Source organism: Macrotis lagotis, chromosome X (assembly GCF_037893015.1).
Source record: "Macrotis lagotis isolate mMagLag1 chromosome X, bilby.v1.9.chrom.fasta, whole genome shotgun sequence".
NCBI classification, from domain to species: domain Eukaryota; kingdom Metazoa; phylum Chordata; class Mammalia; order Peramelemorphia; family Peramelidae; genus Macrotis; species Macrotis lagotis.
The window spans coordinates 6,022,170-6,144,065 of NC_133666.1; the positions used below are offsets into that span (position 1 = coordinate 6,022,170).

The 121,896-nt window shown below is 43.3% G+C and overlaps 1 protein-coding gene across 1 annotated transcript; it reads right to left on the reverse strand.

The window, feature by feature from the left end:
- Positions 1–62,458: 62,458 nt before the first annotated feature.
- VSIG4 (V-set and immunoglobulin domain containing 4) lies at positions 62,459–103,849 on the reverse strand. The gene is made up of 9 exons (XM_074200273.1): positions 103,601–103,849; positions 99,576–99,932; positions 76,246–76,524; positions 74,996–75,064; positions 72,389–72,475; positions 71,376–71,429; positions 70,670–70,777; positions 64,411–64,432; positions 62,459–63,156 (listed from the first exon to the last, which is right to left on the reverse strand). Exons 1-9 carry the CDS (start codon positions 103,662–103,664, stop codon positions 62,937–62,939), a joined length of 1,260 nt encoding a protein of 419 aa, XP_074056374.1. The 5' UTR covers positions 103,665–103,849; the 3' UTR covers positions 62,459–62,936.
- Positions 103,850–121,896: the final 18,047 nt, after the last annotated feature.

Consider the following 121,896-nt stretch of genomic DNA (forward strand, 5'->3'; position numbering starts at 1 on the left):
TTTCTCCCAAAATAATCAGAAGGAATTGGAGTCAAAAACTTCTGAAGGCCTTTTGAGCTCTGTACATAAGAAATGTTGATGATCTTAAACTGTTTCCTTCAGCTCCTTGGGCCTTAGTTTCCCCTGCAGTCAAAGAAGGTAAGGTTGAGTTAAATTGTAAGTTATTTGAAGTCCTAGTCACATGTGAACATAAGAGACTGTGAGTGATCTCACACAGATCTCTTAAGGTCCCTAGGCTTCCTTGTACTGGCATTCACAGTGAAGGAGTGCCCTAAATGTTAAATATTCTGCGTGAGATCACCCACAGGGTGCTTGGTCTAGAATTTATAAAGATTTAAGAGACATTAGATTCCTAGACATCATACCTACCACAGTTCATGAAGGGGAAACTGAGGCCCAGCAAATAGAAGGGACCTGTGTGAGGTCATCAACAAACTTGTAGGCACAAAGCTAAAATGGTCTTTAGATACTTTTGACTATATACACTTCAGATTCATATAGGGCAAACTGAGACTGAGAACTCTGACAGGATTAGCAAGATAGCACCTCTAAGTACTTAGATATTAAGATGGCCAAAGATTCACAGGCCTTAGAGTTGATGAAACTGTCTCTCCCCTGTGATTATGGGTCAAACCAAGGCCCAAGGAATTGAAGGGGGAAACTTGTAACATCACCCTGAGATTCTTAGGTTTAGAGGTGACAAGATCTTCAGAAGTTTTGGAGGTCAAGACACCCCCATTGTGACTACAAGGGAAATTGAGGCCCAGGGATGTGAAGAGACCTGTGTGAGAAGCATAAAAGGTCATTTGGTATTGAATTGAAATGGTATTAAGAGGTTATAGGAGACAAGACACCCTCACTGTGATTTCAGGGGAAACTGAGGGCTAGGGAAATGAACAAATCACCATGAGATCAAACATGTTGAGATAAGCCTAGTGGAGCTGACAATGCCTTCTGAGTCCTTGGATTCCAAGCCATCCCCATGAGCAATGTCATTGTAAAAGAAACTGAGGCAAGAGAACTGAAGGGACCTGTTTTAGAGCAATCATAGTCTCTTACCTATAGAGGTGATAAGACCTTCATATTTTTGAAGGGGAAACTGAGGCCTTTGGACCTATATGAGATCAGGAACAACCTGAAAAGGACCTCAGAGGTTTTGGACTCCAAACTCTTTGAATTACTATAGGAAAAACAGAAGAAAATGAAACAAATGAAAATGAAGGAACCTGAGTAAAATCACACAGGCTCTTAGGTACAGAGGTGACAAGGCCTTCAGAGTATAAGACACTCCCATCTTCTTTGACTCTAGGGGAAAGCACTGACCAAGGTGCTGAAGGGAGCCATGTAAGATCCCCAACAATGTCTTTGGTATAGAGTTAACAAGATCTCCAGAGGTCTGGGCCAAAAATATCTGATTACAAAAGGGGAAACTGAGTTTTAGGAAACTGACAGGAAATGTGTGAGATCACCTAAAGCATGCTTGACCCAGAACTGAAAAGGCCTTCAGAAGCTTTTGACTGCAATGCCTTCTGATTATTTTAGAGGAAACTGAGGTATAGGAACCTGAAGACCCCTGTTTGAGATTTGTAGGTAAAGAGCTGAAAAGGTCTACAGTGTTAGGGAAATGAAGTGAACTGCGTGGCCTCGAACTGGTAAAGCCTTAAATGGCTCCAGGTTCCTAGAGACAATCATTGTTCACAAAGGGAAAACTGAACCCTAAGCAATGTTTGAGATCAGCAATAAACTTTTTTTCAATTTTTTTTAATTTAAGGCAATGGGGTTAAGTGACAGTCATAAGCTTTTAGGAAGAGAAGTGGAATAGCCTCCAGACATTGTGGACTACGCACAGGAAAGATTCATAAAGTGGAAAGTGAGTACTAGAACTCTGAAAGGACCACTGTAACATCACTCACTGACTATTAGTTATGAAAACAACCAAAGATTTTGCTGGACCATCCTGAAATCATCACAGGCTCTTGAATATAAAGATGACCAAAAATACAGAGGCATTGGAGTTCATGAAATCTTCCTTCCCTGTGATCGTAGAGAAAACTGAGGACTAAAGAACTGAAGGGATATCTGTGATTCACAGGTTCTTGGGTATAGAGCTGACAAGGACTTCAAATGACTTACAATTTTAGAAAACTTTCCATTGTGAATGCAGGGAAAAGGAGGCCTAGGGAAGTGAAAAGGCCTGGGTTATATCACTCAGGGACTCATAGGTAGAGAGGTGACATGGCCTTAAGATGCCTTAGCATTTATTTGACTATACAGGAAATTGAGGCAGAAGGGGCTGAAGGGATCTATTAAAGATTAAAAATTGTTTCTTTGGTGTAATGCCAACAAAGCCTTCAGAGGTTTTGGTCAAAAATGTCTTCTAATTACTTAAGAGGAAACGGAGGTCTGAAGAGATCAGACAGATCCCATACTGGCTTTTAACTATAGAGATGAAAACAACTTCAATGATTTTGAATTACTAGCCCTTTGAATTATTATAGGGGAAACAAAGGACTAGGAACCGGACAGGATCTGTATGAGATAGACCACAGTGTCCTAGGCCCAGAGATGACAATACTTTCAGAAGCCATTCAGTACAAAGCATGACCACCCAACCATGATTCTATAAGAAACTTAGAATTAAGAAGGGAATCATGTGAAATGACCAACTCCATTTTAGGTATTGCTCTTAGAAGGCCTTAAGATATTTTGAGCTATAACCAGTTCTAATGAATAGAGGGGAAACTGAGGCCTAGAATCCTGAGGAGACCTGGGTGAGATCCCACACAGGCTCTTCTAATTACTGGAGAGGAAACTGAGGTCAAGGGAGACAGGACTTGTGTGAGATTCCCCCATCGAGGCCTAGGCAGAGAGCTGACATAGATTTCAGAGGCCCTAGAGTACAACTCCCCCCCCTACCCCTACCATCAGTACCAAGTTTACTGAGGCCACAGAACTGAGGGAAACAGAATGAAACCACCCAGATTCTCTAGGAGGTGAGAAGAGGAAAAAACCTGCAGAATTTTGAATAAAAATCCTTCCAACAACTAAAGGGAAAATTGAGCTCCTGACAGAGCTGTGTAAGATCACCCACAGGGTCCTAGACCTGGACCTGATAAAGCCTTAAGAAGCCCAAATTCCAAGACATCTCACCACCCTTGTTCAGGAAGGATAAACTGAGGCCTAAGGAATAGAAGGGACCTGTCTGAGATCAACAACAAGCATTCAAATATAGATCTGAAATGACCTTCAGATTTGGACTATACACAGTTTGGATTCATATAGGGTAAACGAAGACCTAGAACTCTGAAGGGACCATTGTCACATCAACAGCAGGTCCCTAGTTATGAATATTACCAAGGATTCAGAAGCCTTAGGGTTCATGAAAACCCTTCTCCTCTGTGGTTGCAGGGAAAGCTGTGACCTAATGAGGTGAAAGGATTACTGTGACATCAGTCATAACTTCTTGGGGATATAGGTGGCAAGGCCATCAGAGGTTATACAGCTTAGGACAATCTTCCACTGTGAATGATGCTCAAAAACTGAAAAGACTCATGTTAGGCCACTCATAGGCTATTAGGTAAAGAGGTAACAAGGCCTTCAGATATCTTAGATTTTAAGACACCACCACCTTAAGGCCCAGAGAACTTAAGGCCCAAGGGTCTGAAGGGACTTGTGTAAGATCACCAACAGTTACTTATTTATAATACTGATAAGGCCTTCAGAGGTTTTGGAGAAAAAGGCCTTCTGGATACTTAAGAGAAAACTGAGGCCTAGGGAGTTGAGGAGTCCAGGATGAGATTGCACAAAGACTCTAGAGTTGAAAACATCTTCAAAGGTTTTGAATTACTAGTCCTTTTAATTACTACAGGGGAAAATGGGGGCTGAGGAGCTAAGAGAACCTGTGTAAGATCACTCAGAGGGTCCTAGGCCCAGAGCTAACAAAACAGAGGCCTTTCAGGGCAAACCATCACCACTTCATCATGATTCCCATGGAAACTGAGGTTTAGGGGCATGTGAAAGCATTTTTAGGTAGAGAAGTTAAAATGTCCTTCAGAGATTTTGCACTATAGAAATTTCTAATTAATAGTGGGTTAAAATGGGGTGACTTGGGTAAAAAGAAATGATTAAGGCATAATTATTCTCCTATCAAATGACTAGAGTGGAAACTGAGGCTTAGCAAGCTGACATAAATAATATGAGATCAATCACAGTGTCCTTGAAGTAGAACTGAAAAAGCCTTAAAAATGCTCTAAATTCTTAGATATCCCATCTATCAGAGATTTTGAAGGGCAAACTGAGGCTTTGGGAATAAAAGGGACCTTTATGAGACCATCAATAAGCTGTTAGGTACAAAGGTAAAATTACCTTCAGATATGTTGAACTATATACAGTTCAGATTCAGAGAAGGCAAACTAAGGCTCTTAGTTATAAAGATGACCAAAGAGGTTGAAGGGAACTATCTAAGATCAACAACAGTTTGTTTGGTATATTGCTGACAAAGGCTTCAGAGTTTTTGTCAAAAAAGCCTAAAACTGAAACTGAAGCCTGAAGAAACCAGTTTGAGATCTCACAAATACTCTTAAGTTTTGATTTGAAAAGGACTCCAGAAGTTTTAAATATCTAGTCCTTTTAATTACTATAGGGTAAACTGAGGGCCTGACAAGCCCTGTGTGAGTTCACCCATAGGATCCTAGACCCAGAACTGACCAAACAATCTTTGGCCTTCCAGTGTAAAACCTCACCCCCTCACCATGATTCCCATAGAAAATGAGGCTTAGAGACAGAGTAGAATCATATGAAAACACCAAAATCTTTTAGCTTCAAAAGCCTTCAAGCTATTTTGCACTATACATATTTCTAATTAATTGTGGGGAAAATAAGGCTGTTCTCCAGTATAAAGGTGAAAAGGAATGAATATGGCATGATTCTTATACCTTTCAATTACTAGAGGGGGAAACTGAGGCTTAGCAAACTGACATGACCTGTGTGAGTTCCCCCACAAGGATTAGGTCCAGTTTTGACAAAGATTCGGAGGTTTTAGAGAATAAAACATTCCCCTCACACTCTACCTAATTATCAAAGTGACTGAAGTTTACAGAAGGAAATTCTGTGAGACCACCCAGAGTTTCTGAGGGCTCAAAGACAAAAGGCCTTCAGAGTATAGGATAAAAAAGTCCTTCTAATTACTAAAAGGGAAACTGAGGCCCAGGGAACTGAATGTCCAGTATGAGATCAGCCTCATGATTCTTAGATAAGAGTTGATAAAAACCTTAAAACTCCCTAGATTCCTAGATATCTCAGCTATTACAGATTTTGAAGGAGAAACTGAGGCCTGGGGAAAAGAGGGAACCAGTGTGAGACCAACAACACAGTTTTTAGCACAGAGTTGAAATGTCTTTCAGAAACTTTCGACTATACACAGTTCAAATTCATAGAGGAAAAGACTAGGACTCTCATGGATCATCAAGATATTTCCCACAAGTTCACGGTTGTGAAGATGACTGAAGATTCAGAGCCTTAGACTTGATGAACTGCTCCTCCCCTGTGATTGTAGGGAAAACCTTGGCCGAAACAACTGAAGTTTCTGGCATCCCTCACAGGTTCTTACGGTATAGTGGAGACAAGACAGGATTTAGAGTTTAGAACAACCTTCAAATGATAATGCAGAGACAATGAGACCTAGGAACTGAAAAAGGCCAGTGACAGTCCACTCATAGCTTCTTAGGTACAGAGGTGACCATGCCTTCATTTGCCTTAGTCTTTAAGACACCTCACCTTCTTTGAGTAAACAGAAAACAAAGGCGGGAGGAGGTGCCTGGACCTAAGGAGTCCAGGGTGGGATGCCACAAAGGGTATTAGGTATAGATTTAAAAAGGGCTTCAGAGATTGTGAATTAAAAGCCCTTTTGATTACAATAGGAGAAACTGAGGCCTGGGGAACTGAAATGCTCTGTGTGAGATCACCCAAAGGGTCTTAATCCCAGACCTGACAGAAGCTTCAGAGGATTATAGTGTAAAATGTCACCATCTAGAGACAGAAGGGAATCATGAGGAATCACCTGCACCATTGTATGTATAGAGCTGAAAATACCTGTAGATACTTTGTACATTTAAGCATTTGAAATTACTAGAGGGGAAACTGAGGCTCAAGACCCTGAGGAGACCTGGGAGAGATCACACACAGGCTCTTAGGTTTGTGCTGAAAAGGACTTTACTAGTTGTAATTACTCATCCTTCTAACTCCTAGAGGAGAAACTGAGAACTAAGGGAGCTGCCATGACCTGTGAGAGAGACACCATCGGGGCCAGACAGAGAGCTGACATGGCCTTCAGAGGCCATTACCCCCAAATTTTTCCATCATCATCTGGGATCCTAAGGCCTACCGAACTGAGGAAACCCGTATGAGACCACCCAGAGTCTCTGGGGACTGGAAGAGAAAAGAACTGAAATTTTGGACAAAAATCCTTCCAATTACTAAAGGGAAAACTGAGGTCTAGGGAACAGACATGACCAGTGTGACATCCCCCCATAGGGTCCTAGGCCAAGAACTGTCACAGCCTTTAGAGGTCTTAAGAGTGCAAACAGTCCCTCCTGAACCCTAATAAAATTATCAGGAATACTGAGGCCTACAGACTAATATGAAAAGGCCTTTAGAGTATGGGACAAAAAGACATTCTAATTGGGGGTGGCTAGGTGGCACGATGGATAGAACACCAGCCCTGGATTCAGGAGGACCTGAGTTCCAATCCTGCCTCAGTACTTAATAATTACCTAGCTGGGCAAGTCACTTAACCCCATTTGCTTTGCAAAAAAAAAGACATTCTAATTATGAAAGTTGGAAATGAGGTGTAGGGAACTGAAAGACTTGTTGAAGATCACCCACAAGGATGTTGGCCTAGACCTGAAAAAGCCTTAAGAATCCCTACATTCCTAGACAACCTTCCCTCTTCAGAACAGGGAAATCGAGGCCTAGTGAATAGAAGGAACCTGTATGAGATCAGCAATAAACTTTTAAATATAGAGCTGAAATGGCCTTCAGATTATATTGGACTATATACAGTTCAGGTTCATATGGGGGAACCAAGACCTAGAATTCTGAAGGGATCATTGTCACATCACCCACAGACCATTAGTTATGAATATGACCAAGGATTCAGAGGCCTTAGGGCTCATGAAACCCCTCCTCCCCCATGATTTTAGGGAAAACTGAAGCCTAAAGACCTTAAGGGTCAGTTGTGACCCCACCTGTTGGTTCCTAGGTATGAAGCTGAGAAGACCTTCACATAAGCTGAGACCCCCCTCCACCATGACTACAGGGGAGAGTGTGGTAGAGGTACCCGAAGGGACCTGTGTTGACAACACCAACAATTTCTTAGGTCTAGAACTGATAACACCTTCAATAGTTTTGGCCTACTAGCATTGCTAATCACTACAGGGACAATTGAGGACCCCAGAGGATCTTAATGAGACCTTATGAAGCCTGAGATTCCTAGACATCCTGTCTCCTACTGTTCATGAAGAGTTAACTGAACTTTAGGATATGGAAGATGGTTTTCAAATATTTTGAACTATTCACCATTCAGAATAATATAGGGGAAACTGATAGAACTCTGAAGAGACATTTAGACGTCACCCAAAGGCTATTAATTATAAAGATGCACAAAGATTCAGAGACCTTAGAGTTCATGAAACCCAGCTCCCCTGTGATTGTAGTGAAAGCTGAGGACTAAAGACCTAAAAAGATCATTGTGGCCCCATGCACAGGTTCTTAGCTATGGAAGAGACAAGTTCTTCAGAGTATTTAATGTTTAGGACAACCACCCACTATGAATACAGAGAAACTGAGGCCTAGGGAACTGAAGAGACCTCTGTTAGATCACTCACAGCTTCTTCAGTACACAGGTGACTAGGACTTCAGACACCCTACAGTTTAAATCAACTCTACCTTCTTTGACTGTGGGGAAACTAAGGCCCAAGGAACTGAACAGAACAGTATAAGATCACCAACATTTCTTATGTATAGAGCTGAAAAACTCTTCAAAGGTCTTAGAGGCCAAGACTCCTCCTCACTGTGACTTCAGGGAAAACCGAGGACTAGGGAAATAAAGAAACCAGTGTGAGATCAACCACAGGGTAGTAGGCCAAGAACTGACAAAGCATTCAGAGGCCTTGGATTCTAAGGCGTCCCATCCACCCCTGTGATTGTAGAGGAAATTGAGATTTAGAGAACTGAAGGGACCTCTTTTAGATCAGCCACAGTCTCTTATGTATACAGGTGACAAGGCTTTCAGAAGTTTTGGAATACTAGCCCTCTGATTACTATAGGGGAAACTGAGATTTAGAGAACTGAAGGAACCCTGGGAGATTACCCACAGTTTCCTTGGTCTAGAGGCCTTAGAATGCAAAACACTCCTTCTACTATAATTATAAGGGATACTGAGGCTTAGAGAACTGAAGGAAGTAGTGTGAAATCACCCAGAGTCTGAGAGTTAGACACAAGGCCTTCAGACTTTTGGGAAAAATTCCTTCTGATCACTAAAGGGAAAACTGAGATCTAGGAAACTGAATGACCTGTGTGAGATCACCCACAGTCTTTTAGGTATAGAGATAGCAAGGCCAGTTTCTGATTATGTCTTCTGATTATTTATGGGGAAACTGAGCTTGAAGTGCCCTGTTAGACCAGATGGTTTCTGAAGACTTTTCCAGATCTACATCAGGTTCCCATGTGTGACTTCCCATTCCTGAGCTTCAGTGTCTCCCCCTTTTACAAGGATAGGGTTTGACTAGGTGGTTTCTAAGAATCTTCCCATATCTAACTGGGGACTCTGCTTTTGTGACTTCCCATCTCTGAGCCTTAGTTTCCCCCTTTCTTAAAGTAGGATGGGATGCTAGGTCATCTCTGAGGCTCGCTCCCCCCTCACCTGAACTAAATGCAATTTGTTCTCTATCACAGCTTTGGGCCTCAATTTCTCCATTTATAGAAATGGACTGTTTGGCTAGGTAGTCTCTGACAAACACTCCCGAGATCTAAATGTTGGCTCCCAAGTATGATTTCTTATGCCTGAACCTAATTTCCCCCCTTTGTAAAAGGGGAGTGGGGGTTAAACTAGGTGTTTTCTGAGGCTCCTCCCAGATCTAAATGTAGGCTACCATGTGTGACTTACCCATCCTGAGCCTCATTTTCCCTCTTTGTAAAAGTAGGGGATTATACTGGGTGGTCTCTGAGGACCCCTACAGATCTCATTTCCAATTCCTTTATTTCATATCGCATTCCTAAGCTTCAGTTTCCTCCCTTTTGAAAGGACAGTGTTAGCCTAGTGGCTTCTGTGTAACCTCCTAAATCTAAGTGCTGTCTCCTATGAATGACTTGTCAGCCCGAAGCCTCAGTTTCTCCTTTGTAAAAGTAGGGTATTAGACTAGGTAGTCTCTGAGGACCCCTACAGATTTAATTTCAAATTCCTTAATTTCACTTTACCTTCCTAAACTTCAGTTTCCTCCCTTTTACAAGGACAGTGTTAGACTAGTGGCTTCTGTGTAACCTCCTAGATCTAAATGCTGGCTCCTATATATGACTTGTCAGCCCGAAGCCTCAGTTTCCCCTTTGTAAAAGTAGGGGATTAGACTAGGTGGTCTCTGAGGACCCCTACAGATCTAATTTCAAATTCCTTTGTTTCTTTTTTAAATATTTATTTATTCTCATTTTGTACAAATAATGTTCCTTTATACATTAATAAAATATTGTTTTAGAGTAAACAAAGTACCCCCTCCCCCCCAAAATATAGACTCACTTGAGTGATAAAGTAAAGGGGAGAGAAAAAATTAAAATTAAAAAAAAAATAATAGTAGTAATTGTAGGTATGGCCATGTGACACAGTGGATGGAGCACCAGCCCTGGAGCCAGGAGCACCCGCACCCAAATCCGGCCCCTTATACCCAACAATCACCCAGCTGTGTGACTTGCAAGCCACCCCAACCCCACTGCCCTGCAAAAACCAAAGAAAAGAAAAAAAAAAGACTCAAAATAAAATAAAATAGTAATAATACTAGGGGTGGCCGGGTAGGAGCCAGAGCACTGGCCCTTGAGCTAGGAGCACCTGGGTCCAAATCCAGCCTCAGACACCCAATGATCACCCTGCTATGGCAGACCACCCAGCCCCATCTGCCCTGCACCCCCCACCAAAATAAAAATAATAAAAAATGTGCTTCAGTCTGTGTTCCAACACCACCAGCTCTGTCACAGGTGGATCACATTCTTTATGATAAGTCCATCACAGAAGCTACTTCCATATTTTTGCACCATTGCCATTGCTGATCATAACTCCCTCCTTTCATATTTCTCCACTACCATGTACTATATTTTCTCTCTCCTTTCACTCTGTCCCTCTTCTTAAATATGCTGTAGGGTAACTGAGTGGCGCAGCAGACAGATCCCCAGCCCTGGGGCCAAGAGGCCCTGAGCCCCCATACCACCCCTTAGGCCCAGCATCTACCCGGCCCTATGATCCCGGACAGGCCTTCCAATCCCAGCCCCTTGCAAGAAGTAAAAAAGAAAATGTGTTATATCTGACCACTCTCCCCCCCATGGTCCGTCCTCTCCTCCATCATTCACATCCCCACCCCTTCCCCCTTCCCCCCACCTCCTTCTTACTCCAGATGCCTATACCCCATTGAGTATATATGCTGTTTCCTCCTCTAGCCACCTCTTATGAGAGCGAAGATTCCCTCATTCCCCCTTGCCCTCCCCCTTCCATATCATTGCAATAGCTCATTGTAATAAAGAAAAATCTTATTATATGAAATATCTTGGCCTATTTCCCTCTCTCCCATTACATTTCCCTTTTTTCTATTGACTCCATTTTTACACTACAATATATCTTCAAATTCAGCTTTCTCCTGTGCTTCATCTATAAAAACTCCTTCTACCTGCTCTGTTAATTGAGAAGGTTCATATGAGTATTATAAGTGTCATTTTTCTGTACAGGAATACATGCAGTTCATCATCATTAAGTCCCTCATATTTTCCCCCTCTCCTCCAATCTCCATGCTTCACCTGAGTCCTGTATTTGAAGATTAAGCCTTCTGTTCAGCTCTGGCCATTCCAACAGGAACATTTGAAATTCCCCTGGCTCATTGAAAGTCCATCTTTTTCCCTGGAAGAGGGCATTCAGTTTTGCTGGGTAGTTGATTCTCGGTTGCATTCTAAGCTTTTTTGCCTTCCGGTATATTATATTCCAAGCCCTACGAGCTTTTAATGTAGTTGCTGCTAAGTCCTGTGTGATCCTGACTGCAGCTCCACGATATTTCAACTGTGTCCTTCTGGCTGCTTGTAATATTTTCTCTTTAACTTGGGAGTTCTGGAACTTGGCTATAATATTCCTAGGGATTGGTTTTTTGGGATCTCTTTCTGGGGGGGATTGGTGGATTCTCTCCATTTCTATTTTGCCCTCTGCTTCTAGGATATCAGGGCAATTTTCCTGTAGTAATTCTTTGAGAATGATGTCAAGGCTCTTTTCCTAATCATGATTTTCAGGTATTCCAATAATTTTTAAATTATCTTTCCTAAATCTATTTTCCATATCTATTGTTTTTTCAATGAGATGTTTCACATTTTCTTCTAATTTTTCATTCTTTTGGTTTTGAAGTATTGACTCCTGAGTTTTAGTAAATTCATCAATCTCCCTGAGTTCTATTCTTTGTCTGAAGGATTTGTTTTCCTCAGAGAGCTTTCTTATCTCTTCTTCCATCTGGCCAATTCTGCTTTTTTTTTTTTTTTTTTTTTTTTAGGTTTTTGCAAGGCAAATGGGATTAAGTGGCTTGCCCAAGGCCACACAGCTGGGCAATTATTAAGTGTCTGAGGTTGGATTTGAACCCAGGTACTCCTGACTCCTGGGCCAGTGCTTTATCCACTGCGCCACCCAGCCGCCCCCCAATTCTGCTTTTTAAAGCATTCTTCTCCTCAATAACTTTTTGAATTGTTTTATCCATTTGACCTAAGCTGGTTTTTAGCATGCTATTTTCTTCAGCATGTTTTGGATTTCCTTGACTAAGCTGCTGACTTCATTTTCATGTTTTTCCTGCATCTCTCTCATTTCTTTTCCCAGTTTTTCTTCCAACTCCCTGATTAGATTTTCAAAGTCTCTTTTGAGCTCTGTCATAGCCTGAGCCCAATTTTTGTTTTTCTTGGAGTCTTTAGATGCAGGAGCTTGTGCTTCCTCATCTTCAGACTGAGTATTTTGATCCTTCTTGGGATCATAGATAATGCATTTCTCAATGGTGTTCCTCTTGTTTCTCTGCTTGCTCATTTTCCTAGCCTAAGCCTGTTTTGGGGGTGCTTCCTGAGCTTTGGGGACACTCCCACAAGGGTCTCAGTGTGTGAGGCTCTGTCCTCCCTCCTGGTCTGTCAATGACCATACGTGTCCCCCTCTGCCACGGGGCTGAGGTGGAGGGGTCCCTGCTGTTTTATGGGGGGGGGCCCTAGACTGTGATCGAGATCTGAATGTGTTCAGAGCCCCAGAGTCCTGTTCCAGGGGCAGAGCTTGGCAGTCTCTCTCTTCACTCCCCTCCCTAGGTTCAATGGGCTCATGCCCTGTGGGCTCCTGCTTACCAGCTCTGCCTGCTTCTGGTTCCTGGATCTGGGCTGCCATAAGACCACGTTGCTTGCTGTGTGCCCTGAGGGCTGGGCTTCATGTGCTTGCTATGGCAGAGGTCCCCCACTGTTCCCCCAATTTGTGCCCAGTGCTCCCCAAGGAGTAGCTCAGGAAACTCGCCCACTGCTGGGAGCCACAGCTCCCAGCACCCTGGGGCTGCCTCCGGGAGGCTGAAGTTCTTTTGCTCTGGTGGGCCACTGGTCTGGTGTGCCACCCCTCCATCCCCAGGGAGCAGAGCCTTTCTGCTCTTTTCCAGGTTATCTTGAGTAGGAGAACTGTCTCACTGTGTCCCTCTGTGGGTTCTGTCTCTCAAAAACTTGGAGTCCTTAGTTTAGAAGTTTTATGAAAGAGCGCCTAAGACACGATCCTCTCTTGTCGCCATCTTGGCTCTACCCTCCAAATTCCTTTGTTTCACTTCTTATTCCTAAGCTTCAGTTTCCTCCTTTTCACAAGGATAGTGTTAGACTAGTGGCTTCTGTGTAACCTCCTAGATCTAAATGCTGGCTCCTATGTATGACTTGACATCCCTAAGCCTCAGTTTCCCCTTTGGAAAAGTAGGGGATTAGACTAGGTGGTCTCTGAGGACCCCTAAAGATTTAATTTCAAATTCCTTAGTTTCACTTTACCTTCCTAAGCTTCAGTTTCCTCCCTTTTACAAGGACAGTGTTAGACTAGTGGCTTCTGTGTAACCTCCTAGATCTAAGTGCTGGTGCCTCTGTATGACTTGTCATCCCTGAGCCTCAGTTTCCCCTTTGTAAAAGGAGTTGGTTAGATGACATGGTCTCTGGTAGCCCTCCCCACCGAGATTTCAATGCAGACACTTTTGTGTGATTTCTCATCTCTGAGTCTCATTATAAAAATAGAGGTTTGGACTAGATGCTTTCTACAAACCCTTCTAGCTCTAAGTGTTATGACATAATCTCTTTCCTTCTTTCCCCACCTCTTTTCTATCTCTCATCTCTTCATCTTATCATCCCTCTGCTTTTTGCTTTCTTTTAGAAGATCATAGCATCATTTCCTGAAGAGTCCTTAGAGGCATCAGTTTGAATTCCCTAACAGAAAAGTAAACTGAGGCACTCTTAAGTTAAAGGATTTGAACAAGATCCCAAAGAGAAGTGTCTAAAATCTGAGGTGATTTTTCATCCCTCTGACTCCTCTCTCTCTCTCTCTCTCTCTCTCTCTCTCTCTCTGTCTGTCTGTCTGTCTCTGTCGCTGTCTCTGTCACTGTCTCTCCCTCTGTGTCTCTGTCTCCCCTCCCTCTCTTCTCTCTCCTCTTTTCCTTTGTCCTTTCCTCTCTCTTATTTTCTCCTTCATTGCCCTCTCCCCATCTTCTCTTTCTCTTTTTCTCTTTATCTTCCTCTTCTCCCTTGTTACGTTTCTCACTTGTACCATCTCCCTTTTGGTTTTGTGAGGACAGAATGTTTCCATTGGCATTTTACAGTTAGGTGGCAGAGAGGTCAAGGGACCTGACTCTGCAGTCTAGCAAGACCTGGATTCAAATTGGACCCCAGATGTTCCCTAGCTAAATCACCCTGTGCAAGTCACTTCCCTGCTTTCTGCCTCAGTCTTCTCTTTGTAAAATAGGGATCTTCTTGTGAGATCAGATGAGATCAACGTTTGTAAAGTGCTCTGCAAACTTTAACTCCTAGATAGAATCATCATCCTTTGAAGAAGCAGCTGAGACTCAAGGATAGCAAGTGAGCTGCCTTTGGGGCCATCCTAAGCCAATAGCTCGGACAGTGGAGTTCAGACACCATTCTTATGACTCCCACTAGAGCTACCTCCTCCACCTTGGCATTGGCCTCAGCCGCTCTGCTTTGCCAGCCCCCTGACCCTCTGCCCTAAAGCTCCCATCAGCCCTCTCACTGGTTCAAGTGCTCATGTCTGGGAAGAATCAATGGAGACCCCTTGAACAATAAATTTGGATTCTGAGGACAACTCGGAGGGGATCTCTGAGACTATGGCCTAATCCCTCCTCTTTCTAAGTCTTCAGTTCGTGAATAATGGGAAAATTACCCTTGCCCTACTCCCCATCCCCACTGCTGGGTAGGCTGATCAGGTTAGCTTCTTAGGCTTTGTCATTCTAAGGTCCAGAGCCACTGTCTCCTCCTCCACAGGGACAACCCAGCATCTGTCAATGCCCCGAGGTCAATTCCCAGCCCTTGCCCCACCACTATGTCTTCTCTTTTCTGAGTTACATAGCCCTAGTTTCTTCAATTAAATGGATGGATTTGAGGCTTCCCAGGATTCAGCAGACTTAATGGAAAGATTCAAATACCATGTCCAATTGTCAACACCTTCTGTGATTTTGAAGAATACATTTCCCCTCCCTGGGCCTCAGTTTCTCCCTCTGTAAATGATCTTTTTATGAAACCATGGCCTTCTTGAGACCCAGTTTCCCCCTCTTTGGATGAGAGGATTAGACAAGCTGGCATGATTCTGAGTCCTTTCCAACCTTAGGTATAGTACCTTGTATATGATCTTGAGCCAATCACCTCCCCTGCCTGGACCCCAGTTTCCCCCTCTGTAAAAGGAGTTTGAACTAGCTGGCCTTTGAGGATCCTCCTAGTCCTAGAGCTATGATACTATAATTTTGGTCTTGGGCAAGTCACTTCTCTCCAGACCTCAGTTTTTTATTTTGTAATGCTAGAGTAGTGTTCTAAGTAATAAGTGGTAGGGAGGGGAAAGAGCATGGGAGAAGAGAAAAGGGGAGAAGAGAAGGAAGAAGGGGTGCTGGGGAGCTGGGGAGATGGAGAGAAGCAGAGGGGGAAGAGAGGTACAGAGACCTGGGGGGTTGGGGTGGAGAACATGCTTCCCAAATCCTTCCACCATCTTGGTTCCCTTTCCATAAAGTTGAGAAGAGTATCTTGGGCAAACTTAGAGCAGGGTGTGCTTGGAAATGTGTCCAGAAGAGGTTGACTCATTGAAGAACAGGCTTTGTCCTAAAGAAGTGAGCTGCTTTGGATGACCCCTGGGCAGGGATGGTGTAAAAGGGGGTCCTTTTGGTCTGTGGGTTAGATTAGATGAGGAATCTTTAACCTTTTTCTGTGTCCTAGGCCCCTTTGGCATATTCTGGGGAAGCCCAGGGACCCTTTCTCAGAATCATGCTTTTAAACATATTAAAATCCATAGGATTACAAAGCAAAGGAATTCTATTGAAATACAATGATCAAAATCTAAGTAAATAAAAGTTTACAAACTTAAGAGCCCCTGGCCTGAATGGTCTTAAGAATTCCAATGCCAAGATTCTAGAATTCTAGTCACAAAAAAAAAAAAAAAAACAGTTAACTGCCAAGAGCAGAGTAAAATGACTCCAGCTCCCCCCACATCCTCCAGATTTACATCACAAGATCATTAAAGTTCCCCTTCCCATGTACTATGGGGAGGGCAGACTCTATTATTCCAGACTCTCTCGACCATCTCATGGAAAGAGTCCTCTTTCCTCCAAATCAGAGGAGCCTTAGAGGTTATATCTCTGGCTCTCTCATTTTATGGATTAGAAAACTGAGGTACAGAAAGAAGTGAGTGACTCACCTTTGCTCCAAATCTAAAATTGTCATTAAGGTCTCTAACCATCCATATACATTAACTACCAGTTTCCATTTCCTAAACAAATGTTTTCTTCCCCATCTAGTGTCCCACTAAATTTTTTTTTTTCCCAGAGCTTCTCATTGAGCAAAAAATAGACAGTGGTTGGGACTTGCCACAGAGCCTGGTTACAGCCAACTCATTTTCAAATAGGTTGTTGCTACCCTCCTCTAAGATTCTCCCTTCTCTAATTCACCCTCCACATTGGTGGCCATACCATCTGCTATATGACTGTCACCATTAAGAAGAATGATAGACCTCCCTCTTACCCTGAAATATATCCACATTTGGACTCCAAGAGCCCTGATATAGTTCAATCCCTTTGCAGATAAGGAAACTGAGGTCTTGAGGAAGAGAAACTTGAGAATGCTACTGCTGAAGGTTACCCTAGAGAGAGATCTAATCAGACTTTCCTGATTTTATAAATGGGGATGTTTAGGTCCAGACCTGTGGAGTGACTGACCAAAGACAAATTACCTAAACTCTAGCTGCATGTAAAGTATAATCAGGAATATATGGGGGGTGTAGCCTAGGTAGCCTGAGACTTAGTGAAGAGACCAGGTGGTGAATGAATTCCTAAGAGGAGGCCACATGGCATGATCCCTTTTAGACTCACTCAAGGGGCTAAGTCCTATTCATTAGGAAGGGACCACAAGGAATGCCTTTCCCTGAGTATTTCCAGTTCATTTAACACCTGGCCTGTTTTCTCTAATGAGGTCAGATGATGGACTAATTATGACAGACACAAGATTGAGAAATAACCAGTTTCCCCCAGACCCCTCACCCCCCCACCCCAAGTCAGGGTTTATGGGAATACATGGAAAAGAGGTATTGCAAGGGTATACAACATGCATCATTGGAGGGAAGTCACCACAGTGGGACCACAGACACACCAAGAAATCTTTAAATGGATACTTCACATAGAGGTCTTTTGAAAGTCTTTCCTATCCCTAGGGTGAGCTTCAAAATCTATATTTATATAGAAATTTAAGGAACTCTGTGAAGGAAAGGGCAATGAGGCCAATTTTTCAGAAAAGGAATTCATGAAAGGACTTTCCCAAGGTCACTCAGCAAAAGTTTTGCCTGAGCTAGGCCTAGTCCTGTAAGTCCTGTAAGAGCTAAGACCTTTCCTACTCTTACTCCCTTCCCCCAAGCCTTAGTTCATGGATTCCATTGTGATCTTGTGCAATAATTGTGGCCTTCTTTTCATTGGCTGTGTAGGCCTTGAAGTCAGTTGCGAAGGCTCCAAGCAGTCCAGCCAACAGAGCACTGCTGTTATTTGGGCCCACAATGCTCCCTGCTTAGGGTCATCTAACTCTCCCATCTGGTTCTCTCTGTAGAGATGGGCTGCAGCCAGAAGGTAGCTGCCCCAACCCATCAGGTTACCTTTATGAGGCCTACCAAGAGTCTGCACTGGGTAGATTGCATCAACCCCAAAGAAGTCAAGGAAGGTAGCTTCAAGAAGAGTGAACTGGTCATCTCCAAACCACCCCAAGCAGCCCATTCACAGGGTCTTATCAGGCTTCTCCATCAACCCTGGTTCCTACTTCCTAGGGATTGCTGAACCCATGGCTGACCAAATCACGTCCCGACCTCCAGATCTGAGTGTGGGGCAGGACATTTTCCAGTTCCCAGAAGCATTGGCAAGGTGAGCAGCTGTGGTTCCAGTTGTGGATTCCCCAGTGGGGTCTTGGTCCCATCAGCACCCAGCCTGATAATGGCAACCTGCTGATCCATACTTTTCAAAGGAGGGAAGCAAAGCCCTGCCCCCTCAACTGGAGAAGATGGTCCCATGTTCTTCCTGTCCCCCTGCATTGATAGCATAGCCATTTGGGGCAATTGGCTGCGTTTCTAACACCAGGGGGCCATGATGAAGGGGAGAAGTAAGAAACAACTTATATCCACTTTAAGGACTTGTCTCCTACCCTGCTTAATTGTTGTTGATGGATGCATCCATGATGAATAAACCACATGCCCTTTAGACAAGTGATTTCCTGGATTTTGTGACCTGGAAGGGCCTGGGAAGGTGGGAAGGAGCATGGAGCATGCTTGGGCCACATTTGAACCCTCCAGGCTCATTGTCTTCCAGGGTTCTGGGTTTGGAAGGGTTGAGTTGAGAGTAAGGCCCTTCCTGGGTGGGAGAGGGGGGAAGGGTGGCAGGGAGAGGAGACTTGAGGACAGCTAAAGGTGTCAGGGGAATCTTCCTATGGGAGGGTAGTGGACTTGGAGACAAAGGGCTTGACTGAGTGTACATTTTGCCTATTTTCTCATCTGTAAAATAGGAAGAAAATTGCTTTTGAAGTCTCCTTCTAGGTGTAGAGCTTTGATTCCAGCATCTTGAAGGTCATGGAATAGTAGAAGGACAGAGATGACAGGGATGTTAAGGATCATCATCATGTCTAATCCCCTCATTCTATAGGTAGGGAAACTGAGGTCCAGAAACAGATCCGAGATTTAGAACTAGAAGGAACCTCAGAGTTCATCTAGTCCAGTCTCCTCATTTTATAGATGAAGAATCTGAGGCATAGAGACTTCTGTTGAGGAAGTCACTGAGCTGAGTTGCTTCAGTTCTAGCCTGGAGTCATATTGTTCTCCCCAAACTCTTTTTCTTTCTGCCCCTTCCCCCACTTCTCATCAGATAACCTGTTGGTGTTCTTTAAAGGTCTGAGAGGCCTATATCAACTGTCAAACAGAGAGGTGCCCAGAGGCAGAAGATTCTGACTCAAACTTCTCATGTCTCATAGGCTCTCTCTAAAGAAAAGAAATATGGTAGTTCAAACACTGCTCCAGACACTAGTTATATGACCTTGGCTAAATCACTTCTCTTCTCAGTATCTCAGTCCCCCCCCCAGGCCTTAGAAGCTATGCTTTTGTCATAGAAGAGGCCTGTGGGAAACCTGGAAACATCTCTTGGCCAGTATCTTTCCTCTATACCACCCAAAAAGAGACTGCACTGGGTAAACTGCCCTATGGAGTTGAGTAAGCCTCCCAGCCAGCAACCATGGCAGCCCCTTTGAGAAGCCATTCCCTACTGTCCAAGAAACCCATAGCTGATAACTGAGGACACAGGAGATGGGGCGCCACCCCAGATCTCCTCTAGGCCCAGTCCTGAAGTTTGTCCTCACCAGGCAGCGGAAGGTATTTCTGTCACTAGGGGGCTCCATGACCTCTGTTTTTGCTCACTCTCCTCAGCTCCACAATTCTAGGTCTTCTCAAACAAAGGTCCTTAAATCTTCAATCCCCTTGTCACATCATCCCATGGGGCTCCTGGTTGGGAAAAGAGGGTCTTCCATAATATCTGGTGAGATAATGGGACCCCTGATACTGCTAAGGGACCCCTGACTGGAGCAAGTTGTTTGGTCGTAGTCAGAGGCTCTGGGTATGAATCTCATATATAAGTTATGTGGGTGGTATCATGGGAAAAGTCCATCTCCAGGTCTCAGGGGCTTCTATGACTAGAAGATTCTGGGATATCCAAGCTGGAAGGAGTTTTAGAGATGACCTATTCAACCTCATTTTACCCAAAGAAAAGAGAAGTGGCTTGCCCAAGACCACTACAGCTTTAGAACAAAAACAGGCTTTCTCCATGATGCCATTCAAGCACCTTGACTAGAGTAGAAGGTACTCAGGAGAGGAAGAACAGTGGCCTGGGACATTCTGGGATACCCAGCAGAGGGTTTTCAGGTTGCTGAAGGCACCATGGGGAAAAAAGGATTCTGGTGCTGGGCCTGGAAGAAGGGAAAGAGTTGGAACTTTGGGATGCCCATCTTGCCTCTGCTACTTCCTTTCTGTGTCACCTAAGGGAAGTCATTTCTTCTCAAGGTCTCCATTTCCTCCTCCTCTATAGGTAGGGAAACTGAGGTCCAGAATCAGATCAGAGATCTCCCTGCCTCTATTTCTTCCTCCATGCCTGTCTATTTTCTCCTTCAAAGCTAGGGCCCCATGTCAATAGGCAGAGCCCAGAAGACAGTGATGGCTTCTCAGACCTTGGGGGGTCATCCTGGTACTGCTTAGACAGGAAGATGAAGGGGATACAGACTATGACCAAGAACCTGACCTGGGGGGTCTGAGGGCAGACAGGAAAGGGAAATCAGTGAAGGTTCAGTCAGAGAGAGACAGATACAATAGATAAACAAAGGCAAGGTCCTGGGGGGGCATCTCAGACACACAAGGGGAAATCTGGGCCTGAAGCCAATGAGTTATGTGGTAGGCAGGCTGCCCAACCCCACCCTCCAAAGGAGTGTCACAGCCATAAGGGATCTTAGAGCTTATGGGCCTCAGGGACTCAGCACCCTCAAGAGTGACTGTCCCTGGCCCATAGAGGCAAGGCCAGACCTTTGTCATAAATTACAAATTAGGCTCAGAGATGGACCAAGTGAATATCATAGTCTCCTTTGGTTGAAAGAGATCCATACAGTGATAGAGTTGATTAATGACCCAGAGTCATCTAATTCAGACCTGCTCCTTTGATAGCTTGGGAAATTGAGACCCAAAATGGACAATTAATTTGCCCAAGATCACTATATGCGATGGTGATGACAGAGTCAGGATTCCTACCCAAGGTTCTGGATTCCCAGGGTTCTTTGTAAGATCCCAGGGCAAGTTTGTGGAGGAGGCAGTCCCTGAAGGACAAGAAAAATTCAGGAACTAGAAAGTTAGAGTCTTGGAGAAGGGAATCAAGGGAGCAGGGAAGGAGGAAAAAGAAGCCCAGGGTTTCAGATTAGGAAGTTATAATTCAATTCCCAGTTCAACCATTCATGCTGAGTCTGATTCTGGGGAATTCCATTTCCTCTCCGATCCCCCCTTTTCTCCTCTAAAAAAAGAGAAACTTAGATGACATTTGAGGCTATGCAGAGTCCCCACATCCTTTCTGCCTCCCCAGGCTTCTTCATAGGCAGCCAAAATAGCGCAGGGGAGAGCCCCTCTCCTGCATCCGGAACATTTGGGATGATGACCCCAGGAGCCTGGGAGCTGTGGAAACGATGGCATCTCTCCTTCTTTCTGCTCCTACCTCCCTTCCTGGTTTGTTCTCTCTCTCTCTCTCTCTCTCTCTCTCTCTCTCTCTCTCTCTCTCTCTCTCTCTCTCTCTCCCTGCCTGTCTGCCTTTCTTCCACCCTCCAGTCCTATCTTCTTTTAGCGTTCCTCCCTCCCTCCCCCACTTCCCTCCCTCTCTCCCTTCTTGCCTCCTGTTCTCCTGCCTGCCTTCTCTGGCTCCCTACATCCTTCCATGTCTGCCTTTTTTATTCCGCCCTCCCTGTCTACAATCCTCCCATCCTCTCTCCTTCCTGCCTTCCTGCATCCCTCCCTGCCTTCCTCCATCCCTCTCTCCCTTCCCTCCTTCCAGGGATTGTTGCCTTGCTTGCTCCATCTTTGCCTGCTTTTGTGCCTTCCTGTCTCCCTCTCTCCCTCCCTCCCTGCTTTCCTCTTTTCCTCCCTACCTGTCTCTCTCCCTCCCTGCTACCCTCCCTATCTTCCTGACATTCATCTCTCCCTCCCTCCACAGCTAGGCAATTATTAAGTGTCTGAGGCTGGATTTGAACTCAGGTACTCCTGACTCCAGAGCCGGTGCTCTATCCACTTCGCCACCTAGGCACCCTTCCCCCTTCTCTCTCTTTTCCTAGCTGCCTCTCTGCCTCCCTGTCAGTCTGCCTTCATTCCTCCTTCTCTGCATTTCTTCCTTCCTCCCTATTTTCTTTTTAGCCTGATTCCATTCCTTCCTGTCTCCCTCCCTTCTTCCCTTTATGCCTCCCTCTCTCCCTCCCTCCTTCCCTCCCTTCTCTCTTTCCCTGGCTTTGTCCCCACCTCCCTAAGTCTGCCTTCCTTCCTCCTTCCCTGCTTTCCTCCCTCCCTCCCTGCCTATCTTCTCCCTCCTTCCCTCCCTACCCTGCTCCCGCCGTCTGTCTTCCTATCTCCCTCCTTTCCTGTCTACTTTCTTCCTCTATACTTTCCTCCTTCAATTACATCTCTCCCTCCCTTGTCTTTCTTCTTCCCTCCTTCTCTCTCTTCCACTCTTTCCCTATCTTCCTCTCTCCCTTCTTTCTTGTTCCCTCCCTCTGTCCCTGTATGCATTCTCCCCTCTCTCCTTTCCTGCCTTCTTTCTGCATCCTTCCCTCCCTGAAAACCTTCCTCCCTTCCTCCCTCCCTCCCTCCCTTCCTCCCTCCTCCCTCCCTTCCTTCCTTCCTTCCTTCCTTCCTCCCTCCCTTCCTCCCTTCCTCCCTCCCTCCTTCCCTTCCTTCCTTCCTTCCTTCCTTCCTTCCTTCCTTCCTTCCTTCCTTCCTTCCTTCCTTCCTTCCTTCCTTCTTTCCTTTCTTCCTCCCAGCCCCGCCCCCCAGCTTATTATCACCTTCCCTCTAGCTTATCTTTCATCTGATCCCTTTCTGTCTTGTATGTGCCTGCCTATGACCAGTCATTTCCCCAATTAGGCTGGAACCCTTGTAAGGGCAGGGCCTGGATGTCTGTCTCTTTGGATGGCTAGTTCTGAGGAGAGTCCCTGGTGCCAAGTCTTGTTCACTGGCCTCGGAGGTCTCTCTTCCACCTCTGTATCTGGAATTATGTGGCCTCAGGCTCATCCCTTCTACTTCCTGGGTTTCAGTTTTCTCCTCTGTCAAAAGTTGGAGACTGAACCACCTGTCCTCTAAAGCCCAGTTTCAGCTTGAATTCTTATTTGTATGACCTTCTGCATCTCATTGTGCCGCCATTTCCTTATCTGTAAATTAGGAATCAAAATCCTGACGCTGCCCAAAGTTACAGTCAAATGTTTGAGCACAGCCTGAGGGTGACCCCCGGGGGTTCCAAGGAAGCATAAGCAGGGGAAGGCTCCACCAGAGTGGTAAGGCTTTAGGTGGATCACTGGCAGCAGACTCTGTTTGCTAAGGTCAATCTTGTCTGTTGCATCACCAGCCAATTAGTCACCTGGTGTTTGACCATAGCTGCCCATGAAACAAAGAACAAAGTCCAGAATGATGCCCAACCTTGTGACTTCCTTCTACGATTACAACCAGTATAGTGGAAAATGAGTCATGGGGGCTAAGTATAGCATGGCCCATCTATTGATAAAAGGCAATGTGGTACAGTGGACAGAGAGCAAGCCTTGAAGCCAGAAAAATATACATTCAAGCCCCATCTCTAAAACTTACTGACTGTGTGACCCTGTGATACTAACAGCATGTGACCTTAGACAAGTCATTTCCCTATTTGTAGACCTCAGTATCTCCAGTCTCAGTTTCCAGGAAACTCTGAGTCCAAATCCTCTCCTTCTATGCTTTCATTTTACCATTGGCACTCTGAATGGCAGCCACTTATTCGAGGACAATTGAGCACCCCTCTGTTCCTGGGGGGGTTCTTCCCTTTGTAAATGAAATTGTTATACAAGGAGTGTGTAACGAGTGGACTCCCAGGTTCTCCTTGGGAAGGCAGCAACTTGGAAAAGGTTTTATTGTTTGTTCAAGGGCAATAAGAGGCATCATAGAGACACCTTGTTTTCCAGTGCTCTTGAAAGCAGTTTTTTCTCTTTGATTTGTTTATGAAATTGGATTGCTGTCTTTTGGGGTTTTTTAACACCACAGCTGTTTCCTTATTATACCCCTGAGAACTAAGGAAACCTTCCCTTGTATTGAAGAAAACCCATCCAAACCAACCAGCTGAGTGAATTTATCTGACAATGGAAGCTTCCCTCAGTACCTGCACTCTTCTGCCTCCCTGCCAAGAGGAAGGAAATCTGTTTGAGCATCATTCAATGAGTCAGAGATGGCTTTTTCCTTTGGACAGGAAAGGTTCTAACAAAAATGGCTAAGAGGGAGCAGAATTTGATATAATGAAATAGTAAGAGAGCCTATTTGTCACTGTTGTTCTGTCATTTTTTGGTCATGTCTGGTTCTCTGTGACCCCATTTGGGGTTTTCCTGGCAGAGATACTGAAGGGTTTTGTCATTTCCTTCTCCAGCTCATCTTACAGAGGAGGAAACTGAGGCAAATAGGATGAAATGACTTGCCCAGGGCCACATAGCCAGGAAGCATCTGAGGTCAGATTTGGACTCAGGTCTTCTGACTCCAAGCCTGGTGCTCTGTCCCTGTACCATGTAGCCACCAGAGGCAAACCCGCAACTGCCCCTGAATGACTGACTGAATGTATAAAGCATTTATTAAACACTTACTGTGTTCAGAGAACTATTCTAACCACTGGGAATGCGACTAGAAAAGTCAGACAGTCCCGCTCTTAAGGAACCTAACATTCCAATGGGGCAGACAACACCAAAGGGGAGGTTCTAACAGCCAATCAAATGGAGTGCTCTCATGGGCCTTAGAGGCCTCAGTGAAGCAGATGGCTAGGCCTCTTCTTGAATGTCATTTCCATCTATAAAATCATGTCAGGTTCTGATATTGAATTGTTGGTCCAGGTCAAGGACTTTCTTTTCTGTGGCCATCATGCCTGCAGAAACCATTGCCAGGCCACTTCCCCACAGACCCTGGTTGCTTCCCAAGTGGCTGATGACCCTGAACTGGAAACATTGCCATTTCCAAGGCTCTTGTAGTTCAGGGTGCTGGGACATCTCCATCAGGAGCTGAAGGGACACGGTGGGGAAGGTAGTGATCATGTTCTGACTTGTCTGACACATGCACACTGCTTCCTGTCTCTTCCCAGGGTGTCTTGCCTGCCCTGTGACAGTTGGTTGATGATTGGTGGGGATGCCTAGACCCTCCTCCATAGAAGGTGCTTCTCCAGGGGATAGCTGTGGAAGCTGAGTTGGAAGCAGGATCGGTGGTCTGGGGAACTCTGCCATTGTGAGAGTTCCAGAGCCCACCTGTCTGGTACTGACAGTTGCTCAGCATGTCTTGTTGATAGGGATGAGGAACATGAGAAGAGTCACTCCAATGATTGCTCCCCTCAATAATGACTGTGGCCTCTGGACTAGAAGCAGCTCTGGTGACTTGAGCCCTGCTGTTCCCAAGGTTATTGTGATTAAGGCTCATGGGAAAGATTCTGGATTCCATCAGTTGGCTAAGCTGCCAGGGAGATTCCCTGCAGGGCTGCATGGGTAGCCTGGCTTGTCTATGACCTGCAGGTAAATCATCCTAGGGAATTCTTGGAGGCTCCTAGGGATTAGGTAACTTGCCCAGAGCCACGGAGTTAAGGTGTCCAAGGTGAAATTTGAACTTCAGTTTTCCTGACTTTAAACTCAGAATTTTCTCTATCTCTCTATGGGGTCTCTACTGTGAATGATGATGATGAGAATAATGATGTTATCATCAACAAAAGGTTATCCTGCCTCTTACTCAAATCCTTTCAATTATGAGCAGCCCATTCTCCTTTGAAGGCATCAGATGGGAGAGTTGGAAAAAACCTTTGCTGTTTTCTAATTTAGCTCTGAGCCCCACAAAAGTTCCCTTGCCAACATTCCTGTTGGTGGCTGTACAAATCTCCACAGAGATGGAGCCCACCATCTTCCTCAGACGGAACCAATTCCATTTGGGGGCAGTGCTAATCGTTGGGTTTCCAAAAAACACAAGGACAGCAGCTGCTAGAATCCTGAATCTTTACCATAGGTCTCAATCATGATCATATGGATCTAGGGCTTTCAGGTTCAGGATGGCAAAAGACTTTGTCCAACTCACAGTACAACTCTGAAACTCAGTACTTCATGGGTCCTCAGAGAGGCCCAACCCATGTGAAGAAGGTAGAATTGAGAGTCTCCTCCAAGCCAGCTGTCATGTTGGGAGGTTGAGGAAATACTCCATAAGTTCTTGGTTCCATGACTAAAGGAAGTTGGGTGCTGAAGAAAGAACCCAGGCTTCTGTTGTTATTGAAGACTGAGGGGGAAGGGAAGGAAGGTTGGGGAAAGGGCAAGTGGGGTTGAGGGAGGAGGTGCTGATGAAAAGTCCAACTGTCACTCTTGAGCAATTGAGGTGGCCTGGAGTCTAGGCTGTGGTGAGCAGGACTTCCCTCCCATCATGACTTTGCAGGCTGGGCTGAGAGCTTGGGGTTTATGAGAAAGCTATTTGGAAACCCCATCACAGCAGACAGGTGGTGTAAGATAAGCCACCCATCTGAGGGCCCCCTCCCACACCCGTCAGGTAAGGTTAGGCTCTGGGCCTCAGGAGTGGCAACCATGGTCTCCAAGACCATGAAATCCTAGAATTCCTAAGTGTGATTTCACCCAGCTTGGAGGATTGGGGCTGGGACTCTATAAGTATAGCTTATTCTAGCTATGTGCCTTTTGCGTGTACTCCGCATTAGAATTGAAAGCAGGGATGATCTAATGTTTTACCTTTCTGACTCCATTTCCCAACAAAAAGTAGGACCTGAATACGTTTGTTGATTATTGATGGAGTGAAGTAGATTGAGTCAGTTTGAACTTCTTCAGCTCATGTTCTTGTCTCCTCCTAACCATTATTTTAAGCTTTCTCTGGGCGGGGCACTAGGGATGCCACCAGAGAGGTACAGAAGGAAGCAAAATCTGGCTTCTGCCCTGGCATCTCATACGGGGATGCAAGTAGGGCATACAAACATAACTAAAATAAACCAGAACGTGCCAAGTACATAAGAAAGTCAATTCCATTCTATGTGAGGTCTGAGGGGAGAAGGCTTGTTCTCTATTGGGCTGACCAGAGCAGGAAACACTTCATGGAGGAGGTGGTCTTGGTAGTAGAAGTCAATGGATAAGTGGGATTTCCAAGGGCAGAGATGATGGGGGGGAAACAGAAGGACCAGGAAGGACATTTTGGGGATCAAGATCAGTGAGCATCAAATGAGCAACAGCATGTGAGGAAGAGGGTAAAACATTCAGTTTGACTGTAGCAAAGAGCAAATGGAGAGCTTGAAAAAGGAGTGTGGGTGTCAGGTTCTCAAGGGTCTTGAATGGCAAGCTAATGTAAACTCCTTGGGAATAGGGATTTTTTTTCTTTTTAATATTTGGAAAGAATGGAATAAACATTTAAATAGTGCCTACTTTGAGGTGGCTGGGTGCAGAGGATAGAGCATTGGACACAGAGTCAGGAAGTTTTGCTGTTGGTGTCATTTTTCAGTCGTATTCAACTCTTTATGACTCCATTTGGGGTTTTCTTGGTAGAGACACTGAAGTGGTTTGCCATTTCCTTCTCCAGTTCACTTTTCAGGTAAGGAAACAGAGACAAACAGGGTGAAGTGACTTGCTCAGGGTCACACAACTAGTAAATGTCTGAAATTGGATTTGAACTCATGAGGATGAGACTGAGACCAGATCTGGCACTCTATCCACTGCAGTGCCACCTAGATGTCCTTCTGTCACATAGTAGGGACTATATTAATGTTAGCAATTATTATGCATGAGGTACTGTGCTGAATTCTTAATTAGTATCTCCTTTGGTCCTCACTGTAACCCTGGGAGGTTGGTGCTATCATTATACCCATTTTATAGATGGGATACTGAGGCAGACAGAGATGAAGTGACTTGTTCAGGCTAAGTGTCTGAGGGCAGATTTAAAGTCAGGTCTTTCTGACTCCAGGCCCAGGGTTCTAGCCACTGCATCATCTAGGGACCTTTAGGCAACTAACTCCCCAGTATCTAGCCCAGTTCTCAGCTATTAGTAGATAGCTAATAAATACTTGTTGGTCGATTGCAAGTTAGGCAACAGAGAGCCACTGCCATGATCATCTTTTGCCAAGATCTTTGCCTTTTTTTTATTCTCTTGACCAAAAAGGGATTCTTCACCTTTATTATGCTGGGCTCAACAACTCAGGCAGTCTGAGGAAGCCCTTTCTCAGTACAGGGCTTTCTAATAATTGAAGGTAATACCAAATTTCCTTTAGATATTAGTGAAAGTCAAGGTAAAATGACATGGTGGGGCTAACTGAATTCTCAGGTTTCTTCTGACTAGATCTAGTATCTAATGACCTGAAAAGCTCTAGATTGTCGTCAGATGACCTGGGTTTGAATCCCAACTTTCCTGTTTACTATCCCATAGGAAAAGAGAAACTTGAATTCAGTTTTCACCTCTGAATATAATAATCCCTTCTACTGTCTCCTCCATCTTGGCAGGACTAGCCATCAGAACCCTAACAGACTGAAGGGAGAAGGACTGTGTGGCATGAGGGAAGGATTCTCTCCCCAGAACTAAAAGATTCTCTATCGGGAGGGATCAAATGGCAGAGCTGGAAGATGTCCACAGTGGCCATCTAGCCCAAGCCACAACTGAACAAGACACTCCTCTATAACACACTCAACCATCTTCTTGAAGACCCGTAGTAAAGAGGGAGTTGCTAGTTCTCAAGGAAGTTCATTCTACTTTGGGCAGGGCAACCCCAACAAAGGGGAAGCCATGGGGGAGGAGAAGAGGATGTAAGACATCTGGTGTCCTCTTTGATAACTAACCCTGCTCTTCTTTTTGATGTCAACAAAGCTTTTCTTAGCTTTTGATAATTTAAGGAAGCAGAAAAAACGGAAGCATGGTGTTTGGAAGGATAAATTCAGTCTCTAGGCCTAACTATGAGTCAAGATAGAAAATAGTTGTCTCTTTTTTTACCTAGAAGATGTCTACCTTTCTGCTAGAGGGGTTATTGGTCTCGTCAAAGGAGCATAAGACCAATAAAGCCTTAAAGGATCTTTCCAGCTTCACTGGACATCTCTGATCCAGCCAGACCAGCTTTCTCTCTGTTTTTTTTTTCACATGTGGAATTCCATTTCCTTCCTCCATGTCTTTGCCTTGGCTGTGACCCATGCCTGGAATGCTTCCCCTCCTCACCTTTACCATATCAAATCTCTTTCTAAGCTGCAGTTTAGGTATCATCTTCCACATGAAGATTTTTCTGATCTTTCTAACTGCTAGAGTCCTCCCTCCCTAATTATACTGTACTTGACTCCTTGGTATTCTTTTTTTTAAGGCAATGGGGTTAAGTGACTTGCCCAAGGTCACACAGCTAGGCAATTATTAAGTGTCTGAGGCCAGTCAATCTGCAGACCTTCTCACTCCTTTTTCCATACCAAGTGACTCCATGCTCTATCCACTGTGCTACCTACCTGACCCCTTTGTATTGATTCTTATTATATTTCTTTATTGCATGTAATTTTTATTGCATCATGACCTGAAAAGGAAGCATTCCGTATTTCTGCCTTTCTGCATTTCATTATGAAGTTTTTCTGCCCTAGGACATGGTCAATTTTTTGTGTAGGTGTCATCCACTACAGAGAAAAATGTACATTCCTTTTTATACCCTTTCAATTTTCTCCAGAGGTCTATCATATCTAACTCATTCTAGCTATATGCCTTTTGCGTGTACTCCACATTAGAATAGAAAGTAGGGATGATCTAATGTTTTACCTTTCTGACTCCATTTCCCAACAAAAAGTAGGATCTGAATAAATGTTTGTTGATTATTGATTGAGTGAAGAAGCCCCAGAACACACAATATAGGTGATTTAGAGTTAACTAATACAACCCCTTCTTGTAGGGAAAAAAGAAAAGAAAACTAGAGCCCAGACTGGTTCAGTGATTTGTCAAAGGTCACACAGGAGATCTGAGAAGCTAAGCCCAGGTCTACTTACACTCTCAAGCTCTTTCCCCTTCTGGTTCTTGATTCTGTCCTTCTTCAGTTTCCTTCTACCTGGGCCCAATTCATTTCCCCACCTCGATCACTGTGGTTAAACAGAGAGGTTTCTTTGAGCACTTGGTGTGGAAAAGGGAGTGAGAAGGTCTGCAGATTGACTGAGTAGAGAATTTTCAACCCAGGGAATTCCAGGTAGAGCAGGTAGTGTGGAATCATTGACAAAGGAGGACCCAGGAGATCTGGATTGAAATCTACCTCTAACACTTATTAGCTGTGGGTTCTTGGGAAAATGACTAAATTTCCTGGAGATCCTTCATAAAACAAGGATAATAATGTTTGCCCTATCTTCCAGTCACAGAAATAGTGTTGGATTTTAAATTAGAAGATCTGACCTTGCTACCTGGGTGACCTTGGGTAAGTCAATTCATTCTCTGAACTTCAGTTTCTTCACATAAACCTGATATCATAGCATGGAAAAGGCAATGGATTTGGAGCCAAGGAACATGGATTGGAATCTTCATTCTGCTACTCACTGCTTATGTGACCTTGAATGATTCATTTCTCCTCCCTGGACCTCAGATTCTTTTTCTATAAAATGAAGGGATTGGTCTCTGAGATCCCTTCCATCTCTAGAATTAGGATCCTATGTGTTCCTTTATACAAGTCACTTTCCTTCCCTGTGCCTCAGTTTCTCCCTCTGTAAAGTGAGGAAGTTGGACTAGTTGAAGTTCCCTTTTGACTGACTCTTCTAATCCCATAGTTCCTAGGTTGAGAAAGCACTATAGAAACTCCATTGGGTGCTTGCTATTATTGGAGGTCAACGGCTGACAACCCTGTTCCCCTCCTTCCTCCCCTTCCTCCCTCCCAGAATGTTCTTCAGGGCCAAGGTTTTTCTTGTGAAACTGTACTTGAGGGTGATAAGAACCAAGCCTGTTAGTTACTAAGATCCTGAAATAGATGCCCACATCACCAATGAAGTGAGTTTGCAAAATTTCCTCCCTCTTTGACCTTGGCCCCCTTCCTCCCATTGGTTTTAATGCAATCTAACTCAACAAATATTCAGTAAAAGCCCACCACGCACAAAGGCCTGAACTCAATATTGGGAATTCAAAATCACAATTTGAGCCTTTAGGTCTTTGTTATGTAGCAATGCAGAGTAAGAGGAAGGGCAGGTAGAAACAGATTAGTCTAAGTTAGAATGTAATAAATTGTTGGTAATGGGCAGACAAGGAATTGTGGGTAGGGGTGAGGGGCAATGGCATCTTCTCCGGGACATCCCGATGGCTTTGGAGGTTGGAAGAGAAGGAATCTAGAGGCCTTAAGGTATGGAGCAGGGGAGGGAGATCTAGCTGATGCCAGAAAGTGGTAATAATATTTGTTAATATACAAGGGCCGATGCTCAACACCCAACTGGTCCATCCGTTCCCCAATCAACCCTGCACCCATCCCTCAAAGGGACCTGACTTTGGGATGGCTGTTAGGGAAACCTTTTGTCATTCTTATGAGTTTCTCTTTCCCATGGAGTCCTACACAGTCTCCCCAAGACTCATAACACTGTGTCTGATAGACACCCCAAAGACAAACATGTTCCAGATGTTGCTGAAGAAGCAGATTCCCTTCCCCTCAGACTCAAGCTATCTGAGTAACTCATTTGCTTTGCTCTACAAGTGGGCCACACCCAGGGAACCACAGGGATTGCCTTCTTTCTTCTCAAAGGAGCAGGACAAAGAAAACCAGTTCTCTAGACAAAATAGTGTCAAGTTCAAATAGAAATGGTTCCCTGCAAGCCATTTATTGACTTAGGAAACTACAAATCAGTATTATCTAGGTTGCATTTTTGTTTCCCAATTACATTTTAATCTTGTTCCTGCAAATCGGAAGTTTTGTAGGCATTGATGGCCCCTAGACAACAAGTTTTATACCTCTAGGATCAATGGCCTCTGTCAGCTTTGTTCCAATCACTATCACATTCTTTAGAATTGCTTCTCTTTTATACTTTGTTTAAAAAATTAGAGTTAATCAGAGTTAAGTGACTTGCCAAGCCCTTTTTTACCTAGCCTTTAATCACTGAATGGCTTTGCCTCAGACAAACTGAGCCCTGGGAAAGACCATAACGTAAAAAGGCCAAGGTCTCCCACTGTATCTGGGCCATCTCCAGTCATCCTGACCTATGTCTTGTCTCACTGGACCCTGATAATTCTGGAAGAGAAAGTGAGGCTGAAGACTTTGCACAGTCCTGCCTGACTTTAATCCAATTCACTGAAAGTCAAGACATCAGCCTCCTGATGCCATTGGTCCTCTCTGAGAATGAAGGACAAACACCAGTAATATCACATCTTTGATGCAAATGATAATGCTCTCTCCTTTGACTCACTGAGAGGTTAGCAAGTGATGGAGAGTTGTGAGAATTGAGTCCCAAACTGACAATGGTCCTGAGAGCTTCCATCTCCTGTCCAGAATTGAGCAAGAGGTAGTCCAGTTCCTTATCTAGGGGATTCAGTGGAGAAAGACTGGTTCCAAATTGTTTGACACCACACACCAGAACTAATAGGGGATTATAGTGACTCCCAACCACAAACTACCAATGAGACTGAACAATTTTATCTGACTTCCCACCATGTTAACATCCATCTCAGTTAAGAACCTTGGAGGAACCACAGGACCAAAGCATGGGGAATGAGCCCACCTCCCTTCCAATTGCTCTTCCCTGTGAATACACAGATGACCAAAACCTGGCAACCACTTCAAAGATTGAAATGACTGAGCTATAAAAAAATACAGACTTCAGACCAGAGAATGCCAGAGTTGGTCTACACCTTACCCTCTAGAATGACAGTGCCTTGAGAGATATTAGAGCATAGAATACCAGATGTGGACAAGACCTTAGTGAACCCAATGGCAGATCTGGAAGGGCTCTTAGAGGACAGAATATGCAGTGGCAGAACTAGAGAGGACTTTGGAGGCTGTCCTGGGTAATCTTCCCCTGCCCACTGCCAGCCTGCCACTGGGACCCAGTGGGAGACCCAGAGGGAGAAAAGACTTGACTAAAAGCTCATAAAGTCATTAAATATTAGGATTGAAACTCAAACCCGTGCATTCTCACTATCAGATCAGCATACTTATTTTTTCCTTTCCCTTCCTTCCTTCCTTCCTTCCTTCTTTCCTTCCTCCCTCCCTCCCTTCCTTCCTTCCTCCCTCCCCCTTCCTTCCTCCTTTCATTCCTTCCATCCTTCCTTCCTTCCCCTCCTTTCCTTCCTTCCTCCCCTTCTTCCTTCTTTTCTTCTTTCCTTCCTTCCTTCTCTCTCTCTCTCTCTCTCTCTCTCTCTCTCTCTCTCTCTCTCTCTCTCTCTTTCTACTTTTGATTTGTTTTCATTTGAGGCTAATGCCAATCCCATGCCACTGATCCTGTATCTGTGAGTGGGAGCATAAATGAGCTTCCAGCCCCACATACTGGATGAAAGAGGTTGAGTGAGTGAAGGACAGCAGGGAGGAAGAGGGGAGAAGAACAAAGGAGGAAACCTACACTTTCAGTCCCACCTTCAATACCAGAGGGAGAAGCTGCCACCAGCTCTGGGATTTTTAGCCACATTTCAAGCCCTTTCAGAAACACTTTTTATAGCAAAGTCACAACAGTGAGTATTCTGGGTGCCAGCCCTGCCCCAAGACCCTCACTAGGCCAATGGCTCCTGGACGGAGCCTCCATTTCCTATAGCTATCCTCGAACATCTGGTCCAGGGACCATCTTGCCTGCTGTTTCCCAAAGCTGCAATGCAGCCCTGTAGGTCACTAGTGTTCTTTCCATTAGAAAACCTCAGAACTCACAGGCAGCCCCACGAGTTGTCAGTAGTAGACTGGGGAGAAGGGAGGAGAGGCAGGTACCTCTGTCTCCAAGCCATCTGGGTCCTGTTTTCCCCTGAGCAGCAGGACCAAAGCCAGCTCTGACAGGGGCTGGTCTCAAGGTAATTCACAGGTTCTAGAGCTGGGAAGCAAACTTGGGGGCCATTCAGTTCAATCCCTTCACTTCACAAAGAGGTAAACTGTGGCCTAAGGAGGTGATATGATTTATCCACGTCTGAGATGATATTCAAAACCAGGTCTTCCTGACTCCAAGTTCAGTGTCGTAACCACCTCCTTAGAGTTTACAAACAGGGCAAGCAGATCATATGAGGCACACAACCCTCCTAAGTGGACCTGACCAAACCAAATGAAAATGGCATTGGGAAATACTTAGCAAAATGAATAAAAATACAATGAAACACAGATTGCACATCTAAGTCAATTTGTGGCTCACAGGCATCCTCAGGCAAGGTTTGGTTCCTTGTTCCAACCCAGCCTTGGTCTGCCACCTCTGTACTATGCCATCCTCTCTCTGTTTTGCTCCAGGTTGGAGGTGGTTGGGTTCCCTTAGAGTGGACTCAGGTTCCACTTAGGAGCCCCTCCTCTCCCTTTCTCTCCAGGCCAGATAGACAGAACCCCAAGGGCTGATGCCAGAAGGTGGGGGTGACTGAAGCCTTAATCCAGGGTTCAGCTACTTTGGCAATGTCAGAGCCTGTCTGCCTGGCTCCGCTACACCTCTAGAGGCCACTGGTGATCAGGTTTCTGACAGAGAGGAGGCAAGAAGCAGATGTGAACAGGGGAAGCAGAGAAAAAACAGGGGGAGTAAAAAGCATGGAAATGATCCTCCAAAGACTTCTATTTCTGTATCCCCTTCAGGGTTTATACCCAGGTCCTCCTGGATTGGGTCTGGGGTATTCCTAGTGGCATGGGAGCAGTGACTTTCTGTTGTCTAAGGCTCTGCCAGTGGAAAGCACACCCTGGAAGTTTCTAGAAAACTATACAGGTTCTGATCTATTTCTGGTGGCAGCAGGAACTCCCCCACGCACCCCAACTGTGCCTTTCCACCAAGGCCTGGTCTAGGGAAGCATAGAGGGCTCAGTCTCAGTGGGTTGACCATTTGGTGATGGTGTCATTGGCCAGGGTAGCCCATGAAACAAGTCACAAAACAACCCAACCCCGGGGTGGTGTTTGGTGTCCTCCTACCCACCCCACACACTCCCTAGTAATACACATGTTAGGAAAGGAAACAGAAGGGGATAAAAAAACACAAACTATTTCAATCATCTCTAAATATTAATTTGACCATTGCTGCTCTGACTAGCTATACTGCCAGTGAACTGAATCACATCAATTACATATCCGCTCCAGGGACGGAAAGATATATAAGATAAAAAATGATTCTCCCTTTGGGAATAAGTGGTTATTATGATAAGTGTTCTGGAGATATGAACAACTGTTCTCAGCTAAGAACTGCAGAATATTAACAGCCATATGGATGAATGGCCCAAATCATTAACAGCAAGAGAAATGTAATAATCAAAACAGATTATAACCAACAAATTGACAAAGATGACAAAAGGTGTAAAGATCTCCAGACAGAAGGGTTATTGGGAGACAAGCACACGAATGCATTATTGGTGGAGTTGGGGATTGTTCCCAGCATTCTGGAAAGCAGTTTGGAGTCATGGGAAGAAAGAGCCTAAAATATGTATACCTTTTAACTCAGTAACCTCAATTCTATGCATGTACCCTAAAAAGGTGAAAGATCGAAAGAAAAGTGTTCCACACACAACAATATTCAACTTTACGTGATAGGAAAGAATAAGCAACAAAATACATGCCCATTGACTTGACAATGGATAAACAAACTGTGGCAAAGGAAGGTAATGGCATATTACTTCCCCATAAAAAGACAATGATGATGAAGAGTTCAGAGACATAGGGAAGCCTCAGATGAACTGAAGCAAAGTATAATTTTAAAAAAAGCCAAAGCTGCTATTTTTCACTCTCTTTCTTTCAAAATTTTCTTCTATTCGAGTCTTTTTGTACAAAAGGATTAATATGGAAATAGTTTATTTGATTGCACAAGTTTAACCTATACTTGCTTGATTACCATCTCAGGGAAAGAAGAGGTGAGGAAGGAAGTAGGGATAGAATTTGAAACTTAAAATTTCAAAAAAATATTTAAAAATTGTTTTAACATGTAATTGAGAAGAAATAAAATATATTTTAAAAAAGAATTGTGGACATAATACATGCAATACATAAAAATCAAATATAAGAAAACCCTAAAGTTATAACGACCAAACTTGGGTTTAAAAAAAAGGTGAGAAAATATACTTCCCTGTATTGTTTGTTTGCTGGAGGTTGGGGGGAGGCATAGGTAGTCACAACCAATTGACATGTTTGTCAATTTTGCTAAACTGATTTTCCTTTTTCCTCTCTTTCAACTTTATTCTTTGTTGCAAAGACTAGCTCTTTGGGTAACAAATGGATCAGGCTATATTTGGGAATGAAAGTGATGCCAAAAGCAAAGATCATTTAAAATTAGTAGAACAAAACAACAGAAAGAGAAGATGTTTAGAAGGTGACCTATAGACCATGAACAACGATTGGCTGATACAACGATTCCCCATTCACAAAAACATGCATGAGAATAATCTGGACATTCCAGGAGGCCATTGTGGCTGATGAACAAGCAGGCTTTGATAAGCGATATTCTACAGCAAGCAATTGATTGAAATATGTAAAGAACAGAAGCTCTCACTGAACTTAGTTATATCAAAGTGACCAATTTGGTAACACCAAACCTTGTCTTAAAGAAATTCTTCCAACAAGGTGAGACACCAGATATGCATTGAAATTAGCCAAGGTTACTTAGGAGATAGAAATAAAGAGATCACCTTGTTTAAAGACTCTGTGATCTTTAATAATAAAGCAAGCCATAAAACATGCGGGCATAGACCCGACAATGTGCTCACCATGGTCACATAGGAGATCCAGCATGGAGGTCAAGGCTTTCCTAGGGTCAGTGATGCCCTTGGGAGGCTTCTGGTGATAGATGGTAGATGGTAGTGTTTGTTGAAACAAGTTAAAAAGATTACCCATTCTTTTGCATATGATCCAGAAACCCTCAAGGATATGGCCTAACTACACTTATCCCTTCCATATTTGTGACTTTCCCCCATCTTGGTTTTCAATTTATCTCAAATTGGCATAAGAAAATAAATGGAAATTTGGGGGTGGGTGTTTTGTGGAAACTTCACAAAGTTTAGAAACTCAGAAAATTTTTGTTGAGTATTATACAATATCAACATATTTTATTCAATACCATGATAATTCAAACTTTTTTTTTTCTGGGATGAAGGGAAAGCCTAAAAACTTCTACTAAATTTTCCAGATTATGGGGGTACAGAGCTCCTAACCCTCAGCAATATGGAAGCGATAATTGTATCCACCCTGGAAAAGTCAGGTCAATAAAATATACCCATTACTGCCATTAAATGGAGTAAGTATATTTTTACATCCTGGACAGATACTGCAAATGAACCACAAGTCAGATCCTGAATTAGGCGATGAAGATTGGACTAATTTGCCTTTGGGAAATTGTAAAGTCCCTTTAATGATGCCAAACGTCTTCTGGAGACCCAAGGTTCATTTCTTTGAATGCAAATATTTGATCGATGTTGCTTTCTGGATGTGAATCATTGAACACAAGACACAGTCTCAAAAGAATAGCGTCAGAGCTATCAGAGAACTTAAGCATAACATGTCAGTGTATGGAAAGACGTAGAAATTAAGCACAGCAGAGCTATGAGGGAACGGCTAATGTCAGACATGAAAAGGATCACAGACTACAGAATGGCAGAGCCTCAAAGCATCTCAGAACATGGTAGGGCAGGCCTTGGAAGATTCACAGAAGGCAAGACAGAAACAAGGAGAGTCAGGGAACCTTTAGAGCTTCCCTACAGCAATCTCCACATTCTTGTATAGGAGGAAACAGACACAGAGAGAAGAAATAACTTTTCAACAGTCCCACAGTTAGAACCAGAGCTACAATTCAACCACAACTTTTAGCCTCCAACTAGGCCTGGGCTGGGGAGGGGGGACGGGGGAGGCAAAGCAAGTACTATACTGCTTCAACTGTTCACTGAAAGGCAAGGCCAAATCCAAATCTCATAGACTCTAGTCCTAAAGTTATGGATTTAGAACTAGAAGCAACCTTGGGGGCCATTCAGTTCAATCCCTTCACTTCACAAAGAAGTAAACTGAGACCTAAGGAGGTGATATGATTTATCCACGTCTGAGATGATATTCAAAACCAGGTCTTCCTGACTCCAAGTTCAGTGTCCTAATCACCTCCTTAGAGCTCGCAAACAGGGCAAGCAGATCATATGAGCCTCAAAACCCTCCTAAGTGGACCTGACCAAACCAAATGAAAATGGCATTGGGAAATATTTAGCAAAATGAATAAAAATGCAATGAAACACAGATTGCACATCTAAGTCAACCTGTGGTTCACAGGCATCCTCAGACAAGGTTTGGTTCCTTGTTCCAACCCAGCCTTGGTCTGCCACCTCTGTACTATGCCATCCTCTCTCTGTTTTGCTCCAGGTTGGAGGTGGTTGGGTTCCCTTAGAGTGGACTCAGGTTCCACTTAGGAGCCCCTCCTCTCCCTTTCTCTCCAGGCCAGATAGACAGAACCCCAAGGGCTGATGCCAGAAAGTGGGGGTGACTGAAGCCTTAATCCGGGGTTCAGCTACTTTGGCAATGTCAGAACCCATCTGCCTGGCTCAGCTATACCTCTGGGGGCCAGTGGTGGTCAGGTTTCTGACAGAGAGGAAGCAAGAAGCAGATGTGAACAGGGGAAGCAGAGAAAAAACAGGGGGGAGTAAAGAGCATGAAAATGATCCTCCTAAAGACTCCTATTTCTGTATCCCCTTCAGGGTTTATACCCAGGTCCTCCTGAGGTCGGGACAGCAAACTGTTGTCTAAGGCTCTGCCAGTGGAAAGCACACCCTGGAAGTTTCTAGCAAGCTGTAAAGGTTCTGAGTCTGCTTCTAGTGGCAGCAGGACATCCCCCCTGTGTCTGCCTCCAAGACCTGGTCTATGGAAGCATGGAAGGCTCAGTTCCAGTGGGCTGGCCATTTGGTGATGGAGTCATTGGCCAGTGTAGCCCAGGAAACAAACCACATCCAACCCAACCCTGGGCTGGTGTTTCTTGTCCTTCTGCCCACCCCATGCACTCCCTAGTGATAGCAGCCACATGTCAGGAAAGGAAACAGAAGGGGGGTAAAAAACACACACACGCTATTTCAGCCTAATATCTCTAAATATTAACCTGATTGTTGCTGCCCGAATGTGAGACCTTTGTTCAACACTCAATGAGTAAATGTGCTGCTAGCAAGCAGTCTGCAAATCCCATGAGCTTCCAGTTTCATCTGTTTTTGATTTCATGATTGTAATATGGCCAACTATAAGCTTCAGCAATTAAATTCAACAAATATTTATTGATCCCCTACTAATCTGCACTTGAACAGAGGGCCACTGAATAAAACTCCTAAAGAATCCAAGCTTCTGCTTTGCTTTCCATTTGTTGATGTCTACAAATCACTCTTCCAACCAATCACACAGCAAAATGATCTCAGGCTCCATAAAATATGGTAAGAAAATCTTAATTCATGATCCTTTGATTTTTTCATATTAAGCAAAGAATAGACAGAAGACTTAGACTTGGCAAAGGCTAGGAGCCTTAAGTTGGATGCCAAGGTCCTTGACATGCTCCATTTGGGGTTTGCATGAAATTCAAGAATGTTGTAGACTCTTCTAGACAAGATCCAAAAGTACCCAAGGAGGAGACACAGGAAAAGCCAAGTAGATGAAGTCAAGATGATGACATGCCTTAAAACACTCACTACACAGTCAATATTTTTATGCCATTTCAAGTAACTTGCTCTCTTAGTGAGGGAGAACAGAGTGAGAGGAAAGTGAAAGTTTGAAAAGTGAATGTTGAACCCTGTTTTTGCATGTAACCGAGGGAAAAAAATAAAATTATACACACACATATGTATTTATGTCTTGGATAGACAGATGGACCAGAAGTTCAGTCCTGAATCAAACGGGAGAAGGAGACTGGGTTAAATTGCCTTTGGAGAACTCTAAAGTTCTTTTAATGATGCCAAACTTCCAGCACGTGAGGATTATCTTTTTTTAATACAAACAATTTGTCGGTGTTGATGCTTAGTTTAGCTATGAGTCATGGAGTGAAAACCAGTCTCCAAAGGATTAAAGTTTAGCATCTTTCATAGGACTGTGGAGAGGTACATGGTGGGTGGGAGCACAGAACAAATGAGCTATTGTGAAGACGAAACAGGATGGAGAATGTCTTCAAATAAATGTATGATCAAAAAGAAAGCTATTCATCTCTCTGGAGTTGGAAGAGGACCTAAATGATTAAAGTCCAATTCTTTCATTTCATATATGAGGAAAGTAAGACCCACAAAGTTCTATGTTGACTTTCCTAAGATCAGAGCAGGTTGCAACCATTAGGGGAGAGATTTGAACCCAGTTCCCTTGACTTTATTTTTTAAATTTATATGCATTTACTTTTTACTGATTTCCTGATAGAAATGTGTATTAAATGTTCTGCAGACTTACCAGTATGAGATATCAGATTAACTATTAGAACTCCACAGTAGATAGTATTACTATTACTACCACCACCACCACCAACACCACCACCACCACCACCACCACCACTACTACTACTACTACTACTACTACTACTACTACTACTACTACTACTATGTCTTTTGGTATCAAAGAAGATCACACCAACCAAACAAGTGATTGGTGATGTGACTGGCACAATTATGTTCGTTATAATGAGGGGTATGCTGTACAAGGCATCCAACTTCTTTGCCTTTACAGGAACTATTCCACCCCATGGCTTGATTGATAGGAAACAAGACTAGTGGCAATAGTTTGGCTGCTGCAGGAGTCTCTTGGCCTTGAATTGGTTTCTTTTCCCCCTCCCCACCCCCATCCCCACTCCTGGCAAGCACCAGCATGTGATATTTGGCAATAGAATACCACAACCGGATACATGCTAACCTGTCTCATGACAGTAGTTAGAGAGCAGATAGCAAAGACATGAAAACCTGGATTCTCATTTTGCCTCAAACACATGCTGGTTGTGTGGTCCTGTTCAAATCATTTACCTCTCAGTGCTGTAGGTGGGTCTCTAAGATTTTTAGTTGTGGAGAAAGTGCCGATCTGAATTGATAGAAGTTCCCCTGACTTTAAAGATGGTGATACTGAGAAAGACAATGAGGTGAATTGATGTCAAGAGAAAGCAAGGAAACAACCTCCCAGCTCAACTCTACACAATAGGTGGATTCCCCCTTCCCCACCCCCGGTGGAATTATAGGAGAATATAGAGAGGAATCTCACAGTTCACCAGATGTGAATGTGATTGGAAAGAACTAGATACTGTTCCTTATAGCCCTCTCCTTCTACCGCCATACATTTCTTGGACAAATGAGCTCTTCCTCTCTCCATTTTCCTCAAGCCCTATGTTAGTTTCTCTTCTTTACTTCATTATTCCTTAGATTTGATCAGACTTATTTATGTAAGCCTTTTGTATTTTCCCAGCTCCTTGCAGGTCAACCCTGTCTTTATATTTTCAATTTACAACATTGTGAACTTGTCTAAGTAGTTGCTTTTTGAAGTGCTTAGAAGTTTGCTTATGTCTTTCTTATGTAGAGTTGGTCTTGGGGAAGGCAGGAGGGAGTGGGGGGTGGGGCAGGGACAGTGGTAGCTACTTAGGATCAGACATGCCAGAGCTCAACCAGGGAGAAGGCACACGTTTTTTCCTGCCAAGAAATTCATCTAATGGAGATGTATTTTGCTAGTCAAGTCCCATGTGTTCTAGTGAAGACTCTGGGGAACAGTCATACACAGATGGCACGTAGGTCCTCACACCCTTATGTTTTAGTCTTTATTAACTCATTTATGTAAATTATAAACAAACACTTCTCAAAAAAGCATAAGAGTTGCAGAATGTTTTCCTTTTAACAAGACTATGACTTAGAGAACAAAGTGAGGTGTAGAGGATGGTGGGAGCCCTAAAAGCCATTTGATTCAACCCCATCATTTTTCAGAGGCGGACAATGAACCCTGGAGCTGGGCAAGTGAATTGCTCCAGGATGCCAAGGGAATAATAATTTCCAAAGTGGTCATTTTCTGGCTTCAAATTCAGTGTTTGTTTCACTATATTATGTTGCTTCATTATTAATCCTTTATAGAGGATTAACCCTATATTAACCCATTATAAATCAGTAAACTGAGGTTCAGAGAATGAAGTGACCCACCCTCAGGTCATCTGGAAGAACCTGTTGCCACCTCACATATAACAATAGTTCATAGGTTGAAAAGACAATACGATACTCTTTTTCTGGGAGAGAAATCTTCAAACAGGCATCTAAAAAGGTAGGAGAAAGTAAAGGCAAGGAGATTCAAAAAGAGGGCTTGATGAAGTTGGCCTCCATTCTCAGGCACACATTCATCCTAGGAGTGAGTGGTCATTTTCTCAGCCATTCTACAAGGCATGGATTCAAGTTACTCATGATCAGGACCTCCAATAACCCCAAACAACCAGCTCATTCAGTAGCCTCAGCTCTTGTGGCCTCCACTTCCATCACTGCCTTGCAATCCTAGACAAGGAAGTCCCAGCTCTATTTTCCATTAACTGTATGATCTCAGGCAAGTTACTTAACCTCTGTTTCCTCATCTGTGACATGAAAAGGAAGGTCTAGAGGTCTCTAAGGTAGGTCCCTTTCAGCCCTGAATCTATGATTTGATGGTGACAGCCTCCTCATTGTTTCCCTGCCTCTCCAATATCTCCCTACCCTCATCCCATCCTCACAAGCAGGTCTGAATCTGTTCCCTCTAGTGTCTTTCTAATGCACAGCTTTGATCACATCAGCGATCAAGAATTTTCCATGGCTCACCAAAGCCTTAAGTAACAAAGTGTGAATCCCTCAGTCAGGAAATCAAGGCATCCTATAATCTGATTCTGCCTGTGTGACCCTGGGCAAGTAATTTTACCCCAATCTGTCTCAGTTTTCTTAATCTGTAAAAATGGGTATGATAACAGCATCTGCTTCCTATGATTGTTTGTAAAGCTCAAATGAGATAGTGTTTTGGAAAGAGCTTTGGAACCCTTAGTGTATTATAGGAATACCATTATTATTGTTATTTTCTTTCTCATTTTATACTCTCTGTCTTTGCTTAACAATAATTTGGATTTGAAATACGTTTTGCCACTTACCACCTTTAGCACTTTGGACAAGTCACTTGTCCAAATTGGGCCTCAATTTCCTTATCTGTAAAAGGAGAGGTTTAGATTAGATGGGTACTGCTGTCCCTTTCAGTCCTACATTTATGATCCTGTGATGCTACCTCTCCTCCTTCAGGGCCTTAATGTAGACCCCCCGAGTTTTTCTTGGCCCTCTCCTCGGAGTCTAGATGGGGTCCTCAAGACCCTCTGCTTGGGCTTCATCTTTCTGTTGATCTACTTTCTCATTTCATGTGATCCACCCAACTGCCAGTGCAGTCATCACTGGGCTGGAGACCACAGACTATTAACCATTTCATTCCTTGTATCTAACACAGGGCTGGGCACATGGGAAACCTGAAAAATACTTCTTAGTGATTAACTGATCAGTTCAGTGGCCCCACCTCACTTCATTTACATTCCTTGAAAGCAAACCATTTTTGGTATCCCGTGGATCCAGGTTACCCAGCTTGCTCAAAAGAAGTGCTTAAATGAATAATCACTTAATGGAATTGCTGATTGCAAGTGCTTACCATAACACTCTTTGTTACAGATCATTTTAAGCTTGCATAGGATTTGCAACCTGGTGATATAGTGAATCTAAATGTTGCTATTCTGCAGATGGGAGGGGTTTTTTTGTTTTTGGTTTTGTAGAAATGACTTGGTTAAGTTCACACATCCTAGATCCACAGCTGGAAGGGACCACAGAGACCATCAATTTGATCCAATCCCCTCATTTTACAGAGAAGAAAATTGAGGCCCAGGGAGGGGAAGTGATTTGCCCAAAGTCACACATAAAGTTATGAATTTAGAGCTAGAAATGACTTCATTTAGTCTAACCTTCTTGTTTTACAGAGGAGGAACCTGAGGTACAATGAAGTAACTTTGCACAGGATCCTAGATCTAGAGCTCTGAGAGTCCAACCTCCAAGTTTATAGAGTAGGAAATTGAGGCCCAGAAAGCAATGACTCATCCAAGGTCACACACATAGAACATGTGAGAGGTCACTGATTACAGACTCTTCTACTGAAGCATGTTGCTCCCATGGCAAAGCACGAATTCAAATCCAACTCAAGTGGGCAGCTACTGCAATCAGGCTACAGGAAGTTCCCCAAGCACAGAGTTGCATTGTCAGGAAACACCACACGACATTGCACAGTCTTTATTAGTAGAGAGATGGGATATGTGGACACTGGCCTGTTGCAAAGGGAAGTGGGCTGAATTTGGCAACTAGCCCAGAGGGCCCTTGCTCAAAATGGCCTGCAGGATGGGGAGAGGTGGGAGTGATGGCAGCTGCAAAACGCTAACTCTGAAAGAATCTGAGGAGGCCCTCAAACATGGCAGCCAATGAGCCAAATCCTTCATTTTAGGGGAGAGGAAACTGAGACCTACAGAGGGCAAATGAGTTCCAAGCTCCCAAGGTGCCAGATCTACCTGCAGAGGCAATGTGGAAAGTAGTAGTGAATTTGACACCATAATCCAACACCATCACTGTTACTTATATGACCCATGTTGGCCAGTAACTTAACTGAGTCTCATTGGAATGGACTCCATCTCCAGACTCCATGCTTTATAGTTTGGCCGTATCCTCTAAGCCTGTAAAACTCTCCCTCCACAACTCCACTTCCTGGCATCCCAAGCTTTCCTTCACGTCCCAACTAAAATTCTACCTTCTTCAGGAAGCCTTTCTCTTTAGGATTTTGTTTTTGCAAGGCATCGGGGTTAAGTGGCTTGCCCAAGGCCACACAGCTAGGTCATTATTAAGTGTCTGAGTCTGGATTTGAACCCAGGTAGTCCTGACTCCAGGGCCGGTGCTCTATCCTCTGTGCCACCTAACCACCCCAGGAAGCCTTTGTCAATCCCCCTTAATTGGAGGGCCTTCCATCTAGTGATTATTTCCTAGTTCTCTTCGATAGAGTTTGTCCATGTTTATCTGTACATTGCCTTCCCTCATAGATTGAACTTCTTCAGAGCAAAGACTCTCATTTGCTTTTCTTTGCACCCCCCAGTGCTCTTATTTGTTGATGGACTTACTCTGATTCATATTGTGAGGTGGCTTCCAGCTTTCACATTCTGGGTTTTAATGCCAGTGGATCCCTGGGGCTACAGATCGACTTAGAAAAAACCCTGACTATAGGAAAGGCAGGGAGGTATGCTGGGAAGTGAGTTGGTTCTAGTACCCTGAGCCATGGTTTGGGCATGCGACATCCATGTAATAATCTTGGGCAAGTTACTTCATCTGGGTTTCCTCATCTGTACACAAATATATTCATCCTGATTCTCTATAACTTAGTAGCCCTTGGGAAGTGCCTGAGACATTTGGAGATGAAGTGACTTATGCAAAGTCACAAAGCTTGCAAGTGTCCAAGGCAAGATTGGACTCTAAGCCCAGCACTTTATTTCATGCTTCTCTCATGTATAAAAGGGGTATAATAACCTTTAAAGAGTGGCATAGAGGATTGGCACTGTACCTGGGTTCAAAGCTGTCACCAACATATTCTGGCTGTATGACTTGGGGCAACTTTCCTATTAGTGGCGGGACATTTGCTGGTCCTCTTGGTAGAGGGATCTCTATAGCAGTACAGTTCCAGAATCAGATATCCAACCCTGCTTCCATATCTTTTTATTCTTTATTGTACAGATTGTCTTGTGAGAAAAACACTTTGCTAGCTTTATAATGATCAAGAATTGGGAATTATTCTCATGTCTTCCTCCAATATTAGACTTTCAGCTCTCCAAAGGAAATATTTGCGTCAGATCTTGCCTTGTATCCCCAATGTCTAGCCGAGGGCTTTGCCCATAGACAGGCCTTAATAGATGGCTGTCAGATTGAAAAATGTACTTTGTCAGCCTTCAAATTCCCTAGAAATGTGAGTTATTAGTATTGTTGTAGACTTGTGACAACTTAGTCTCCACAAAGCCCTTGCTAAAAATTAAATACAGCAGTTTACCAAGAAAGGGAAAGGAGGCCTGGGAGGCAAGCATGGAGGACAGATAACATGGCTTACCCCCATCTCTTTGAAGGAAGTGGGGGGAGGAGAAGTACTTAGATTTTCCTATGAAGAAGGTATATTCCTATCCCAAAAACCTCCCAGAAGCCTCTAGGGTTTAGTCAGAAGGTATAGTGAAACAGGAACCAAGATGGGGAGGGAACTGGAAAGCAGGCCAACCATGTGAGAATCAGGAAGGAACTGGGGAGCTTTAGTCTGGGGAAGAGAAGACTTGGATGCTGTCTTCATGTGTTCAGATATTTGAAGAGCAGCCAAAAGGATTCCCCTTGTTCTACTTGGCATGAGAGGGCAGGTAGATCTCAATTTATTTTAAAGGGCATACTCTCAGTTGCTCTCAGTTCAAGCAGTCCTAAAGCAAAATGAGCTTCTCTGGTAGCTTCCCTTCATGTGAAGCCTTGTTGCATAGGCTGACTGGCCACTTGCTGGGGATGTTGTCGTTGAGGGCATTCCTGCTTATAGACTGGATGCTTCAAACTCCAAGAGTCTAAAATGATATGGCTCTGGAGGTAGTGAGTTCACTGTCCTTGGAAGACTTCAAACAGAAGCTGGAGGATCCCTTTGGAGAGAATTCTTTAGCATGTGAATAGTCAAAGATCCACAGAATTGGAGCTCGAAGGGACTTTAGAGACTTTCTAGGCCATCCCATTCATTTGCTAGATGGGGAGATTGAGTCCCATAGAATGAAAATGACTTGCCCAAACTCACACTACTTTTCATTGATAAAGCTGGGACTGGAACTTAGAGGGGGGAGAAGATGGATGCAAGAAGACACAACGGGAAGCCATTGCAAGTCCAGTCAAGAAGTGATGAGGGTCTAAACCAGGTTGGGGCCTGTGGAAGTCCAGAGAAAGGGACCTAGTTGGAAAATGTTATATTTGGCAACTGAATGGCTAGGGGGATAAGGAAGGATGAGGACTAAGGAAGAATATGGAGATTGTGAATGTGGGATAGCTAGAATCAAGTAAGCAATCAGGGAGCCTTCATTAAGGGTCTACCATGCAGTGAGCATTGTACCAGAGTTGAGGCTTGCAAAGACAAAAAAGAAACAAATCCTACTGGTGAGAATCTTACCTTGTAATGGTAGTATCCTGGACCCAAAAAAGGAAGTTAGCAGAAGAGTGGCTTGGGGCAGGGGGAAAGGAAACGATATCTTTTAGACATCTTGAGTTTGAGATTCCTATGGGGCCACCAGTTCAAAATATCCAAGGGACCAGTTGATGAGATGGGATCAGAGTTCAATAGACAGCTCAGGGTTGAATAAATGGATTTGGGATTCATAGGCTGGAAGATGAGACTTCAATTCATGAGAGAATTGTCCAGGCCACTGTGAGTCAATATGGAGGGGGAAGAGGATCTCTCCTGGGCAGATCCTGAGTACACGCCCACAGCAAAGGAAGGAGAGGAAAATGGACAATGAAGAAGCTGAGAAGACATGTAGGAGGAGAACCATCAAGCACATCGAAGGCTGAGGAGAGTTCAAGATGGATGAGGGTGGCAACATTGCATGGAATGATTAAGAGAGCATAGGTGACCTCAGAGAGAAGAGTTTCTGTCCAATGGTGTGGTCAGAAAGCAGAAGGCAAGGGGCACAGGGTGAGAAGGAAAAAAGAGGAAGCAATCAGTAGAGACAGTTGGTTTTGGGGAGGAGTTTAGTGTTAAAGAGGAGTAGTTTGAAGAGATGATAGGATTAAACAAAGGGTTTAAGGACTGTCTGAGAGTCCAAGAGAATGAGACAATGGGGAAAGAGACCCCAGCTGACCACTGTGGGGGAGGAAATGAGGCAAGGTGAACTTCTGGAGCAGATGGAAGGTACAGGGCTGAGGAGTGAGAGGCTACTTTAGTATATGGAGAAGACCTGCTGCTGCCATCTTCACCTGCTTCTGAGCCTTCTCTGGAGCACAGACCCCCCTGGGCCATCAATCTGGGGGAAGGCTATGAGCTCCTCCCCATTATGGTCTAAAATGCTTCAAATTCGGTCTAGAGAATTATAAAGGAAATCTTTCCTTTACAAAGGAAAATTACTATGGAAATATAGTTATCAAAATGACTTGAAGAAAAACAAGTTGAGAATTCTCTAGGGTAGAGGGAGATAAGTGGTGGAGTTGGCAGGTTTAGATCCCCCCCTCACTGAACCTGTAGGACTTTTAGCTTTTCTCTTAAGGGCTGGAGCCAGCAAACAAGACAAAGTCCCCTTCCCTCCCTCTCGATAAGATGCCATGGGCTGACCTGGCTCAGGGTGAAAGTAGGAGGGAGATTCTGGAAAGCCTAGAAAGTCACTTAGGCTACAGCCTCAGGAGCAGTGAGGCCAACTACTTCCAACATCACTGACACGTCCTCAGCAGGCCTTGGCTTGAGGACCTCCAGTGGAGCAGAGAAGGTCTCTCCATTGCCCATGGCTTAGAAGGGCTTCCTGACATGGCCGCCCAATCCGCCCATCTGCAGCCTCCTTCATTTGCGTATCTTTGGGCCTCTCCCCTACTGTCCTAGCCTCCCAGGTGACAACATCAGCCCCAGTCTAGCAGCCCTACAAGAGAAGTGGGAGTCAAGGCTTGGGGTTCAAGGCTTAGGGACTGGATCCTTAGGGATTAGATTGGATCAGAAGAAGAGTAGAATTAAGTTTAAGACTTAGAACTAGGCTGGAAATGACCTCAGAAGCCCTTTAGTCAACCCTCTCATTTTACAGAGGAGGAGACCCAGGGAGGAGAAAGGACTTGCCCAAGGTCACCCAGATCAAAAACAACAGAACTAAGTCCCCTAACTCCAAAGCCATCCCACTTTCCACCAGGCTATGCTGTCTCTCACAATGCTAGTGCAGTTTGCCTGAGCATCTTTCAGGACTCCTCAAGAAACAGAGGGAGAAACCCCAGCTGGTGTGAGCCACTGAACTTCAGGGGAGGAGGGGGAGGGGATGAGGCAGCTGCCCTAGGGAGGCCAAAAGCCAGAGTCCAGGGCAGCTTCTGGAGCAGGCGGGAAGCAGAGGGGGGAGGCGGGGAGGGGGGGTTTCACAACCAGGGAGTTTTGTCATGACCATCCAGATTTCCGTTGGCCAACCTCAGCCTTATCTTCCTGCTTTGGGCTTCCTCTTACAGGAGCCCAGGGGCCCTTCAAAACAGCCAGCCTTCCTGCCTGAAGCCTCAGTGCATAGCTCTGCCTGGTTCATGGAGCTTCTCCTGGCAAGCTGGGGGCAATGCTGTCCCCAGACTCAGCTCCTATTCCTCCCATCCCTCAGCATTTCAGGTATGGTCTTTAGTCGAAACTCCTAGATGCAGGCAGAAGAGGGGAATGGAGGAGAGGGGGCCGTGACCTCACTTCCAGACCAGAGAAGAGGCGGGTGATGGGGGATTGGCAAGAGGGAATCTCTCCCTAGAGAATGTCCTTTGGAGCCATAAGACCACAGGCTTATCTGTGGTCTTAGATCTAGCGCTGGAAGGGACCTCAGAGGCAATCTGCTCTAACTCCCTTGTTTTACAGGAGGAGAAACTGAGACCCAGGGAGGGGAAGTGACTTGGCCAAGATGCAAAGCCAGTAAGCAGCACAATCACCTCAAGTCCTGTGACTCCACCTTAGGAAAGGACTGGATAACTCATGGAGTCTGTGAGGTTCAGGGAAGGGGGTAATGCTTCCAACCTAACCTGATCCATTGGGTTCTGTTTGGAGCTGCTCCCTTGGGAGAGCAGAAGATAAAAATGGTAGACTGAGTCCTCTGACTTTATGGCTACCTCCTTGGAGGGCTTAGCTGCCAGGAGACTGGAGCCTAACCCTGGCCCCATCAGCCCATCAAGGCCCCCCTGCCCCCAGGTTCCAGTCTGGTGTATAGAGCTAAGTCTGGAATCAGACAAGTTGAGCTTGGGCCCCTACTTTGCCATTTACTGTCTGTGACCTTAGTTATGCCACAGCTTCTGAGTCTTATTTTCTTCCTCTATATGAGGAGGGTTTTAGATCATAGGATCATAGCTTTTGGACCAAAAGGGTCCTCAGAGGACACTGAGTCCCAGTCCTCATTTTACAGCTGCAAGTAGGGTGGGCAGGAATTTTTCCTAACTTTCAGCATGGAGTTGAACAAGAGGGGAGGCATCCAGGTCCTTTCCTGAGGACTTCAGGCTCCCTCCTAGCACTAGCCTCAGTTTCTCCTACTCTTTCCTCTTCTTTTAACCAGCCTGTCATGGACCTGAACAAATGGGTTTATGGGATGGAGGAGACAGAGGAGAGGAAGAGACCCATTCTAGTTCCCCTTTCTTCCTCCCTCCCCCATCAAGCCATGCTTAGCAATTTCTGGAGAAGAAATGATCTCCCTCTGTAATCATAGGATGTCTGGGTGCCCTTCCCCCATACCCTCTGCCTCCCTCTCCCCCCTCCCCCTTTGGACTTCACAGTTTCCCCTTCCTATTGTCAAGCTGACCAGATCATGGATCATAGAGGGGGCAGTGCTTTGGAAAATTAGATACAGGATTTCAGAGCATGAGAGGTAGAAAGAATTTTAGAGCCAATTGTTTTATAGTTGGGGAAGCTGAGAATGACTTGTCCAAGGCCACCTCCAAGGTGATATAGTCTCTCCCACACCTCCAGACTCCCAGACCATGGGAATGTCCCTTCCTCTCCTTGAACCTTGGTTCCCCCCAAATATGAAATGAAGAGGTTGGGTTAGATGAGTCCTAAGCTCTCTTCTAGCTCCCAAATTCTATGGGGGTGCTTTCCTGTGCTGAAAACTCCCTTGGCATTTGAGGATGCAGTCTGGGAGGGGGAGCAACGGGGTGGGTAGGAATGGAGGGTAAATGGGGGCATAATCACGAACTGTTCTTTCCATTGTACTAAAGGATCCACTGAGGCAATAGAGCTGAGATTTCAAGAAAGAAAGCTGCTCCCTCCCAGGAAGAAAATGGGGCAGCTCTTCTGCAATGGAAGGTTGTACTTAGGCTGGAACACACTCCTCTTTGTCTCTGTCTCTGTCTCTGTCTCTGTCTCTCTCTCTCTGTCTGTCTGTCTCTTTCTCTGTCTGTCTGTCTCTCTCTCCCAGTCTCTGTCTCTTTCTCTCTGTCTATCTGTTTCTCACTGTCTCTGTCTGTCTCTGTCTCAGTATCTCTCTGCTTCTCCTTCCCTCCCTGTGTTCTCTCTGCTGGGTTCAAATACTGGTTCTATCACCTGTGTGTCAGTCAGTTTTCTTCCCTGGGCCTCAGTTTTCCTTTATGTAGAATGAGAGGGTTGGACCAGATCTTACATGTGACCCTAGATCTGTCCCTTCCCTTCTCCAGGGCTCAGTTTCCTCCTCTATAAATTGGGTGGATTAGACTACTAGATCACTTTCAGCAGCAGCTCTACAATCTCTCTCTCTGTCTCTCTCTGTCTCTCTCTGTCTCTCTCTGTCTCTCTCTGTCTCTCTGTCTCTCTCTGTCTCTCTCTGTCTCTCTCTGTCTCTCTCTGTCTCTGTCTCTCTCTCTCTCTCTCTCTCTCTCTCTCTCTCTCTCTCTCTCTCTCTCTCTCTCTCTCTGTCTCTCCATCTCCTACCCCTTTTCTGTTCCTGCCTGTGCCTGAGCTTGTCTCTGTTTGTCTGTGGCTGTGGGTCCATCTCTCTTTTCCAGAGCTGCTCCTCACTTACAGCTCCCGGACCTCTCCTCTGAACGTGGCTCTCAGTGTCACACTCCGTGTATTTGACAAGCTGAGTCGGACACTCCATGTGGTAGAGTGTCAGTTTGTCAAATACCCCAAGTGAGGCATTTGCCTAGCAGCCCTCGACTAGGGTCCTGCCAGCCTTGGATTTCCAGACCCAGACTTCTGGAACCTCCAGATGCCGACTGGATCACAGGGACAGCTGGGGGTGACTACTTCATAACTGAGTGACCTTGGCTAAGTCTATTCCCCCTCAGTTGAAGCATCTATTGAATGGACTCTAGTGAGGAACCAATGAAATACTTTATGTAAAGTGCTTTGTAAATTGTTACAAAAAATACATTAGATAAAAATTCACTATTCACAATTCCAAAGCTTCTCCCATTCTAGAAGTAGCCAATCTCCAAAGCAATTGAAGGCTTCTTTGGGGAAAGAGGGAGGAAAGAGAAAGTCCAGTAGCACTCGTCTCATGACTGGACTTTGTGAGACTGGGCCCACAGTCTTTGTAAAAGTCATCCAATCCCAGTGGTCCCCACATTGGGATGGAGGAGATGGATCTGGAGTTAGAGAACCCAAGTCCACTCCTTGATTCTCCATCTGTGTGACCTTTCTAGTCATTTCTCCTTAAGACACAACTTTTCTCAGGGTTGTTAGGAGAACCAAATTAGATTCATGTACATAAAACTAGAAAGTGCTATACAAGTCAGAGTTAACACTATTGTTATTATCATTCCTATTTATTCTCTGTTAGAATGGAAGCTCCTTGAGGGCAGAGACTGTTTTCCTTTTTTATTGGATTTGAATATAATAGTCCCTGAATAAATGCTTACTCATGAATTGCCTCAATAATGTGTCCTTCTATCATTCCTCTTCCTAAATCCCCCATTGCTATTGAGGGTACTGTCATTTAGTTTACAACCACAGTGGATCCTAGACTCTCGCACTCTCAACCTTTATATAAATTCATTTGCCAAGGCTTGTCCATCATCCCTCATTTGGACTCCACCTATCACCCCCCACTTGAGTCCTACCCATCATCCCTCATGGGATCTACCCATCATCCCTCAGCTGGGTTCTCCCTATCACCCCTCACTTGAGTCCTACCCATCATTCCTCATGGGCCCTACTATCATCCCTCATGGGATCTACCCATCCTTCCTCATTTAGGCTCCCACTTCACAATGACTCACACAGTCACTTCTCCTCTCCTTTCACCCTTTTCATTTAACCCATCCTTCACTCAACTGCCAAAAGCCTAGGGCTCCCTGTGTCTCGCCTTTGGTCAGTAAACCCCAGTGACTCTCCATTGACTGTAAGATTCAGTGCGAATTCCTCTGTTTGGCATTTAAAGCCCTTCACAGTCTGCCTTTTATCAGCCTCTCCAGGATCATTAGAAAAAGGTGCCAATTGACTACTGTAGAGGGACTTTCCTTTTCTGGGAATCTCTTGAAGCAATAAGTCACAAGTCTAGTCCTTGTCCTCAAAAAGTACATGGTATTTTCCCTAAATTCCTCAAGGATAGCTGTTGAGTTGTTTTTCCTTCACGTCTGACCCTCTGTGATCTCATTTGAGCTTTTTTTGACTGAGATCCTGGAGTGGTTTCCCATTTTCTTCTCCAGCTCATTTTTATTGATGAGGAAACTGAGGCAAAGAAGAAGAAGGCACTTGCTCAGAGTCATACAACTAGAAAGTATCTGAGGTCAGATTGGAACTCAGGGAGATGAATCTTCCTGAATCCAGGCCCAGAGCTCTATCCACTGCAGCACCCCCTAGCTATCCTCAAGTATAGAAACTATCTAACTTTTGCCCTTATTTCTCCCACAATTTACACTGTGCCTGGCACCTATTGGTGAATCCTAAATGTTTGCTAATATATTGAATAATCTTGCCACGTTAATACAGACCAAACTCACGGATTCAAAACAGATTAGGGAATGAAGTAAGAGAAATGACCTCACTTATCCCACCTTGGAAACCTTGCTGTTTTTTGCCAAGGCCTTCCTTTTCATTTTTATATTTAATATTCCTATGAATCATAATAAACTTTAGAGCTAAAAGGGACCTTTTAAGATGATCATATTTGGTAGATAAGGAAATAGGACTGGAGAGTGTCCCTCTCAGAACTGTGGGACTTGTTCATAGTCATACAGAGAGAAATGGAAGATCTGAGGTGTGAACCTGTGTCCTCTAACCCCCAATTTTTTCTACACCTCTACTCACCTTCTACACTTACTTCTAAGCAGTGCTACAAACACAAGGAGTCATAGAATGTTCCCAAATGTTTGACCTATTCTACTAGCTACTTTTGAGCTCTCACTGCATGAGATGGGCAGCTCCGTGGTGCTACAGTAGATAGCGCCAGATCTGGAGTCAGGAAGATCTAAGTTCAAATCTAGCCTCAGATTCTTATTAGCTGAGTGACCCTGGCCAAGTCACTTTACTCTGTTTGCCTTAGTTCTCTCATCCATAAGATGAACTGGAGAAGGAAATGGCAAATGACTCTAGTATCTTTGTCAAGAAAATCCCAAATGGGATCATGGACACAACTGAAACAAGTGAACAAAATTATGAGAGGTAATAACCCAAGAAGCCCTGGTCTTAGTCTTATTCTGCAATTCAGTAAATGATAACTGAATGGACTGGAAAGACATGGAAGTCTCAAGATTTGGGTTTGAGCTTTAACCACATTTACCACTTTGGTTTCTTTGAGCAAGCTATATAACCTCTGATCTTTATTTTTCTTACCTATAAAATAGGCATTAGATCTATAGTACCTGTCTCATAGGGATGTTTTGATTAAGGCACTTCATCACCCTAAAAACACTTGGCATGACATTTCAGAGAACAGATTAAATACTCCAAGAAGTCATGTCATTGGTGAGTTTTCTCCCTTCACTACAATCTCTTCCTTCTTGTGTTGCTTAAGTGAAAACCAACATGAACGCTCGTATTTATCAATGAATTGATCTTGATACTCATTACTTCTCCACTAATGGCCTTTCCCAATACCTCCTGGATGCGACCTGGAGGCTCTAGGTTGTAAAAACTGAAAAGTTCATAGGTAGGATCAAGCTAAGAATCTGTCAACATTGGATTCATCTCAGGATACTGGACGTTATTTCATAGATGTTGGACAACCTGGGCACAACCATTTTCAGTCACAGCCACTATCAAAGATGGGGTTTGTGGGTTTGTGGTCTACATCTACATTGCTGAAGTGGGTACTCATCAATTAATAAATGAATCAATCAAAAAGTATTTATTAATCTTCTGTTCCACGTCAAATACAGGGCTAGACATTAAGGAAAGGGAAAAAAAGTCCTTCTCAAGGACTGTGCATTGTACCTATATCCACAGACATCTTTTAAAGCGTTGAAGGAAATATTGTTGGTTAAATTATGCCAACCTTTTCACAAATTTATCTTAATTCCTCAGCCAGATTGTAAGCTCCTTGGGGGCAGGGACTAGATCTTACTCATCTTTGTATCCCCTATAACTCTTTTTTTCCCTAGTATTTTGCAAGGCAAATGGGGTTAAGTGGCTTGCCCAAGGCCACACAGCTAGGTCATTATTAAGTGTCTGAAACCAGATTTGAACCCAGGTACTCCTAATTCCAGGGCCAGTGCTTTATCCACTGAGCCACCTGGCTGCCCCTCCCATAACTCTTAATGCAGGCCCCTAGGCATGGGAGGTAGGTGATCAGTAAATGAGCATAGATTGATTTATGTATTTTCCATTTACACTCTGTGACTTTGAACCCTTTCCAACTCTTGAGACTCAGTCTCTGTAAAGCAAAGGAGTTGGGCTATATGATCCCTAAGGCTCCATCCACGTCTGATATTCTCTGTTCCCAGGTCACATCAGGCTCTAATATTCTGTGTTCTGCTTTTTACATTCTATATAGTCCTTGCTTGGTTCTAGCATTCTTTGTTCTAGGCTCCCTTCCAGCTCTGATAGTCTCCATTCTAAGGTTTCCCCCAATTCCAATCTTCTGTGACCTAAGGTCCCTTCCAGCTCTGATGTGCTGCATTTCAAATCTCCTTTCAGCTCTGACATTCTACATTCTGAGATTTGTGAATGTTTAGACACTCCATTTTAAGGTTCTTCATGCCTCTGACACTCTGGGTTCTTCTGAGACTGTGCTTTGTGCTGTGCGACTCATCCATCAGGAGAACATTGATAAAAAAGATGAGCCTTGGGTTTCCAAGAGAATCTAGGCATCAGGGGCAGCTAGGTGGCGTAGTGGATAAAGCACTGGCCTTGGAGTCAGGAGGACCTGAGTTCAAATTTGGCCTCAAACACTTAGTAATGACCTAGCTGTGTGGCCTTGAGCATTGCCTTGCAAAGAGAGAGAGAGAGAGAGAGAGAGAATCTAGGCATCGTTAAAGAAACTCTAATTTCCCAAAGGTAAATTAGTTCAGCCATTTTTTCCTATTGAATCCAGGACCCAACTTGTGATCCATTTGCAGCATCTGTCTGAGATATAAAAATAGATACTTGGTGGCAAGTGTGATAAAGTCCATTTAAAGATGTGCTAGCTACCATTTTGGCAATAGGCATTCCTCATCGACCTGACATTTCTGGTGTGTGTAATTAAGCTGTATCCTTGAGGGCTTCTGGATCTTGTGCAAAAGAAAGACTAGTATTTTTAATGTTGCGTCATTATACATCAAGCACAATGCCATCCACCACCAGGAGCTTCACTAAGGATGGTGACATCCTCGCGAGGCTCCTGGTGGTGGATGGCATCGTGCTTGATGCAGAAAAATAACTGGGTGCATGTCCTCAATGCGGTCTGAATCCAGGCTAACCCAGCAACCGCCTACTCGTTCGCTGTTGCTTTGTGTGATGAAGGTGGCTTTTTTAAATGAACTTCTCGGCAGAGGAGGACTAGTTTTGTCACGGAAACAGATAGCAAAGTGCAACAATATCCAGTCTGAACTGCAGTTTGAAAGGCTCCTTTTCATTATGCCTACCTGCTTGATAATAACCATCACAGGATCGTTAAACAAGGTGATCTCAGTATTTCTAACTCTTAGGAAATTTTGGCTAGTTTTAATGCATGACTGGGAGATACCTTGTTGGAAGGATGTCATTAAGACAAGATTTGGCTTTACCCAGTCACTTGAACACAAATATAAGCCCAGAGGGAACTTCTTTTCTTTACATATTGAAATCAATCACCTACTGTGGAATATTGCTTGTCTAAACCTGCTTGTTCATCAGCTACAAGGACTCCCAGGAGTGTCCAGGTTATTCTCATGCATGTTTTTCTATGGATGGGGCATTGTTGTTACATTAGCCAATAGTTGTTCATATTCCCTTGGTCATCTTATTTTAAGGTGTTCTCTATTTTCCCCTAACTTTTAATAATATCTTATTTGCAAGTCATTTTCATTTTCAAATATATCTCTCCCTCCCCCCCACCTAGAGGACTCAGAGAGCTACCCCTTGTAATACAAAAGATAAAAGAAAGAGGAGAAAAAACAATTTAGCAAAACTAATCAATACCCATTTCTCCCACCATTGTAGAAAAAGGAGGAAGGTATACTTTCTCAGCTCTTCAAGTCCAAGGTTATTCATTATAAATACAGCTATTCTTTACACATTGTGATTTTTCCCATCATGGTTTTGATATATTGCCAATTGGTATAAGAAATTAAGTGGGAATTCTGGAGGCGTTTTATAGAAACTGCCTACAACACACAAGGGTGAGGAAATGATATAGAAAAAACAGTTTATAAACTCTAAAAGATATGAAATATATGTATGGTATTGTAAAATATCAATGTATTTTATCTTTTCAGTATGAAGGGAGGGCCAAAAAACATTCTACATGGATTTTCCAGATGGCAGGGGTGCCACACCCTTTACCCCAACAATGTGGAAGGGATAACTGAATAGAAAGTTTAGTTTCATGGGTTTTTTCCTCCCCTGATATTTTTAAACATTGCCTATATTGCATTCTCAGTTATTTTTCCTTCACTTATGATCTTAAGACTTCCACACCTGTTGGTATCAGAACTTGGTTTTCTCTCCCAGGTGACCCAGAATAACTGGGTGGATGCCTTCAATGCAGTCTGAATCCATGCTAGCTTAGTAAGTGCCCATAATCCTGGGTCCGCTTTCCACTCAGAGATATTATGAAGAGGGTACTGGATTTGGAGTCAGGAAGACCTGGCTTTGAAAACCATTTTAGATATCTATTCGTTCTATGTTCCTACAGAAATGGCTTAACTTCTCTGTGCCACATCCTCTATAAAAATAGGGATTTGAACTAAATGACCTTTGAGGTCCCTTCTGGTTATAGATTTATAATTTTATATATCATATCCTTGGGGCTCAGTTTCCTCCTCTGCAAAATGGATCAGGGGTAAGGAGGGGTTGAAGTGAATGGCCTACAGGGCTGCATTGTGGCTCTGAGAAGCAGCAGGCTGGATGGTCCTTGGATCAGATGTGCCAGGATAACCATAGGAAATGGAGGCTCCATCGAGGAGCCATTGGCCTAGTGAGGGGAGTGAGGGTCTTAGGGCAGGGCTGGCACCCAGAAAGACCCCTTTCTCCTGTCCTTATGGCTTCAACCAAATTTGAGACTACAGTTTATACTTGATTGGGTGTTAGCTGGATGTCACATGATGCTTCAGAACACTCACTGTTGTGACTTTGCTATAAAAAGTGTTTCTGAAAGGGCTTGAAATGTGGCTAAAAATGCCAGAGCTGGTGGCAGCTTCTCCCTCTGGTATTGAAGGTGGGACTGAAAGTGTAGGTTTCCTCCTTTGTTCTTCTCCCCTCTTCCTCCCTGCTGTCCTTCACTCACTCAACCTCTTTCATCCAGTATGTGGGGCTGGAAGCTCATTTGTGCTCCCACTCACAGATACAGGATCGGTGGCATGGGATTGGCATTAACCTCAAATGAAAACAAATCAAAAGGAGAGAGAGAGAGAGAGAGAGAGAGAGAGAGAGAGAGAGAGAGAGAGAGAGAGCAGGAAAGAAAAAGGAAGAAGGGGAAGAAGGAAGGAGAGAAGGAAGGGAAGAAAGAAAGGAAGAGAAAGAAAGGAAGAGAAAGAGAGGAAGGAAGGAAGAGAAAAATGAACGCTTAAGTTAAAAACCAAAAACCTGGCTGTGATTTTCAGCCCTGGTACTTAAGGAAAACCTTAGCTAAGTTTTTACTACCATCTGGGCCTCTTTCTTCTTCTGAAATGTATGGGGGGGGGGGTTAGATTTGATGATCACCAAGGTCCCTCCCAGCTTGCATTGTAAATTCAGTCTTCCAGAGGCAGTTAAGGTGGTGCAGGCCTGGAATCAGGAAGAAGAATTCATGAGTTCAAATCCAGTCCTCAGACATTTGCTAGTTGTGTGATCTTGGGCAAGTCATTTGACCATTTGCCTCAGGTTCTTCCTCTATAAAATGAGCTGGGGAAGGAATTGGCAAACCACTCCAGTATCTTTGTCTAGAAAACCCCAAATGGGATCATGGAGAGTTAGACACAACTGAACAGACTTGAATGGCGACAAAAAAGGATCTCCCAGCTTTGATTTCTCTGTCCTCCAGTCTCTTCCCATCTAATGTGCTGTGTTCAAAGAGCATCCCCCATGCTTCTACTATAAGACTTCTTGTTAGTTCAGCATTCTGTGGTCTAAGTCCCCTTCACTTCCCCCTCCCAGGTCTGATAAAGGGATTTTATAACATCCCTTTCGGTTGTGTTATTCTCCATTCTAAGATCTCTTCATGTTCTGACACTGTTTAAAGCCTGACCCTCTGTGTTCTTCTGAGATTGTGTCTTGTGTTGCATGATTCACATCCATAAATCAAAAATGGCCAAATATTCATCTTCAAAAAGATGAGCCTTGGGTGTCCAGGAGAAGTTGGGCATCATTAAAGGAACTTTATAATTTCCCAAAGGCAAATCAGTCCAGTCTCCTTCTACTTAATTCAGAACCTAACTTGTGATCTCTTTACAGTGTCTGTCCAGGACATAAAAATATACTTCTTGGTGAACATCCTAAGCTGCCCATTTAAAGACAGGCTATCATCTCAGTAATAGGTATGCTTTATCTACCCGCGTTTGCCTGCATATATTGTTAAGGCCATATCCTTGAGGGTTTCTGGATCATATGCAAAAGAATGGGAAGGCATTTTTAACTTGATGCAACAACCACAATACCATCTACCACCAGGAGCCTCCCAAGGGCATCACTGTCCCTAGGAAAACCTTGACCTCCATGCTGGATCTCCTCTGTGACCATGGTGAGCACATTGTCGAGTCTACACCACCATGTTTTATGGTTTGCTTTATTATTAAAGATCACAGAGTCTTTAAACAAGGCAAACTCTTTGTTTCCATCTCTTATGCAACCTTGGCTAATTTGGATGGGAGACATCTTGTTGGAAGTGTCTTTAAGACAAGATTTTGCTTTACCAAGTCAGTCACTTTGAGACAAATGCAAGCCCAGAGAGAGCTTATGAGTTTTATGCATTTCAGCCAATTGTGTTATGATACGGCTGTGGAATATTGCTTGTCAAAACCTGCTTGGTGGTTGATGAGAGAGAAGTTCCTCTGGTCACCATTCAAAAGAGGTTGGAGATCTGAGGCCCAGAGACCTTCTAGATTGAACAACAAACTCATCCCCAAAAGGCTAACAGGGAATTTGGGGTCACACTGGGGAGATGCCTTCTCCTTGAACCCACCTTCATCCCTCTTCTCTCCTGATCCTCCCTCCTCCTCTCATTTCTACTTTCCCCTTGGCCATTCATGCTGTCCTCTCCCTCACCCACATCCATCCTACAGGTCAGGCCAGTATGCTAAGTGCTACCAAAATCAAGGTGGACTACAGCAGGAGGGAGTTAAGCAGCTGCCATTGACAAGGATCTTGACCTGGCTTTATATTGGGGCTTTTTGGTAACTATCACAAGATCCCAGGACCTTAGCAGACATGGGAAGGTTCTTTGAAGTCAGGAGTCTACACTCCCTCTTTCTTTTACAGAAGAGAAAACTGAGGCAAAAGCTTTGTCATTGAACACTTGCTCCAGCTGAACTGGTGGGTGCGGTCTGATGCCTGTTTGACTTGGGGACAGCCTTTCGACCCCAGTGTCTTCCCTTTCGATCTTTGCTTCTCTTGGTCATCCTATTCCTTCTCTCATGAAATGATAAGAGGGAGGGTCACTGGTCAGAGTTCTAGGTAAGAGATGGTAGAAGGAGACCTCCTCAGTCCTTTCTCCTCACGTTCTGGCTACAGCCCCAGACTTCATGCCTTCCTCTAAGGGCCTCTTAATGCGTTGCAGATCCAACTGCCTCCACTTCCTATTTTTTTAATGGAGAGATTTAATAGGCAGGAGATGTAAAGAGTGGGCATGAGGTTACCTGTCAGGATATCAGCAGATCACACACCCCACAAGCCGGCTAGTCTCACCCCCTTGTTTTTCAGATGGGGGAAACTAAGGTCAAGGGAGGGAAAGGGACTTGTCCAAGATCATACTAGATTCCTGGATCTAGAACTGTCAGGGCCTAGATGACCAAGAGCCCTGTATCTACCATTCGTGGCATGGGGTTGGAATTCCAGATTTTCCATTTACCAGCTGTGTTATCTTAAGACAAGTCCTTTTCTCTTTCATCCAGAAAATAAGGATACTAATGCTTCTTTCCCTTATCTCAAAGTACTTTCTGAAAGAAGCATTTTTGTAAGATGTCAGAAAAATGTGTCACTCTTGATTTTTTGCTAAGACACTAAGTAATATTTGTCCTTGATTTTTATTTCAATTCTCTTTTAAAAAATTTTATTTAAGGCAATGGGGTTAAGTGACTTGCCCAAGATCACACAGCTAGGCATTTATTAGGTGTCTGAGGTTGGATTTGAACGCAGGTATTCCTGACTCCAGGGCCAGTGCTCTATCCACTGGGCCACATAGCTGCCCCTGTCCTTTATTTTTGAGGAAGACCATGCCACCATGCCATCATGGAGGTGATGCCATGACAAGCACATGAATTGAACGTGAGTGAGGAGGACACTGTGCTAAGCCTGACTTCCTCCTCCAGAGCCATCTGGGTCCAGTGGTCCGAAATGGAGATGTGCCTGACTGAATGTTAGTCAGGCTCAAGTGATTTGTCCAAGGTCACAGAGATAGTTAGTGTCAAATGCCTGAGGTTCGATTTGAACTCCCATCTTCCTGACTCCAAAGCCAGTGGTCTATCCACTGCACTGCCTAGCCACCCTTCACTAAGACAAATCTGGCAATGAGATAAGGGCCTGGGAAGAAGATATCAGAATGGCTTCATTTAGGAGGCTTGCAGAGTGGACAGTGGAGAGATCATAGGCCTTGGAGTCAGGAAGCTCTGAATTCAAATTTAACTTCAGATGTATATTAGCTCTGTGATCCTGGGAAGTCATTTCCTCTTTCTGCTCCTCAGTTTCCTCCTCTCTCTTTACATCTCTGGACCTCTGTTTTCCTCTCTGCAAAATGAAATGGTTTGACTAGATGGCCTCTGAAGGTCATCCTATAAGGCTTTTGAGGCAGGATCCTATGTGTGTCTTTGGGTAAGTCCTTTCTCCTTGGGCCTCAGTTTCCCCATCTGTAAACTGAGGGGATTTGGCTTTGGCTTAGGTGATCCTATCAAACTTTAGATTATTATGATCCTTTAATGTCTGGCATTCAAGGAAGGCCAATGATTCCTTAAAAGCAAAAAGTCCCATGGAAGAGAGCTTCCAAGAAATATGGAATTATGGGAAGGGAGGCAAGGTGATCATGATAAAGGGGCAAAGGAATGTTCAGGCACAGCCCAAAGAGTCAGATGAAGGTGGATTCATGGGAAAATATGGACGTGAATTGCCCAGGGCAAGCAGGCATGGAGGAAGATCCCTGAGATCACATATGGGAGGAAGGGAAGCAGTATATCACACTGTGAGAGATCCGTGGCACTGACTTAGTGGACTTCCATCATTCTCTTATTAGCAAACTTTTATTGAGCATCAACAATGGGCTGGTCAGTGGATTCAGAGCAAGGCAGCAGAGCCCATCTCTACCCAGAGTCCTCGTCATCTGAATTCAACGGTCCCTCCTCTAGACCCAAAGAAATACACCCAGACACCCTATATGTAGCTAGACCTGACCCCTGGCTGGTGTTTCTTTGCATTGTCAGGGTAGGGAAGCAGAGAGGTCTAAGACTGGAAGCAAAGCTGGCACTTACAGCAGCAATTTTCCATGGTAAAGTCAATTTTCCCAGGAATACCATGTCCCATTGGCCACGGACCAAGGGGTCTGTGTCTCGGAGGGATGGGATTGGATGGAAGGGAAAGAAATTGGATGGATTGCAGCAGGAGTATGGAAGAGGGAGGAAGGGAAGGCAGGCCAAGCCAGATCTGGAGGGCCCTCTGGCTCCCCACCCAGTCCCACTGTCCTCAACAACTGGGTTTTCCATTCCTTTGTATCTCTAATTCATCTGAATTGCTCTCACACAGCAGCTGGGCGTAGTCACTGTTGTTCTGGGTGATGATCTGGTAATCCGGGATCCTGGTAGGGTCGGCACGATACTCATTTTCAAGGGCCCTGGCCTCAGCTGCCGCCTCTTCTGTACCCGCAGAGTAGATGGCAACCCTGGGAGCATCTCCTGTACTCATCCTGTAGCCAACAACACCCAAGATGGAGAAGGCAATGGGGTTTAGGGAGAGACGGGGAGGAATGAGAAAAGGACCCAGGATCCCCCTGCCCTGAGGCCTTTCCTATCTCTTATTTTATTTCATTTTTTTAGGTTTTTGCAAGGCAGCGGGGTTAAGTGACTTGTCCAAGGCCGCACAGGTAGGTCATTATGAAGTGTCTAAGGCCAGATTTGAACTCAGGGACTCCTGACTCCAGGGTGGTGCTCTATCCACTGTGCCGCCTAGCTGCCCCCTTTCCTATCCATGAAATGGAGAAGATCTACTCCCAACGTTGTTCACCAGGTCTTAGGAGCCTAGGTCTAGAGTGAGCAGGGCTCTCAGAAGCCAACCAGCCCAACCTCCCCACTTCACAGGGGAGAAACTGGAGGCTGCAGGGAGGACGGGACTTGGCTGAGTTGAGCAGGTTAAGTCGGAGGAGCTTATGTGAACCCAAGTTCTCAGACAGCAGAATCAGTGGTCTTTCTACTCTATCTCAAGCTGCTAGAGAAATCTGTTCTGATTTAACTGGGGAAGATCAATAAAACAGGATTAAAGGATTAAATAGGTTTCTAGCTGGCTAAAGAGGTTTCTGAGGTCCCTTTTGGCTCTGGCTCTACAATTCTGACACTCAGATCCTCATTTTTTGTACAGTCTTCCTGGTCCTGAAGACAACCTCATTTATGACACCACAGCTGCCTCCTGGTCCTCGATTCCAGTCCTGTCTCTCTGACGCATCCTGGCTGTGTGAGACCCTGGCTAAGTCCCTTCCTCTCTCATTGCTCTAGGCAGCAAAGACTAGAAGGTACAGAGAAGGTGAGGACTCCCACTGACAGAGGGAGACGATTCTTCTCCTGTTTTGCACAAACTTGGCTTGCTCCTTCCGTAACATAGAAGGATTTCGATGGCAGGTCCTATTGTGTTTTCATCTCTGTATCTCATGCCCCATCATGTTGCAAGTACTTAAGAAACCATCGCGGCTCAGTGAATGAATGGAGCTGACAAAGGAATAAGGGGAGTTGGGCGAGCTGGGTTCAGTTACCAGCTCAGCCACTTCCAGGGTATAGTCTGGCTCAACAAAATGAAGGCATAGGATCATCTGGTCTCTTGAGGCCCCTCCAGTGCTAAAGACTGTGAATGCTAAACCTCTAAACGCAACTGAGGCCTCCTTTGCCCTAAGGTCTGCCAGTCAATCCCAAGGAGATCAAGGAGGGGAAGGGAAGGAAGGATGCAATCTTACCTGGCCACTTCATAGGTGTGTTCTGCAAAAGAAGACAAAGGGTCAAGATGGCAGCTCCTAATGAACAGTAGCATCCAGAGGCAGATCTGGGTCCCTGGCTCCAATGGCCCCAGTGCTGCGGGCTAGGGGGAAGGGCCTCCTGTGGGGGTGGGGAGGCTTACGAGGCCCTTGGGAAGAAGGGACACATCTGAGCCTATGTGCTTCCCTGCCCTTCCAGAATATAGATCATCCTTAAAGTTTTATAAAGGGCATTTCCATTTTACAGATAAGGAAAGAGGTTTTGAGAATGAAAAGGGGCAGGGAGTAAGTGGCAGAATGGCTGCCGCTACACTCACTACGCTTCCCATTCTATCAGGTTGTCTTAGCAAAGTGACCTTGACAAGTCACTTTTCACCTAAGCCTCAGTCTCCTCATCTCTAAAATAGGGATCACCATAGTGCCACTGCTTGCTCCACGGGGCTGTTATGCGACTTAGCTCATTAACAGGTGTTTTTTAGAGGGCAGTGGAATAGGACTGCTATAGACTGTTGTCATTATTGCTCTTCTTATAGCAGGCCTTAGTGTAGACAGGTTCAGTGTGCTCAGTTGAACTCTAGTCTCTGGCTGGGGAGTGCTGCCCCACCCTCTCAGGGTGGTCCCCCAGGGCAGACCTTTCCTGGTCCAGGAGTCCACAGCCCCTGGGTGGTTCCCATTAAAGCAGGAACCAGTGAGACTGATCAAAAGCTGCCGGGTGGGAACCCTTGATTGGGGACCAAAGAGCCAAAGGCAGTTGTGTAAGCTTAAGCCCTGGTCCAATGGCATCCACCTCCAGGAAAGGCCCAGTCATGGTGCCCTTTGCTCCATTCCTACCTCTGCGTATGTCTTCGGGCAAGGACACAGTGTGATCTGGGGTCAATCACTTAACTTCCAGAAAACGAGGTAATTGGACCAAGTTGTCTGGGTCTAAAATTCTATGACCAAGTCCCAGAATTTGAGTTGGAAGGGGCCTCAGAGGCCAGCGAGTGCCAGGACTTGCCTTCACAGCAGGTTGTCTCCATTTGAATACCTCTAGGGATGGGGACCTCACTTCGTCCGTAGGCATGTCCTTCCCCACTTGGACAACCTCTAATGAGTCTGGAGTGTATCCTGGCACATTCTGTCATGCCTTTATCTGCCCCATTGCTCCTAGTCTCACCTCTGAGGCCAAGTAAACTGCATCTTCACCGAGAAGCGGTTATTCAGTATCCTTTAAGGAATCAACACATTTCTTTTAACTCTAGGAAACATAAGGCAAATCTAGAAATAAGGTGTCTTTTCTGCTTTCGAGAAGGGGTGAAGGAGAACAAGACAGGCACATTTCCCTGGGGCACTGATGCTCAACAAGACATGAGATACAGATGCACCAGAAAAGAGATTTGTAGAAGGCTTCGACAACATCAGCAGAGACAGTGAGCCGAGCTTAGCAGAGGGCATAGGAAGGGGTGGAGGGAGAGAGAGAGAGATGGGGAAAGGCAGGAAAGTGTCCTGCCTGGAGGGCCTGGAGTGTCTGGAACCTGAGTCTGGCCTTTATCCGAGGTTCTCCAAGGGCCCAGGCAAGGGAGTCCTGAGGATCTCTAGATGGGCCACAGAGTTTGAAATGGTTTGTTGTTGGAGATGAGAGAAAATGTATCCATGAGTGTGGTGGGCATAGATTTTGCTTTTGCAGCACCCACAAAGTTGTAAGTCCAGTATTTACAATCGAACTTGCGGGTTACTCATATGCCCTCCACGTAAGTACCAAGCTTGAAATGCATCGGGCCTAGCAAAGAGCTCAGCAGAAACAGTTGCTCTTTCTTAGTGAGGGGGAACTGTGTATTCGAAAAGCTCCTGGTTCTGCCCTGGTGCTGCCAGCCGAAACACTCAGTGCACCTTAGTGCCTCCCATGGCAGGATATCGGACCGTGAGAAAGAATAAATTTGGCAAATGTCGATACTTTCTTTGCGGAGTGTGGTGGCGTTTAAGTAGGGGAATGGCATGACGGAAAGCAGCTCTCTTGGGGAAAAGTCAGAGGAGGGAAAATACACTGGGGGGGGGGGTTGGGGCAAGAGCATGGTGAGGGTATGCAACCAGAGGGAGAAAGGGAAGCAGAGAGAAATGGGCACCCTTTGTGGCTAAAAGCCCAGCGTGCCAGAAAGGGCAGAGGGGTGAACACATTTGGGAGCAGTTTGTCCTCTTTATTGGTGGCGGTCCTGTGGAAAGCACCCTGGCTTTGGAGGGAGAGAATCTGGGTTCAAACACTCTCCATCACTTACTCCCTATATGGCTTTGGGAAACCTCTCTTGGCCTCAGTTTACCTCTCTGTAAAAGGAGTTGTCTTTTACAGGCAAGGTGGTCTCTGAAATAGGGGTGGGGAGAAGGGAGGCCTCCTTGTTTTGTTCTTGGGCTTACTGAAAACACTTCTACTGTTTTCCCATTGTGATTCCTTCTAGCCTTTGGCTCAAATATAGCTTTGGATCCTGTTATAGATGTGCCACAGTTTCCTGAACTGTAAAATGGGTATAAGAATATCCTCATGCTACCTCCCTGCCAGGGTCATGCTGAAGTGTGCAGGTCTCCAGTGAGGAACAGTTCCAGGAGCAGCACACAGAGAGGTGCATGTGCTCCTCTTTCCCTGGCACATCCGCCGTAGCTGTGGCTGGGCCTTTGCACGTAAGTGGGCACTGCATCTTGCCAAAGGCTATTTCGACCTCTAGTGGCGCAGTCACAGCACTTTCAAGTGATTTTCCTGAGGCGCTAGAGTCCCCCTTGTCAGGAGTCTGGCACGGCAGAGGCCGCAGCATGCTCTGCTGGGCCTGCTGAGCCTGGCCTTCTTTATGCTGAAGGTAATGGGGAAGCCACTGAAAGGGCGAGAACACGGAGGTGGTGCGCTACGCCCCTGTCTGCGCAGGCTGACCATGCTGCTCCTGCGTGCCCGGCTGCCCGTCCCTCTGGTCCTGTCCAGGTCAGCTGGAGCCAGAGCAAAGAGTGGGTGGCTGTGCTGGGCCCTCCAAGGAGGGCTATGCCCCCTCCCCCCGCCCCGAAAGGTCCAGAGACACCGACCCACAGCCCAGGCGCTCTCCCCTACCCCAGCTGCATGGCCGACAGGCTGAAGGTCACACTGCGCAGCCCGGACCCTTCCTCACGGTTCCGTTTCTCCACTCCGTACCCTGAGCTGTGCCCCGACTGGCTTCCTCATGCACATGGGGTCACACACGCCCTGGGACCTGGAAGGGCCCCTCACAACCGCCAAGTCCATCTTACAGAGCAGACAACCGAGGCCAGAAAGGCTGAATAGCTTGGCCAGGACCCCAGAGGCAGTAGGTGCCTGGGGCCCGGTTTGCACCCGGTTGTGCCCAATCATGGCCTCACACTGCCGAGAAATGCTTCCAAGCCTTCCCTCCCCCTGCCGTGTGTCATGGCTTTACACAAAACATGCAACACAAGCACACAGCACACACCATAAAACAAACACACACAACACACAGCACGAATACACAATACACACAGCGCACAACACAAAACAAACACAACACACAGCACGAATACACAATACACACAGCGCACAACACAAAACAAACACAACACACAGCACGAATACACAATACACACAGCGCACAACACAAAACAAACACAACACACAGCACGAATACACAATACACACAGCGCACAACACACACCACACAGCACGAATACACAATACACACAGCGCACAACACAAAACAAACACAACACACACCACACAGCACGAATACACAATACACACAGCGCACAACACAAAACAAACACAACACACAGCACGAATACACAATACACACAGCGCACAACACAAAACAAACACAACACACAGCACGAATACACAATACACACAGCGCACAACACAAAACAAACACAACACACACAACACAGCACGAATACACAATACACACAGCACACAAAACAAACACAACACACACAACACAGCACAAATACACAATACACACAGCACACAAAACAAACACAACACACACAACACAGCACAAATACACAATACACACAGCACACAAAACAAACACAACACACACAACACAGCACAAATACACAATACACACAGCACACAAAACAAACACAACACACACAACACAGCACAAATACACAATACACACAGCACACAAAACAAACACAACACACACAACACATCACAAATACACAATACACACAGCACACAAAACAAACATAACACACACAACACAGCACAAATACACAATACACACAGCACACAAAACAAACAACACACACAACACAGCACAAATACACAATACACACAGCACACAAAACAAACATAACACACACAACACAGCACAAATACACAATACACACAGCACACAAAACAAACATAACACACACAACACAGCACAAATACACAATACACACAGCACACAAAACAAACATAACACACACAACACAGCACAAATACACAACACACATAGCACACAACATAAAACAAACACAACACAAAGCACAAATACACAATACATACAGCACACAACACAAACATGCAATACAACACAACACAAACATAACACACACCACACCACAAACACAACACGCACCAAAAACAATGCGACACAAACAACATACAACACATAAACACAATACAAACAACACACAACAAGACACAACACAACAAAAACACAATGTAAAATACAACAAATACAAACACATACAACACAACATAACAGCAAACACACAACACCACAAAAACCACACACCACATAAACAACACATGACAACACAACACCACACAAACATGCAGCACAACATAATCCACACACAATACAAACACACACCACACACATAACAACACAAGACAACACACACCACAAACATAAAACACACCACACAGACAACACACCCCACAAACATGCAACACAGACATGTAACACACAAGACAACACAATGCACAAAACATACAACACAAGTACAAAACACAAATAAGCAACACAACACAAACAATGCATAAGACAACACAAATACAGAGCACAAGAGAACACAAACACAACACAAAACATACAACAAACACAAGAAAACACACAAAACACCGAGCATATGCAGAAAAAATACACAATACAGACAACACACAACACAAACAATACAACAGACACAAATACACATAACACTCAGCACCACACCACACAAACAACACATAATGCACAATACAACAGACACAAATACACATAACACTCAGCACCACACCACACAAACAACACATAATGCACAATACAACAGACACAAATACACATAACACTCAGCACCACACCACACAAACAACACATAATGCACAATACAACAGACACAAATACACATAACACTCAGCACCACACCACACAAACAACACATAATGCACAATACAACACACAAATACACATAACACTCAGCACCACACCACACAAACAACACATAATGCACAATACAACACACAAATACACATAACACTCAGCACAACACCACACAAACAACACACAACAGAAACAACATATAACATACAAAATGCAGTACAAATACACAACCCACAAATATGCTTAATTAGAACTCCCTGAATATCTTCCAGTTAGGCAAAGAGGGAGAGGAGAGGGAAGAAAGGGTGGGGGGGTGACCTGTTCTCCGAGCCACTGGTCCAGTCACTTGTCTGCAAGCAACACACAAAACACAGCACAAATACACAACACACAACAGAAACGCACAACACATAGCACAACAAAAACATAACACAGCACACAACACAAACACACAATACATAGCACAGCACACAACACAAACATGCAACACACAGACAACACACAAGACAGCACACACAGAATATGACACAAGCACACAACACAAACAGACAATACACAGCACAACATAAATATGCAACACAACACAAAACATATAACAACACAAACACACAGTATACAATGCACCATACAACACAAACAATACACAAGACAACACTAGCACAACACAAAACATACAGCACACAACACAAACATGTATCACACAACACAACACATACAACACAGACCAAACACAACACACACACAAACAATACAACACACAGAACACAAACACCATACCACACACCACACAACAGAACAAAACAACATACACAAAACACCACATACGCCACAATCACACACAACACATAATACAAACACAGACAACACAACATACCACACAACAGAGAATGCACAATACACATAACTCAAACCCACAACACACAGACATACAGCCCTGCTTCACTCACCAACTTGTGATTTTTTCTTCTGGCAGAATCCAAAGATGGTGGCCAAGACCAGCACAATGCAGAGTAAGGCAATGAGGATGATGGCATAGAGGGGCAGGCCCTGTCCACCTGAAAGGAGATATTCCCAGATGGCTTTGAGCCACTAGTTCACCCTTCCCCACACCAGAGTCCTCCTCCTCAACCCTAGCTCCCAAGTGGGGTGGGGGGTGGAGGGGGCTGAACCTTTTGCTTCTCCCTTTGCCATATTTCCTCTACGGCCCGACTCAAGAAGAGAAGCCACTCTTCTGGCTTCATTAGGACTCCCTGAACATCTTCCAGTTAGGGAAAGAGGGAGAGGAGAGGGAAGGAAGGGTGGGAGGTGACCTGCTTTCTGAGCCACTGCTCCAGTCACTTGTCTGCCAGCAACCAAAGGCCAAGTTCAGAGCCTGGGGCTCTTCCTTTGCCAGTCATCAGGTACCAAGGCACGAAGAGCCTGGGCCCAGGCCCCAAGGATCAGTCTGGATACAACCAGGTTCAATGTGTGACTCAGAGGCTGCCCTAGGAGCCCCACCTCCAGCCTTGGAAAGGTAGGTACCCCTTGATGGACTGGCTAATGAAGTCAGGCACAGCCCCTCCCTGTCCCCAAGGGCACATGGCACAGCTAGCCACCTTCTTTTGCAGAACACCTCTCTTCTTTAGCCCCTCCCCCTCCCTGCCCACATCCTACCTGTTCTTTTGCTGACGTTTCCCGGGTCCCTCAATGCAACTCCTGAAGTTGGACCTGTAAAGGAGGAGGAGCATGAGGACGGTCTGTACTTTGCAAGACTGTGGAGACCAACAGGCAGAGTCAATGGACTCAGATTCAAATCCTGACACTGTGTGGCCTTGGACAAGTCTCTTCCCTCTCTGGACTCCTGTAATAGGGAAGGGTTATACTAGACTTGTCCTCAGGAAGCCCCAAGTTCAAATTCAGCCTTTTAGACTATGTGAACTTGGGCAAGTCACATAACCTCTGCTTCAGGTTTTTCATCTCTAAAAGGAAGATAAAAGCACCTACTTCCCAGGGGTGTTGTGAAGAGCAAATAAAATAAGAATTGGATAGTGCGCAGTGATGTTTTTGATGTTCGTCCTCGAAGAAACATGCTGGGCTAAATCACCAGCCTCGCTTTCTTCTCTGGAGCCATCAGGGTCCAGTGGCCAGATAGGAATCAGGACAACCGGAGATGGCCCTGGATGCCAGGCAGTCAGGGTGAAGAGACTTGCCCAAGGTCACAAAGCCAGTAAGTGGCAAGTGTCTGAGGCTAGATTTGAACTCAGGTCCTGGTGCTCTATTCACTCTGCCACCTAGCTTAGGACAGTACCTGTCAGTATTTTGGAGAGGTTAACTGTCATTAAGTCAGACAGATGGGGAAAATGAGGCCTAAAGAGAGGAGGGGACAGAGCAAGTTTCCAAAGCTAGGACTTGAAAGCCAGGTCTCTTGCCACTATCTCCTGGTGACCAAGGCTAGCCAAAGGGCCATGTTGCCCAAGAGAAGATGCAAGGCCAGGGATACCCTCAGCCAGACGGCTGGTCCAACACACCCTGGGGCCAGAAGGGAAGACTGACATTTCCATGCAGCCCAGGGACCCCAAATTCCCCAAAGCTTCTAGGGGAAGGAGAGGGAGATCCATTGTATATCTGCAAGGTGCTTAAAGATCATTGCTAAGGGCCAAAGGCGGATCCCCAGATGCTGATCTTACCTGGGCCTTTGCTGCTCCCCTCAGCATGGCCAGCCTCCTTAGCTGTCTGTTCTCCAGGTGACAACACTGTGGCCACATGATGTGTTGCTATGGCAACAGAAAACCAAGATTAAAGTAGCTCTCAGTGGGGAGCTGACCCCAGTATACAAGTGTGAGGATATCACTGTTCACTCTGCTCAAGGCCCCTTGGGCCTCTGGGAGCAAAGGCAAGGTGCTTGGAGATTCCAAGCTCAGAGGCACTCCTGAAGTCCAAGGAGCAGGGCAAAGCCCTGTTCTCACCCTCACCTAGTCCAATAGAGGTCACCTGTTGTAGATGTCTGTCTCTAGGTGGAGTCACTGTGGTTGATTGGTATATTACTAAGGAAATAGGGAAAGGAGATCAGGGGACACACATGTTGATGGCTGACTCCATGTGATACCAGAGCAGAAAAGACTCTAAGGATCAATATGGACCACAACATGACCATACATGGTCATGCACGGCCAGAATGGAGATCACATCTCACAGAACCAGGAAATTTAGCTATGTGTCAGACATACTCACGTGGAGAACTATGACTTAATTGACTAGTCCCCCCATTTGTTTCAGCCTTCTCTCTATGAGATCATCACTGTGTTCAGTTGAGGTGCAGAAAACTTAGAAAGGGGTCAAAGAACCATCAAGACATCTAAGGATTTGGAAACTATCTCTCTAGAATCAAGGATATCAAAGTCAGAGGGACCTCTAGAAATTAGCCTCTCATTTCACAGAAGAGAAAACTAAGGCCCGGAGGAAGGGAAAGAAACGTCTTGCTCAAGATCCCATAACTCTACCTACAGAGTGTTGTGGAACTAAGATCTGAACTCAAGTTCTCTGGCCTTGCGTCGTCTCCCCCCAGGCAGCATGACTCCTTGGTTGGCTTTGGCCACCGGAAGATAGTGGCAAGATCCCTGGCTTTAAGAGTCCTACCTTTGGAAGCTCACTCCGCTCCCTCCTTTCTTTAGACCTCAGTTTCCTCATCTGTTGGAATTAATATTAGCTAACCTCTCTATAACAGACCTTCAAAGGCCTGGCTCATCTAACAGGAGTGAAGGCTAAAGATATTTTCAAAGTTGGATAAATACTGCAAGTTTTACAAATGAGAAAGCTCAGGTCCAAAGAGGTTCAATGACTTAGCCACAGTCACAAGTCTAGTTAGGTCCCCAACTGGGACTTGAATTCAGGATTGAGGACTTTGAATCATCATCCTTTGGGTCGTTCCCCATGACAGAAATCGGCTTGAAGGATTTGGGGAAAAAAATTCTAAAGAGGGAAAATGGAAAATACTAAAATATCTGAGGGGTGAAGGGGAAGGAGTCTCTTGAATTTCTTTAAAACCAAAGCAATAAGAGCAAGTAGTCATACAACATATTTCATCATGGGAACCACGTGGGCATCACAGATTCTCTTGTTCTCCCTTTGCAGATGAAGCCGCCAGAGGTTAGAGGTCATGTCTTTTGGGCTCTTGGCCAAGGTCAAAGAGCTAGGATCAGGACAGGAGACTATGTGGGAGAGTAGGTACCAAGACATGCCCTAAGCCCCGGACTACCACCTCCCTCCCTCCAAGGGCTCCTTCAGCAGTCTCAATCCAAATCTACTCTATGGAAAGATTTCCAACCATCACGGAAAGAATTTGGAATTTTGTCTGATGATCAAACTGTCACTGGCTCCAAAGTCATTATTTCTTTTAAATGACTTCCTCATGTTCTAGCCAAACTCCCATCTCTCCAAAACAAACTGCATGTTCCCACTTCTGGGTCTCATCTCGCCTGTAATGCCTTCACTCTTCCATCCCCTACCTCTGCCTCTCCAAACCTTCCCCATTCTCTCTCTAAGACCCAAGTCATATGGTTTCTCCTCTGGGGAGCTTCTCTAGTCAGTCAGATGGGTTGTTAAGGACGATCAAATACTGTGCTGGAAGAACTCTCAGAGGTTATCTTTCCAGTCCTCCTCTCATTTGACAGAGGAGGTCTGAGTTGGCATTCTGGCTCTGACACTTACAACTTCTCCATAAGCCTCGGGTCCCTCTTTTGATCCCAGAATCCCCTGATCATATTCAATGAATGCTTGGCTGAATGAATGAAATGTGCTTCCTGTCCTCAACTCTTTGAAGGAGATTCCCTTTGCTCCCTTACCTCTCCAAGGAGGCCTTTCTCAGATGAGGTGTGGCCTAGAGTACCTGTCATGACTTCCCTCAGGAAAGGGACTGCATCTAATGGCAGTGTTGCTGCTGATATGGACAAATAATGGGAGAGATCCTTATCCTAATAATAACTCCCATCTCTGCAGTCTTTTTACAATTCACAAAACAATTTCATCACAAAATTCTTTTACATTACATAGTCCAGAGATGATTTGGCAGACCAGTTTTGCAAGTGTGAGAACTGAGGCCCAGATTTACATGTTGATAACTGGCAGAACAAAGCTTCCTGCCCCCTTACCCTGGTATTGCCATCTGTAATGCCCTCTCTAGTCCCATTTGGGCTCTCAAGAGGGAAAAGCCAGTTTCCAAGTGCCTCCCCCCTACACTTCCACCATTGTTCAGTAGAGGCTCTGGCAACTTCACCTCAGTCTCCAATAGTATTCACCTTCACGGAGAGGTGTGCTGGTCGTCAATTCCTCAGGCAGAATCTCTGGTTTAGGCCTCTTGGAAGAGTCTGCAAGGGGATGTGATAGTAACTCAGTTATTGTCATGTTCTTTGCCCTATCTCTTCCTCTACTTCCCCCTTCCCCACTGCAAGCCAACTGCTATGGGTCAAGGGTATGACCTAGACTGGTAATATTTTGGCTGATGCAGACCCAGGGTGGCTGCAGACCTTGGCTTCAGCTCAGGCAAGTCCGGTAACCTCCGAATGCTCTCCTCCAACCCCAACCAGCTAGGAGGTTCAGATTCAGCTGATTCCAATCTCTGTGATCACTAGATACCAGGGTCAAGAATACTGACTTCAGAGTTAGAAGACATTAGTTTGACTCCTAGCTCTGTCACTTGCCAGTTGGGTGACTTCCCTTCTCTGAGCCTCAGAGTCCTCACCTGGAAAACGAGCAGGTGAGACTAAATGATTCTTAAGTGTCTCTGATCTTAACAGTTTCCAGACTTAAATGGGTTTCAGATGGTTCCAGCAGATTCTAGCATGAGTAGGAGGTTCTGGCTACCTTCCTTCAAGCATAGAAATCATGATCAAAGTCTCTTTAGGACTGAAGAGAGCTTTCCATCCAATCTTCAAAGCACCCTTGAGTGGTAGGGGCTTCTAGCATCACCATTCTCATTTTACAGAGGAGGAAAACAGAGGCCCAGAGAAGTACAGTGACTCCCCACAAAAGATGTGTGTCAGAGGCAAGATTCAAAGGTCACTTTCCACCATGTATACTGTCTTTAATTAGCTAAACCAACCACACTTGTATTTCCATCTCACTGACCTCTGCCCCCACTAACCTCTGCCCCCACCTCCCAAAATAGCTTTTGCCACTAGCCTGTTTGTGATCATTCACATGGAAGCTGCTCAGGGCAGGCAAAGTTTGGATCTTTTTGGCTTTCTTTGGGTCCCCAGTGCCCAACAGTTATGAAATGCTTGTTGGTTAACTGACATATTGATCATTAGCATCACTTCCATTAATATCCATAATGCTTAAGGCTTCTGGGAAGGAATTTGCAGCCTCAGTTTCCTGATAAATAAGTCTGACCTTGGGCTTTGGGGGGGAGGTGACTTGTCAAAATCTGGGTGCAAGCAAAGATAGATCAAAGAGAGAATCCAAGTTTCCCCAGGGTCCAGGAAACTCTCCCCCAGGGACCTCCCTGAGTCATATGCAGGGAAACCAGGCAATGAAGGTAGCAGCTCACCTGTGACCACAAAGTGTACAAGGTCACTCATCTGCTCAGCACCAATACGAGCCTTGGCAATGCAGAAGTATGTCCCAGAATCAGACAGTTGGGCAGGCTTAAAGAGAAGGGTACCAAGGGAAGTCATCAGTGTAGGAGATCCATCGGGAGCCCCCTTGTACCACTTGTAGGTCAGAGGTGGAGAACCTTGGGCCTGGCACAAAAGACTGATTCTCATACCGTGGGGGACCTTGAACCCATAGCCAGAGCCAGTGGTCACCAGGGGCTTGGAAGCGGGAACTACAGGTGGGAGAGAGAAAAAGAGTTAGCAACAAGGCAGGATAAAGGGCCTGGGAGCAAGCCACAGGGAAACATATCAGGAAAGTGACTGAGAGTGGGCATAAATGGATTCGGCCTGGGGGCTGGAAGGGGCTGAAAAAAAAAAGCAAAGAAAAGGAGACATTGTCAGCCGGCAGAATAAAGGGAGAAATGCTGGGAAGGGATGGAGGAATAGGGAAAGGGCAAAGTCAGTCACAGGGAACCTTGAAGTAACAAAGAAGAGAGATGAGAAGGAACATACAATAGAGAATATCAGAGCTGGTATGGACCTTAGAACACAGAAAGTCAGACCTAGGAGGGAGCTTAGAGAATGTCAGGTCTGGGAGGGGACTTAGAACAGAGAGAGACCTAGGGAAATGAGATCACCCACAGGCTCTTAGGTAGAGCTTAAAAGGACTTCATAGGCTCTGAAGGACTTATACTCCTAATTACTATAGGGGAAACTGAGGCTTAAGGTGCTGATAGGACATATGTTAGATAAGGGTCATTGCCATATAGCTAATAAGACCTTCAGAGGTTTTGGACAAAAATGTCTTCTTATTACTTAAAGAGAAACTGAGGCATAGGGACCTGAAGACACCATAGGGATCCACAACAGGTTCTTAGGGATAGAGCTGAAATTATCTTCAGAGATTTTAGAGGCCAAGACAAATGCTCACGGTGACTTCAGGGGAAATTGAAGCATATGGACCTAAAAAGAGATCTGACTGAGATGAACAAAATATTCTTTTGTATGCAGCTGACAAGATTCAGAGATTTTAGAAGCCAAGACACCTCTTTATTGTGACATTAGGGGAAAATGAGGACTAGTGAACTGAAGAAACTAGTGTGAGATCAAGCATAGAGTTGTTAACCTAGAGATGACAAGGCCTTCAAGGGACTTCAATTCCAAAACTGTGATCGAAGGGGAAACTGAGACTTAGAGAACTGAAGGGACTTGTTTAAGATCATCCACAGGCTCATAGGTATAGAGGTGACAAGGCTTTCAAAGGTTTTGAATTTCTAGGGTTTCTAATTATTGCAAGAGAACCTGAGGCTTACAGAACTGAAGGGACCTCCATGAAATCAGCAACAAGTTTTTAGATATGGAGCTGGAAATACTTTCAGAGGTTTTAGACTACATAGCCTTCAGATAACTAAAGAGGAAACCGAGGCCCAGGGAGCACTAGAGAATTGTGTGAGATCAGCAAAAGATTCTTAGGTATTTAACTTTTCAGAGTTTCAGAGAGTTAAGAGACCAACAACCCCCAGACCCCCCAAATCAGATAATTTAGATTCCAAAAACACTCCCATCCCATTGTAATTGTAGGAAAAACTAAGGCCAAGACCACCCAATTGTCCTGTGTGAGATAACCACCAGCCTTCTGACTACTAAGGGGTAAACAGAAGCCTTTTTAACTGTGTTATTAGCTATGTGGGATCACGCACAGGCTTTTAGGAACAGAGGTAAAAAAGCCTTCAGAGGTCTTAGCTTTTAAGACATTTTCAATGGCTTTGATTTTTAGGGGAAACTAAGGTCCAAGGAGCTGAAGGAACCTTTGTAAAGTCACCAACAGTTTCTTAGGGATAGAACTGAAAAAGTCTTCAGAGGTTTTAGGGGCCAAAAAAACCCCTACTGAGACTACAGGGGAGATTGGGGCCCAGAGACCTGAAGAGTTCTGTCTTAGATCAACAACAGGTTCTTAGGTAAAGAGCTGACATGCCCTTCACAGGTTTTATAGGCCAAGATACTCCCTCACTGAGGTTTCAGGGGAAACTGGGGACTAGGGAAATGAAATAACTAGTGAGAAATCAAGCATCTAGAAATGATACGACTTTAAGAGGCTTAGATTCAAAAATATCCCTCCACTACTGTGATTGCAAGGGAAACTAAGTCTTAGACAACCTACACCTGTTGGAGATCAACCACAGCATCTTAGGTATAGAGGCAAACAAAGATTTCATGGTTTTTGGATGACTTACCGTAACAATCTTTTTTAGGATTTTTTTTTTTTTTGCAAGGCAAATGGGGTTAAGTGGCTTGCCCAAGGCCACACAGCTAGGTAATTATTAAATGTCTGAGACCAGATTTGAACCCAGGTACTCCTGATTCCAAGGCCAGTGCTTTATCCACCACACCCCCCAGCCGCCCCCCAGGCGCCCCCCCCGTACAATTTTTAAAAGAGAAACTGAGGCTTAGAGAATTGAAGAAGCCTGTGGGGCAACCCCAATAGGGTCTTAAGTATAGAAGAGAAAAGACTTTCAGAGATTTTTGACTACATAGCTTTCAGATAACTAGAGTTTTGCACTGATAAACCCTTCAAATTACAACAGGTAAAACTGAAGCCAATTTGAGGTCACACACAGGAACCAAAGCGCTGATAACTAGAAGACTCCAAGCCTTCAGATCACCACCAGGCTCTTAAATATTGACCTAAAAAGGCCTTCACAGGTTTTTGATTCCTAGCCCTTCTAAATACAACAAGGGAAACTGAGGTCTAAGAAAGTAAAGGGGCCATGGTGACATCACCACCAAGTTAATAGGTATGGAGAAGACAAGGCCTTCAGAGGGTTTGGTCAAAAAATCCTTCTGATTATTTAAGGGGAAACTGAAGCCCTAGGGAACTGATGTGACCTGTGTGGGAATACTCACAGACTTTTAGTTAGAGAGGCAAAAAGACCTTCAGAAGTTTTACAATTGAAAAGAAGACTATTCCAGAAAGGAAGGCCCGAGTTGCTGAAGGAATTTTGATAAGCTCACCAACAGTTTTTGAAGTAGAGAGTTGAAAAGGTCTTCAAAATTTATAGAAGCCAAGACGCCCCTACTGAGACTGCAGAGGACACAGGTCTAAGGACCTGAAAGGACCTGTGTGAGGCCAGCCACAAGTTCTTAGCTGACAAGGTCTTGAATGTTATTAATGGTTAACATGATCACTTCAGGGGAAACTGAGGACTAGAGAAGGGCAACAACTAGGGTGAAACCAAGTACAAGGTTAGTGGCCTGGAAATGACTTGAAGAGGTCTTTCCTCACCTACTGCACAGCTTGCTTCAGTTTTCTAAAAGGCTTTAAGGGGTCTTGATTCTAAAACACCTCCCCCATGTGATCGTAGGGGAAACTGAGACTTAGAGAACTGAACGGACCTCTTTTAGATCAAGAGGTGACATAGGCTTTCAGAGGTTTGGGACTATTAGCCCTCTGAATTACTAAAGGAAAAACAGGAATAGAGAATTGAAGACACTTGTGATAACTGCCATAGGATCATCTTAATAACTGAACCAACCTTCAGAGGTTTTTGACTACAGAGCCTTTAGATAAACTAAAGAGAACACTGAGGCCTACTGACCTTTGGAGACCTGTGTAAGATCAGAAGCAGACTCTTAAGTATTTAGATGAAAAGGCTCTCAGAATTTTGGGACTAGCCCTTTGAATTACTGCAGGGAAAACAGACCTGTTTAAGATGACACATAGGGCCCTAAACCTAGAGAGGACAAGGCCCTCAGTGACTTAGATTCTAAAAACAGCCCCTCCCTGCCCCAATATAAGTATAGAGTAAATTGAGGCCTAGGCCACTGAATTGTCCTGTGTGAGATGATAAGACTGTTAGGTATAGGCCTGAAAAGGCTCTCAGACTTTTTTGATTAGCTCTTTTAGTTAATACAGGGGAAACTGAAGCCTAAGGACCTGAAGAGACCATTATAACATCACCCCAAAGTTATTAAGTCTAGGTAAGACAAGGTCTTAAGAGGTTTTAGAGCAAAAAGCCTTCTGATTACTTAAGGAGAAACTGAACTGTTGGACACTAAAGTAACTTCTATGGGATCAATGACTAAGTTTTAGGTACAGAGGTTGAAAGGCCATCAGAGGTCTTAGAGTTTAAGACACCTCTTGTATATAGGGAAAACTAAGGCTCAAGGAGCTTAAGGGATTTGCATAAGATCATCAACAATGTATTATGCATATAGTTGAGAAGGTCTTAAAAGGTTTCAGAGAGCAAGAAACCCCCTCACTGTGACTTCTGGGGAAACTGAGGGCTAGGGAAATGTAGCAACCAGTGTGAGATCAAGCACAAGGTTATAGGCCAAGAATTGACAAGGTTTTAAGAGACCTTAGATTCCAAGATACCACCCCACACCATTTTGATTATAGGGGAAACTAAGTCATAGACAACAGAAGGGACTGTTTTCGATCGACAACATTCTTTTAGGTATAGAGGTGACAAGGGTTTCAGAGGTTTTACACTAACTGACCAAATAATTTCTAAAGGAGAAATTGTAGCTGATATAACTGCTGTAGTATCCCCAATAGAATCAGATGAATAGATCAGAAAAGGCCTTCAGAAGTTTTTGACTGCAAAGATTTTATTTTTTTCTACAATGACTTTTAGATAACTACAAGGGAAACTGAAGCCTAAGGAACAGAAGGGAGCATTGCCAAATAGCCAACAGGTTAAAAGGTACAGAGGAGACAAAAACCTTCATAGGTTTTGGACGAAAACCTGCCTTCTGATTATTTAAAGGGAAATGGAAAGCTAGAGAAGTGACGCCAGCTGTGTGGGATCACTGCCATACTCTTGGGTACAGAGGTGAGCAAGTCTTTGGCGGTCTCAGCGTTTAAGACATGTCCAATGCATAGGGGAAATCAAGACCTAAGGAGCTGAAGGGATCTGTGGGTAATCGTCAACAAGCTACGATACTCTGTCACTGTGACTTCAGGGAAATGCAGCAACCAGTGTGAAAAAAAGCACAAGTTGTAAGACTAGAAATCACAAAGGTTGAAGAGGTCTTAATTCCAAGACACACCACACTCTGCTTGATTGTAGGAACAATTGAGTCTTAGACACCAGAGGGACCTGTTTTAGATCTACCACAGTCTCTTAGGTACAGATGGGAGAAGGGTGCCTGAATGTTTATAGTACTCCCTTAATAATTACTAAAGGAGAAATCGGAGCTTAGAAAACTGAAGAAAGTTGTGCAATATCCATAATGGCATCTTACATATATAGGAGAAAAGGCTTTTAGAGGCTTTTGCCTCCATAACCTTTAGATAGCTAAAGGGGAAACAGAGGTCTACTGACCATTAGAGACCTGTAGGAGATCAGTAGCAGATTTTTAGGTATTTAGATGAAAAGGCCTTCATCATTTTGGGACTAAAAATCCTTTGAATTATTATAGAAAAAAATAAGGCTGGTTTTAGATCACTAACAGTGTCCTAAGCCTAGAGAGAACAAGGCCTTCAGAGGAATTAGCTTACAAAAACATCCCCCAAAACCAATCGTAATTGTAGGGGAAACTGAGACCCTAGGCCACTGAATGGTTCTGTGTGAAATCACAACCAGGCTGTGAGGCATAGCCCTGAAAAGACTTTCAGACATTTTTGATTCCTAGCCCTTCTAACTTGAAAGGACCATTGTGGCATCGCCCACAAGTTTTTAAGTCTGGATGAGAGAAAAGCTTTATCAATTTTTAGACTAAAAAGTTTTCTTATTCCTTAAGGGGAAACTGAAGTTTAGGGAACTGAAGTAACCTGTGTGGGATCATACACAGCCTCTTAGGTACAGAAGTGGAAATGTTGAGGTCTTAGACTTTAAGACATATCCCATTGCTTTGATTTCAGGGGAAACTAAGGCCCAATGAGCTGAAGAGACCTGTGTAAACTCACCAAGAGTTGCTTAGGTATAAAGCTGAAAAGGTCTTTGGAGGTTTTTAAGAGTTCAAGACATCTCCCCCTCACTATGACTGTAGAGGAGACTGAGGCCTAAGGACCTGAAGTAACCTGTGTTAGATGAACAACAGGTTCTTAGAGAACTGAGAAGTGCTTCAGAGATTTTAGAGAACAGGAAATCCCCTCACTGTGAATTTTGGGGAAACTGAGGACTAGGGAAATGCAATGACCAGTGTGAAATTAAGCACAAGGTTGTAAGGCCTAGAAATGACAAGTTTTTAAGAGACCTTAGATTTCAAGACACTGCTCCAGCACTCTGATAGTCTTAGACAACAGAAGGGGCCTGCTTTAGATCAACAACAGTCTTTTAGGTATAGAGATGACAAGAGTTTCTGAAGTTTTGTGCTAAATTACTCAAGGAGATATTGTGGCTGGAGGGACCTATGAGATATCCCCACAGGATATGATGTGTATTTCAGAAGAGGCCTTCACAGGTTTGTGACTACAAAGATTTTATGTCTTTAAAGGGAAAACCTAGGCCTAAGGAATGGAAGGGACCATTTTTAAATCAACATGTTAATAGTTATAGAGATAAAATCTTCAGAGGTTTTGGGCAAAAACACCTTCTGATTCCTTAAGGAGAACTGAAACCTAGGGAACTGAAGTACCTGTGTGGGAATACTCACTGAGGTGAAAATGTCTTTAGAGGTCTAACACATCGAACATGTAGGGGAAACGAAGGCCCAAGGAGCTTAAGGAACCTGTGTAAGATCACCAAGAGTTTCTTAGGACATAGTTGAAAAGGTCTTCAGATGTTTTAGAGGCCAAAACACCCCCAACTGTGCCAGCAGGGGAGATTGAGACCTAGAGACCTGAAGAGACTAGAGTTAGACCAGCAAGAAGTTAGATGTAGAATTGACAAGCCCTTCAGTGGTTTTATAGGCAAAGATACCCCCTCATTGTGATTTCAGGCTAAACTGAGGCTGAGGGAAATGCAGCAACCCAATGTGATATCAAGCACAAGACTGTAGGCCGAGAAATTACAGTTTGAAGACATCCCACCCACCACTGTGACTGTAAGAGAAATTGAGACAGAAGGAGATCTGTTTTAGATCAAGAACTGTCTCTTAGGTACAGTGGTGAAGAGGCTTTCAGAGTTTTGGACTTCTCACCTTAGGAATTACTAAAGGGGAAACTGAGAAGTAGAGAACTGACAAACCTTTCTGATATGTGCTACAGCATCAGCAGAGTTGAGCAGGAAAGACCTTGGGGGTGGGGGTTGGACTACATAGCTTTATAATACCTAAAGAGGAAACTAAGGCCAACTGAACATTAGCAACCTGTGTAAGATCAGCAACAGATTCAGAGGCATTTAGAGTAAAAGTTCCTCAGAGTTTGGGACTTAAAGCCCTTTGAATTACTGCAGGAAAAACTCAGGCCTGTTGGAGATCACACACAGGGACCTAAGCCTAGAGAAGACAAGACCTTTAGATGAATTAGATTCCAAAAAATATCCCTTAATCCAATGTTATTATAGAGGAAACTGAGGCCTAGACCACTGAATTATTCCCTGTGAGATCACTATAGGATGATAGGTTTAGACATGAAAAGGTTTTGGGACATTTTTGATTCCTAGTCCTTCTAATTACTATAGGGGAAACTGAGGCGTAAGAAACTGAAGAGACCATTGGAATATCCCCCCCCCACAAGTTCTTGAGTCTAGAAACAAGGCCTTCTGAGGGTTTCATCAAAAAAGCCTTCTGATTACTTAAGGGGAAAACAAGCCTAGGAAACTGAAGGAACCTCTGTGGAATCACTCCCAAGCTTTTAATTACGGGGGAACAAACCTTCAGAAGCTTTAGATTTTAAGACAAGTTCAACTGATTTGACTCTTCTGGAAGCTAAGACCCAAGGAAGTGAAGGGAACTGTATGTGATCACCAACAGTGAAGTACAGAGCTCAAAAGGCCTCCAAAGTTTGTAAAAGATGAAACATGCCCTACTGAGACTGCAGAGGAGAGAGGCCTGTGGGAGATTAATATCCTGTTCCTTAGGCATGGAATCGACAAGACCTTCATTGGTTTTAGAGTCCAAGACAACCTCTCACTGTGACTTAAGTAGGAACTGAGGACCAGGTCAATAAAGTAAATAAGTTGAAATCAAGGGTTAGAAATGACCAAGCCTTAGATTAGAGGCCTTAGATTCAAAGACATCCTACCCAAACCCAAGATTATAGGGGAAACTGAGTCTTAGATAACGACACCTGTTCTGGATCAACTTCAGTTTCTTAGGTACAGAGGTAACAATAGCTTAAGTTTTTGGATCTCTTCAATTAAAAATTGCTAAAGGAGAAACTGAAGCTTAGAGAATTGAAACCTACATGATATCCCCAACGAGATTGTAAGTACAGAGGAGAAAAGGCCTTCCAAGGTTTTTGACTAAATAGCCTTCAGTCGACTAAAGACAAAGCAGAGGCTTACTGGCTATTAGAGACTGTAAGATGTATTTAGATGCAAAGTCCCTCAGAGTTTTAGGACTCAAATTCCTTCAAATTCCTACAGAAAAACTGCTGGCTATTTGAAATCATACAAAGGGCCCTAAACCTCCAGTGGACAAGGCCTTCAGATAAACACATGACAAAAATACCTTCTCACCCCCATTGTAATTGAAGGGGAAACTGAGGCCTAGGCTACTCAATGGTCCTGTGTGAGATCACCACCAGGCTGTTAGGTATAGACCTGAAAAGGCTTTTAGGATTTTTTTTTATTCCTAGCCCTTCTAACTACTACAGGGGAAACCGAGGCCTAAGGAAATAAAGGGATCATTATGAGATCACCAAGAGGTAAAGAGGTGTAGAAGGGACAGACCTATAGGTTTTGGAGGAAAAAAATACCTTTTGATTACTTAAGGGGAAACAGAAGCCTAGTGAATTGAGGCAACCTGTTTGGGATCACTCACATGGTCTTAGCTACAGAGGGTTAAAAGGCCTTCAGAGGTCTTAGAGTTTAAGTGCTTATGGCCAAGTGCTTCAATTGTAGGAGAAACTAAGGCCTAGGGACCTGAAGAGAGCTGTCTTATATCAACAGCAGGTGGAGAACTGACAAATAAGACAGTCCCTCACTGTTGCTTCAGGGGAAACTGAGGACTAGGGAAATGCAGCAACCAGTGTGAATTCAAGCACAAGACTGTAGGCCTAGAAATGACATGGCTTTAAGGGGTCTTAATTCCAAGACAACCCACCCACCATTATGATTATAGTGGAAACTGAGTCTTAAACACCTGAAGGAACCTGTTTTAGATAAATCACAGTCACTTAGGTGAATGTTTTTCACCAGAGGTGACCATGTTTTCCTCATTTTGTAGTACTTGCCCAAGGAATTATAAAAGGGGAAACTAAATTTTAGAGAACTGAAGATACCCACATGGTTCCCCTAATAGGGCTTTAAATTTAGAACATAACAGACCTTCAAGGGTTTTTAATTACAGAGGCTTCAGATAATTAAAGAGAAAATTGGGACCTACTGACCATTAGGGACCTGTGAGATCAGGCACAGATTCTTAAGTGTTTAGAGGAAAAGACCCTCAGAGTTTAGAAAATACAAGCCTTTTGAATTACTACAGGAAAAACTGAGGCCTGTTTGAGATCACACACAGGTCCCTAAACCTAGAGACGACAAGGTCTTCAGGTGACTTAGATTCAAAAAACACCCCCCCCATTGTAATTAGAGGGGAAACTGTAGCCTAGGTCACTGTATGGTCCTATATGAGACCACCACCAGGCTGTTAGGTTTAGATCTGAAAAGACTTTCTGAGGTTTTTGATTCCTAATCCTAATTATGACAATGGAAACTGAGGCCTAGGGACCTTGGGGGACCAATGTGACTTCCCCTACCGGTTTATAGTTATAGAGGAGACAAGGCCTTGTGAGATTTCGGACCAAAAACCTTCTCGTTACTTAATGGGAAACTAAATCCCAGGGATTTGAAGCTACCTTTGTGGGATCACTAAACAGATTTCTAGATACAGAGGTGAAAAGGCCTTCAGAGCTCTTAGAGTTTAATACACATCCAACTGCTTTTACTATAGAGGAAATGATGGTCTAAGGAGGTGAAGGACCTATGTAAGATCACCAACAGTTTCTTAGGTATAGTGATGACAAGGCTTTCAGAGGTTCTGGACAAAACACAACCTCTCTATGGTATCAGAGGAAACTGAACGCTAGGGAAATGCAGAAACCAGTGTGAGATGAAGCACAAGATCTTAGGCCTAGAACTAACAAGGCTTTAAGATGACTTATTTCCAAGACACCCCACTTACCAGTATGATTGTAGGGGAAACCAAGTGTTAGAAGGAACCTGTTTCAGCTCAAGAACAATTTCTTAAGTATAAAGATGAGAAGGCTTTCAGAAATTTTGGACAACTTGCCCTAATAATGACAAAAATAGAAACTGAGGTTTGAAGAATTGAAGAGGCCTATGTGATATCACTAACAGAATCTTAGATATAAAGCACAGAAGGTTTCCAGAGGTTTCTGACTATACAGCCTTCAGAAAACTAAAGGGGAAACTGAGGTCTTCTGACCAGTAGAGACCTGCTTAAGAACAGCAACAGATTCTTAGTTATTTGGCTGAAAAGGCCTTCAGAGGCAATTTTCAACTAAAAAGTTTTCAAATTATTACGGGAAAATATGAGGCCTGATTGAGATCACATACAGGTCCCTAAGTGTAGCAAGGACAAGGTCTTCAGCTGACATAGATTCTAAAAATCTACCCTCCCATTTTACTTGTAGGGTAAACTGAGGCCTAGGCCACTGAAGGATCCTGGGTGAGATCATTACCATACTATTGAAGTTTAGAAGTAAATAGGCTTTCAGAAGTTTTAGTTTCCTACCTCTTCTAATTACAACAGGGAAACCAAGACCAAAGGACCTAAAGGGACCATTGTGACAACTTCCAATAGTTCTTATATGTAGAGATAACAAAACCTTCAGAGGTTTTACAAAAAAATGTCTTCTGATTAAGGGGAAACTGAAGCTTAGGGGGCCTGAAACAAACTGTGGGGGATCATACATAGGTACAGAGGTGAAAAAAAGTTTTTAGATACCCCATAATTAAAGACATATCCAATTGATTTGACTATAGGAAAAACAATGGATCAAGATGCTGAAGGTATCTGTGGAAGATCAACAGTATTTTAGCTAAACTGGCAAGTCTTTCAGAGGTTTTAAAGACCAGGATACCCCATACAGTGACTGCAGGGGAGACTGAGGTCTAGAGACCTGAAGAGACCTGTGTTAGCTCCACAACAGGATTTTAGGTATAGAACTGAGTCTTAGACATCTAAAGGGAACTGTTTAAAATCACCCACAGAACAGAGAATGAAAGGGTTGAAAGGGGACTTGGGACAAGGAATGTTGGGAGGGCCATTAGAACACAAAATGTAAGGATTTAACTCAGCTACTGGAGCACAGAATGTAAGAATTGAAAGGGGATGTGGGATGGAAGGTATGAAAATGGCCAGTGGATGAAGAAAAGTTAGGACTTCAAAGGCCATGAGAATTTGAGGGGAAAGAATATAAGACCAGGAGGATAATTAGAACACAGAATGTAAAGGATGGGGGGACCAGGAGAGAACAGAATGTTAGGGCTGAAGGACCATCAGAACACAGAATGTAAGTATTGGAAGAATCATCAAAATATAGAATGTAAGTTTTGGGAGGACCATCAAAACATGGAATGTAAATAATGGAAGAACTATCAAAACATAGAATGTAAGGGGGGAAGGCCATGAAAACATAAAATGTAAGAATTGGGAGGACCATCAGAACACAATGTAAATAGAAAACATAGAATGTAAGTTCTGGGAGGGCCACCAGAACACAATGTAAATAGAAAACATAGAATGTAAGTTTTGGGAGGGCCACCAGAACAATGTAAATATTGGGAGGGCCATCAAAACATGGAATGTAAGGGGGGGAGGGTCAGGAAAACACAGAATGTAAGGGCTGGGAGGGCCATCAGAACAGGAAATGTAAGCTTTTGGAGGACCATCAGAACATAGAATAAGTATTAGGAGGGCCATCAAAACATGGAATATAAGGTCATGAAAACACAGAATGTAAGGGCTGGGAGAGTCATGAGAGAACAGAATTTTAGGGCTGGAAGGGTCATCAAAAATGGAATGAAAGTGCTGGGAGGGCCATGTAAGTATTGGGAATGCCATCAGAATTTGAAATGTAAGTACTGGGAGAGCCATCAAAACATGGAATGTAAAGGGGGTGTGGCCATGAAAACATGGAATGTAAGTGCTAGGAGGTCCATCAGAACACAGTGTAAGGGCTAGGCAGGCTAGGAAAAGGCAGAATATTCTGGGAACAGCATGAGAACACAAAATGTAAGGGCTCAGAGAGTCATGAGAATATGGAATGTAAGGTTTGGGATGGCCATGAGAACACAGAGTAAGGGCTGAAAGGACCATCAGAACATGGAATGAAAGTGTTAGGAGGGCCATCAGAATACAGAATATAAACACTGAGAGGGCCATGAGAACACTGACGGTGAGAGCTGGGAGAGGCATGAGCATCATAAGAACATGGAATATAAGTGCTGGGAGAGCCACCAGACACACAATGTAGGGACTGTGAAGACCAAGAGAACATGTAATGTAAGGGCTGGGAGGGGCCACGAAAACACAGAATGGAAGGGCTGGAAGGGTCATGAGAAAATGTAGGAAGGGAGGGAGGGCCATGAGCACATGGAATGTAAGGGCTGGGAGGACCATCAAAATATGGAATGTAAATACTGGGATAATCATCAGAACAAAGAATGTAAGTATTGGCAGGGTCATCAGAACACTGAATAAAAGTTGGGGATGGACAACACAGAATGTTAGGGCTTGGAGGGCCATGAGATCCCAGAATATAAGGGCTGGAAGTACCACCAGAACATGGAATTTTAGGCCTGGGAGGGCCATCAAACATGGAATATAAGTGCTAAGAGGGCCATATGAACATGGGATTTAAGTTCTGGGAGGGTCATGAGGACATTGAACATGAAGGCTGGGAGAGGCATGAGAACATGGAATGTAACTTCTGGGGCAGCCATCAGACACAAAATGTAAGGACTGAGAAGACCAAGAGTACAACAATGTAAGAGCTGGAAGGGCCATGAGATCACTAACTATGAGGGCTGGGATGGTCATAAGGGCCATGAGAACATGGAATGTAAGTGCTGGGAGAGCCATCAGAAAATGGAATGTAAGGACTGGGAGGGCCATGGGAACTCAGAATGTCAGGGCTAGAAGGACCATCAGAACATGGGATGTAAGTGAGAAGAGGGCCATCAGAGCATGGAATATAAATGCTGGGAAGACCATGAGAACACAGAATGTAAGGGCTGGAAGGACAAACAAAGCATGAAATATTAGGGCTAGGAGAGCCATCAGAACACATAATGTAATTTCTGCGAAAGCCATCAGAGATAAAATGTAAAGACTGGGAAGACCAACAAAACACAGAATGTTAGGGCTGGGAGGGACATAAGAATACGGAATGTAATTTTTGGGAGCGGCATCAGAACACTGAATATAAGGAGGAGAGGACCATGAAAATAAGAATGTATGTACTGGGAAAACATAGAATGTTAGGGCTGGGAGGACCATGAAAACATGGAATGTAAGCGCTGGGAGGATCATGGAACAGTGAACGTGAGGGTTGGGAGAGGGAAGGACTGGGAAGACCAAGAGGAATGTAAGAACTGGGAGAGCTATCAGAACATGGAATGTTAGGGTGGGAGGACCATCTACCATGGAATGTAAGTGTGAGGAGGGCCATCAAAACATGGAATGTAAGTGCTGGGAGGGCCATGAGAATGCAGAACATAAGGACTGGGAGGGACATAAGAACATGGAGGAGGAGGAGCATTTGGAAGCAGCATCAGAACACTGAATACGGGGGAGGGGCATGGAAACACTGTTATTGGGAAGGCCATAAAACACAGAATGTTAGGGCTGGGAGAGGCTTGAGAAGAATAAATATAGATTCTGGGAGGGATATAAGAACATCAAATGTAAGTTCTGGGAGAGCCATCAGACACAAAATGTAAGGCCTGGGAAGACCAAGAGAACATGGAATGTAACTGGGAGAGCAATGAGAACACTAAACATGTGGGCTGGGAGGGTCATGAGAAGAATGAATATAAATGCAGGGAGGTTTATGAGAACACAGAATGTAAGTACTGGGAGGGCTATGAAAATACAATATTAGGGCTGAAAATATGGAATGTAAGGACTGGAAGGACCATCAGAACATGGGATGTTAAGTCTCAGAGGGCCATTACACATAGAATTTAAGTGGGAGGGGGGCCATCAAAACACAGAATGTAAAGGCTGGAAGGGCCATCAGAACACAATGTATGGACTAGGAGGGACATGAGAACACCAAATTTAAGGACTGGGAGGGCCGTGAAAACATTGAACATGAGGACTGGAGGGACATGAGAACAATGAATATAAATGCTGAGAGGGCCATGAGAACATAGAATGTAAATTCTCAGAGACCATCAACCACAAAATGTAAGAACTGGGAAGACCAAGAGAACACGGAATGTGAGGACTTGGAGGATCATGAAAACAGAATGTAAGGGCTGGGGGGATCATCAAGACATGGAATGTTAGGCCTGGGAGGACCATCAAACATGCAGTGTAAATGCTAGGACGTCCATCAGAACATGGAATATAAATGCTGGAATATAAATGAGAATACAGAATGTAAGGGCTAGAAGGACCATCAGAACATGGAATGTAAGTGCTGGGAGGGTTATCAGAACACAATGTTAGGACTGGGAGGGCCATGAAAACCCAGAATGTAAGGGTTGGAAGGGCCATGAGAACACTGAACCTGAGGACTGGGAGAAGCAAAAGAATAAATATAAATTCTGGGAGGGTCAAGAGAACATGGAATATAAGTTCTGGAGAGCCATCAGAGACAAAATATAAGGATTGAGAAGACCAAGAGAACACGGAATATAAGAGCTAGGAGGACCATGAAAACACAGAATGGAAGTGTTGGGAGGGCCATCATAACACTGACTATAAGGGGGGACATAAGAACATGGAATGCCATGGCTAGGAGGGTCACCAGACATGGAATATATGTGCTAGGAGGGTCATGAGAGCACAGACTATCAGGGCTGGGAGGCCCATTAGACATAATGTCAGGACTGGAAGGTCCATTAGAACATTGTTAGGATTGGGAGGGCCATGAGAACATAGAATGTAAGGACTGGGAGGGCCATAAGAACATAGAATGAAAGGGTTGGGAAGGCCATCAGATATGGAATTTGAGTATTGGAAGGGTCATCAGACACAGAATGTCAGGGTTGGAACATCCATCAGGGCTGGGAGAGCCATGAGAACATGAAATATAAGTGCTGGGAGGGTCATCAAACACAGAATACAGGTTCTGGGAGGTTCGTGTTGCCAATTATTAAAGATTTAGAGATAGAAGACCAAAGATTCAAAGCCACTGAAAAGAAGAAAGAATTCGAGCTCTCTCTGGGATGTTAAAATGACAAGAATCACAACATGGAATGTAAGGGCTGGAGGATCATGAGAACCCAGAATGTCAGGACTTGGAGAGCCATCAAATCATGGAATGAAATCATGGGCAGGTTATGAGAACAAGGAATGAAAAGGCTGGGAGGGCCATGAAACATGGAATATGAGTCTGGGAGGGCCATCAAATCATGGATTGTAAAGGCTGGGAGGATCATGAAAACACCAAATGGATAGACTGGGAGGCCATGAGAACAGAAAATGTAAGGGCTGAGAGGGCCATGAGAAAATCAAATGGATGGGCTGGGAAGGTCATGAAAACAGGGAATGTAAGGTTTAGGAGGACCATCAGATCACAGAATGAAAAAGAAATATACAAAAATTGTTGGAAAGACTAGAAAATAGCATTGCAAAACCAAGCATTGACCCACATCTCACACCCTACACCAAAATAGGATCAAAATGGGTCCAGGATTTAGACATAACGTGCAACACTATAGATCAATTAACAGATCAAGAAATATTCTGTAGATCTAAGAAAAGGGGAAAAATTTGTGACCAAGCAAAAAGAGTACATTATAAATTGCAACACGGATGATTTTGAGTATATTAAAAAGTTTTTGATCTATAAAACTAATGCTGCCAAAATTAGATGGAAAACAGAAAGCCTGGAAACAATTTTCATAGGGGTTCTTATAAAATCTCATTTCTAAAATGTATAGAGAAATGCATCAAATTTATAAAGTTACAAGTTGATCCTCAATTGATAAATGGTCAAAGGATATGAACAGTCTTCAAATGAAGAAATTAAAATGATATATAATCAAATGAAAAAATGCTCCAAATTATTATTGATTAGAAAAAATATAAATTAAAATAACTATGGGGTTCCACCTCACACCCATCCAAATGGCCAAGATGATAAGAAAGGAAAACAATCAATGTTGGAGAGATTGTGGGAGGGTTGGGACATTAATTCATTTATGATGGAATTGTGAACTGATCCAGCCATTCTGGAGAGCAATATGGAAGTAAGAACAATAAAACTGTTCATACTCTTTAACCCAGCAAATCCAATTCTAGGTCAACATCCAGAAGAAATCATAAAAAAATGGGAAAAGTCACACATGTTCCAAAATATTCAAGGCAGCTCTTTTTGTAGTGGCAAAGAATTAGGAATTGAGTGGATGCCCATTAATTGGGGAATGGCTGAACAAATCATGTATATGAATATTATGGAGTACTATTCCATAGAAAACCATGAATGGTTGGACTCTAGAGAAGCAGGAACCGAAGTACAGGAACTGATGCTGAGCAAAGGGAGCAGAGACAAGAGAAGATTGCACACATTAACAACAACATTGTGAGATGATCAACCTTGATGGATGTGGCTCCACTCAGAAGTTCGGAGAGCTAGGGCAACCCTAGGAGACCAGCTTTGGACAATGCTATCCCCATTCAGAGGAAGAAAAACAAAACAAAACAAAACAAAAAAATGCTACAGAATCTGAATGAACAATAAATTCACTTTTTAAAAATTTTCTCTTTTGTTTTTATTGCCTATCTCATGGGTTTCTTTCTTTTCCCTTAATCCCAATTCCCCATAACAAAATTGACATTTCTAAACATGTTAAGTACAAAAGTATATGAATAATATGTACTTGATTGTTCACCACTGAGGGGAGAAGGATAGGAAGAAAGGGTGGAAGGAAAGTATATAACTCAAAAATATGCGTATGCATGTAGAAGAATGTTAAAAAACTTTCAGGACTTTCAGCCAAGATAGCAGAGAGAGAAGCCAGGCACAGTTCTAAAGTCTCCTGATCTTCCCTCATAAATAATATGAAACAAACCTCTTAACAGAAATCCTATCAACAAAACCCAGAAAGAAAAGCCAGGAAAAGAACATCTACCTCAGGATTTTTCTTGTGACATTATGGATGAGTCCAGGCCCAGAGGGTGGACTCTACCAGGAGCACAGGATCAGTGAGAGTTTGGGAGCCTGGATTAGCTGCAGATTAGCCTGATTAGGGGTAGGTCTGGAGTCCTGGAGCCTGAGGGCCTGATAGCCTGATAGCTCGACCAGCTTGATCAGTGGCAGGGCTAGAGCCTGGTCAACTGTGCAGGGGCTTGGATCAAGTAGGGAGCAGAAGCATTGATGGTGGTGCTGACCATCTGGAGCTCGCCAGGAGGGCTAGAGGAAGAGTTCTGGTACGGGAGAGATGCAGACATCAATCCCTGGGCTCCTCTGGTCAGGAGGAACTCAAAGTCCACACCTCCATTTCCACTGAAGCCTCTTCTCAGAACAATTACACACTACTTCTGCTCCAGGCTCAGGTGTGTGAACTGCAGAACCACCTCATCTGACAATAGGGACAGTGATCACCTCACCCCAGGGTATAGCCGACTATTGGTCAAAGACAAAAGTATTTAACAATTTCAACCACTCCCCCCAGGGCCAAGGGAAAGGGCCTGAATAGAGGTCACAGACACTCCAGAAGTAACCAGCATAAAAAAAATAAATTAAAAAAAAAGAAAGTAACCAGCACCCCCTACTGGAAAACTGGAGATATTACACTCAGTAACCAAAACCTCTAGCACCCCATACTGGCCAGCTGAAGATATTACACTCAGTGAGTAAATCCTCTAGGAATCCCAACACCAAAACTCTGTGAACCAGCCCCTCCCCAACTCAAGGTCTTAGTAAAAGTGAAGAAAGGCCAAAAGAAAAGGGGGGGGTCCATAGAAAAATTCCTAGATGGAAAAGACCCTAACTTAGAGAGACCTAGAACCTCTGAGGAGAATATCATCTGGTCTCCAGCACAGAAAGACTTCCTTGAAGAACTCAGGTAGGAGTTTAAAAATCAATTGGAAAAGTTGGGAGAGACAATTAACATCTTGCAACAAGAAAACAAATCATTGGAAAATACAATTGGACAAATACTAAAAAGAAAATTCTCTCAAAACCTCAATTGGTCAAATGGAAAACTCTTTCAAAAATAGAATTGACCAATTGGAAAAGTAGTTGCAAAAGGTAAATGAAAAAAATTCTTCTCTAAAAAAAAGAATGGAGTCTGTGGAAACTAATGACTTCATGAAACAGCAAAAGTCTGTTAAACAAAACCAAAAGATAGAAAAAAATAGAAGAAAATGTAAAATACCTCATCAGCAAAACCACTGACCTCGAGAAGGGACAACCTGAGAATTATAGTTCTTCCTGAAAACATTGAAGAGAAAAAAAGCCTGGGCTTAATATTACATGATTTAGTGATGGAAAATTTCCCTAATATCATGGAACCAGAGGGCAAAATAGTTATTGAAAGAATACATCGATCCCCTCCAGAAAGAGATCCTAAAATGAAAATACCAAGGAATGTTGTGGCCAAATTCCAGAACTATTAGATAAAAGAGAAAATTCTGCAAGCAGCCAGAAAGAAACAATTTGAATACCAAGGAGCCATAACAAGGATTACACAGGATCTGACTGGCTCAACATTAAGAGATCAAAGGGCCTAGAGTGAGATATTCCAAAGAGTAAAGGAGCTTGGAATGCAGGCAAAAATTCACTATCTGGCAAAGCTGAGCCTTCTCTTTCAGGGGAAAAGATGGACATTTAATGAAATGGAAGACTTCCAACAATTCCTGATGAAAAGACCAGAGCTAAATAGAAAATTTGGACATTAAACAGGAGGTTCAAGAGACACGTAAAAAGCTTAAAAAAGGGAGGGGGTAAAGAAAAAAAGCTGCTATCCAATAAGATGAAACTGGCTATATCCCAGCATGAGAAAAAAGATTCTCATAACTCTTGAGAACTGTAGCTCTAACAAAGAGAATATACCTAGCCAGAAATAATGGACACTCATGACTTATCCATAAGACTGCTGTTCAATGGGATGAAGCTGGCTATAACTCTACTTGGGAGAAAGATTCTAATAACTCTCAAGAATTGTAACTCTATAAGAGAGCACATACTTAACTAGAAGTGATGGATACTCAGGATTTTTTATAACTCACATAAAATGATTTAAAAACACCTCCTCTTAATCCTTAAATGCTTACATGAATAAATTAGAGAAAGAAGGAAATCAATGAGCTAAATATGTAACTAAAAAAGAGAAAGAACAAATTAAAAATACCCAATTAAATATCAAATTAGAAATTTTAAAAATTAAGAAGTTAATAAAATCGAAAGCAAAAACATTATTGAATTAATAAATAAAACCAAGAGTTGATTTTATGAAAAAAATCAATAAAATTGATAAACCTCTGGTCAAAAAAGAAAGAAGAAAACCAAACTGCTAATATCATAAATGAAAAAGGTGAACTCACCACCAATGAGGAGGAAATTAAAGTAATAATTCAGGATTATTTTGCCCAACTCTATGCCAATAAATTTGGTAATCTAAGTGAAATGGACAAATATTTACAAAAATATAAGTTACCAAGGTTAAATGAAGAGGAGATTAAATACCTAAACAACCCTGTTTCAGAAAAAAGAAATTCAACAAGACATCATTAAACTCCCTAGGAAAAAATCTCCAGGGCCTGATGGATTCACAAGTGAATTCTACCAAACATTTAAGGAACAATTGGTTCCAATCCTATATAAACTCTTTGGAAAAATAGAGAAAGATGGAACTCTGCCTAACTCTTTCTATGAAACCAATATGGTATTGTTACCTAAACCAGGAAGATTTAAAACAGAGAAAGAAAATTATAGACCTATTTCCCTGATGAATATAGATGCAAAAATCCTAAATAAAATCTTAGCAAAATGACTACAACAAGTCATCACTAGGATAATACATTATGATCAAGTAGGATTTATTCCAGGAATGCAGGGATGGTTCAAAATTAGGAAAACTGTTAGTATACTCAGTTATATCCACAACAAACCTATCAGAGATCATATGATCATATCAATAGATGCTGAAAAAGCTTTTGGCAAAACACAGCATCCCTTCCTACTAAAAACACTAGAGAGTGTAGGAATGGACTGTTTCTTAGAATAATTAACAGTATCTATCTGAAACCATCAGCAAGCTTTATATTCAATGGGGAGAGGCTAGAGGCATTTCCAATAAGATCAGGGGTGAAACAAAGGTGCCCATTATCACTAATCCTATTCAATATCATATTAGAAATGTTAGCTTCAGCAATAAGAGAAGAAAAAGAAATTGAAGGAATTAGAATTGGGAAGGAAGAGATAAAACTGTCACTCTTTGCAGATGACATGATGGTCTACCAAGAGAATCCCAAGAAATCATCCAAAAAAACTGCTGGAAACAATTAGCAATTTTGGCAAAGTTGCAGGTTATAAAATAAACCCCTCATAAATCCATGTCATTTCTATATATGACTAGCAAGATACAGCAGAAAGAGCCAGAAAGAGAAATCTCATTCAAAGTAACTTCAGACAATATAAAACACCTGGGAGTCTATTTGCCAAGGCAGACTCAGAAACTTTTTGAAAACAATTACAAAACACTTCTCATACAAATAAAATCAGATTCAAATAACTGGGCAAACATCAACTGCTCATGGATAGGTCAAGTTAATATAATAAAATGGACAATTCTACCAAAACTAAACTACCTTTTTAGTGCGGTACTAATCAAAATTTCAAAAAAAATACTTTAATGAGTTAGAAAAAGTTGTAAATAAATTCATATGGAGAAATAAAAAGTCAAGAATTTCCAGGGATTCTATGAAAAAAATGCAAAAGAAGGTGGCTGAGCCCTACCAGATTTAAATTTTATTATAAAGCATCAGTCATAAAAACTTTTTTGGTATTGGCTAAGAAATAGAGTGGTGGATCAGTGGAATAGACTAGGTGGAACAGCAGGAAACGATTATAGTAATCTGCTGTTTGATAAACTCAAAGAGTCCAGCTATTGGGATAAAAACTCCCTCTGATAAAAACTGTTGGAAAAATGGGAAGTTAGTATGGAAGAAATTTAGATTAGACCAACATCTCACATTCTATACCAAAATAAGATCCAAATGGATACAGGATTTAGACATAAAAATAATATAAGCAAATTAGAAGATCAAGGAGTAGTTTACCTGTCAGATCTATGGAAAGAGAAACAGTTTATGACTAAGGAAGGGATGGAGAACATCATTAAAAACAAACTAGATAATTTTGATTACATTAAATTAAAAAGCTTTTGCACAGACAAAACTACTGTAACCAAGATAAAAGGAAATGTAGTAAAGTGGGAAACAATCCTTACAAATTGTATTTCTGACAAAAGACTCATTTATAAAATATACAAAGAACTAAGTCAATTTTTTTAAAAAGCCATTTCCCAATTGACAAATGGTCAAAGGATATGCAAAGGTAATTTACAGTGAGGAGATCAAAGAGATCCATAGTTATATGAAAAATTGCTCTAAATCATTACTTATTAGAGAAATGGAAATTAAGGCCTCTCTGAGGTACCACTTCACACCTCTCAGACTGGCCAATATGACCAGAAAGGACAATGATCATTGTTGGAACAGTTGTGGGAAATCTGGGACAATAATACCTTATTGGTGGAGTTGTGAACTCATTCAACCTTTCTGGAGAGCAGTCTGGAACTACACCCAAAGAGCAACAAAAATTTGCACCCTTTGATCCAGCCATACCACTCCTGGGTCTATACCCTGAAGAGATGATGAAAAAGGGTAAAAACATCACTTGTACAAAAATATTCATAGCAGCTCTGTTTGTGGTGGCAAAGAATTGGAAATCAAGTAAATGTCCTTCAATTGGGGATTAGCTTAGCAAACTGTGGTCTTTGTGTGTCATGGAACACTATTGTTCTATTAGAAACCAGGAGGGACGGGAATTCAGGGAAGCCTGGAGGGATTTGCATGAACTGATGCTGAGGGAGATGGAGCAGAACCAGAAAAACATTGTACACCCTAACAGCAACATGGGGGCGATGATCAACCTTGAAGGACTCGCTCATTCCATCAGTGCAACAATCAGGGACAATTTGGAGCTGTCTGCAATGGAGAATCCTATCTGTATCCAGAGAAAGAACTGTGGAGTTTGAACAAAGAACAAGGACCTTTAATTTAGAAAAAAACGGATATCTTATTGTCTTATCCTGCTGTCTCTTATACGTTATGTTTCTTCCTTAAGGATCTAATTTCTCTCTCATCGCATTCAATTTGGATCCATGTATACCATGGAAACAATGCAAAGACTGGCAAATTGCCTTCTGTGGGGGTGGGGGGAAGGAATTAAGATTAGGGGAAAAATTGTAAAACTCAAAATAAATAACATCTTTTAAGAAATTTTCATAACAAGTAATTGGAAAAATAATATAAAATCTCAGTTGAGAAAGAACATGGAATTTAAGGGCTGGGAGGGTCATGAGAACATGGAATGTAAGGGCTGGGAGGCCATAAGAATATGGAATATAAGGGCTGGGTGTGTCATTAAAACAGAAAATGAAAGGGCTTGAAGAGTCATTGCATCATGGAATGTAAGGACTGAGAGGTCCATCAGAACAAGGAATATAAGAGTGAGGAGATCCATTAAACATAAAATGTAAGTACTGTGAGGGCTGTTAGAACCCAGAATGTTACAACTGAGAAGGATATAAGAACAGTGAATGTCAGAGCTTGGAAGACATTAGAATACATAATATTAGATCTGGGTGAAGCTTTAGAACATAGAATGTTTGAAATGTCAGACCTGGAAGGGCCCTTAGAACAGAAAATAGAAAATGTTGGCACAGGAAGAGACTTTGGTACCTCTACTCTCAATCCCTTGCTAGTATCACATTGCACCCCAGAATTTCTTCCCATTTTCCAAACTCACGTTTCTGGATTTGAAGTTCTGTCATCCGTTCTCTTATCAGATGTCCACCATTAGGGGTATTCCAGGTTACTTGGCACATATACCGACCCCTGTCATCCATCTCCAAGGTGTCCAGTGCTAGGGACACATCTCCAGGGGTATCTCTGCTCACCTGCAGTCGGCCTCGGTACTTGGCCTGCTGAATGTGGTCTCCGGAAAAATCCCGCAAAAAGATGGTGACAGGGTCATTATCCTGCTGCACCATCCACTTCACTAGGACTTGGGTGTAACCTTTCAAGGGGTTGTAGGTGCAGCCGATGTTGACATTTCCTTTCCAGGGGCCAGTCATTTTTAGAGGCCCTTCCAAGGTGAGGGCAGCTAAGAGATGGGATATAGATGTGATTATAAAATAACTACCTAACATTTCTCATGCATTACAGTTACCAAACTTCCTGTTCTCTGGCAATAACAACCATGGGAGGTAGATCGTATTTTATTGTCCTTAGTTTGTAAATGGTGAAACTGAAAATCAGAGAGAGTGTGACTCTACCCCAGGTAGATTCAGAGCTGGAAGTATGTCTAGTATTTTTCTCCTATCCCATGTTGCTCTTCCAGTTTGCCCATTATTCTCCCAGGAACTGGAAAACCCTAGACAGGAAATTTAAACAATTCTCTCCACCCTTTAAGCTTTCTATATTCTCTCTTCCTTCTCCCCATCTCAGAACTAACACTCTCTCTCTCTCTCTCTCTCTCTCTCTCTCTCTCTCTCTCTCTCTCTCTCTCTCTCTCTCTCTCTGTATCTGTTAGAGGAATCAGCCATCCAAGGTCTGAAGACTGATCTAAAAGTCAATCAAGAATGATCAAGAATGATCAAGAGAGGGATAAATGGCAGCCACAAAGAGGAGAGCTTGGGATAGTCTAGCTGGAAGGAACTTTCCAGAGCTGCTGATCCCACTGTTCTCTTTACCATCATCCCCACCACTGCCTTTCCAACCCTTGCCACCATCCCAACCATTCAATAGCCACCATCCTTCTCTAGCTATCACCAAAGTGTGAAGACCATAATGGCCAAAGCAGGAAGGACTAACCCCCTCCAACTTCACAGGGTCAGCTGAAGGGACTTCAGAGACCAGCTAGTCCAACTCCTTTATCTTACAGAGGAGGAAACTAAGGCTCAGGGAGGGAAGGAGAGGGGAGTCATGCAATGGGGCACATAGCAACCTAGATCTAGAGCTGGAGGGAGCCTCAGAGTCCATATAGACCTATTCCTTTGTTTTATAGAGGGGGGAAAATTGAGGTTCAGGGAAGAGAAGGAATTTTCCCAAGGCCCTCACATACAGGAAGGGTTTGAATCTAGGCACTTTCGATTCCAAGGCTCAACTTTCTCTATTCTACTCCGTTCTGGTATCATAGTATGGGTACTCATTGAAGATTTGGTGATTGATTAAGAGAAAGATGGTAGGAAAGTTTGATCAGCTTGTGCCAGTCCTTGGCTCTATACAAAATGTCACTCTCTTCCCCAGATCAATCAATCAATCAATCAATCAGCAGTCATTAAGTGAGAAATTACCATGTGTCTGGCACTGTCCTAGGTGCTAGGGATGCAAAAACCAGAAATGTAACACTTCTCTGGGAGAAGTGACCTGGAACAAGGTCTGTATCACCCTTACACCATCCCTGAGCTAGGGAGCAGCTCTAAGGATTAAGCAATGACCTGAACCTTACTGGAAACGTAGGCAGGATCAAACCATTTCAGGGAAATAACCACTGGGCCTGCTGCCTCTCTCTCCTAACCTTAGGTTAAGAATCCTATGTTCTACGATCTCTGGCTCTGCCTTTCCCTCTCCTAAAATCCCTACCAGCCCTGATACTTTATAATCCAAGATCCTTCCTAGCTCTGATATTCTACATTCGAAAGTTTGAGTTAGCTCTGACATTCTATGCTCTAAAGCTCCTACCAGCCCTCACAGTCTGTGTTGCAAGGGCCTTCTATGTTCTAAGACCCGTCCCAGTTCTAGGGCTCTTCTAGCAAAACTCTATGGGGAGAAAGCATAGTTTAAAAAGAGGTGAGTTTGGAAAGTGCTAGCTTCCTCACTCTGTCTAGAGGGCTTGGGCCTCCCTTTCTGCAGGCCCTGTCATTCTGGGGACCCATGGAGATCAATTATTGACTCACAGCATGTTCTTTCCCCAGAAGGACAGGAAGGGGCAGCCCCAGCGATAGGGCAGTGCAGCTGAAAGCCCAGAAGGAATGAAGTCAAGGGTCTATTTCTTCCCGACTTTGCCCTGGGTGTAGAATCCTCGATTCAATGAAGTACCAACAAAGAAGAGGGCAAAAAACATGTAATGGTCCCCACAAGGCTAAAGATCATTTCTGCCATCTAGGCTTGGTATATGTGACTCCTGTCTTGGCCTAACTTATAAAATGAAGATAATAATTCTGGCATCTTCTATTGCAAAATATTTGTTCTGGGGAGAGACTGGGGCAAGTGGTAGACTCTTTGAGCCAGGACTAACAATTGCTGGAATGGTAAAAGGGAGGAAGGGTCAAATAGAGAAGAAGATCTGGCATGACAGAAGGGAGAATTATGTCTTCAACTGACCCATTCTCATCTTTGTTCACCCCTTTCCACCTCCACAGTCTTCAGAACAAAATTTTCATTTATATTTATAGATGATGGTGTGTCAAAACTGGGAGGGATCTTAGAACTTGGAATGTCAGCCTTTGGGAGTGTCACTTAGAACATAGAGCACACAATGTCAGATCTGGAATAGGCCTTAGGGAACCAACCAGTCCAAATTAGATACTCTAATGGAGAATTTTACAGATGAGCAAACTGAGGCACAGTGGTACCTTGTCTAAGTTCAAGGTACTAAAAAACAGAGCTGGAACTACAACCTAAAGTCTTCTGACCCTCAGGGAGGCCATAGAATTCATTACAATTCATGTGGCAGCTTCACATGTTCATCCTATTGGGGAGGAGGGGTGGTTTTTTAAAAAGGAATTATAAGCTTTGTTAAAGGGATGAGGCTCCAATGGGATGATTTCCCACATCAGGGATAGATGGAGACAGGGAGACCTTCAGAATCCCCTGAAAGTCCAACATATAGGGTACTTCAGTGTGCTCGGAGTCAAGAAGTCCTGAATACCAGGCCTTTAACCCACTTTTAACTCTTCCTGACCCTGAATGACCCTGGACAAATGAGCCCATCCTTCCGTGCTCTAAGCAAGTCTGGAAGACTCCAAGTTTCAGAGAAGGTGCTAACTTACTTTAGTAGAAGGAGCTTCCTTCCCTGGGAATAGCAATAAAATCCCACTCCTTGGACCATAGCTGAGCAAGAAGGATTTTTTTTTTTGGGGGGGGCGCTGAGTCTAAGAGTCTCTTTTTATAGATGAGGAAACAGAATAGAGGTGACTTAGGCAGCATTACACATTTGGCCCCACAGTGGCCAGGGCAGGATTCAAATTCAGGTCTTCCTGACTCCAAGGTCTCTAACTGTAAGTAGTTGCCTGGTCTGACTATAATAGTCTTAATAAAATACAGAAGAGGAAACTGAGGCCCAGGGAGGAAGAAGGACCTGCCCAGAGAAACATAACTAATTAGCAATAAAGCTGAGCTTTTATTCTAGATCTCCTGACCCCAATATCCAAATTCTTCTATGAGCTGTCCTGACCTTGACTTAGAACAAGTCATTGTCAAAATGACTAGCTAGCCCTATAATAGTCCTGTGAAGGAAGTGGCCAGTGTAGATGTTATTCTGCCCTTTTTCTAGGTGGAAAAGCAAATAGGTGAAGCAGTTAGCCCAGGAAGGTACCTGAGGACCCATGTCCTGGCACCAGGCATGGTTCTTTTTGCTCTGACCATACCTCCAAAAGGTTTGGCTCTTCTTTCAAGATTGCTCAATGGCTACTTGGTGCCTGGTTTCCTTTCCAGAGGATTCCCTCTATAAAAGACCTGGTCCAATGAGAAACAATGCCCCTACCCCCAAGACCCTACCTGGCCACCCCAATACTGGCAGGCCCAAGGTATCCCTGGCCTGGCTCTTACCGTTCAGATGTCCCAAGAGGTGAGCCAGGAGAGCCATCCCCAGGAACAGTGCCATGGCTGTCATTGTCTCTCTCCTGGTGCCAATGAGCCCGAAGTCAGAGTCTGGTACCTTGTCAGCTGCCCTTCCTTCCCTATTATCTTTTACTCAGTTCCCAGTCCCACTGCCTATCTTCCTTCCTTTTTTTAGGTTGAGTCATAAGGGTGTGTGGGGGGGGACTTGTTAACCCTGGAGTTGGGGGAGGCAGCACTGAGTATGAGGCCATCCCCTCCCTCCTCCCCCTCCTCGGGTATTGACTTTCTGTGAAACAAAGCTCAGTAGTCTTTGAACTCCTAGGCCAATGGGTCAATGCCTGCTCTGGGCCCCTGTTAGGAAAGACCTGGGGGTAGGTAACCGGGGGTGGGGTAGGGTAAAGGGGTTATTCTAGATAGCCAAATGGAGAAGGAACAGGGGCCAAATCTTCCTTCTCAGCAGATGCCCATATCTTTACCATCCGGTACCCACAGGGAGAAGACAGAGTTCTGGATTTCCGAATCTCTATTGGTTCTCCGAAACCCTGGCTTCTCTTAGAGGAACTCACTTTAAAAGGCCAAGTTTTCCTAGTACATCTGGGGTCATTTTGTCATTCTGACCTATGACTTGCCACTGGACCCAGATGATCTGGAGGACTGTGTGTCAAGACATCACCCTCCAATGGCCATTGATCCTCCTCAGAATGAAGTACCAACAACAATCTCAAATGCAACCTTTCCCTCCTTTGACTAAATAACAGCAAAGACCTCAAAAAAAGAATACCAAGAATAGGGACTAGGTCTGGGCTTTCACTGATATGGGGAGGGGTGAAGAGACTTATCTAGGGTCATACAGTCAATATTGTGTCAGAAGTAAGACTTGAACCTCTTCTCCCTGATTCTGAGGCCAGATCTCTCCCATCATGTTAAGAGAACTGTTTTCAACAATAATGATATGATTGTACATGTATAGTCTATAGCTTCTTACTTGCTGTCATGGAGAGGGAGGAGAGAAGGGAGGGAGGTAGAAGAATGTGGAACTCAAAAACTTACAAAAAGATGAGTCTTGAAAATCATCTTTGTATGTAATTGGAAAAAATATAGTTCAATTTCTGATTTTTTTCCCTTTACATGTAATTGGTAAAAAAGTAAAACAAAAGTAAATGTTAAAAAACTAATAATGATGATAATAACTTGGAATGAAAAGATCTCAAGATAAAGAGCCTTGCAGTTAGAAATCAAAACCAGGTGAGAACAGGAAAAGGCCTTCTTATCCCATCGTCTTTCTACTCCAGGGGGTGCTAGTCTCTTGTTTTTGCCTACCTAGGGTTTATCAGGGTGCTCATTGATTGATTGTCCCAGTCTACAACAAATGGTCCAGTATCTCAATATTATTTTCAAATTCTTTTTTTTTTGCAAGGCAAACAGGGTTAAGTGGCTTGCCCAAGGTCACACAGGTAGGTAAGTATTAAGTGTCTGAGACCAGATTTGAACCCAGGTACTCCTGACTCCAGGGCCGGTGCTTTATCCACTACGCCACCTAGCCACCCCGCTATTTTTAAATTCTTAAAAACCAGTTATTTTTCCCCACCAGCACAAGACTTTGCCAGACATTGATTATTCAGGAATAGCAAGACTGTAACTCAGCTTGGAAACTGTTTCTATCTAAACTCAGTTGCGTAAAGATGAAGATTCATTTCTGTCCATTTTAAAATGTTGAGAAATGGTGAGGAAATGAAAACAATGAAAACAATCTTAAAGATAATGGCATTTTTTTTAGCACCTTCCAATGCACAAAATGTCTTAGCATCTCTTTGGAATTTCCCACATTTTAGCCATGGTTATGCCCAATTTACAAAGGAGAAAACTGAGGCCCAGAGGGATTAAGTGCTTTCCCCATGATCACATAGCTAATAAGCACCTGAAGGGAGGATGAAGTCTTCCTGTGAGATTCTGCTCTGAGATCTCAGAAAGAAGAAAGACTACTGACTCTGAAATCCCAAGACATGGGTTCCACTGTTAACTTATGATGTTTATGCCTGTATGACCTTGGGCAAGTCACTTCCTCTCTGGATCTCAGTTTCTCATTTAAAAAATGATAATAGTGAATGTTTCTACAATGCTCACACAGTGCTAAGGGCTTAATAGCTTAATAATGCTTAAGGGCTTAATAATGATCTCACATGATCCCCACTACAACCCTAGTAGGTAGGTGCTATGTTGATCCTCATTTTTGCAGTTGTGTAAACTGAGGCAGATAGAGATTAAGTGACTTGCACAGATAATAAGATCTGAGGCTGGATTTGAACTTAGTCCTTCCTGACTCCAAGCCCAAGGTCCAAGCATGGTGCCATTTACCTGTGCCATAAATAAGGCATTGTATTAGATGACCTGTGAAGTTTCTTCATTCTCTAGATGTATGTGAGACCTTGGGAAAGTCCTTCCCCCCACCCTGGGCCTCAGTTTCATCATTTGTATAGTGAGGGGGTTAGACTGAACGGCCTCCTTGATCTCTTCCAGGACAGAAGTGAACAATGAGAACCAACTCCAAAAATAGCTTCCTCACAGTCATTGCTCCCAAAGTTTTCTCCCTCTTCCTGGTGCCTAGTTGACTGATTCGTCCTTTCCTTTAGAAAGAACACTAGATTTGGAATAGGGAAAGCCTTGAGTTTGAATGCCAGCATGGCTACCTTCTAGCCCTATGATCAAGTCCTGACCACTTCACCTAAACAGCAGGGTGCCCATCTGGAGAGTGGAGATGATAAGGCTAGTCTCCCCTCCCTTGAGGCAGAGTGACAGTGCAAAGAGAGTTGGCTTCAGAAAGACCTAAGTTCATATGCTGCCTTTGATATACACTGGCCATGGGATCCTGGATAAGTCTATGGTCTCTCTCTGAGCCTCAATGATCTTACTGATAAAATGACCAAGACAGCAGGATAATGACACAAGTACCTTGTAGACTCTTTTTTTTAAAAAAAATATTTATTTTTTCCAATTACATGAAAAGATATTTTTCAACAATCATTTTTTTCTAAGATTTTGACTTTCACATTTTTGTAGACTCTTAAGTCCAAGATGTTTTTCTTGTAGTAGTCACTCACTTTCCTACATCACTTGACAGTTAAGAAGGGAGCTTCTGCCCAGCATTTCTATAATAGGTGTGGCCCTGTTCATCACTCTGGGGTCTGTCATTGATAGGAGCTCTTGTTCTTTTTTGTGTGTTTTTACTCTTTTTCTTTGGCAGTCTGGGGAAGTCTATGGTTTTTAAATGCTTAAAAGAACATGTGGTGGTTCCCAAGGTCATCAATTTTCATTGAAATACAGTTATCAAAATCTCTTTGGGAAAAACAAGTTCATGGACTCCAGGTTAAGAACCCCTGGCTGACCTGAACCAGCTTTAATCTCTGGGACTACCCTGAAATCAACAGTGTTGGGGTTTGAACTGCCCCCACCTAACGTTTACTCTGAGAAATCACAGAATCTAGCTCAAATATGGGTCTGAACATCACAGATGTGGGTAAAAGGGTATCCAGCTCTCATTTATTCATTCATGATAAAAATGAATAAATAGCTACTTCTACACTATCTTCATCCCACCCTATAAAAAAGAGAAAGTCAAATGAATCACAATCAATAGTACTGTCTTCTTTCTACAGTGAGTGTTACCTTCCTCCAGGGTCCTGAAGTCTTACAGAATCATAGAACCAGTCTATGGTTGGATGCCTCCTAAAAGGAAAACAAAATTGGGGTTGAGGCTACATAGTACATGTATTCAGTCCTTTGATGAGACCTAAAGGTTGGACTTTCCCCAGAAGAGAAATATACCTTGGGTTGTGAAAGAGATGACCTCCTGACCTACCTGTTCACTTTTGTCCCAACATGGCATCCAAAGAGATAGTACTGCACTAAGGGCTTTGGATTCTTACCGCCTCCCCAAGGAAACAAATTTGGGGGTTTCTAGAAAGGAAACTCCCTTTTTCCAGCTGGACTTCATGTTCAAATAATATATGGTGATAGCAGAGGACCTAGCCCAGTCCTGTCCCCACTATATGATGGTTAGTCCTAGAGAATCAAGGGCCTTTATGTCTCTAAGAGTTTGGAGCTATCCAAGAATCCCCTTCTCTTGCTAAAAGAATAGATACCTTTTGCCCAAAGGGCAATCAAACTGTGCTCCACCTATTGATCCAGCAGTATCACTGCTAGATCTGTATCCTAAAGAGATCATGAAAAAGGGAGAAGACTCATATGTACAAAACTATTGATAGTAGCTTTTTTCCTTATAGCAAAGAACTGGAATTTGAGGGGATGGCCATCAGTTGGGGAATGCTCAATAAATTGTAGTATATGAATGTGATGGAGTAGTACAGTTCTGTAAGAAATCATGAGGGATGACTTAGAAAAGTCTTGAAAGATTTGCATGAACTAATGCTGAGTGAGGTAATCAGAACCAGAACATTATACACACCTACAGCAACATTGGGTAATGATCAGCTATGATGGACTTGCTCATCTCAATAGTACAACGATCAAAGACAATTCTAAAAGACTTGGGTTGGAAAATACCATCCATATCCAGAGAAGGAGCTGTGGAGTTTAAATGTAGGGTAGTTTAAATGTAGACCAATGTTTACTATCTTCAATTTTTTTAAAAAAAAGTTGTGTTCTGAATTATGTAGTTTTTCTCTTTAATTTTTTTCCATTTTTATTTGATTCTTCTTTCACAAAATGATTTATATGGATTTATATTTAGCATGGTTATTCATGTATATTAAATGTAGAGTAGATTAGCCTAAATTAGATTGCTTTCTGTCAGGGGAGAAGCGAAGGAAGGGAAGGAGGGTGAAAAATGTAAAACTCAAAATCTTGCCAAAATATGATCGTTGAAAACTATCATTTCATGGTGTTGGCAAAATAAATAAAAATTAAAACAAAACTAAATAAAAATAAATACACAAACAAAAAAAGATTAGTTTCCCAAACTCTTGTTCTAGGCAAGAAAGCAAAGGATGACACAATCTAGGACCCCCCCCCCACTTCCTTCATCTAATATGAGTGGGATTCAAGAAATCTCCCTCTGGCTACCTGGTATCATAGATTAGAGTTGAACAGCTTCCAACCTGCTCATTTCACAGATGAGGGAACCGAGGCATGTAGTGGTTACAGTGAGGGCATCTATAAGGGTTTGAATCTAGGTCTTCATGTCTCCAAGTTCAGTACCCTTTCACTTTACCATACTTCCCCTCAAAATAGTTCCCTTCTCCATTGGGATTATTGCTCAGGTAAACAAATTACTCTACAACCTCACCAAGACTGAGGTCAGGAGCCACCTAGTTTAGTACACATGGAGTTTCCATAAGCTCTCCCCCTGACACACACATTCCAGAGAGCCACTGATAACTCTTAAGGGGACTTTGAGGAAAACCACATATTTCCTCCAGAACCAGGGCCCCTTATCTGGCACCAGCTGATCTGTCCTTTTTCCCCGCGGGAAAAGGGAGCTGCTAAGGCTCATCCTCTAATAGCTATCAAAGGGCTGGCTTATACTTTCCATAAGAAGATACTTTCCAAAGTTCATCAAATTGATTAGGGAGCTCTCCAGCCCAATCCCCAAGGAAATGCTCCTAGACCTTTCAGTGAGGTGCTGGTGAGCATGCCCACTCATACCCTCCCCACTCTCACAATAAGATTTTTCTCAAAGTCCTAAAAAACCAAGTCTCCCCTTCCTGAAAGCTCATGAGATAGCCCTAGCCCCACTTTGTATTCCATAACAACCCTGTGAGGGGAGACTGGCCCTTATTATCCCCATTCTATAGATGGGCACCCTACTGTTGGAGGGAATTTGGCATGGATCACAGATATGGTATCAGTGGTCTTATTATTGGTCACACTCTAAAAGAAGATCTTTTTTGGAAAGAAAGAAATATAGTGGTTAAATTCATACCTGAGCTCAGGAGTTAAAGTGAGTTCCAGTTCCATCTGATACATACTTGTTGGGTGATGGAAATTTCCATTCCAGCAAGTCCCAATGAAAGCATAGGCTGAACCCAAAACACAACAACACTGAAAAGTCACACCAATTATAATTCTGGTCCTTATTAGTTCTTTCAAAAGCTTAGGTTCAAGCCTGAGCCCCTGTACCATACCAGCTGGGGGTGGGGAGGGTTCTGTACAAGCAGCAGTCAATTGCAAGCCTTCAGGGATAGGGCACCCTCCTGAAGTCTCCACTGGAGGTGACTCAGAGCTTTAGGAAGTTTTTTTTTTTTCTGATTTCAACTGTAAATCTTTCTATTTGTTTGGCTCTTTGAGGTCAAGAGGAAGAAATCAAATTCTCCTTTCACATGTCAAACCTTCTCACATGCTTGAATACTCCACCATATCTCCCATGAGTCATCTCTTCTTCCAACTGTCTACACTGGGCATAGACTGAAGGCCCTTCACTATCCTGGTTCGCCATCCCCCCTTTCCCCCAGTGATTTCCTGTTTAACTCAAACCCTAAACAGGACAAAATATTCTAGGTATGGTACAATTAGGGCAGAGCAGAGTGGAACCATCAATCACCTCCCTATTCCTGGAAGCTCTCTTTAGTTATAGTTTCAGATCCGATTATTATTTTTGGGATTGCAGTGTCACCTAGCTAATGAGACCTGGATTCAAATCCTGATTCTCAGTTACTGGAAGAACTTGGACAAATCATTTTTCTCTCTTGGGGCTTTGGTTTACTTTTCAGTAAAATGAAGGGGTCAGAGTAGATAACCTCTAAGGGCCATTGATGAACTGCTATTCAGTGCCTCTGTGATAGAGAGAGTCTAATTATATAGGACTTATGAAGAGGGAAAGAACTGCACTGAGGTCACCAGGAGGAGGATGAACTTCTGAGTTGTGCTATGAAGGACCCTAGGACTGAGGAGGGATGGTGTAAGTGAAGGCATGGAGCTCGAGAAGATCTAATTAGTGTTCAGATAACAGCAGATACACAAGTGTAGCTAGAACTGAGAGTTTGTGTAAGGGAGCCAGAATGCCTTCAGAGATCATCTGTTACAATTTTCTGACTCATAGAGGGATTCCTTCTAGAGTGCAAAGCATTTCTGGTAGGGTGGCACTTAACTTCTGCTTGAACACTTTCAGTGACAGAGTTGGCTACCTAAGAAGCCCATTTCTGCTCAGACCACTTGGATTGGCAGATAACTTTTCATATAGTCGACATTTGTGTTTCCTCTCCCCCAACTTCCATTGCTCCTCTTAAGTACAAGAGATATATTTTAAAGCTGTATGCTAGATTGTACAATCTTGGAGTAGGGGGGCAGAATGGATAAGAAGGTCTCTGTGATACTAAGTTGAGGATTTCAGGCTTTATGGGGAATCATTAAAAGTAGTTGACCACGTGAGTGATGGGATGGAATTATCTGCAGAAAATGAATAGGACAATATATGGAGAATGCTAAGGATTTGAGTGCAAGAGACTGAAGGCTGGAGAAAACAGTTAAGAGCCTTTGGAAACAATGATGCCTGGGGATACTGGAAAGTGGTGAGAAGGGGAGGGGACATGCTAGAAATTGTGGTAAGGTAGGATTGATAAGACAACTATCAAACATCAGCAGCACAGTGTTGAAGAAAAGGTTTGAAGTCAAAGGATGTGGGTTGAATTCTCAGCTCTTCCACTTATTTTGTTGTTCAGTTGTTTTTCAGTTGTGTTGGACTCTTTGGGCTACTGCTGGGGGGTTTCTTGGCAGATATACTGGAGTGGTTTTCCATTTTCTTCTCCAGCTCATTTTACAGATGAGGAAACTGAGGCAAACAGGGTGAAGTGATTTGCTCAGGGTCACCTAATTAGTAAGTGTCTGGGGTCACATTTGAATTCAGGTCTTCCTTAATCAAGTCTTACTCTATCCGTTGTACCACCTAACTGCCTTTTGTTTGAGATACAAGGAAACTGAGGCCCAGGGATCTAAAATGACTTGTACTAGATAATAAAGACACATAAAAGTGTCTGAGGTGGGATTTCAATGATCTAACCACTACATTATGCTACCTAAGATACATTATATTAAGAAAGATTGAAAAAGACAGGTGAATGATACAGGTATGAGGGTGCAACAGGGACTCCTAGACCTCTGTGTGTTTCCATTGAACTCCTTCTTTTCTTGATTTTGTAAAACAAACTCAACTCACCACATTCCTGGGACTAGTCCTTAAAATGAGCCTAAAATAGCTTTTAGAGAGGATGGTCTACCAATGTTTTATGTAGAGGCAATCACTTGCTTTCTCTGGGTCTGTTTCTTCCTCTAAAGACTGATCTACCTCCCGGGTCAACATAAGGTTAATTCCAAACCATAAACAGAAATGGAAATGATGACCCTTTATGCCATAAAAAGAAAAAACAAAAACATTGTGGTGAGGACTATGCTTACTGGCCCTTAACTTGACTTGTCAGGAAGAGGAAGGGGGATCATGAAACAGAAAGACCACACACACACACACACACACACACACACACACACACACACAGTTAAAGTAGGGGCTGGAGCAGAATGTATTAAACTTCAGCTGAAATACAAAAGGCAAGGGTAGCATCATTAACTCAGATGAAGCAACAGCAAAAATAGATCTAATTAAAAGAGATCATTAGGGAAGCTACATTTTGCTAAAAGGTACAATAAACATATAAAAAGAAAATTTACAGTATGTTCCTCTGAAAAAGGTCTCATCTCTGAAATATACTGGGAATTTAAGCAAATTGATAAAAAATAAGAGTCATTCCCCAATTAATAAATGGTCAAAGAGTAAAAAAAAGTAGCTTTTAGAAGATGAACTTGAACCTAGCAATTTTTTATTCAGTTATGTCTAACTCTTTGTGACTCCATGACAGAGTCTAAGTAAGCCCTTGTTTGTTGTTGCCATGGCACTACCTAGCTATCTCATCCTGTATTTAAGCTTCAGATTCAGTATTCAAACTTCCAGGGAATTACGTTTTTTAAGTATTGACTGATTTAACCTCCTTATGGTCCAAGGGACTTTCAAAAGTCTTCTTCAGCAACATAATTGGGAAGGGATGATTATGAGTGGTCATGTTTCCTTATAGTCCAACTCTTACAGCCAAATGTTGCTACTGGAAAAATAGCTTTGATTATCTGAACCCTTGTCAGAAAAGTGCCTGTCCATATTTGCCATAGCTTTCATACCAAGGAGCAAGCATCTTTTAATTCCATGATTGCAGTCACTATGTGCAGTGATCTTTGAGCCCAATAATATAAAATCTAACACTGTATCCATTTCTTCTCCTGCCGTTTGTCAAGAAGTCAAGATCTTAGTAGTTTTGATGTTAAAAGCTTCAAGTCAGCTTTTACCCTTTCCTCTTTTGCCCTCATCAAGAGGCTTCTTTATCTTCTTCACTTTCTGCTATCAGAATGGTATCATCTGCATATCTGAGATTGTTAATAACTTCTGTCAACAACCTTAAAAAAGTCATTTTTCAAAAAAATCATTCAGCCTAGCATTTAGCATGATGTACTCTGCATATAAGTTAAATAAGGGAGAGAAGATTCTGGGATGGTAGTATCAGTACCAGAAAATTCCCAGTTCTCCAGAGTTCCTCCACAGAAACATCAAAAATGCACTTCAAGGTGAACATAGGGTGGCAAAAATAGGCACAAGTTGGAGCAGAAAGATCTGAAGAAAGATCCCAGGAGTTCAGACTAAGTGAAGTGTAAACACTTCCAGGTTGACTCCCTGAAACAGTAAGAGGTTAGTCCTTGAGGCAACTGTATTTGGGAGGTAGCCTCTGCCACAGTCACAAGTATTTTTACCTCCCAGACAGAGTGGGGAATCAGAATTCTGAGCAGGGGAAGAGAGGAAACCTCTACTGATAAGAGACTCCAGGGCCAGCTGTGCTGCTGAGACTCTATCCTGTGCAAGAAGGAACCAATACATGCTCTGTGAGTGCAGAAGCAGTGACCTAGGGATGGTGATATCTGTGGACACTTCTAAGAACTGAATTCTTGGTTGTGGATCCAGACAAGAGGGGAGAACTGAAGGTTATAGCCACAGAAGTGTTCTCAGGGCACAATGTCTAGAGGAGTCCCAGCTGTGACATGGAAGGGGACAGGAGTACAAAGGTTGGGCCCAGGGCAAATCTCCTGAAGTCAGAGGCACCATCCCCCACACCCTAGGGCCCAGAGGTGTTTATTTTTTTAAATGGGCAGGCCAAGGAAAAAGAACTCAACTATAGACAGTTTCTATGGGAAAAGAGAAGACCAGGGTCCTTCTTCAGAGAAAGATACTGAAACAAATCAAAGCCTCTCCTAACCCAAAGGGTAATGTCAGATGGCTATCTGCTGAAAAATAATTCATAGAAGAACTCAAAAAGGATGTTAAAATTCAAATAAGAGAGATTGAGGGAAAATTACAAACTAATAATCCAAGAAAAACAAGAAGATTATGAAAGAAAGCTAACTATGGAAAAACAGATCTAGAATCTCAAGGAAAAAAACAACTACTCTTTGAAGATTAGAATTGAGGAGAAGTCAGTGAAGTTTTAAGAGACCCAGACATCTTAAAACAAATATAAAGACTGGAAAACGGAAGAGAATAGGAAACACCTCATAAGAAAAACAACCGATCTGAAGAAGAGATCAAGAACAGAAAACATAAGAATAATTGATTACCTGAAAGTTACAATAAAAAAAAGAATCTCAATTCAATAATACAAGAAATAATTAAAATCTGTCCTGAAGTGTTAGAACAAGAAGGGAAAGTAAAAATAGAAAAAAATTCACAGATCACCACCTGAAAGGGATCCTAGGAGAAAAACTGACAGGAATATCATAGTTAAATTCCAAAACTCCCAGGTTAAGGAGAAAATATTAAGAGTAACAAGAAAAAACAATTCAAATATGGTAGAGGCACAACTAGAATTACATGAGATCTGGTAGCAGCTGCATTAGAATATCATACCCAGCAAAGTTAAGCATAATCCTGAATGAAAAAAAATATGGACATTCAATGAATTGTGAGACTGAGGATTTTGTTGCAAAAATACCTGAATTTATTAAAAAATTTGATATACAAGAACCAAGAGAAATAAAAGATAAACAAAGACTAATTATAAGGGACTCAATAAGAACAAATTGTTTACTAACTATGCATTAGTATAGTATTAGTATAGTTTTTTTTTACTTTTCAAGATTTTATTTATTTAAGTTTTACAATTTTTCCCCTAATCTTGCTTCCTTCCCCCCACCCCCCCCCCACAGAAGGCAATTTGCTAGTTTTTACACTGATCTGAATTGAATGTGATTAGAGAGAAATCATATCCTTCAGGAAGGAAAATAAAGCATAAGAGATAGCAAGATTATCTAATAAGCTATCAGTTTTTTTCTAAATTAAAGGTAATAGTCAGTATGGTTAATACATAGGATATAAGATTTTCCATGGTAAGGCCTTATAGTTTAGTTACAGAGAATTATTGACCCTCAGTTTGCCTCTGGTATACAGAGAATCACTGACCCCCAATTTACCCCTTGATGTACAGGGAGGGGAGATGAGGAGGATTGATCTCATGTACATATTTAAAACAGCTTGAGTCTTTAAAAGAACCACTGGATGTCCTTGACTGGCTCTGGTCAGACTCTCAAGGCTGTACTTGATCAATATTGCCTATCTCTTCAGAAACTATCCATTCCTGAATGTAAACGCCATAATTCTTGGGGTTCAGGAAGGGGTGGCTCCCTCCTTGGACAACCTGGAAAATATGGTTTTATTCCACAAAAAATTGGCAAAAAACCTTCTTTGTTCTCAAGCTATATAAGATCTAATTAGACCCTCTTCATATTGGAATTACACTCATGGAGAGGATGCTCTGCCTAGGGCTTTCCTGATCGGGACTCTGAAGGCTGTAACCTGGGACTCCCCAGCCACTGTTGACTAGGATGTTGAAGCTTTCCCATTTGGTGATGTTTTCTTTTAATATCTATGTTTATGTAGTCTTTGATCTTCTTTTTATTATATTGGGACTTATTGGTTACTTTTGCTGTAAAGCTGATTTATTTCTACCTGTTTTATAATCACTTTATTAAATAGATTCTTTTTAGTTTTGTTGGTGTGAACATGTCATTTTGTAGGACCAAATCAAAGCCAAAACTCCTTAATCAAACAAAATTGGTGTCACAAACAGGGTTGCTCTATAAAATGCCGTTTTTTAAGAAAAAATGTAAAATATATATATATATATATATATATATGTATGTGTATATATGTATATATGTATATATATATATATATATATATATATATATATGTACTGAGTTGGGAAGATTTATGATATTCATCCCTTGCCACATAATGGACATATGGCACTGGGCCATGTGAAGATAGGAGAAGCCATATGAAACAAGGGTCTCCCACACAAGTAACTGAATGTTTGAAGCAAATAACTGTGGAAAAAGGCAAAGGAATGGCAGGAGTCTGTAGAAGGGGGTGGGATCAGGGAGAGAAAGCTGTGGAAGAAATTCTACAATGTCAGAACTTTATTTTAGGAGATCAAGTATGCAATTATCAGAGTGTAGCTGAAAAAGCTGCCGTTAGAATGTCACAGTTTAAATATAGGAAGAAAAAAGTGAAGCTTGATAAAAAGAAAGTTCATACTATAGTGGGGGATGCAGATACATAAGATTTGGCTTAGGTTGGAGTGACCTGCTATAATACCTTAGTCCAGAGGGGGCCCCCGGATACAAAAATTTGATAATGATATTGCTGCTTAGTGAAGCAGGCAAGCCTCTGGCAGAAGTTTTGGACAAAATCTACCAATTAGAGAACTCAGGCAACTGTGAGTATACTGATGGCAATAAATATAGATATAGGAATGGTGAACATGCTGCTGGTCAGTCTCAAAATAAGTATAAAAATAGAATGTCCTGAAAGGATTTGTTTATTGCCCTACTAAGAGCTGGAGAAGATGGGAATAAGATTGATGGACTCCTACTCCTGACTTGTTCAGGATGAATAAGGAGAAGAAAGGACAAGAAAGTACAAATAAGGAAATTAGGGCCGCTCCATTGCCACCCTCCCTTTAGCCATATTTGACCCATCTTAAAGGAAAATAGTAGATAGGGTCCATACCCCAGTAATGGAGATCAGACAAAGGGATTATCAGCTTCTCATAAGGTTAATTAATTATAAATTGGAAAAATGGATATACAGCACGGCAGAGCCAAGATGGCGGCATGAACGCAGCATTGCCCAACAACTCTGACGCCAAACCCCCCAAAAACAAACAAAGGATGGCTCTAGCCAAAATTTAGAGGGGCAGAACCTGCAGAAAGACTGAGTGATACATTTGCCCAGTCCCAAGATAACTTAGAAGTTTCATGAAAAGGTGTGCTTCAACAGGACCGGGGGTTGGGAAAAAAGCTGCGGTGCAGCTCAGCCCAATCCAGTCCAGCAATCACCCACAACAGCTTAAAGGGGTGGCGAGAGAGCTCTGCTGCACCTGCGTGCAGTGAGGAGGGAGGAGAACGGTCACAGAACCTGCAGTGAGAATCTGGAGGAAGCAGCCTGCATCTCCAGAGATGGTAAGGTAAATCTGCAGAGATTTCTCTGCTCTCCCAGGGGTAGGATTCTGCTGTTTGCTTACACTTAGACCCAGGGTGCAGTTTGGGCTTCCATACTAAGATAACTGGATCCTGCCTCAGGACAGAGGACAGTGCTGTGGTCATCTTCATATCAAAGCATGGGCTAGAGAGCATAAGACCTTGGAGGAATAAAGGTCCCAGTGGGGTGTCCCTCCAAAAAACAACCCCAAAGCCTTGGAAGTACTGTAAATTAGTCTTGGATTGAGGAAATGAGTAAACAACAGAAAAAGAAGGATCTGACCAGAATTACTTCAGTCCTATAGAAGATCAAAACACACATTCAGATGATGACAAAATCGAAGCTTCCATATCCAAAACCTCCAAGAGAAAGAGAAATGGGCTCAGATTGTGGATGAGCTCAAAAAAGACTTTGAAAAGCAATTAAGGGAGATGGAGGAAAAATGGGGAGGAGAAATGAGAGCGATACAGAAAAATCATGAAAACCAAATCAAAAGCTTGGTGAAAGAGATACAAAAAAATACTGAAGAAAATAATATATTAAAAGCCAGTTTAGGCCTAATGGAAAATGCAAAACAAAAAGGCAAATGAGGGGAAGAATGCCTTATAAAGCAAAATTGGCCAGCTGGAAAAGGAGATAAGTTCTCTGAAGAAAATTACTCCTTCAAATGCAAAATGGAACTAAAGGAAGCTGATGACTTTGCAAGAAAGCAGGAAGGAATAAAAGTCTCCCAAAAAAGGCAAAAATTAGAAGAAAATGTGAAATAGCTCATTGGGAAAACAATTGACCTCGAAAACATATCCAGAAGAAATAATTTGGAAATTATTGGAGTATCTGAAAGTCACGACCAGGAGAAGAGCCTAGACTTCATTTTTCAAGAAATAATACAGCAAAATTGCCCTGAGATCCTAGAAGCGGAGGGTAAAATAGAAATTAAGAGAATTCACTGGTCACCCTCTGAAAGGGATCTCAAAAGAAAACCTTCCAGGAATATTATAGCCAAATTCCAAAACTCCCAAATCAAAGAGAAAATTCTAAAAGCTGCCAGGAACAAACAATTCAACTACCAAGGCTCCATAGTCAGGATTCCATAGGATATGGCAGCATCTACATTAAGGGCTCGTAGGGATTGGAATATGATATTCCAGAAGGCAAAAGATGTTGGTTTACAACCGAGAATCAACTACCCAGCAAAACCGAACATCCTTTTTCAGGGGTAAAGTTAGATTTTCAATGAAACAGGGGACTTTCAGACTTTCTTAATGAGATGGCCTGAGCTGAACATAAAGTTTGATCTCCAAGTACAGGACTCTGGTGAACCATTGAGGGGGTGGAAGAGAGGGACTAACTATGAGGAACTTGATGTTGAACTGCTTGTACTCCTGCATATGATAACTCATATGAACTTTCTCATTTATAAGAACTATTAGAAGGAGTATATATAGACAGGACATAGGAAGGAGTGGAATATAATGGTATAATATAGTAAAAAGATGGAGTCAATGAGTGATAAAGGAGAGTACTGGGAGAAAGGAAATGGAGATGAAGAAGAAGCTGAGAGATTTCACATAAGAGTTAAAAAAAAGCTTTTTCAATGGAGTGGAGGGGGGAAGGCAAGGGAGGATGAGTAAGCCTTCATTCTCATCGGAAATGGCTCAGGGAGGAAATGACATGCACACTTAATAGGGTGAGGAAATCTGTCTTGCCCTGGAGAAGGATGGGAGGAAAGGGATGGGATGAGGGGGAATGGGGGGAAGGAAGGGGGGAATAGGTGATAGAAGAGAGGGAAAATCGAGGGAGAGGATTCTCAGATGCAACACACTTTTGGACAGGGCCAAGATAAATGAGAGTGGGCAGAAATAGAGTGGAGGGACAGCTAGTAATAGCAAATGAAGGGAAAATATTGAAGCAACTTGTCTGGGGGACTTATGATAGGGAAAGCAACTCACCCCAGAGACAGAGCCATTGAAATCTGAACACAGACTGAAGTACATTTTTCCCCCTCTCTCTCTATTCTTGAGGTTTCTTATCTTCTTGGGGGGGGTTATGCTTATTCTTACGTTTACTTTTATGACATTCAATTTACATCAATGTATGGCATGGAAACAAGGTAGAGACTGTCAGACAGCCTGGAGGGGGGGGGATTTGTAGAATTCAGAGCCTTGCAAAAAATGATGGTTACTTATTACTGTTGTATATAATTGGTAAACAAAATGTTAAAATCATAAAAAATGGATATACAACTGTTCCTAAAGTTTGTTTGCTCATTTGTTTGTTTTTGAATACTGGGGCAAGACCTCTTTGATATATATAGCAATCCTGATATTTAGAAATGGAATGTCCATTAAAATTACAGGCTTGGGAGGAAAAGAAATTTAGGTAAAACAAGTTAAAATGATGATGAAGATAGGTCAATCACCCAAAAAGGAGTACTCAGTGATGATTGCTCCCTTTTCCCAGAGTACATTTTAGAACATTTTAAGGGAGATGATTCTAGAAATTTAGCTGATGAGAAATTACTCTTGCTAAAGTAGAAGGACCATCACAATCTGTAAAATTTTAAGTAGACAATAGACTCGGGGGCATAGAAAAATCTTGTCCAAGGACTTGTAAATAGAATCATGACTATTTAGCTGTAAAAGTAAGGTTTTAAATAAGTCATTGGATCTAGCTGAGAACAGGATGTGCTCAAATAGAAGGAGAAGGAGGAGGAGGAGGAGGAGGAGGAGGAGGAGAAGGGGGAGGAGGAGGAGGAGGAGGAAGAAGAAGAGGAAGAAGAAGAAGAGCAAAGGGGGTAAATAAAGTCTGAAATATGCTTAAATGGCATATTAAGAGAAAATGCAAGTTGTGCAGTCTGAATACTGGATTTAAGGACCTGTGAAAATAATAATGAAAGGGTTGCAAGGACAAATGAAGAGGCATAGAGAAGGTTGGGTTCTTTTTTGTGGAGTACATCAAATTTATGGAAGCAAAAGCATGTAGAATGAAGGTATGAGCAAGTTTGACTTTGTATCAATAAGATATTGGTTTTGAAAGTTTTGAAAATTGACTGAAAATCAATGTAAAGCAGGAAAGAATATAGAGAGCTATGAATCAACTAATAAGTTATGGAATTTCTTCTGATTGTGCAACCCAGATTCGTACTCAATTGAGATGTGTTCTTAAAAATGATTGGGGCAATTAAAACATTTTTTTTAGATTTTTCAAGGCAATGGGGTTAAGTGGCTTGCCCAAGGCCACACGGCTAGGCAACTATTAAGTGTCTGAGGTTGGATTTGAACCCAGGTACTCCTGACTCCAAGGCCGGTGCTCTGTCCAATTCGCCACCTAGCTGCCCCCAATTTAAAAAATTGAACATTAGACTGCTACCTGTAAGAGAGAACCATACTCCTTTCAAACAGTTTCTGCCTGTATATTGAGTATTAAAAGAAACTGAACAGCTCCCTTTAAAACATAAAGTTTTGTTAAGACCCCAAATACCTAGTATGACCTGGATAAACAGGGAATCTGGACTCTCATAAGATAGGACATTCACAGAAATCCAGGATAATTAAATGGAAATGGTACATACAGAACAGAGTTAAACCAGGAGAATCTGGCATCTCTCCCCTGCTTGAGCAAGTGTCTGAATTAACCTCAGTGCAGTCTCCACTGAACACTCCCCCTCAGAAGGCTGTTTCACCAGTCAAATGGAATCAAGGATTTGATGCCTTGAGTCCTGAACAAAAGAAACACACTTGGTTCATGGACGGCTCTGCTAAATATTTAGGACAAATTAGGAATTGGAAGGCCGTAGCATATAATCCAGTGACTAAGGCTACTTTAAAAAGAGCAGGAAAGCAGTCAGTGGACAGAACTGATGGCTTTGTTTCAAGTACTGAAACAGGAGAAGGGGAGACAATGTCATATTTTTACAGACTCCTGGGCAATAGCAAATGGCCTATAACCACTTAGATGTCCATGTTGCATGCAAAAAAATTGAGCTTTTCATGGGAAATAAGTTTGGGCTCATGAAATGTGAAAGATATATGTATTTGGGTTCAGTATACTAATGTCTCAGTCTTTCATGTAGATGCCCATGCCAGCATGGACACTCTGGAATGTGAGTACAATGCATATGTAGATGGGTTGGCAAAGATTGGAGTCATGCAATTACTACTAAAGAAACTGGAGAACCTGAAGATTTATTGAATTTGGCCAGACAGCTCCACATAACTGCAGGACTTCTAAGACCCCAAACCTCTCACAGGTGGGCCCTTGCTCAGGGCATATCAATTCCCCTTTCACTGTTAAGACAAGTTACTGATCAATGTACCCAATGTCAATTATTTAAAGAAAGACCAATTCCCAACACTATTGTTGGGGACATAGGAAGGGGCATTCCGTCTGACCAAACTTGGCAAATTGATTCTATTTGGCTTTGCCTGTTAGTCAAGGGTGTCAATATGCCTGCACCTGCATGGACACCTATTCTGGAGTACTCACAGTCTCCCCCTACAGAAAAGCTACTCAAAAAGAACACCTGTAAAACATGAGATGTTATAACTTTATAATATGGTTCTCCTATGCAAATACAGAGTGATAATGGGTCACATTTTAAAGGCAAATAAATTGATCTCCTAAAGGATATTATGGTCAGTTAATCACCAGATCAAATATTGCTATTCAAAATGTACAAGTGGTAGGTGGGGCTAAAGATAGT

Bases quoted from the DNA above. Each gene is read 5' to 3' on its own strand.
- VSIG4 (XM_074200273.1), bottom strand. From the start codon at position 103,664: ATGACAGCCATGGCACTGTTCCTGGGGATGGCTCTCCTGGCTCACCTC. The intron at 76,525-99,575 runs GTGAGTTTGGAA...TCCCACCTGTAG, and splicing joins AGAACTTCAAATCCAGAAAC to TTCCCGCTTCCAAGCCCCTG. The intron at 71,430-72,388 runs GTAAGATCAGCA...CCTCCTTTACAG, and splicing joins GGGGAGCAGCAAAGGCCCAG to GTCCAACTTCAGGAGTTGCA.